Below are 139,908 nucleotides of genomic sequence, written 5' to 3' on the forward strand. Positions count from 1 at the left end.
TATGTGTATATTATTTATTATTTTTAATTAATATTTACTGCTATGTATTTGATTTTAAAATAATTATACATTCAACACGCATTTGTGATTGATAATTTGTTCTCGAGAGTAATAGAGGAGTTCATATAAAGATATTGACAGCGTTGATTTTATGCTTCGCACGAATAATAGTGTCAAAACTCAAAATAAATAAAAAACATACAATTCATACTTCACAATAAAAACAAAAAAAATCAGAACAATATTGTCAATAACACTGTTGAGTGTTGATATTTTCAGTCGTGAACTTTGCGGTCTCTTTCGGTTCATTAATTTTCAAAAGCAAACGATGACCATCAGACCATATATAAGTCGACATGAGACTACAAGTCTCCGAGCAAATTGAATCCATCTCTTGAACTTATTTGTCTCACACTCACCATCATAGTTACCCCTCAATGAGGTTTTCTATATAATCAACACACAGAAAAATTAATTGAATCAAATCTTTTTCGGTGGCTTTTGCGAAAACATAGACAATTCAACGCACCGTCAAAATCTCGGGCGTCACAGACACAGAGTCGCAGGAGCACCAAACGTGTGGGCCCCACTCGTGACTGAAATGTACGGACACGGCGATTTTGATTGCATTTAATTTTTAATTCGAGTTTGTTGAGAACTCCGTACGTACGGTCGACCGGTTGTCCTTTTTTCACGGAATTGGTCGTTTTATCCTTCTCCATTTCTTAACGGCTCCAACTAGTACACAACAGTTGTACCGCACTAAGGACGTATCCGCTTCGCAATTCCAACATCATCCCCTAGTTTGTCACGATGACAAAAAAAAAAAAAAAAAAAATACGCTCCCTGCTTTTAAAAGAACACAGAGTGAAATTCATGACGGTTTAACATCGTGCGATATTTTTATAATAAAAATGAAATGTATTAGTGTGGTGATTGTATGGTCTCCATGTGAGTTTCCGTTGCAATGACTTGTGCTACAACATTTCTTATTTTTATAAATAATGAAATAAGAATTTTATTTTTCGCAATCGCAATTACAAAGTGGTAAAAATTAGATTCTAACTTTCTAGATAGTACATCAGTGGATTTTTATATTGCACAAAACAAATTCATAGACCCAACAACTTTTATTTTATACTAAGTTTTGTCAAGCTATTGTAATTGTGCAATATATTATATATGTCAGGGTTCTTTATTTATGCCCTGAATCCTGATTAATCTCCAATATTTTCTCCGTTAATTTCTTTTGTGAAGTATGTTGATTTCCTTAACCTGAATTAAAGAGTGATAATTTATAAAAAATTATATCTATTTTGACAATTCTTTTTAATAACAATCATTAAATAACTTAAAATTTTTGTTTTTTTTACAAAAATAGATACCACTTTTTAAAAATTAAATGTACTAGAAAGATGACAATATTTTCTGTATTTACTTAGAAGTGACTTTTGAACCGGGATCAATAACTGAGAATCGAAACATTTTTATTTTTTTCCAATAACACATAAATAAATATATTAATTTTTTTTACAGCTACAAAAAATCCAGCATGAAAAATGTTGATCCGAGTTATTTGTAGCAGTCTTTCTAATAAATCAAATTATATAGTATTTCATCTATTTTCAAAGAAATATATTAAATATTTCTAATATTTTAATACAAAAAATAAATAAATTATAAATATTTCTATTTAAATAAAAAAAATCTGAAAAAAGAAAAAAAATGTTCAAACCAGAAATTTTTTTTACGATTTCTCTCACTCTTTTTTTAGGTGTTGTTTTGGAATGTTGAAACCCGAAAAAATATTTCTGGTTTTGGATTGAATTACCGAATTTTTTTTTCCAATTTGAGTAAATTTCGATATCCGTTCAACTTCAGTTATTTTTTGAAATGTAATTATTTTTTTGGATATCAATAAAAAAATCGGTTTATCTAGACAAAATAGTTTTATGAATACACAACTTGTAACAATACAAGATATCAGAAATTAGATAAGTTTGTCCGACATAGTTACTTTATTTATCAAGAACAGTGTTGTAAATAACAGTATGCGGTCGTCAAACGGATAGGGTACCGTCAAGCGATTAATTGAAAATAATCGGTCATAATTAGAAATAATCGGCTGATTAATCAGAAAAAACCATAACGGATTGGTCACCGCCAACAACTAATCGGCCTAAACGGGCGTTTTTTACAACACTGATCAAGAATCAGTCTGAATCAGTTTTTGATCTAGTGACAAATGTACATGACTTTCATGTGAAAGTCATGAGTTCGAAATTCTCAAAAGTCAAAATGAAAAAATCTTCTATAATATAAATAGGAGTTTGAAAGAAGTTGGTAAGCTAGAACTCTATCTTTCATTTAAAAAAAAGAGAGTTAAATTATCCGTCTGAGTAAGAAATTAAGCTATGTCAGAAAAAATAAATTAATATATTATTTCCATCTCATGTTCGCTTTATCGAGCCAAAAATAAAGGAAAATTCCTTTAACGTTGTAAGATATATTTTTTTTAATTATTAGTGCGAAAACTCGATACAATTATAGGAAGTAGATGAGAAGTATAATATTCACCAATATTCCTGACTTTGATAAGTAGGGGAATATGCGAAAATTCCATCATTTTTATAAATGGAAATGCCACTTTACTAAAAAAATTATTCGTGATAATAACCTTTCAATATTTTATTCTTGACAATCCTTCCTAAACATTTCAATTCAAAACAATTAACCCCAAATATTAATATCTCTCGTTTTTAATAATTTAATGAGAAGGACCAAACTACCTGAAATTTTTATTTATACCATAATAAAAAAATAAAAAAACACTTTGATGAGAATTCAAATTTTGCCAAAACCGTCAAACTATTTAGAGTCTCAAAAAACTCTAGGCCGCCAATTAATCCTGCAGCTCCATACTAGAGGCTTCCAAATGGAATAATGGTTCCATTTTTTTTAGCACAGAGAAAAATGATACTTTATCTCTCATCCTTATTAAGGAGCTTAATGTCTAGATCGCACATAGATGAATTTTTCAAATTATGAGCTTCAACACTTAAGTATGCATTGGTCGCGCCGCATATGATCCCAGTGCCCGTAGACCGCGCGCCGCACTCGTGGACCGTGCCTCTGAACCACGCACGGCACCTGCGGACCGAGCTTGTGCACCGCGCACCCTTTTTCTTTTTTTCTGCTGAAGGCAGGATTTGAACCCAATTGGGTTCTGTTAATGCCAATATTCTTACCACTACACTAGAGTTCACATGTGTTATCTTGTAGATAAATATAGTATTTAACTATTTTTCTCTACAAATTTGATTTAAATTATCTCTCCTCCTTATTAAGGAGCTTAATGTTTTCTACTACATAATTTGCTCCCGTTGCTGTGCACGGACACGATTACTAGTATTTAAATTAGAGGCCCATTTGTTTTTGTTTTTTAGTGGCATAGAGAACAAGTGGGTCCCATCACAAAAATAGTTTTTGTTTTCATATGTAAAAAATAAAAATTGGGGCTGCTGATCTATTAGGAGGCCCTTAGACTGAGGTCGAAGGGCTAATTGGTGGCCTCCGATTTTTAGGGCTGCTGAATAGTTTGGCGACCTGAGTGAATTTCGAATTTTGACTAAACTAGAGTGTTTTAGTTTTTTTTTGTATGAATATAGTAGAAATAAAAATTTCGGCCAAACTACTGTTGGAGTATACAACGTATTTATTAATATATTACTTAACCTAACCTAAAAACAATTACACTATTTATAAATAATAAAAAATGAATAATACACCTGAAGAACATAAAAATGATTAATTTATTTTTTCATCTTTTCATATTTCACTTTATATGTTTTAGCTTTTTTTTTGTAGAAAAGGTTTTTTTTAACGAACAACCAAAATTTAGAAATTTAGTTTTTATTTTATAAATAACAATATAAATAATGTTAAATAAGGGCATGTTTTCTTAAGCATTTTTAATAAGAATACAATTATTGGATAAATTAGATGGATGATTGGCATAAATAGAAAAGTGTAGTCCCATATATTACAATTGATTAAGTTTATGAGAATGAAATTGTTTTTTTTTTAACAAGGCATCTGCGCTTCGTATTGAGAAGCTTATTTATTTATTTGATAGACAGATACAGGGGTGCATAAAAAATTCGTAGTTCGTGATTCGATTCGAGTTTGATTCAAAAAAGTTCGAAAAAAATTCGACTCGAAATAGATTCGGTTTGAAATTAATTCAAACCAGTTCGATTCGAAATTAATTTAATTTCGAATTCGAATTTGATCAGATTCGATTCGAATAGGTTTGCAAATTTATTTGGTTCGAAATCTCCGAGTGTAACCTGGACCGTCCAATTATTTCTGATGAACATCTCTCCCTTCCTCGCTCTCACTATATACGATCCTCCACGTCAGACTCTATACCTTCTTCTTCTTTTTTTTAAATTTGGATATTTCTGCTTTTGAATACTCGACAAGTCTAATCTTGGGTGTTGTGCATAAAAATAGTAGAATATTAGCTTCAAACTCAAAAAAGCATAACATTTTTTGCGTCTCCCTCTCTTGTTAAATTCGCTTGATTTTTGCGCTGTGATTGATTTCACATCTCTCCCTCTCGCGTTGATACAGATTTCGCGTCTCCCTCTCTTGTTAAATTCGCTTGATTTTTGCGCACATCCATAGAAGGAGAACGCTCAAGCTCGAGCTAAATTTTGTTGCTTAAATTTTGTTGATTTTTTTTTTGGATTTTCTGATCTCAATTCTTCCTACAATTTGTCTCAATTTCGAACTAATTTCGAATCAAATCGAACTAGTTCGAATTATACCGAACCAAATTCGAACTGCCCTTTTAGGTTTGAAATCTATTTCGATTTCGAACTGGATTTGATTCGAAATTATTTCGAATTCGAATTCGAAGTAGGACAGATTCGATTTGGTTCGGTTCGTTTGCAGCCCTAGACAGATATAAAAAATTTAATAGTTATTTTTGATACTCAAGTGTAGATATGAACCTAAGCTTGTTCAACGTGATATGTTATTTTATTTTTTAATTTTACAGATGCTTATGATATCATGAAAAAAAATACACAATTGCGTCCAAAATTAAAACTTGAAATTTAATTTGACGAACTCCTTTGACAGAACAAATTTTTTTTTTTTTTTTAGTGAAACAGACGTTTCAAAATTGTAACTTTGTTATAAAACTTAAAGTAGGTAGTGATAGCCATCTCCAAAATTCATTCAATCTTGAGCGACTGTGGTAAACATAAATCATGAATATGTATTTAAAAAAATAAAATTTTAATTCAAAAACAAATTACTATTTTTTAATAATTCAAAAATCACATGACCGTACAAGTTACTATTTTTTTTAAAAAAAATACAAATTTAAAGGTTGAAATTTAGATTCCAGATCACGGTAGCTACGGAATCACGTGGCCTGTCCAGTTTATTTAGTTATTTATATATTCAATCCTGATTTTGAAAGCAGTTGCCTCTTTTGAAATTTTGGACCGTACAAGTTAAGTCAATTTGTCCCTTTTCCGTACTTAAAATAATTATTGCACCGTACATGTTAGTTAGCCTTGGTAAATCTGCCAAATTACGGTGCGAATTTGGATTTAATGCTCTCGGTTTCTTTAATTGGGTAGCTTTGACCTTTGAACATATTTTATATTTGGGAGAGATCCAATTATTTATAATTATTTATAGTGATACATCTTAATACTATATTTTTACAAGTCAGTTTTGTGATTTGAAAATTCAAATAATCAATCCAAACCGTTCAACGAGATGTTCATATTAAAATGAACTTGGAGACAAAATTTTATATTTTTTGAAAATTTAGTACTATTTATTTAGAATTTTTTTTAAAATTATTGTTTTTCAATAGTCCAAAATTGTCTAAAATCAACAATTTTGTACACATTATAATAAATGCTAAAAAAATTAAAAAAAATGTAAAATTTGGTCTCCAAGCACATTGTAATATGAGAATCATGTTGAACGGTTCGAATCATCTATTTAAATTTTAAAATTGCAAAAATAACTTATAAAAATATGATGTCAAGATGTGTCACCATAAAATGGTGTAATTAGATCCCTCCTCTTTATATTTATATTAGCAAATTCAAATTCCTCCACACGGACGAGAAAATAATAGCTCTGCTTTCTGCTGTTGAAGTATTGGGTTGTTTCATCTGTTTTGATTAGGTTTGAAAGTAAGAATTTATAAAATTGAGCAATAAAAAATAACATTCAAGCAACTCAGAAAGGATAGAAGTTATTTATATTATTCTTTTATTTTATTGATATGTGTATAAAATGAGGTTATGTTGAACGGTTTCTTTTATGAATTTATATTTATACTTGTAAAGGTAAAGACGTTGGATCCAATCTGCTTAACAGGATCTTCATATGTAAATGTAATTTTAAGTTAAAATTTACACTTTTATTGTTTATATATGATAAAAGTTATAATATCTCATTTTTTTCAAACTTCATCATGTCTCATATTTTATATTTTTATTTACACATTCTAAATTATTGATCCGAACCGCTCAATATGATTTTCATATTAAAATATGCTTGGAAACAAAATTTTATAATTTTTGAAATATTTTACTATTTTTCAGATAGATACAAAATCACTGTTTTTGAACGGCCTATAATCAATGATTTTGTACCTATCTTATATATAAAATAGTAAAAAAATTCCATAAATTATAATTTTTTTACCCTGAGCATATTTTAGTATGGATATTATGTTGAGTTGTTCGGATCGACGATTTGGACGTTGAAAATAAAGATATTAAATATGATATATGATGAGGTATGTAAAAAATGAGGTCTTATAACTCTCCGCTTTTTATATAGATAAAAAAAATACTTGATTGTTTGGATGTCGTAAGAACAGCGCTATTCTATGAATAGCAATGCTATTCTGAATAGAGGGAATCCAAACAAGACTGGTGCTATTCGGAGAATTTTTTTGATAAACCATAAATAATTAAAAATATTTAATGGAACCAATATGATTACTTTTTTTTTTTTTTTAAATCATAAGAACCGGACGGTCCGTCCGGTCTCAAAATCAGCTTTTCTCCAGACCGTTCGGTCTCAATTTTTTTTTTTTTAGAAACATTAAATTTTTAATTTTTTTATTGTATTAAAATATTAGAAATGTTGAATATATTTCTTTGAAAATAGATGAAATAAAATATAATTTGATTTATTAGAAAGACTGCAACAAATAACCCGGATCAATATTTTTCAGATCGGATTTTTCGCGGCTGTAAGAAAAATTAATATATTTCTTTATGTGTTATTGGAAAAAAAAAATGCTTAAATTCTGAGTTATTGATCCCGGTTCAAGAGTCACTTCTAGGTAATCCAGAAAATATTGTGATCCTTCTAATACATTTAATTTAGGAAAAGTTGTATCTATTTTTGAAAAAAAAAAAAACTTTAAGTTATTTAATGATTATTATTCAAAAAGAATTCTCAAAATAGATACAACTTTTTATAAATTAAATGTTCTAGAAGGATCACAATATTTTCATAAAACAATATTCATAAAAGAGTGAGTCTATGGTACTATGCATATCACGGGTTGTTACCGTGCTACGGCTCTATATTCGAGTTTTAAAATCCTAACGGTCGATCTGAACCGTTCATCTTGTTCTCCATATTAATATGTGTTTGGAGACCAAATTTTATATTTTTTGAAAATTTTTTACTATTTTTTTAGATATTTAGAAAATCACTTGATCTGAAAATTCTGGACCATCCAAAAACAGTGATTTTCAATAAATCCAAAAAAATAGTAAAAAAATTTCAAAAAATGTAAAATTTGGTCTCCAAACACATATTAATATGGAGAACAAGATGAACGGTTCGGATCGACCGTTAGGATTTGAAAACTCAAATATAAAGCCGTAGCACAGTAACAAATCGTAATATGCATAGTACCATAGACTCACTCTTCATAAAACAATACTGTCAGTATGTTTAAGAAATTATTTAAATTGGTATTTAGCATTGTTCATAAGGAGTTTTAATTGGTTAAAGATTGTTCTTTTGTATTTCTTTTGTACATTTAATTTTTATAGTATTAATTTTTAATGTGAAATTCACAGTGCATATTGATTAATAATGGCTATGGAAAAATGAGATGGCATATACGTTATATATTAGTTTTGGATTGTTGACTTTCAATATTAGATTTGTTACAAAAGAAAATTTTCAGCATTCCAAAAAGATTAGATTAGTTTAAAAAAAACACATAAATTATTACTTTATTCATTACATCTAAACTCTATTTTAAATATACATTCCAAACAACTTTTTTACTATTCCGAATAGCACAATTCTCCTACCATCAAGGTTAATGCTATTTTCGTCTACTAATTTCAAATAGTAGCTATTCTAACTATTCTACCTCCTATCCAAACATATCCTAAAGATTAACGTTGGATTATTTTCGAATAATAATTTTCTTTTTATTAAAAAATAACTACAAAATTTTAAATAATTACGAATTTAATATTTAAGTATGTTTTTATATGAAAATCATGTTATCCGGATCCACTTTCAATTTTAAAAAGCAAGATTCCTTATTTCATATTATTTTAATCCTCTATGTATAAAGTTTTTCCTTCAAGCAATACCTGTACATCTTTATTTTTTGAAAAACGACAAAGAAGATTAAAAAAAAAAAGGAATACTAACCAATGAATCACTTAAAAAAAAATTTATCTCATGGATTCATGTGAGAGGCATAAAGAATCTTTTCGATGGAATATATATATATATATATACACACAGAGGTTGGCTAAGATTAAAGTGGTAGTTCCTGAGCTTTGGTGCTACCAATTTGTTTTTCAATTTTCAAAGTTTAAAATGTCGATCCGAACCGTTCAAGTTGATCTCTATACTAAAATGTACTTGGAGACCAAATTTTATAGTTTTTTGAATTTTTTTACTATTTATTAAGCCACTTTGAAAAATCGCTGATCCAACGACGACTTCTAATTTTACTGTTTTGTTAAGCCACCGTTGGATTAGCAATTTTCAAAGTGGCTTAATAAATAGTAAAAAAATTCAAAAAAATGTAAAATTTGATCTCTAAGCACATTTTAATATAGAGATCAACTTGAACGGTTCAGATCGACATTTTGAACTTTAAAAATTAAAAAACAAATTGATAACACCAAAACTCAGAAACTACCACTTTGATTTTAGTCAATCTCTCTGTATATATATATATTTATGAAAAACCAGTAGGTACGATGGAATATGGACCGCAGAGATTAGATATTTTTTAATTCTCTGCATAGCCACGTGTCCTGTCAGTATCTGCCAACGAGGCGTGATTATCTCAAGTGCAGACACCAAGGAAGATTTTTTGTTATTATTTTATTTTTTAACAAACCGAGGACGAATTATATTCGCTTGCAGTTGTGTAAATGTACTTTTTAATTAGGAGATTAAAGTTGTTTTAGCATGTCATTTTCGTTTCTTACGGCGATTTTTATTAATATCCCTAAAACAAATCAAAATTTTAAAAATGTCCTTGTCCCCAAATTTTTATCAAATATGCCCTGACCGCCTGGGCCCAGGGCGGCCCAAAACACACAGTGAGGCGCCCGTGGCTGGGGCGCCCCATTTTTTTTTTTATTTTTTTTTTAGAGATGTTAGTATTTTGATTTGAATAATTTTGTGAAAAAAAGTTTTCTTATTTAGAGAGTGTATGCCAAAAAGTAAAATATTTGATATATTTACGAAGTGATGTCGTCTATTTTTATAACTTTGATTTTGGTGAACTTTGATTTTATTTGTCAGTTGGATATCATAAGTCTAAATATAACACTAATAAGGACTTGGCTTTTATTATGGTTTTTATAATATATGTATAATATACACATACACATACACATACACATACACATACACATACACATACACATACACACACATATACATATACATATACATATACACACACATATACACATACATATACATATACTAATAAGGACTTGGTCTTTATTATGGTTTTTATAATATATGTATAATATACATATATACATATACTAGTATTTTGATTTAAATAATTTTGTGAAGAAAAAGTTCTCTTGTTTAGAGTGTATGCCAAAAAATAAAATTTTTGGATATATTTATGAAGTGATGTGATGCACGAACGATCAAGAAATTGGAAAAAGTAATGGAAAGATAGATTTGGTTCTGAGATCACACATTAAAAACTCAATTCTTTGATAAAACTGAATACATTAAAAACTAACTTCTGCCAAAAGACATGACTTTTATTTAAATACAAACCCTAAAAACATAAAATACATAAAAAAAAACATAAAAGACCCTGAAAACTCTAAAATTATAAAGAAAAGTCCAAAAGTCCATGAAGGAAGACTCGGATCGCGAATCTGAACCCATGATGGGCGAAACGAATCTATAGATTGGTTTCCTTTCGGCCTTTGGGCTGTGGAGTTCCTGTCAAAATTTCAGCCCGATCCGACGGACGGATCAAAAGTTACGCCCATTTTCATGAAGCATGCGCAGGACCATATTGCATCATGATGTCGTAAATTCATATAATATGCAATAAATTTTTTTGGCAGGACCATATTGCATTCGACGGACTAAAATAGTATGTGTATATATGTAGCTTTGTATATGTATATGTATATATGTATGTGTATGTGTATGTGTATATGTGTGTGTATATGTATATGTATATGTGTGTGTATGTGTATGTGTATGTGTATATGTCTATGTATGTGTATGTGTATATGTATGTATATGTATGTGTATGTGTATGTGTATGTGTATGTGTATGTGTATGTGTATAATATACACGAGGAGGGTTCAAATGCCTCCATGTTTTTGTGCCTCCATCTCTCTCCATCATTTTCAAAGTTCAAACAGTCGATCCGAACCGTTCAATCTAACCTCCATACTAAAATATGTTTGGAGACCAAATTTTATATTTTTAGGAATTTTTTTACTATTTTCTTAGATAGGTACAAAAATACTGTTTTTAGATGGTTCAGATTTACTGATTTTGTACCTATCTAAGAAAATAGTAAAAAAATTCCTAAAAATATGCAATTTGGTCTCCAAACATATTTTAGTATGGAGGTTAGATTGAACGGTTCGGATCGACTGTTTGAACTTTGAAAATGATGGAGAGAGATGGAGGCACAAAAACATGGAGGCATTTGAACCCTCCTCGTGTATATTATACATATATTATAAAAACCATAATAAAAGCCAAGTCCTTATTAGTGTTATATTTAGACTTGTGATATCCAACTGACAAATAAAATCAAAGTTCACCAAAAAAAATAAAAATAAAAAATCAAAGTTATAAAAATAGACGACATCACTTTGTAAATATATCAAATATTTTACTTTTTGGCATACACTCTCTAAATAAGAAAACTTTTTTTCACAAAATTATTCAAATCAAAATACTAACATCTAAAAAAAAAAAAAAAAAAAAAAAAAAAAAAAAGGCCATGGGGCGCCCCAGCCACGGGCGCCTCACTGTGTGTTTTGGGCCGCCCTGGGCCCAGGCGGTCAGGGCATATTTGATAAAAATTTGGGAACAGGAGCATTTTTAAAATTTTGATTTGTTTTAGGGATATTAATAAAAATCGCCGCGTTTCTTATCTGTAAAGTTTTCTTTTGACAGATTTTCTGGATTCGGCAAAAGAAAAAGAAGAAGAAAGAAACATATTATTTTTAAGGGCCTACTGGAATTTCATTAAAAAATAGAAAGAATTCTAAGGTGAGTAATTAGAGGGTACAAACTACAAAGTTGTGTCAGGTTAGAATGTTATGATATGTATTTAGTCAAAGAATTGTGGCGAAATCAGAAAATTGAGACCGAAGCATGATAAATAAGTGTCCTATTATTTTTATTTTATGAGAAATCAGAATTGTGGTCAAATCAGAAAATTAGAAAATTTTAATTTACAGAAAATGCTTAGCACCCCTTCTCCTCTATCTACTTTTGCCTCTGATTGAAGAGAAAATAATAAAATAAAGACATTGACTTATCAGGAAAAATTAATATTATTTATGTGCTGGGACAGAGATTCATAGAGACATACAGATAGTGTCGGAGCCACATTGAATCAGAGTAGACAATTGCAAATTTTAAAAACCGAGTATAAGTCTATATATAATCGAGTTGTTACCACTTTTAAAGAAAATTTTACCAACTCTTAGACAACCAACAATCTGAATTAGTTAATTCATGACTATCTACAACTCGCTAGTTGTATCGGTAAAAATTATGGCTAAATCAGCCACCTTTTCAATCTGTTCTAGCACCTGGTCAAAAATATCTTGAGCTTGATTTTTTTTTTTTTTTTTTTTTTCTCCTTTGACCTAGAGAATTATGGCAATATGGTTTATCCTTCAAATATACCAAATCTCTAATTTGAAACTCTCTCAGTTCATCCAAAATAAGCATAACGTGCTTGATTTTTTCCTGGAATTCCCAAAGATTTTGACCACTGCCATTTCAATTATTTTATTTCCTAACTATAATTATTTTTAAAATGCCATTTCAATTATTTCCAATCTTGGATTTTAAAGAATTACACTATAATTATTTTATAAAATGTCATTTCAATTATTTCCATACTCGATGTACTGTGATTAATAAAGAAGAAGGTTATAATCTTGACCTCTACCTATTTATCTCAAACTCTATCACTGTTTATATATATATATATATTTTAAATTTTCCTTACGATATTTTTCTATATGGGTCTAAATATAAAATAACAAAATTTGTAATAAATCATTTTTGTTTCCTAGATAAATGGCTCAAATCACACCACCTGTTTCTATAATTTTAGTTCTTCTGTAAAAGCCGAAGAAAATATCTCAAGTTTAGACCCAGACTAGTATTTGTTGAGTGGGGCAATTTGATGAACATAATATGATCAAATTAAGATTTGTGCACATTTGATCTACATGAAGTTTGAAAATGTTTGTGTGCATCTTACTGCGGATCAAAAGAATCTAACTAAATATCGAATATCCATCAAACCGCTTCCGATTTCATATTTAATATAAAATTGAGATTTCCTCATGTAGCCTTAACAAAGCTGTCCAAGATATCATATACCAAACCCTTGTAGTTAATTGAAGTTATCAATGATTAATGAATCTGGAGTCTGGACAGGTGGTTCATTTTGAAAATAGAGACAAGAAATTAGTAGGCAAACTTAACATGCTGCGAATTTGAGTTGTGACTCTCGTCTCCATTTAATATAAAATAAACATTTCATTTCATTTGGTCCATCACAGAGAAGATGGTCTTTCGTTCGTACTATATATTTTATTTATCTTTATTATGATTTTTGTGAAAAATTGTTCATTATGTTGGAGAATCATAAAGTCAAACAATTACATTTCATCTAGGATCAAACACTTACATTATGGAGAAATAGAAACAGTTTCTCACCTTAACTTAAGGATTGTCTTATGTCAAAGAAATCCAAAACAGAAATTATAAGTGCGGAACATAATACCTAATTACATGTTGTTTGTCATGGAATAACCAAAGCCATAGTAGAGCAAGCCATATTTCTTTTTTTGTCAAAAGTCAAAACTACACTAAACATATACAAAACAGCATGTTAATCCTGCAATGTAATTATAACTGTAGAAAATAACCCAAGTCTCAACTGGAGAGTTGATTTTGGTACTATAAATGGGACCAACATTATGGGCATCCACCAAGTTCTAAATCCAAATAGGACCCACTGTAATATCACAAAGACAGCCTTGTGATAAATCAAAGAAGATATGCAATGGTCGTCACCAAAAGAGACATCCAGCCAGCTATACATAATTTTACACCTAAACCTAAAAGAAGGAACTTATATGTAGTTATGTTAGAATAAATTAATGCTCTGCATATACGACAGTTAGCTAGAAGTTGTACTTGTAATTAAGTTGTTTGGCGCCTGCGGGCTTCAAAAAAAAAAGAAAAGAATAGTTCCACCTTCAAAAAGAAGAAAAAAGAAATAGTTTGTTTCGGCCTTTCTAGTAGTTACAACAGCCAATTAGGAGCGGTGTGATGGACATCAGATCATTCTTTTGATTCTATGAAAACAAATATTATGAACGTTTTCTTTCTTCTCAAGTATGGAAATCACTAAACGACTAATTCAATTTTTTGTATTGAAATAAATATTTTTTAGGCTATAAATAATTCAAAAAATTACCAAAAAATGTTTATTTATTTTTTATTAAACTTCTTATTTTGGTTCAACGGAACAAATCAAAATTTAGTTCAATTTTTATTCGTTATGTCAGTTCGGTTATACATTTGAAAACTAAATAAAAATTTTGTTTGCATGTTTTATATTGGTTTTAACCAAATTAAACCGATAAATACTTGTATTCGTGCGAATAAAGTTTGTACGAATCTTAATATGGCTTCGACTACATTAGACCATCCCCACTCTTTACAGCATGAGGTCAACCTCATTAATTTCTTTAAATTTCTAGAGGCGTCTTAGTATATAATTATAAATTTTTGCTTCACAAAAGAAAAGTAGGCGGAAGACACTACAGGTACCCCACTATATGGAATAAATCATTAGATTAATAGATGTAGATAGATAAGAGCTAAAGCGTATTCTACTACTGTTCTATCATGTGTTTGCATCATGATTTTGGTAGAACGGTCCACAGACCACAGCACGAGCAACGAAACTACAAGCACATGTGTTCAGGTCCGACTCTCTTAGTTTAGATTCGAATTATTCAAATTTGTACAAATTTTAAAATGGATTTTTCTTATATTTTAAATTGGCCCAAAAATTAGTTTTGACTAACTTTGTACGGTTAGAACCAGATACCGCAGAGGATGATTTTTTTTTATATATTACTTTTTCTTTTCTTTTTTAACAAAAATCACAAGGACCGAAATGACATTTCAGTCCCGCATTTTTTTTGGAATTGAAATGTCAATTCAGTTCCACTTATTTCACAGAAATACCAACGGTGTGGCCATTGGTGTAATACATGAGACCGAGATGCCATTTCGGTCCAGTGTTATTTCAGCTGGAACCGAATTGGCATTTCGGTCCCATATTTTTTTTTGAAATACCCCTCCAAAAAAAATATTAACATGCAAATCCAATTAAATATTGACATGCATGACATGCAAACCTAATTAAATATTAACATTCATTCTATTAGTCTACATTATTCTACAATTGCACTACAAAAATCTAAATTACACTAAAGAAATTAAATCATTCAACAATTGATTAATACTATATGCAAAGAGTTAAATTACTTGCAAACTAAATAATTCTACAATTAATAGTTACACTACATAAACTTAAATTACACTAAAAAAATAAATCATTAAACAATTGATTTATACTACATGCAAAAAGCTAAATTACTCTACATGCAAACTAAAAAATTCTACAATTACTAATTACATTACAAAAACCTAAATTACACTAAACAAAATAAATCATTTAACAATTGATTTATACTACATGCAAACTAAATAATTCTACAATTACTAATTACATTACAAAAATCTAAATTACACTAAACAAAATAAATCATTCAACAATTGATTTATACTACATGCAAACTAAATAATTCTACCATTAATAATTACACTACAACAACCTAAATTACACTAAAAAATTAAATCATTCAACAATTAATTTATACTACGTGCAAACTAAATAATTCTATAATTACTACAATTACACTACAAAAGTCATTTTTACTACAAAAACTAAATTCGGTCACAGAAAATCCCAAATCACAAGTGATTGAATTGCCAATTCGGTCCAGGGTGTTTTGGGATTTTTTGTGGCCACGTGTTGGAAAAACTGTGAAATCAGTGGGGACCGAATTGACATTTCGGTCCCAAAAAAAAAAAATGCGGGACAGAAATGTCTTTTCGGTCCTTAAAATTTTTTGTAAAAAAAAAAATAATCATTTGGTTTGGTAAAAATAAATTTTTTAATTATGGTTTATAAAAAAAAATTCGCAGAGGACATCCACTTGTTCATCTTTTGTCAAGATTTGTGACATATTATCTTTTGTCAAGATTTGTGTTCATCTTATAATTCACATTTTTTTTTTCTAAAAAACTAACCAAACATCAAATTCCCATTTCCTTTGCAAGTTGTATTTACTATTGCATGTTTATGATATGAATGAATTTGATGTTTGGTTAGTTTTTTAGAAAAAAAAAATGTGAATTATAAGATGAACACAAATCTTGATATTGCAAAGATTTAAATAGAGTTTATCGCGTCATAGCGGCATGGTTAAAAAAATAGCGCTGATAGCGTCATAGCTTTTATGGTCTGAAATCGCTATAGCGGCGCTATTTAGAACCTTGGTTTGTAGCATCAGGGGTGAGAATTTCGTTGTCTGTGACAGCAAATCAGAACAGCAAGGATTCCAAATAGAGAAATAGCGTCTAGAACTTGAAGTCAGCATCTCTCTTTATTTCAGTAGTAGTCAACACACGCTGTGCTTTGCCTTTTGAATTGAATGACACTTGGTTGTTATTTGATAGGTCTGTTTCTATGGTTTTTTTATCTTTTAGAAATTAAAAATTTTAATTTACAAGAAAGGAATTGATTTTTTTTCTTCTTCATAAAAATAGATGAAACTGCATCAATGATTAGGTTTTAGAAGAAACAAGTTTCTAAAAATTAATCAGAAATAGAGTCAGATTTTCTAACTATGAGGGTCAGTTATATAAAATTTTTATACGGAGAACGGTGATAATTTTTATAGTATTTTAATGACTGGTTAGGTGATAGGTGAGAAGGTAACCTGTTTCAAGTAATACATACAATTGTACGCTAAGTACAAGTGGTTTTAGTTGGTTGGTTGTTGGTTGGAGAAAATCAAACAAATAAAGTTTCACTGTTGTTTTTTAATTTTATTATAGTGATTCTGTTGACTCAGGCACAGTTTGTAATTAATTTGTGCCTATCTCTAGTCAAGGAGTAGAAAAATAGTTGGAGACTTTTAGCATGAGAAAATGTAGGTTTGCTAGTTTATATATGCATGGTAGTTGGAATATTTTTACGCCGGTTATAAATTTTGTTTCATGCTTTATGAAATTTATTATAATAATTTGTACAGCTAAGCATTTACATTGAGATTTATTTTTTATTTCTAAAACACGCAGTCATTTTCAATTATATTTTTTTGAGATGTAGTGTAATTTTAATTTAGAAAGATTTCTTATAAAGAAATTGCTATCTAATTGTTTGTATTGATTCTCATTCTCACCGTTCTCTCTTCCGTAGTAATAATTGTTGACGTGACCACTAAAATTAATTAAGTTAATTGCACAAATGTAGAGGTTTACAAATTAAAATTAACTTAAGTGCTTGACATTTATTTTTAAGTTATTCTTAATTTTATTAATGTAGATGTTCGAAGATTTGTAAACGATAATAATTTTTGTGAAACTAGTTCAAAGATTAATATTAACTAATCCGGGTCCAAGGATTAACTTTTAAGTAGACTTAAATTAGAAAAATTGATATCAAATCTTTGGTTGTAGGGATGCACAAAAAATTCGTAGTTCGTGATTCGATTCGAGTTTAATTTGAAAAAGTTCGTAAATAATTCGATTCAAAATAGTTCGAAATTAATTCAAACAAAATTCAAACTAGACCTGGTTCGTTCGAAATAGGTTTGTGAACTATTCTAGTTCGAATCTCAGTAACGTGAACCGTTGATTTCTGCTGATGACTTAAAAGTTAAAACATAAGGCCGTTCAACCATAAGTCATAACTCGTAAGTCGTAACTCTTGCTTTCAGTTCTAAAACCCTAGACGACTTTTACCTCTCGCTTTCGACAACTACGATCACTCTTCCTTGTCGTAAAAAAGTTAATAAAAAATTCGAAACTGAGTTCGTAAAAAATTTGATTTGAAATTAATTCAAACCAAACTCAAACTGAGGTAGGTTCGATTCGGTTCGATTCGTTTGCAGCCCTACTCGGTTGGGAAGTTGGGAAGGTTACGTACGCAAAAGACAACATCAAGTGTTACTATATGTAGAAAAAAGAAAGAAAAATAGAACAATCCAAGCGCACGAATTTTCCAGATGTTCTTGGCTCTGGCGGTGAAAGTTGAAACAAAGAAAACGATGTTGCAAAGAACATTTCAAATTTCTTTGGTTTATTGGTTATTTGTCTCCATCACATCCTCTCCACACCAACTGTCATTTTTGCATCTGAGAAAATTCTAAACCACGATTTGCAATCCTCGGGTTCTTCTCTTCTTCCTCAAAATTATGATACCATTTACGAGAGGGAAATGGTCATATTAGGGCTGTCAAAAAAGCTCGCGGCTCGCCTCTAGCTCGCTCGCTCAGTAGTGGGCCGAGCTGTTAAAGAGTCAGCTCGGCCTAGGCTCGGACCAAAATAAACGAGCTGAGCCAGGGGTCAGCTTGGACCGGGCCAGCTTGGCTCGTTAAGCTACAGTGAATTTAGGGTTTAGTCCCGTATAATTTTAAGTCTAGTCCCATTTTCAAAGGCGCAATTATGCAAAATTGATGTATTTTTGGTTTGGAAAGAAATGATATGGGCTTTAATGGGTTGAAGATGTGCATGCTGGACGATTTCTTAAATTTTTTGAATGGGCTTTCTTATTTTTTTATTTTTGAATTTGTATAATAGCAGCCCAGTAAAGCCCAGCGAGCCAGCTCATCAGCTCGCGAGCTAGCCCGGGCTGGTTTGTCACGAGCTGAGCCAGGGGTTTTGGCTCGGGTGACCTAGATCCAGCTCGCTCGGTCTAGGCTCGGGCCAAAATAAACGAGCCGAGTTAAGGCCCAGCTCAGCCCGAGCCAGCTCATTTACAACCCTAATGCATCATAAGACATTGATTGCACATCGCTTGAGATATCTCAAATTTTGAGTTGATTTATGGAAAATCAGGACCGTTTAAATACTTATTGTACGAATATCGTCTTGAGCATTTCAAACAGTCCACGAATTGAATAGGGCTCGGCGACTCTGGCACAACTGAAATTTTTGAATGAGATGCGAAGTAGTATTCTTGGAGAAACTGATAATTTTAATTGAGTCTGCATCCTTAGCATTAAGGCACTGTTTGAGTTTAGCTCCAGACCATTTCATCATAATTCGGACCAATCCGTCCAACGCCTGTAATGCACGGGGCACCTTAATTATTCATGCTGATTTAAATCGAATGGTCCAAATCTATACTCAAAATTTGAGTTAACAGAAAATACGAATTCCAAAGGTCCAACAGTAGCAGAACACGATCCAGCACAGCTCTATTTTGTTCGAAGTATTGTAATTTCTTCTGTTTTAAAATAAATTTTAGATAGTCTGACAGTTTTAGAAACTGGAAAATAGAAAATACAAACTATAGCAATACCGCAATACTGTTGTCACAGTTTTTCCATTAAAACACAATGCTGGTGCTATATTATGTCAGAAATGAAACATTAGTGAAATAAATACTTATTCAGCATCAGCTTAAAGTTATGTACACAATGATTTATAAACAGCAACTTAGAACCAGAATCCTGAAGAATCTTAGTTCCATGTCAAAAAAACATCTCAAAAACTGAAACGCAAAAGAAACAAAATTCAAATGAAATAAAATAGACATCCACTCATACATTTGAAAAATTGTACAATCTTATGAATTTCCAAAAGGTCCATCCATTACCTATCTAAAGAACAAAAAAGAGCAAATAGATTACACCAATACATAGTCATCTCTTAGTAAGAATCAACTGGTTTTAATGGGCTCATACTTCTCACCCATACTACCGCCCTTTTGCTTCTGAAATTGAATGTATCGCATTGTACTGGCAAAGAAGGCATCGGCCGAGGGATTTGATGTGGCATTCTCCCCCTGCATCTCAGTTGTGATAAGTTCAATGAGACCTTGGACAGCTGAGGTGGTAATCTGGGGATTTCCCTTCTCAAAGAAGTAAAGGTACCTGCAATACATAACAGGCGAGTTTCGTTTAATACACTTTAAAAATTCTATAGAGGTAAAGAACTGCTTGAGGCACAAAGTGTTACATGCACAGGAGAAAAAAAATGAGAGGCAGCCTCTCTTGGCATAACTTTTTGGTACATAAGTTGTCAAAGCCTTTTTTTACATAAATATTTCAAACTCCAAAATTCAATAACAAATCTGAGTCATTAATCTTGATCTTCTTTACCAGCTTGTGAAGGATAAATGACTAAAAGACTTTCTGGTACCATATCTTTGGGCTAAATGACAATTACTGCTAAGGAATTCTAAAATAAAAATTTACTTGTTAAGGATTTCAATGAAGAGGGAGATGGATCTAAAATAAAAAATTACTTGTTAAGGATTTCAATGAAGAGGGAGACGGAGCCACCACTTCCCCGTGCAGCATTAGCCATCTGCTGTGCAGCATTTGCTATTCTCAAAGCACGTTTCAAGCACAGAAGAACCCTAGTCGGCATATATACAATTAAGTAAGAAATTAAATGATCAAGAAACTCTCCCATTTTTAATTTCATAACACAAGGTAATGGAGCAGTTTCATGTGTGTAAAATGTTTCAATGCGCCATATACCCTACTGAAAAAAATATCAAACACTGATGTGGACTTTCCTGATCCATATGAAATATAGGGTTCTTATATATGGCTCTATAAAATACGGAAAAGGATTTATGTACCCCTCATTTCCTAATTTATTATAGAGGGTGCCCCAACTAACTCCAGCATTTCTACTTAACAAAAAATGTAGCAAAGTTGGCATAGCAGGAGGGGTATTGATGATATTTACTAAGATTTTGAGAAGCGAAATGACAATTTTCCTTCTTCATAGAGGTCACATGAGTTGCAACAAGAAGAAAGTCACAACTACTTCAAACACAATTCTCTCTGGTAGAGAAAGGATATTTAGCAATATGGGTAATTGTAGGCAATTGTGAGTAAGAGGGGCTATTAATGATATTTATTAATCTTTAGAGCAGCAAAAAGAGAATTTTCCTTCTGCATGGCACTTATCTATATATAGTCACATGAGAATTATTCTGACAGTAACTGGGGACAATTCCAAATTGCAATAGGAAGAAGCTCACAACTACTCAGACACTATTATTCTCTGATAGAGAGTAGACAGAAGGCCATATGAGAAATTATAAGAAATCAGAACAAGGGTAGATTTCACATTTCCCATGCTTTACAGCTAAGAGTCTAATTTGGCAAGGTTAGAAATGATAATTCCAGATTTTATAGGTGCACATAAAAGTGCTTCCAAAAAGCAAAATTACACCTACCTTTCCCCATCCTTCACTCCATCCTGATCTTCAACCCAAAAGAGATGAGAACACGCATACACCGCTCTGCACTGGTCAGGTTTCTTTAGAAGCTTTGCTGAGTACTGCACAAAAGAGGAGATGCATGAAGTTACAAAATACTTAACAATAAACTGTGTAAAAGAAAGTAAAAGACAGCATTTGACTACATCTTCTGAATTAGAAAAGTGATATGGGAAGAGACTTTGGCAGATCAAAACTCCACATTGCTGTCCATGCAACAGACATTGAATGCCTTCCATGATTTAGTTTTTAGTTGAACCCACAATCAAGGCAACTAGAGTGACCAGATTTATATCTAGTTCAATAATAGAAAAAGGTCTAAGGGCAAATCACCATTCTTGCATTTGGGCGTCATGTGTAAGAAAGAAAGAAAAAATTATGTGCATCGCAAAAAATAACAAATTGGGTGGTTCTTGCAATACAACAAATAATAGATGCAATTTTGCAGTAAGTACCAAAATTAACAAGCTGCAATGATTAGGATTTTCCACTGATAGGAGATTTATTACCAGAGTAAAACAAAACAAGAACAGCAATATCTCAAGAAAATACATAGAAGGTTTTGAAAAAAGGAGTATACCCCAGTCGCCTTATGAGTAAGTGTGTCCCTGTTTTCAACCCCAAATATGTTCATTCGTTGCAGTGTCCCTATTATAAGGTGAATAGCAGTCACTTGGGCTTTTGAATCCTGAACAGAAATCAATTAAATAAAAAGACAATTATTAAGACAAGTACTCAATTGTGAAATGAATGGCACAGGTTATGAATTTGCACTTTTTCCTTACCGAACTGCATTTCCGGTAGCTGTAATATTTATGGATTATTTCCAACAAGGTAAGCAAAGGTATACACAAGTTATGTCGAACATTTTTTGTATTATGTTTAAAAATTGGATCATCGATGATTACAAGCAAACAGCAGAACCAACATCAGAATCGGTATAACCAGCAAAAAATACAAAAGAACGACTATTTCAGCTGGCATTATTAACCAAATAAATTCACCTCACAGTTGGTCCATGCAAACTTCAAAACGAAAGTGCAATACCCATATTAGCTTGGGTACAGATTAGCATATTTTTGGATAACAAGCAATAATAAAAATATAACAACAAAAGAAGGAGACTTGTTATGGAGAAGTTGCCTAGTGTATGTACAGATAACCCCATAATTTCAGGGTGGTACTAGCAAATGTGAGAAGCATTCTTATCATAAACAATAGATCTTAGTAAAAGAAAAATAACAACAAATCAGATATGAGCAATACCGCAATTTCCTCTTCGTACAAAATGAAAGCCTGGGTAAAGAACTCATATGCTACTGGTTCTAGGTCGCAATCATTTGCAGCCTGACAGATGAAGAGAGAAACTAGTCAGAGAAGACATCAAAAAGAGTAAAAAGGTCAAATGCAAATTCTTTAGAATACCTCAGCACATTGCAAGTATAGCCGCAGCGACAACTCCGGGCATGGGACTGAATATAATGCCTCAATGGTCTGAAAAAAATGTCATTTCAAATTTTACGCATGAGTTCCTCAAAGCTTTGCAATTATGCCCCAAGTTAATTCTACTCGGTTAACTCTTGGTTGCAAAACTAGGCCTAAACTAAGTCCCAACAGTGCAATTACACTGGATGATGCAGCAAATCAGCCAAGAAAACAGAAATGATGCATACAATATAATGTTTGATGATATTAACTGATTGTAATATTTAGTTCATCCATCCTTCCAAAATGTCCAAATCTAGTCATCATTTTGCAATCTGATCAAGAAAATAACCTGATTAAGGATTTGAAAAATTTTCTTAGGGGTCGTGGGGACATCTTCTCCAACAACATCCCCATCCTGAGTTTGTAAACGCCTCACCAACTGCAGAAGAAAAAAGAAAATGTAGGCATATATAAAATATGAATAAAAAAAACTGAAGAAAATTTCAAAGCAAATGTCTAATAATAATTCAAAATACAGTCTATAGTTGTACTATTGTAAACATCTCTGTTTGTACAATACTTGCACATACAAAGGTACACTCCACAAAGTTAGGTTTCACACTACCAGGGTTACTAAGCACAGGGCATAAACATGTGGTGCAAATCTTGAGTAAAATATAAGCATCTGAATTCCTTAGTAGAAAATATCAAAGTACCTTAAGAGCAGAGAAAACAAATGAAGGTACAGTGAAAGGAAACCGCTTGGGACCACCACGAAGAATATGCTTCTGCACAGTGCAAATAATCTGAAACAATGGAAAAGAAGAACAGTTTTCTCAAAATAGCTTCTCTGGAAACAAATGTCATTGACCTAGACCACATGATAATTTCATAGGAGCAAGTACATTTGCAAGTCATGGTTACAATCAAGTAGTGTATGAAAAAGAGAACGTATTTAAACTAAAGCAACAGAAAGAAAAGCCCTCAATTGACAAGGAAACAATTCGTTGTGGAAGGGTCTGCTCAAGATAATAGAGAGAGAACAACAGAAAAAAAAAAAAAATAATAATTAACTGCCTTATAAATTACAGAAAGAAAATATTAGCTGCTCCTGTTAAAATAGCATATAAACGAAGAAAAATATAAAAATAGCAACTAGAAGAAGCACATTAATTACAGTCTCTTTAGTAGGGGTGTCAACGGGTACGAAACGGGTTGGGTGGAAGCATTTTCATACCCTTACCGTTAAGTTAACGAAAAAAACTTTACCCTTAACCATACCGATAAGCCAACGAAACAAAACTTACCCATACCCGTCTTATCGAATTTGGTATGGGTCAGGTAAACGGATAAAAGGGTGCCATTGAATAGATATATGTGTCGTGAATAAAACTATATCATATAATGCATCATCCCCATATAAATATATATCTATATATATAATTTTATTTTTAATAATTACCGTATAGGATAACGGGTACGGAATACTCTTTACCCGTCATGTTAACGAAAAAAAAAATCTACCCTTACCCATACCCGATAAGCTAACAACAAAAACCTTACCAGTACCAGTCTTATCGAATACGATACGGGTCGGGTAAACGGATAAAAGGGTACCATTGACGCCCCTACTCTTTAGGTACTGACACAGCTAGGATATCAGCATACACAATACGAACTGTTAGGCTTAAGATAATAGTAATGCATAATGTTCAGACAAACCTTTAACATCTCCTCTTGGTCGTCATTGTGCAACATGTGGATAAGACGGGCGACAGAGTTTTGCTCCTCTTTGAAATCCTCTTCATCCACATCATCATCATCCTGGGTCCCATCCATGTCCCTAATCAGCCCTTTTATCAGCTCAAAAAGCGCTTCCACCTACAAAATCAAGGTTTGTCTTTTGATCCTTGTTGCTAAGTGCTCAAATGGGAGTAATTATGGGTCTGACTGATGCCTGAACATTGAGATATGGAGCCAATTAATGCAAACAATGCCCGAAATCAAACTTAATTTTGGGATCACATATCCCTTCTAGTCGAGCCATGGATGAATTATTTTGATAGTATGGATTAATTCAGGTGGCACCAAAATTTAGTTAATTTCAACTTGATGTTAGCTTGTGTTTTTGTTATTCATTATGTAAGCCATTATAATTAAAACAGTCTCATGTGATGCATCAGACTAGGATTGGTAAAAAAAGGCTTGTTTATTATGTTTCTTTTACTAGAACTCAGAAACTAACAATAAAAATAAATTAATATACAACTCAACTAATCAATAAGTCTATTTTTGCAAGTACTATTTTGAATATACGTTATTCAAATTAAGTGATATAATCAAAGAAAAATTTCAAAGCTACTTAATAATCGGTCCAAAATAAGGTTTAGATACTTCTCAGCAAAAGGCACAGTACCATACCATTGAGATTGAGGTCTAGTACTGGCATGAACCAGCTATATTACCTTATCTGAAGTAGAAATACAAGTTGTGTTCTTCATGATGCTTTGTATAATGACAACAGCCATGACCTTGGTTGTGGCATTATCCAAGTGATCCATAACTTTGGGATAGTTAGAAAGCTCTAAAGCAGTGACAATATTGCTATACTTCTCCAAAGGTGCACTCAGAAGTGCAACTATCTGTTTGGTCGCACGGCTGTCTTGAAGTTTTTCTTTGCCTGATAGTTTCTTCACGCACGCTCCCTGTTAAAACAAATTTCCACTAATTCATACTAAAAATCTGTTCAACATTTATATAAAAAAATTAACCAAATAGGTGCTATATTGCAGAATATACATAAATCTAGGTGAAGAGGACGTACCAGGACTTGATCAACATAATCGAGTCGATCAGGGTGTACACGAAGAGTAAATGTCAGAAGGGAGACATAAAGAGTTATTGCACCAACCGCAGGCATGTCCGGTTGCGCTTCTATGACCTGCCATCAATATTTTTCTCATATTTAGTAGACTAACATACCGGTACGGGATAGTATAGTAAGAGTGCCTCCATGACATGGAACCAATAACCGAATTGCAAAATACTAACCAAAAGAAAAAGAGAAAAGAAAACAGTGCTCAAATATCATCAGCGCAATATCAGTAACACTGTATGGTGATCAAGAGTTCCCGGTTCCATAAGGTGGTCACAATAAAATATTCTATATAACATAATGATAGGAGATACAAAAACACACCTTTCCAATCGCACTACTAAATTTCGCAAAGGCTTCAACTTGCAAGAATTCAGGCAAAACCTGTATGTATTCCAATTTGAAAAATAAAAGATGGAATTTATATAGTATATTGTGTTTCACAGTTGGATAAACACATACCTCGGCACTTGATGCGGCATAGTTTGACAACCTCTCCATCAATTGTGATAGGACTGTTTTTATATCAACACCAGGCTGTAACAAGAGGATGAAATGAATTCTTGACAATTCCCACCATGCAGAATAAAAAGGAGCAAGTTGTCTGTCTTTCTAGTTTATTTATTTCTATACCTTTTCCATGATTTGTACTTATCTAGTGAACTGGTACTGTATGTCCACTCAGTTTATATCAGAACTGGTACTGTATGTCCACTCAGTTTATATCAGTACCGGCTTCAATAATATAAGAAATTTGTAGCAGTTACCAGAACTAAACACGGAGCCAATCATATCAGAAAGAAGAGCATGAATTTCACCAATACTTGTATTAAGAAAGAAGAGAATGAACTTCACTGATTCTTGTAGTAAGAAAGTAAGTATTGCCAACCTGAAGCTGTGGGAATGCGCTTAATAGTGTTTCCAATGTTTGCAAATGGTACTCATCAGGGAAAACTTGAATTATGCAATCCATCAAATAAAATTGTGCCAAGTCGTCTTTACAATTGACAACCTGTCAAAGCATTGGCCAAAAACTGTCTCAGAATATAGACCAATACAATGGATTCAAAGTAACTACTGTCTCAGAGTATAGACCAATACAATAGATTCAAAGTAACCAAGCACTACAGTTTAAATTTTAAGGCCATACATGTTTAAAAATAATTTTAACTTGTAAACTTGGATTAACAGTTCCGTGTGGAATTTTGCTGTGTTGTGCATGTAAGGATGTAGTGTTTCTTCTAACAAGCTTACTACAACTTTTCTTGTGAGCATTGCATATGCTTTGTTGTATTTGTGTCTCCTTTTTCTTGATTGAAGGAAAAAAAACAATGGCAAATAACTATAACCTGTTCCAAGATTCTAGGAAGAACAGTTTCTTTGTACGTCTCAAGGTCAACACCTTCAATCTGACTTAAGACATGAAGATTTTTCCCCACCTATAAAGGAATAACAAATTAAACAAAATAATAAGGAGAAATTTATTTATATGCCAATCAAAACTTCTAATGTTAGATATTGCCCCATCAAAACTTTAAAATTTCCTGCTTATCCATCCAAAACTAAAGTACCTTAAACAATAGCCCCACTTATGGATTTAACCAACTTAAATCAATTTTTATTATAAATTAATATCAATTAAAAAGGAAAATGACTGTTATAACCTCAAACCCAAATTATCAAAGGAAAAAAAATAGTTCCTCATAAAGGTATTCTCTTCCTATCTTTGATTTGATACGATTGATCTGATTTTCTCATTCGGGTGATTTCTTGATCAAACCTTATTGGGGTGATTTTTCTTTTAATTGATATTAATTTAAGTTATAACGGGGAAATGTCTAATAGTACAAGTTTTAATGCTGATATAACATTTTTTTCTCAATAATGAAATTGAAGTTTCATAATATAGATTTCAAAAGTAAAAGTCTGAAATTTATTTATATTGTATTTTACAAGGTCACGTAGTTCGCTCCTTTCTTTCTCCCGCTTCTCTTTGTCTCTATGAGGCCCCTGAAAGCCATAGATAAAACGTCAACTAAAAGAGCCCAACATATAGAAATGAGGGATGAAGCCCCCTAAAGTTTCTACTCCTAAATATTTGTAGTGTGAACATACACATGTTTTAGCAACAGACCTAAAACTGAAAAAAATTATAAAGAGCCAAACATTTCACTATTAGAAGAGTGCCTTAAGTCAGTGTTTCCTTGATTACTACAACAAAATTTCCTAAATCAAGTCTCAACCAGCCAAATATTATCAATTTAAGCTACAATTTAAACCCAATTTAGCCTCGATATGCTAATACAATAATTAGACACAAGAAGTGCGTTGAGCAATGACCCAACACCAATACATGCTCAGTTAAAGTTACTATATGCAAAGAATTAGAAGAAGATGGACCCAAAATTGAGTATTTTTTTTGTTTGTTTTAATTCACGAACCTGTTGTTGCATCCTAACCCAGAGTTTGTTCATTTCTACGAAGTTCTGAAGAACAAATTCAATAGCATCATTTACACTATCAGCATCCCTGTAGAGAAAATGCAATTTATAAAAATGCAACTCTAAATTTGTTCCATAATTCATAAAAAATGTTAAGTTCCAGTGCTTTTGTATTGCTCACCCTTCATATTCGCTTCCAATATCAGGTAGTTTGTCACGGCTAATCTGGCAGAGGTAACTCCTCAAGAAAAGTCCACGGAGAGGGTGCTGAATACCCCTGCACATCTCCACTAGGTCCTTCAATACGTCCTTTGCTGGAGCCTCTTTTGATTTTATATACACTGATCCTACTGTGCAGAGCAGATACCTACAAACCAGAATTTCTCTTACATTTTCATTTACATAAACAACAAAATATTGGGGAGGAGGTGTTCAACCAGCCTTCTCCCATCACATGTGAGGCCAATATTAGGAAATTTTAAGCAAGTGGCTCGTCTTGGTTTGGACAGTTTGATACTAAAAACGAGCTTGGGCTTTAGAATGTTCGTCAAAAGATACGATTTTGGTTGGAAAATGCAAAGATTGCCCCATTAGATTTCAATATGATTACTGAAATGTTACTAGTGCATTTAGACTGGTATGAACCCATTAACCAGTAAGACTGGTTTTATCTTCTCTTTCACTGAACTTTTTTGTGTTGCATAGCAGTTCGTCCATATGCAAGAGTGAGGTTTGATTTGGGAATATAACATAAAGTTATGCGCAATAACCAATGTAATGAATGCCATTAATTAAAAGAAGGCATGCTTACAGTCTTGGCAGGACATTGCCGGCATGCTGAACAAGCTCATAGAGGTCTACAACAGAGCAGTTGCCACGAGTCGTCTCCTCTCTGAAGAACATCTCTAGCTTTCTCATCTCATCAAATGCTCTCATGTCTGTGGTGGAACATTGAAATATGTAAATCAACAATTCCCAGTTGTGTTTATATATTGATAATAGTAAATTTCTTTTCTTATCGTACTACTGAGGCCAGACACTGTTGTGTGAACCTCACTTAACAATCCCTCCCCCCCCTCAAACTGTGGTAATGGTCATATACTTTTTAAGTCCTTTGTTTCGGCTTTTAGACCTGTTTGCCTCTGCATGGGATCAATGAGAAACTGGAAATGTGGGGAATTGCATGAAAGTTCCTGTTAGTTTCTGTTAAAGTAACACAGAGAAGCTTCGCAATTGCTGAAGTTAACCAGTACAGTAACACAAAAACATTGAAAATGACCAGACTTGAGCCAAAGCTGAACAAAACTTAGAAGTTTGTTAGATCAATCATTTTTCTTTACTTAAAAATAAAATAAAATACAAATTAGAACCACTTACAGAGTTCGTAATATTTGTGTGGGGAAAGGCGGGAGGTCCGAAGCTCTGACAGCATCTGTGCTGAGAACTTGAGAGCATCCTTCAGATTGTTTGAATCCTATCGATTGAGATGAAAGACACAGTAAGAAAGTAGCAAATGCTAATAATTGCTTCTTTTTCCGTAACCTATGAGTTAATTGGCGCTATGTGTCACTTCCAAGTACCAGAGAGTACTGTGACAGTCACAGTGAGTAATTCATTTGCATTTTGTTTTGCTTGATTTCTTTCTAATAATTAATAAGATATACTAGAAGCTATAAGTCTTTCTATAGACACACATGAGGTTGTTCATTGCTGTTATCAAGTACCATACCAGTGCTTGACCACTGTACTCAGGCCAGTAGTGCATTTTCTTGTATCAGAAAATTAATATAAGAAATATTAGCTTAACCACGTTAACTGATAGACCTAGTCTGAATTGATAAAAATATATTCCTTGGACAATTGGAGCTCCAATTCTCCTACAGTTTTAAACTTCTAATTCGAGTGTACTTGTAAATCAAGAATTCATGTAGTAAAGATCTCGTGCCAAGTTGCTTTCAATCGCCACAAAAGGGCGGAGACCTCATAGTCAAGGCTGAAGTTATAGATAGCATAGAACTGAGGTTAGGGTTACGATTAGGACTTACGAGAGCACGGTGCATGTAGTAGGCATTTTGCTGGACGCCGGCGATCCCCTCGGCGAGCCACTTCTCCTCGTCCTCCGCCACCGTGTCGACGTGCATCTTCGCTTCTTCACGGCGAGGCAACCGATCTAGCTCTCCTCGAATCGGAGATCTCTTCTATATCAGGAAACGAGATATCTTATATCTGTTCTTTTTTTTGTACTTTCTGTTTGTCTATGATTGTTTCAGTGAATCTGGATTCGCATGTTATAATTGAGTTGTTTATGGTTTCTAATTTCTATTTCATTGTTTCGGTTCTTTTTTGGGTCAAAGAATTTTGGGATCTGTTGTAGAGAGAAGACGGACACAGTTGACGAGCTGGTGATGCCTGATTCGGTTCCACCCGATCGGGTTTGGACCGGATTGCTACCCGAGTCAGCTTACACTTGGTTAACTCGCGAGCACGATTGATATATTCGGGGAAAGATGCCGAAGAGCAGGTTTTGCAATGAAGTGCACCAGTCTCCACCTTTTCATTTTGTATCTATTGGTTGTGCGCTGCAGAAAGCAAAACTATCTCTGTCAATGTATTCATGTTTGATCGGATTTAGATTTAGTCAGGAGAGAAGGCAGCAGAAGATGAGTAATACTGGATTTTTTTTTTTGGTTATTCTGATCTGTAGAACCTTCAGCGATAATAGCAACAAAATATTAACTTCTGAATGTATATATTCACAAATTAGATTGAATTTACACGTTTAAAAAACTGAAAAATTCTTAGTACATAATTAGAAGACTAAACGCAATATTCTTGAACGTATGTATTCAGTGGTTTGGGTCATCGTGCCTGTTTATGTACTTGAAAAAAAAATAGCTCTTTATTAGCTTTCCAAATGTGTAAATATCTATTTATGTATTCAAATTTCTTTTCATATTTTTCAATTATTTGAATGCACGAGTTTCGTCAAAATTTGGAATGACTCAGAAAGTTTGTACATATGTTTCTCTCCTCTCTCTCCTCAAATTCCAGTTCAGGAGAAAGTAAACTCCATGGTCAGATCTGATTACAATACCGTTCCTCTTTTCTCCTTCCCTTTCTTTAATCGATGAGTTGAAGTACGTTCTAATGTCAGGTAGTATCTACTTCTCCACAAATCCTCTAAAGCATACCTTTTCCTGATATAAAACAGCCTAAAATAATCAGAAATTATAGTAAAGATATTTTAAACACAATCCTTATTCTATAACTAAGGATAACTTTAATTAGGCTTACTTCGATAGTAACTGAAAAGCTGCAGAATAATATCCCAAAATTTTCTAACACCGCTACTTGAAACAAATGCTCGTAGGGATCCATACCAGGCAGGGGTGAAATCGGGTCGGATATTATCCGATAGAATCCGGATTCGTATTCGAAAAATAGATATGGATATCCAATATTCAAATATCCGTGCAAATAGTGGTACATATATGGTTTTAAATTTTAATTATCCGTATCCGACTAATAGATATACCATATAGTTTAATATATTAATATAAAAATATTTATGTATATATTTATGAATATTCGATATCTGATCCGCATGTACGTATGTATCCGTATCCGAAAAGAAACAAATACGGATATGATTTTACCAATATCCGATCTATATCCGATCCATCTTCACCTCTAATACCAGGTCCTGCCAACAAATAGTCTCAATAATTCTTTATTTAACCAAAATCCATAGTACTTCTAATAGTATAATTATATTTTAAATATTCATCCTCGGACAATCTTAGAATGTTATTCAATAGTGGATAGTAACTCTGAATGCTCCATCAATAAATAATTGGGGGGCAAATTCAAGGAGGGAGAAGAAGAGGATCTTTTTGTCATTTTGAAATTTTACTGTTAAATTATTCAGGAAAAAAATATGAGTGAGTCTACGTTACTATGCATATCACGGGTTGTTACCGTGCTACGGTTCTATATTCGAGTTTTCAAATCCTAACGGTCGATCCGAACTGTTCATCTTGTTCTCCATATTAATATGTGTTTGGAGACCAAATTTTACATTTTTTGAAATTTTTTTACTATTTCTTTAGATATTTAGAAAATCACTTGATCTGAAAATTCTGGACCATCCAAAAACAGTGATTTTCAATAAATCTAAAAAAATAGTAAAAAAATTTCAAAAAATGTAAAATTTGGTCTCCAAACACATATTAATATGGAGAACAAGATGAACGGTTCGGATCGACCGTTAGGATTTGAAAACTCGAATATAGATCCGTAACACGGTGCCAAATCGTAATATGCATAGTATCATAGACTCACTCAAAAAATATTATGCTTGAGATAACCAATAATTTTAATTCCCCATGGAAAATAATTCCTATTTAAAGTTTTGACAGATAGATTTCTAAATTGCAATGTTTTGAATTTTGATTTTTGACAGACATACCAAATTTTTTCTTAAAAATTAGGATGCTCCAACCAAACAAAGTAAATGAAATAAAAAACGGAGGGAAAGTTGTCAAAATATAAGTACCTAGACGCAATTGTAAACTAGCGTAGGGTCTAAACGCGCAAAAAGGTGCTTCCTCTCGGAGCTCAGCCGAAGCATCTTTCCTAAACCCCAGTCTGTCTCTCTCTCTCTCCCTCCACCCCCAAATTCCCTATTTCCAAGCCCTAGTCCTGTCTATCGCTTCTCTCTGTCTATCGATCTCCATCGGAAACGAGAGAAACCATGGGAGCTCTCTCGTCATCCTCTTCGGAGGTCGCCAAGTGGGTCCCAGAGGACGACATCTTACTGAAAAACGCTATAGAGGTAATTTTTTTTTTCTTAACTCGATTTTTTTGTTTCTCTTTGGGTGTTATATTATTTTGGTAATTGTAAAGAGGGACGGAGGCGAAAAATTTATGGAAAATTGCGTATAGGCATCTCATGCTTTGCCGAAATTACAAGGAGACATAGCCTCTGTTGAGACAGAATATAAAAGAAAATTAGCAAAAAATTGTATGGTTTTATAGAAAATTTTGCTGTCCCTTTCTAAGTTGAGAGCCTTAGGAAGTATAGTATACCATATACCATATACTGCCTTAGTCCAACCTCTGGTGTGGATTCTTAGAAAATAAAGCAAATGTTCAGGTTTTATTCATTTTATTCAAAACTATTCTACCTCATATATACTGTTGAATTGAAGCAATATTAAATTAGAATCGTTAAAAGGAGATAGATGAATAAGGGGGGGGGGGGGATTTCTGTATGTGCTGGTTGATTTTCATTTTCGTATGCATTTCTACTGATTTTTTACTTGAACACTGTCAAAACTTAGTGCCACTCTTTAAGCCAGGTTGTATTATACTTTTTATAATTTATGAATTTCTACAGCACTTAGCTTACAAAAGAATACCTTTTTTTTATTTAAGTGATATCCTAAATTAATTTTTGTTTTTAATCAATGGAGGCTGGCGCTTCTCTAGAGGCATTAGCAAAAGGGGCTGTGAATTTCACTCGTCGCTTCTCCTTGAAAGAATTACAGGAGAGGTGGCGGGCCCTACTCTATGACTCAGAGGTGTCATCAGAGGCCTCTGCTCGCATGATTGAGTACGAATCCAGTACTCTCTCAAACCCTTCCATCAAACCAAACCCTAACCCTAACCCTAGCCCAAATCCTTACAAGAGGACTGCTGATTCTGTCAGGAGCCGGTACTATTCCATGCGCAAGCGGGTTTGTACATACCAGCCTGCGGAGACTGCTGTAGAGAATGACTTGCAGTTAGAGGACATTTTACCCTTTCTCTCTGATCAATCTGGTGGGGGGGCCGAATTTGATCCTCAACCTGACTATGCTGATAGCCTCCTTATGTCTCCTAAGATATGCCCAAATATTGAAGATAGAGAAGATTTAGAAATGGCCGAGTCGGATGGTGATGGGAAGAGTGGATGTGATCCTATTTCACGGGACCCAGATCCAATTTGGCAATCTATCCAGAGAGAGGAGCAGCAAGAGGCGCTGTCTCAGGTCAAGGAGGCCAGATCCAGCAGTGATATTAATGATGGTTATATTTTTTCACCAATGGACTTCGAGATCTTCATGAATGAAGGGGAGATTGCAGATACATCCTGCTCCATGTTTTTGAACTACCCACAGGATGAGGTGGCGAACCAGACAGGTGGGCCTGTTGCTGACTTGCCTGCCACTGAGTCAACTTGTGCCGATGGCAATAATGTAATAAATACAGTCTGCAGCTCAGTTCCTGCTGAGGTCATCCCACTCGAGGAGAAATTCATGGTTTGCGTGTTGAACACTGAAAGTTGGGATATACCCAACAACTCTCATTTGAACTTTGATGATGTATCGACAAACCCTAATCCTAACCCTAGCCTTAATCCCAATGATAGTGTTAATAAGCATAATTTAGACATGGTTGCCTCCTCTGCTATGCCATTGACTGATGGCAGACCAACTACTGGAGGTTTGATCGGAATGAAGTCAATGGATCCGGTGACGCCTTCACCTTCTTTGATACCAGTGCCTACCAGTCTAGAACCTTTAAGGACAATGGGACCTTCTGTTTTGCCACAAAAGGTGCCTATGGTGCATCCTTCCAATGTCATTAGACAAAACAGTACAGCTTCAAATGAACTAAACCCTGCATTGAATAACGTTACTGTACCTCAAGATATGGGAAATCGTGAGATTTATGAAAAACTGAATAAAGCAGAACTAGATCAGGCAGTTAATCAGATGGACTATTACTCAAACACGGTAAATTTACCTATGGGGGGTAAATTTGATGTGCCTGAGAACTGCGAGCCATCAACTCAAGCTGGCATGATAGTAGTAGTAGGAGAACACAATATATCAGGTCTGGGTCCCAGTCCGGGTCCGGGTCTAGACCTAACAACTGCATCCGCTTCAGACCACGAAGAACAGAAAGCTTCTGAGGAGAGCGACAATGAAGTTCCTAGTTTTTCTGACATTGAAGCTATGGTATGGGTCATAAATCAGCATTTTACAGTTTTTTATTTTATTTGAAGCAATATATTGCCAGTGAAGGCAGGAATTTAATCTACGGGGGTCAATATGCTTATATGCATATAAAGATTTATAGTTCTCAAACTTCTTTTTTTCTTGAAAAGAAGTATGAAGGTCAGCTTAAAATTTTTCTAAAATAAATGGGGTCAAATTTAGCATACATATAGCAATTTTATCTTCAATATTATAATCTATAGTACAAATTTTAAGGGTCTGTAGAAATAAATGGTGGTCAATGGACCCCCCATTTAGCAAATGTTGATCAGCCCCTATATATTGCAATACCTGCGGATGATACTGACAGTTCTTTGAGCTGCTATCATAATGTGATAGAAAAGATGTGTTTTTTTAAGTTTTGACTGAATGCACCTTTATCCTAACCAAGAACATTTCCTTTCTCCGAAATCAAACTAAAGTCTAGCAAAAGAATTTGAAATAGCAGTATTTCAGTTTGCATGGATTGATTAGTGCCAAATTGGTTAATTGTCAATATGAAAAAGCTGGAAATATTGGTTCATTTTGTACTTGATCATGGTCTTTGAGTGTTATTTTTTGTCATTTGATGTAGATACTTGACATGGATTTAAGCCCGTTTGATCAGGAGAATCATCTTGCAAAGGAAGGTACGGATTGCTAAGTTGCTAATGCAGCTTGATTGTCTAATTCTGTTTGAATTTGAATGCTAATATTCTTCAAAACTAGCTGTTTTTTCTTTTTAAATTTATATGCTTGAACCTAAATTAGATGAAATTGTGGTGTAATTGCACAATGAATGGTTTGTGAGGCTGAATTTGGCTAAAAATTTCAAAAGTTTGACACTGATCAGGTCATCTCTTAATCCTAGGAGTTGACTATATTATGGGGAGAACAAACTGTTTCAGTAAAGCAACAATAATGCTACTTTACTTGGGCTGATAAGTACTGTGTTTGTACAACTAATGGATTTGCACCTATGATTCTTTTTGCAGTTACAAGGTTCCACTGTGCGGAGAGTAGAAAGAGTCTCATGCGCCTTGAGCAAGGTGCCAGTTCCTACATGAATCGGTCCATTTTATCTCGAGGGGCATTTGCGGTATTCTACGGCCGAAATTTGAAGTACTTCATAAAGAGTCCTGAGGTATTTTCAAATAACAGATGGGGGACCTATGAAACCTTTTTACTATAGTAAATAACAATCCCTTCAGAACTTTCTGATATTTTGTTAGAGAAATATTTTGTAATTAAGCTGATTATTTTTCTACAATGAAGGTTTCAATTGGAAGAGAGACAGAAGATGTGAAAGTTGACATTGACTTGGGAAAAGAAGGACACGCGAACAAAATTTCCCGCAGACAGGTTTTCACCCTGTTTTCATTTTTACTTGGAATAACTTTTGTTATTGCCTGGAATAATTTCAATCCCTCTTAAAATCATTTGAAATGGTCTTAACTACTATTTAAGAACTCAAGATATGAAAGTGCAAATTGCCTATGTGCCCCTTTAAAGTTAAAACTCAAGTTCTAATACCCTCTTTATCAGTTGTATTTTTGTTTTATTATCCTACACTAGGCATTCCTGTAACTTCTAGTTAAATTTACATTTTTAAAATATTTAATTTTCGTCTTATTTTGGTGCCTTAGGCTGTGATAAAGATGGACGAGAGCGGCTCGTTTCACATAAAAAACATTGGCAAGTGTCCCCTCTTTGTGAATAGTAAAGAAGTACCTGCCAAAAAACGCATAAACTTAACTTCAAATTCTCTTATTGAGGTATTCTTCTCTCTCCCCCTCTTTCGATCATTTGATCAGATTCAATTTTGGATTTTTTTAGGGTATTATTGGTTATTCAGGTTATCATTAGGTTTGTTTGAGTATTGACTATTGAGTTCAAGGTCAATTAGGTTTGTTTGAGTTCTGAGTTCTGGTTATTGGGTCAGAGAGTCACCATTTGCAAATTCATCACTAATACACTCAAAACACTGCCAATTGAGATGCTTAAACAAAGAGTTCCTGCCAAAATAGAAAAGATAATTCTTTTTTAAAACATTTGTACTGTAATGTTTGTGCTTGTTTATCAGTTTATGTTTACTATTAATTTTTTTTTTTATCTTGTTACAGATAAGGGATCTAAGGTTCATATTTGACATTAACAAGAAAGCAGTGAGCCGGTATATTTTTAACATGCACCATACTGGTGAATTCCACCGTGCGAATTTTGAATATATCCCGGATTCAAAACTATTTTAGGGCTAATTTTAGTTGAAATTATAATTTTGTGGTTCATTTTATTTTCCTCCCGTTGTTGTTGCCTTCAATTGTAGCATTGAACCTTGCAATGCCTTATGGCAGCATAAATAGTGCTAAAGTATATATTACGAAATTAGCGAATTTTTTACTTGGTGGGAATTTTTTTCCTAAGATGCGTTTGGCAATCTTTTGTGTTGTAGGTGGGATTTGTTTTTTATTTTCTCATCAATCTTCTCAACTCTTCACAATTAATTCGATCGTAGTCAATCTTTCCCCCAACCAAACTCGTCTCTCTTCACAAGTTGAAGAAACATGCCTCTTAACTGATGCTTTCATTATAAATTTCTTCATATTTTGAAGTTTTCGTCGTTTTTTTTTATTTATATAAAATCAATATGCAAGTGTCCATTTTGATCTAGGCAGTTTGGAAATATATTATTTTTTTTACTATTCAAATAATATATCAAAATATTAATAATTATACAAATAAATATTTTTAATTTTACGAAAAATACGGTATAAATAAGAAAACTACGACATCTTTGGGCTTGGGCTGAGGTCTTGAGTCTTGACTATATTGCAAGACCTTTTTGAGTAAAAGACTATATTAAAAGTCGTGCATTTATTCATCTTATTAAAGGCACGAGATTTGTAGGCTAAAATAATTGAAATTGCTTAACCTCATGTTTGATTGTGACCTAAAAGGTGGAATAAAGGGGTTTAGACCTCGTTATTCCACTAGATAAGCATTAATTGCGTCGGATTAAGATGGTATAAGTCGATCTTTAGACCGGCCTAAATTAAACCACTTCACATGGTGATTTAATTTTATTCCATACTATGGCCTAACTCGAATGATTATAATAATATATTATTAGTATATAATTAGTATGTTATCATTAATAATTATTATTAGTACATAATTATATAATCAATATCTTATATTGTTTATATATTAAATAATTATTATATAATTAGTATCTTTTTATTAATAATTATTATTAATATATAATTATATAATTATTAAGTTGTATTGTTGATATATTAAATAAGAGATTACTATAATAATATTATAATATATTATGCTATAATTAATATATTAATATTATATAATTAGTATCTTATTATTAATAATTATTATTAATATATAATTAATATATAATTATATCTTATATTGTTAATATATTAAATAATTTATTATAATAATATTATAATATATTATAGTTATTATTAATATATTAATATTATATAATTAGTATCTTATTATTTATAATTATTATTAATATGTAACTATATAATTAGTATGTTATATTGTTAATATATTAAATAATAATTATAATAATATAATAATATATTATAGTTATTATTAATAATATTAATATTATATAATTAGTATCTTATTATTAATATGTAATTATATAATTAATATCTTATATTGTTAATATATTAAATAATTATTATAATAATATTATATAATTAGTATCTTTTTATTAATAATTATTATTAATTTATAATTATATAATTGGTATCTTATTATTAATAACTATTATTAATGTATAATTATATGATTAATCTTATATTGTTAATATATTAAATAATGAGGAGGGTTCCAATGCCTCATTTTTTTCATACCTCATCATACCTCGTATTTTATATTTTCGTTTTCAAAGTCCAAATTGTCGATCCGAACCGTTCAACAAAATATTTATACTAAAATATGCATGGAGATGAAATTTTATATTTTTTGGAATTTTTTTGCTATTTTTAAGATAGGTACAAAATCACTGTTTTTTAACCGTTCAAAAAACAGTGATTTTCTACCCATCTTAAAAAATAGTAATAAAATTTCATCCCTAACCATATTTTAGTATGGATATCATGTTGAACGGTTCGGATCGACAATTTAGACTTTGAATATGAAGAAAATGAAGATATAAAATATGAGGTATGATGAGGTATAAAAAAATGAGGCATTGGAACCCTCCTCTTAAATAATAATTATAATAATAATATAATATATTCTAGTTATTATTAATATTATATAATTAGTATTTTATTATAAATAATTACTTTCAAAACTTTAGTTCTCCATCAACTCTAACCAAACAAGAAATACCTCTAACTTTAGACCTCAACTAAACATAAATAATTTAGACTGGCCTAAGTTGGAATAATTAATTTAGACCTCCTAAGCTTTAGTCCACAGTCAAACACCACTTAGAGAAGATTTCCTGCAAGTATTTTGTTGTTTTGCTTTTGGCATTCGAGTCATCCTTCAGTAATATCTCGTTCGTTTATAATATGTGATATATGTCAAGTACTACACAGGTTTAACATATGTGATTTAAACAGAACAAGACATAGAAGAGATTGGAAGACTCGTGCTTCAATTCATTCATGCCCAAAATTATTGGTAATAATAATAAATTTTTTTTTGGTAAAAGTGGAAATATTTCACCAGTTTCATTGCAAAACAACAAAGTTCATACAAAATTAGTGTAAAGCACCGAATATAGACCCAACTAGTGGAACCTCAACCACTAATAGCTACCATCCACAAAACACAAAACATAAGAACATAAAAGAATATCCCCAAGATACAAAACTAACATAAGAGCAAAAAACACAAAAAAATCCACTAAATGTCACTAATATCACTAATATTAGAAGAAGAGGACAAAACAAGAGAGAGTAAACCAGCTGCTGCATCAATGGCATCAAGTATTGCCATGTCCCTCAGAAGGGATGATCCTTCTAAACCAAGAGAAGGGTCCACGTCTGAATCCAACAGAGGACTGGATCTGTCCTGTGAGTCCGAGTTTGATAGAACTATCATGGTGCTTATCTGAGTCAAAGGAGAAACATCAAAAGGCAAAATTAATGATAACTTGAAATAAGAATTATCTAAACGCGTCTTACACCAATATGATGTCATAGCAATAATACAAGATGCTACATAACTAATAGATGGTACTTGGTTATTTTGAAAACAAATTTTATTTCTGGTTAACCAAACAATCAACAAAGTAGCTGCCCTAATTAATTCAACCAATAATGCATCCTTTAATGGCATCCAATACTCAAAATTCCATAGATCAGATACATGCGTGCAATTATAAACAAAATTGTTATGATTACCAATCAAAGACCACAAAGTAGAAATAAATGGACAAGTAACAAAAAGATGATTTACAGTCTCAGGGGCACTACAAAATACACAATCTACATTGGCTTGCCAAGTAAATTGCATTTAGTAAGAATTTTATCCTGCCGAAGCAATCAAACAAAAACTTTGATCTTAAGAGGAATCTTTGCTTTCCATAGATTATTAAAAATACTATTAGGAATACCCCTACATGATAATCATTTATAAAGAGAGTTAACAGTAAAAGAACCCGTAGAAGTCTATCTCCAGTAAACTCTATCTGGCTGATTTGGATTTAAAGTGTGATAGGGGAAGAGCCCCAATAGCTGATTCCATTCAAAAAGGATAATCCCCGTTAATTGCCTATTAAATTGCAAACTAAATAGAAAATTAGAGAACACGACAGATATTGATAATAGATGGATTAGATGCAACTCGAAATATTGGTAATAATAATAAGAGAATTGTGGCATACGGGTCTAAATAGAATATAGTATGGAATATTTTTAGTCAAATTCTCCGAGCCTACCTCCTTTAAATACAATTATCTTTGCCTTGCACGGTTGCACCACACTCCTAATAAATTTATTTATTTAATTATTTCCAAATTCAAGTATTCATAATTTTTTTTTCTTATGTTCGAATAGTTCTGTAGTTATTAGAGATTGGTGGAAATCAAAATTAAGATAAATATGGTAGATAGAAAAGATAATATAATCAGAATTGTCCATAAATGGAGCTATGGTTAACCGAACATCTAAGACTGGAGGGCTCATGTAGAAATATCACAAATATAGTTATTGAAAATCAAAGAAGAGTTAATTACATTATACGGTAATAGAGAAGATAATAGAAAACCAAGGTACGTAGAGTGTAATGTTGGGATAGGAATGAATTATATATATATATTTTTTTATTTCACAGAGGGAACTAAATCAATAATTTAATATATCTACCGAATCAAATTATTAGTTCGGTTATATTATTTTTTTACACCTTGTAACTGTAAGTGTGTTAAGTTGTGAAAATAAGTGACCATTAGTCCCCTCTCAAATGAGACTGAATCTTCAATACGATCTCATTCATTTATCGAGGAAAAAAAACAATCCATCTTATTTCCAAAAAAATAATTTTTTAATTTCTAAGAAATAAAAAATGTACTCCTTCCATATATATATTTTACAGTAAAGATAAGCGATTGACATTCTAATGTCAACTTAAACGGCAAAAGCAAATATTCTTTAATTTTTTTACTGTACATATAAAATCAACCGGAGAAGCATCAAGCAAAGCAAGCCATCCGAAAGTGAAAAATAAATGTTTTTATTGAGTTCCTCATGCTTTATCTTTACAACATATTAGCATCAGATTCTGTCAGATTGTTTCAATAAAAACAACGATTCTGTTAGATTGTATGAAAAACGATTCTGTTAGATTTCAATAAAAACAACGATTCTGATCTAAAACCGCAGGTGAGACCCACATTTGCTGCTCTTCCTCATAGCAGATTATTACTTTTATTTTTCCATTCTGATCTAAAACATGCATGTGAACTTTTGATGTAGCCCCGTTAAAATGAATCTACCACATCAGCCTTGCGTTGCTTCGTCTATTTTAGTTATTATCATAATCATGCACTACTAATTATTCGTCTATTTTATGATTGTGATTGGGTTTTATTTCTAGTCTATCATAACTTGTTTGAGACTAAAGACTTGATTGTTGTTGTTGTTGCATGATTTGTCTGGACTTATCGAAAATCGTACCAAAGATTTCGGGAGTCATATTGGTCAAGAAAAGGATAGAAAAATATTGACAATTCTATTTTGATGTTATTCAGCGAGTCATATTTAAAAAAAAAAATTATTGTGGGTGTCCTACATGAAACAAAAATAATAATATCAATATCTTCACTTTTACAATTCACTATCCTGATTGTTGTAATGAAGGAAACTGATTTCAATTGCATGGATATTTTTACTTTTTTTGGAATAAATTCACCTCATGGTAACAGCATACTTTTGGTTCCTTTTATTGCATGACTTGATAATATCCGTTCTTTACCTCCCTTTTAGCTTGGTTCTCTCTGCCATATGACAGTCACGAAGTATTAAAAAAAAAAAAAGTAAATTAAAGAACGAAGAAACCTACCTATACATGTTAACTTCTTTATTCTTTGTTGTCACTTGTTAAATTATCTCAATAAGTTGACATTCGTAAAAAAGCAATATATTAATAAATAAAAAAGAATTATAATTTTAGTACAGATGGTTTTAGATTTTCTCTTTTTATAAAACTCATGTTCAATTTTAAAAAGAAATATCTAAAATAAATAAATAAATAAATGTCGAAGTTAAAGAGTAATACTTTTAAGAAGAGCGCTTATTAAAAATAAAATAATTATTTCAATCCCCACACTCCAGTATTTGCATTGTACCCCCATCTCTTAAACATATTTTAACTTCCCATAAACTAACTTAACTAACTAGTTTAATTAAAGTTATTCACAACACTGTGATCTTCCAAGTTTAATTAAATTCATGGGTATAAATATTTAGAAGATAATAAATTAATACTTGCAAATTAAGATATAAATACTTGCACGTCTAACTTGATATAACTATATAGAGGGGTCACTCAAACTACATGGGAGAAGAATCATACACGTTTTTAGAGGTGAGTTTTTTTTTCAATATCTTCTACATTTCTCACGTTTTATGAGGAATTTTGCGAATCTAAACTCATGAACGTATTCTACGCAATTTTATCTTTCAAATGAGATCCATAATGACGTACTTTTGGATTCATCGTCACACAAGTATTTATACCTCATTGTGCAAGTATTTATACCTCATCGTGCAAGTATTTATACCTATACTTGTAAGTATTTTATCCCTAATCGTGGACCCCGCATCTTCGCATCACATTTCCCTAATTGTCCATGCGTCAATCTTTCTCTAACAAAAATAGTTGACCACATAGGTATAAATACTTCCGTGCATAGGTATAAATACTTGTAATACTTGATATTAATACTTTTAAATATCAGCAGTGTCATATGTGAAAAATAATAGGTATAAATACTTAAATGACGAGGTATAAATACTTGTGTGATGACGAGCTCGAAAGTATGTCATCATGGATCTCATTTGAAAGATAAAATTGTGTAAAAGACGTTTGTAGTTTTAGATTCGCAAAATTCCTTATAGATCATGAGAAATGTGGATGAGATTGAACAATTAAAATTGAGGGGATAATGAGGGAATGAGAGTGCGGGTACTCATATCACGTCCCTTAAAAATAATAATAAAAAAAACCTCATCTTACTAATTACATAACGAATCGTCTTCCTTGCTTGGTAAGTGCTGAGATAAGCCGATATATAAGCAAAAGCAGAGTATAATGCCGGACGATATAAAAATGATTTTTGGATAAAAATATTGATAATATATTATTTTTGATTTCATGCAATGTACGAGTCATGTATTTTTTTTATTTATTCTTTTTCATTTTGACTCCATTGATCATAGGCTGTATGAATATGAATATGAATTGGAGTTGAACTAAACAATTTAGATTCTTCACAACTACAAAGATGAATTCTAATCACCAAGTTACAAACACACATTTAGTATTTTAAGAAGAATTGAACTATATAAAAAAATTTAAAAAAAAAATACCAAATTCAATTAAAATTAACATAATGATTAATTTTATTTTAAAATTATAAGGATGACTAAGCACTTCTTTCCAACGCAGGAGATCCGCTTGGGAATGAAGCCAAAACAACACATGCAATATCTTTACCAAATTTGGGAATATGATTAATAAGTAAATTAATATTGATCTTTGATCTGTTTACTTGTAGAAGCCGACATTCATCCAATTATAATTTATCCCCTCGGAAATGCTATTTTTGATGTGTTCACATTCTTGCAGGAATTAACATATTTATCTCACAATATTTTCACCATATTTAGTAGAGGAAACGCTTTTTAGTGGCCAACAGAAGCCACCTAGATTTTATGAGGATCTTTACATTGACATAATTATGCTAGATTTTCACATGTTTATATATTGATCGATGGGTTTAAAATTTTAAATTAATAAACTGTGTCTTAATATTAAATTAATCAACTCTCCTTCTTTGGCAGTAAAATTATTATTTAGCTTGCATGGGTTACGAATTTTTGTATTTAGTACGGCATTAAGGTGTCTTTTAGGTTAAAATAAAAGAGAGGAGAAAAGAAAAAAGAAAAAAATCAAAGAGACGAAGGAAACAAAAAGAATCAGAGATTTAGAGAGAAAGTATGAAAATTGAAATTGAAGAAGTATAATTAGTATAGTATGCATTTTATTTTTTACGAAAATAATATGAGTATTTGTATTATGGCCCCCACTAATTATATAGTCTCAACCAGTGTTATCAGAATCGGACCGGATATCGACCCGATAAAATTCTGGATCAACGGTTCACTGGTCGGACTGGTGAGTCAACCGGTCCAATCGCTGATTTTATAAATACATATATTTATGAGATATGTGTACAAGTATCAAAATTAATCATATTTTTATATTAGTGATAATTCCCATATAATATTAAATAAGTACTATAGAAATAAATTTATAAATAATTAAAATGCAAGAATCACATGTTTTAAAGCTCAAAATATATATAACTCATTCTTAAAATTATAAAGTAAACATCGTATAACAGCTTTCTTTTTTACGGTTTTAGTTTTACATTCTATTTTAAAATTGAATAATCAACGCCATAGGAATTCTTCAATTTTTTTTTGATGAACAAGATTCCAACGATCTATATTAAAAAATAGTATATTGAAATTTTGCTTTAAAAAAATAATGTTGCGAAGGCATTTCTATCATGCTCAAACGTAATTGCTTAAAAAATATATATTATAAAAATACAAACAATTGTACAGAATTATTCACAGATAATCACCCTCAGCTACAACCTTTTCTCGGTACCTTTTTCTCCTCAAAAGAATAAATGAGCCATGAGTCCGTGACAATTAACTAAATAAAAAAGAACCGGGTTTTTAATGGTTCATCGGTTTTCTGCACAAACCGGCCGGCTTTTTTATATTTTTCTGGGTCACATGCTTGTTTGGCCTTTCATCTGAACCGAATCGGATTAGAGTCCGGATCTGGTTTTTTCCGGTCCATCCGTCTGGTTCGGTCCGGTTTTAATAATAATGGTCTCAACTAATTATTATTCTAAAATTCCAACAACATTATTTTTCTATGGTCCTCACTAATTATATAGTTTCCCTTTTACAATCCCCGCAATCATTCTTGCGTCAACATTTATAGTGGCAAAATACAATGATGGGTAAAGGTTACTAAGCCACCCCCATAAATTAAAATTTTATAGTTTGGTCCATTAGATATTGTAAATTTTATATCCATTAATACATTTTAGCCCTCGTTATAAAATGAAATTACACTATATTTGAATTTTCAGCCTCCCCAATCTCTATTTTCTAGTTCCGCCCTTGAACATTTCTCTAACAAAAATAGTTGACTTCATATGAATAAATACTTTAAGTACTTAGGATATTAATATTTTTAGTGTCATATGTAAAAAATACTTAGATATGTATACCTTTGTAATTATAAATACTTAGAAGATAAGATATTAACACTTAAAAAAATATTAGTACTTTGATGCGTGACTTGTTATGATTATCCTTTTTTGAGTTCCCCATTCATCCCCGCGTTAGCCTTCTTCTAACAAAAATAATTGACCTCATACGTATAAATACTTCAATGTGTAAGTATAAATATTTTCAATACTTAGATATTAATACTTTCAGTGTCATATGTAAAAAATACTTGCAAGTATAGGTATAAATACTTGTACGGCGAGGTATAAATATTTGCGTGACGACGAGTCTGAAAGCACGTCATCATGGATCTCATTTGAAAGAAAAAAATATAGATATTAATAGTATGAAAAAAAATTAAAATTGTGGAGATTTTGCAGTCCCTACAGGAAGTTATATTTTTGCATTTAATTTTTGGTGGTCTCCCCGCAGGTACAATGCTGTAGGTACTATTATTTTCGCACTACAGTACCCATACAATAAATAATTGTTCACCTCATAGCTATAAATACTTCCATGCATAGATATTAATACTTTAGGAAAAACAATTCGAATTGTGGAGTTTTTGCGATCCCCAAAAAAAGTTATTTTTTAACATTTAATTTTCGGTGGTCTCTCTGCAGGTACAGTGCATGTACTGTAGCGCGGGTATTGTTATCAACTTCCTAAAAAGAAACAAATTAATCATCTAATTTATTGAAAACCAGTCTTTGATCTAGTGACAAAAATAATGCTCTGTGTGTGAAAGGTTGAAGGTTCAAAATCCGAAAGAAATAATTCTTTGTGAATATTAAATAGTTTTAACCTTGTCTAAAAAACCAGTCATCTAATTCATTGGAGGAAAGGATTTGACCTCCCTCTGCCTCCACTTTCCTTCCATTTTGACATAGCTATGTTTTAATTTATGTAGAGTACAAACACTATAGTCAAAATAACGCTGTATATGGCTCATGTGTTGTATGAATAAAAACTGCTATGTTATATTTACCCTCCCTCCAAGCCTCTACTATTTTTAGAAAAATTTAGCAACTTAAATTGACTTTTATCCTCCATTCATTTATATTATTTATGTATTATTAGAATCCTTAAGTGGTGTCTTAAAAATATTAATAAAATTTTAAGTAGATTCATATGGACGTGTGGATTTTTTCATAAATATATTGATTGATTATAAGGGATTGTTTTCTTACATTAATATTAATAAAATGGAAGATTTGAAGTTCTAAATTTGGATAATTTAACATTTCTTTATTGGGATCAACTAACTATCTCCCAATTCATTTCCCCCATTTATCCCCCAATCAATAACTGTCTTTGTTGACCACTAATTAAGAGGGGGACCACAACTTCCAACACTAAAAGACAAAATAAAATGCGTCATTATCGATTATTAAGTTGAGGGACTGCTCATTTACTAGGTGGACCACTAACTACTTGAGGAACCGCTTAATATTTGATAGATTTTACAACTGGCGTGCGCAATTATGGATATATATGCACGCAAGTGTTAATATATAATAGAGCAAGTATTCATACCTAAGATATCAAGTATTTAAAAAACAAAATTGGACACATCACACCAATCTTTTACATGTTTTTAGAGGTGAGTTTTTTTTTCCCGTTCAATCTTGCCAATATTTCTGACGATATGTGATGAAATTTGTGAATCTAATATCACGAGCGTTTTTTACGTAATTTTCTCTTTCAAATGAGATCCATGATGACATACTTTCGAGTTGTTTGTCGCGTAAGTATTCATATCTTGTCATGTAGTTTCATACCTCATCGAGACCACGTCGAGCAAGTATTCATACACCTTTGTGCAAGTATTGATACTTCGTCGAGCAAGTATTCATATCTCGTTGGAAAAGTATTCATAAATCGTCTGTGACAACCTGAAAAGCCTTGTTGCCAGCGGATCGGTAGGAGCCGATAGATAGGAAGTTGGAGGTGATGCGGTCTGGATTGGGATCACGACAAGTTATAAATACTTGTACTACGAGGTATGAATACTTGCGCGGCGGACAACTCAAAAATACTTCATCATGGATATCATTTGAAAGATAAAATTACGTAGAAAACGTCTGTGACTTTAGATTCGCAAAAATATTTACAGATTGTCAGAAATATGGACGACATTGAAGTAAGAAAAAAAACCACCTTTAAAAATGTGTAAAAAATGAGTATGTGATAAGAAAGATTGTTTAAAGAAATACTTGATATCTTACATATGAACACTTACTATATTAGATGTTAATACTTGCGTGTATAAGTATACATATTTACGCACATCAGTTGTAAAGTTTTTCACATATAAGTGGTCCCCCAGTTAATTAGCAGTCCCCCACATTATTAATGATTGATACGGGTTTTTATTTGTCTTTTTGGGCTGAAAGTTGTGGTCCCCTCATATAATTAATGATTGAGAGATGGATGAGGAAAATAAACTGAGGGAAAGAAATATTTATTCTTCTTTATTAGCAAAATGGTGGTGGAAAATTTAATTGCTCCGGGCCTACTAATATTTGGAAGGTTTTAATTAGGGGTGGCAACGAATTAAACCGAATCAAGCTTATTCTAGTTTGAGTTTGAGTTTGAATAAGATTCGAACCGAATTGAGTTTGATTTGTTTCCAATCGAACTAATTCCGAATCAAATTAATTGCGAACTACACATTTTTCGAATCAAAGTCAATTGAATTACGAACTACAAATTTTTTTGGCAGCCCTAGTTATACCGATAGTTTATGCATCAGTTTTCTTCTTGTAGAAAAAAATTCACACAGTTTCCTTTTACCTTTCACGAATTCACACTAATGGATTATGGGTTAGTTCAAGATTTTCTTACCTTTTTAAGCTGTTGGATTGATTAAAATCACGGCATGGACCTAGTCAAATAGAACTTATTCTATTGTTCATTTGTTACGCTGCTGAAACATTTTCCTATTATAAGTTACTATTATATTAACAATTTTGAGCTGTGATATAAGTTTGGTTCTTGCATTACTAAAATTAATGGTTGAATCCATTAGTTGTATTATTTGATATTCGAACCTAAATAGTTCGCGAATCAATTTCGAACGAATTATAGCCAGTTTGATTTGAATAAGATTCGAACCGAACTGGATTTGAGTTGTTTCAAACGAACTAATTTCAAATCAAATTAAACTCAAATTGAATCACAAACTATGAATTTTTTTGCCACCCCTAGTTTTGATTGAAACTAGAGGTAAATTTAGTAGTAATCTTTATTCTTTTGAGGCTGATGTAAGAGCTATCATTTATTTAGTCAATTTAGGTATGAAAAAGACTCTTCACTATTGGTAGGCAATACCAATAGTGTACAATCAAACTCAAATCAAACTCTAATCGAATTACGAACTACAAATTTTTTTAGCTAGTAGTGAACTTTATTCTTTTGGGTTTGATATGAGAGCTATCATTCATTTAGTTAATTTAGGTACGAAAAAGATTGTACACTGTTGGTAGCCACTGCCAAGCATGCTTTTAAGAGATGAGAAAAACATCGTACAATATTGGTAGCCACTACCAATCATTTCAAAAAAAGAGAATAACATTGTACTAGAGCATTTTGATTTTCAGTCAGATCAGTCTGATGTGTCTTTTTTGTGGACTCCAAATGGAATTTTTTTCATAAACCATAATTAATAAAAGGTTTTTTAGGGAACCAATATGATTGATTTTTTTTTTTTCAAAAACCATAAGGACCGTGGGAACCCCACGGTCTCAAATTGATTTTTTTTTTTTTTTTTTTTTTAAAAAACAGATTTTTTTTTTCAGACCGTGGGGTTCCCACGGTCTTAATTTTTTTTTTTTTTTTTTATAAAACAGAATTTTTTTTTAATTTTTGTATTAAAATATTAGAAATGTTGAATATATTTCTTTGAAAATAGATGAAATACAATATAATTTGATTTATTAGAAATATTGCAATAAATAACCCGGATCAATATTTTTCAGGTCGGGTTTTTCGCGGCTGTAAGAAAAATTAATATATTTCTTTATGTGTTATTAGAAAAAAATAAAAATGCTTAGATTCTGAGTTATTGATCCCGGTTCAAAAGTCACTTCTAGATAATCCAGAAAATATTGTGATCCTTCTAGGACATTTAATTTATAAAAAGTTATATCTATTTTGAGAATTCTTTTTTAATAACAATTATTGAATAACTTAAAAGTTATTGTTTTTTTCAAAAATAGATACAACTTTTCATAAATTAAATTTACTAGAAATATCACAATATTTTTTGGATTACCTAGAAGTGACTTTTGAACCGGGATCAATAACTCAGAATCTAAGCATTTTTATTTTTTTCTAATAACACATAAAGAAATATATTAATTTTTCTTACAGCCGCGAAAAACCCGACCTGAAAAATATTGATCCGGGTTATTTATTGCAATATTTCTAATAAATCAAATTATATTGTATTTCATCTATTTTCAAAGAAATATATTCAACATTTCTAATATTTTAATACAAAAATTAAAAAAAATTCTGTTTTATAAAAAAATAAAAAATAAAAATTAAGACCGTGGGAACCCCACGGTCTGAAAAAAAAAAAAATCTGTTTTTAAAAAAAAAAAAAAAAAAAAAAAAATCAATTTGAGACCGTGGGGTTCCCACGGTCCTTATGGTTTTTGAAAAAAAAAAATCAATCATATTGATTCCCTAAAAAACCTTTTATTAATTATGGTTTATGAAAAAAGTCCCTCCAAATGGTGTCTTTTTTTTTTTACATTCAGTGTATATGTTTTTAGCTTTAGAGTTTTAGTGGGTCTTTGTGAAAATTGTATATTCCTAAAGTTTAAATGTTAAATTTTTTGTGTGGTTGGCCTTTTGTTTTTTTTTTAGAATCCATGGCAGAGGCTGCCAGTTGCTATTAAAGTAAAAGGTTCACCTTGAGGTTACAACATGACATTAAATGCTCCAATAAATACTATTAAGAGTAAAACTTAAGTACTATAGATAATGCGTAGAACTAGGGTGTTCCTAAGAACTCAATTTTAAAAATTATTGGATTGAATTTTAATGATGAATCTAAACCGTTGAAATTCTTCTACCTTGAGAGTGACTCGTCTATATGCAAAAAAATAAAAAATAATTTTGTATACAGTCAAGTAGTGGTCAAAAGACATTCAAAAAATGAATGCACTAAAATTAATTTATAAACCTTCTAAAGGTAAATTTCAACGGTTTGGATTCGTCGTTTGAAACCAATCCGATTGGTTTTAGAGTTGAGTTCACAAATCGGCCATTTTTATTAATAACCCAAAAAAAAAGTTTTTTACAAAAGTAACCCCAAAATCTGAGTTTTTCCAAATATAACCAAACCGCCAGGGATGCTGGCGGTCCAGTTCCTTACCAGACCGCCAGGAACCTGGGCGGTCCAGTAGGGACCAGACCGCCAGCGTTCTGGGCGGTCCGCTTTTTTTTTTTTTTTTTTTTTCTTAATATTTTCATTTGTGAAGTTTTAGTTTTTTTTTCTTAGGGTATTTGCCAAAAAATAAAACATTTGATATATTTATAAGTGATGTCTTAACTCTTTATAACTTTCAATTGATTTGTCAGTTGGATATCACGAGTCTAAAGATAACACTTACTAAGGACTTGGTCTTGATTCACAACTTTTTTTTTAAGAGAATAATTGGAGAGCGAGAGAGAGAATAATTGGATTATTCACTAGTGGAGAACTTGGAATTAGTGTCGGCTGTTTATGGGTATTAGTGTTGAACATTAGGCGACACTAATCGGGCTGATACTTGGGCTGTGGAGTTCCTGTCAAAATTTCAGCCCGATCCGACGGACGGATCAAAAGTTACGGCCCTTTTCGTGAAGCATGCGCATGACCATATTGCATCACATCTTCTGGTATTTGCCTAGAAGAAGCGGCTAGGTTTGAGAAGATCAGATCAGAGAGAAGCGTGAAGCGAAGTGAAGGCTATGTTTTAAACCCTAGGCGTGCGTTTGAAAGAGGTGCGCGGGACTTAAAATAAAATTTTTTTAGCTTTAGTGTCGGCTGTTTATAAATAGGCGACACTAATAACTGAGAATTTTTTTTAGCTTTCGTGTCGGCTGTTTATAGATAATTCTTGAATAATCTCTTAGGCTTTTAACTAAACAAAATACCGATTGTTGTACTAAAACTTAAACTGCATTTTTGAGGCACTAAACGATGTTTTTTTTTTTAATTCTGATGCTTCGGATGCTCAGGGGTTCTCCCTAAATGACGTTATTTTTTGGCAAATACTCTAAGCAAATGAAAATATTAAGAAAAAAAAAAAAAAAGCGGACCGTCCAGAACGCTGGCGGTCTGGTCCCTACTGGACCGCCCAGGTTCCTGGCGGTCTGGTAAGGAACTGGACCGCCAGCATGCCTGGCGGTTTGGTTATATTTGGAAAAACTCAGATTTTGGGGTTACTTTTGTAAAAAACTGTTTTTTTTGGGTTATTAATAAAAATGGCCGTTCACAAATGGACTTGGTGAACTTAGTAACACCCTAGTTCTACTCATGGATAATATAAGGTCTTCCGTGCTATTATCTTAAAAAATTTATCATATGAAACTTCAAATGACGAATCTAAACCGTTAAAACCGATATACTTCGTTATTGATGTGACTACATGTCAAATTTATAAATTTTTGAGTTCATTTGATATTAAGTCAAGCGGTCAAAAAATGAATATATTAAAAATATAATTATTTTTTGACTACTTAATTTTATATCAAATGTACTAAAAGATTTATAAATTTGATATGTAATCACATCAATAACTAAGTACATCGATTTTAACAGTTTGAATTCATCGTTTGAAGTTTACACAATATATTTTTGAAACAATAGTAGAAAATATCTTATTCTATTCATAGTATTTAAGCCTCACTGATGAGTCATGACATAACCCCCTCCATGCATTGGCCCATAAGAGGTAAAATATTGACAAAGATGTTTCATGGACATAAGTTGGAGACTTGGAGGGGTTCAGTTAATTGTGGATTCTGTCATAAAGTGGAATTCATTGGTCATTTATTTATATCTTCTGTGCATTAATGTTTTCATTTTGAAATAATTTTCTAATAAGATTAGTTTTGCGTTTCTTCATTGAGATGTGAGATTTGGCACTATTTATACTATGCCTTTTTTTTTGTTTTTGTTTTTGTAAGGGTCAAACTATGCAACAATTTAATATTCACAAAAAATATTATTTTTTTTATTTTAAATTTATAATCTCTCGTACAGATAGCATTGACTTTGCCACTAAACTAAATAATAATTCTCCAGTACATTTGATTCTTACAAACAAATTTTTAATAAGTTGGAAAATTTTAAAAGCTAATTACCGCATATATTCAAATTTAGCTTTTCACAATTTCCCTTCACGAACTTCGTTTTTTTACTTTTTTTCTTCTTCTTATTACTAGATGCAATTAGAATTAGAATTATTTGCTTATTTAGCTCGGGTCAAGTTCCTTCATTGGCTATAAGATAGTTTTGATTTTTCCATGTACATCCTTCAAATTATGCAAGCGAGGCTGTTGTTTTTCCTATAAAGAGTATTTTATAATGAAATCGATCGGGCATCAGCTAATTCTGATATCTAATCGTTCAATTTACATCAAAATTTATTCGTATTACTTTGAAATTTATTCAAATCAACTGTGTACTTGTAAACACTCTTCGATTCCCCCTCACGAATCTTGGTAGCTACTACCAAGTTTTCAAAAACAATTCTAACCGGACAAATCAAATTTGGACCGATGCAGCCTTCCACTCCATTCTACATTTTGAAAATCCGCCAAGTTTTAATGGAATTTCCAAAATATATTTGAGTAATACAACTTATTTAGCACTTAAACTCTGCATGTTATTTTTAGGGTTAATTTTTTATGTATCTTTCAATACTTCTTTAATTTTCTACTTATCCTTATACTTTCGATTATATTCAACATATCTCTCAACTCTGATTGTTCTTTTCTATTTATCCTTTGAGTTAATAATCTACAATAAAATATTATTTAATTTATTATTTTCCCAATATATCCTTACTCTTTCTCTCTGATTTAAATTCTGCAAGGATGGTATGACCCACTTCGTCCCTGTCTAACACAAGGATGGTATGATTTGCTTGGTGGTTTTAATATCACATAATATTATTTTGGGGTGTGTTATATGCTGGTACAACTGATGAAATTAAAATCGGATGACATTTGGCATCTCTAAGGGTACAGAAGTGCTTTGAGTTTGAGATTGCATACATCTCCATAACGTACAGAGACACCCTTGAATAAAGAAAAGGAAGGCAAAGAAACAAAGCATCTTGCCTTTTGATTAAAGAAATGAAAAAGAGAAAAGAAATATTCTATTATCTCTTCATTCCCTTGTTACATCGAGGGCCGGCAAAAAAATTCGTAGTTCGTGATTTGATTCGGGTTTGATTTAGGTTTGATTCGAGTTTAATTCGATTCGAAATGGGTTCGAATTGAAACGAATCAAACCATGTTCGGTTCGAAATTAATTCAAACCAAACTCAAACCTAGCATGGTTCGATCGAAATGGGTTCGTGAACTTTTATGGTTCGAATCTCATAATAACATCGACCGTTCATTTACCTGATGAAATTAAAACTCAAGATAGAGAGTCATAATTTAACTTAGCTGACGCTCTCTCGCTCTCAAATCTCAATAATCTAGTTCTCTCTCCGCCTCTCCTCTCGCTCTAAAACCTAGCCGACGCTCTCGGCGACTGGCTGTCTCTCCTGCCGTCACTCCTCTCTCCAGCCTAGACGGCTGTCTCTCCCCTCTCTTCGGTCGTCTCTCCTTCGCCTTCTCTACTTTTTGGATTCTCACTTCATTAGATGGTCCGATCGAGGGTTTGATCGAGTGAGTACTCGAAGTACGATTACTTATTTTACTGCATATTTCAGTTCTTGTACTTAATCTTCTTTTTACAATTATTTGTTGTGATGTATTTTTTCATGAACAATTTTTCAACTTAAAAACACTCATTTCATACCAGTAAAAGGAAGCCATGTGAATTTTGTCCCGTAAGAAAAAATTAATATATAAACTACCGGTATAACTAGGGTTGCTAAAAAATAATTTAGTTCATGATTTGATTTGGTTCGATTCGAAAAATGTGTAGTTCGCAATTAATTCGATTTGAAATGAGTTCGGTTCGAAACGAATCAAACCAGATTCAGTTCGAATCTTATTCAAACTAAACTCAAACCTAGAATAAATTCGATTCGGTTTGATTCGTTGCCACCCCTAGTTACATCGGATGCTGACCCAGGAAGAATTCATATTCCATCTAAGTGTCAAATCGAACTGGAACCCGACAGGCCATAACAAATATAAAGCGAGAGAAATTGTGACACTTATTATTGTTAATATGATATAGTTTCGATTTGGTTTAGTCTGGGCTCGAATCCAACCGGAGCATGACAGACCACAAATAACAAGTTAGAATTTGAAACAAGGTCTGCCCCTCCGGTTATTTAGAAAAATATTTGTCTCCAGTTCTTCGTTTGGATCAAAATGCTGACAAAATTGGGAACAAAAGCAATGGAGACATCCCGTAACAAAAGAGTAAGGGCCCGTTCAGCAGTCCGGTAGGGAATAGGAATGGGCATGGGTTTTGAAAATTTTGAACTGGATTTTACTGTTCATCATGGGAATAAAAATTCACTCTGAGCAATTTTTTTTTTCGCACGGTGAATAGTAATATGCCGAACGAGATATATGATGAAATGTCCCAAAGGAAAGAGAAGAAGAAGAAGAGAAGAGAATAAATCTCCAATCTAATTTCTGCTCTTGGTTCAAATATTGTTTGTTGCGTTCCCTTGAAAAGGAAGAGAAGAAATCTCTAATCTTGTAGAATTCAAATTACAGAGAAAGAGTATAGTGGGAAAATAATAAATTAAATAATATTTTATTATGAATTATTAAAAATAGAAAAGAACAATCAAAGTTGAGGGATATATTAGATACTAGTAATCGTGCCCGTGCACAGCAACGGGAGCAAATTATGTAGTAGAAAACATTAAGCTCCTTAATAAGGAGGAGATATAATTTAAATCAAATTTGTAGAGAAAAATAGTTAAATACTATATTTATCTACAAGATAACACATGTGAACTCTAGTGTAGTGGTAAAACTTTTGGTACCAACAGAACCCAACTGGGTTCGAATCCCGCCTTCAGCAGAAAAAAAGAAAAAGGGTGCGCGGTGCACAGGCTCGGTCCGCAGTGCCGTGCGTGGTTCAGAGGCGCGGTCCATGGGTGCGGAGCGCGGTCTACGGGCACTGGGATCATATGCGGCGACCAATACATACTTAAGTGTTGAAGCTCATAATTTGGAAAATTCATCTATGTGCGATCTGAAAATTCAACGGCTGAGCATCATTCTGAAAAAAAAAACAGTAAATCAAGACCCTTACAGGATCTAGACATTAAGCTCCTTAATAAAGATGAGAGATAACTAAGAGTAAATAGAAAATTAAAGAAGTTACATAAGAAATTAATCCTTATTTGTAAGTCGAATTTCTTCCTTGTGAAATATTCCCAAATTACAAATAATACAACTATAATCGAATCAATTAAATATTGAGATACAATATAAAAAATATTTGAAATGTTAAACATATTTGTTGAAAGCATAATTTGATTCTTGGCATACATACATACAAACATAGAAAATGAAATCGATCCATTTGTTCGTTTTAACTTTCAACAAATCTTTTGACAAATTAAATGTACTTAAATATTCGTATATAACCTTAATTTAATTCAATTGATTCGATTTTAACTATTTTTAATGTGAATACAATAAAAGCTACGCGGCGCTGTCCGCTATATATATGCCCAAATGCTCATTCCTTCTTTCTCAGGTCTCAGTTCTCTTCTTCCTCTCCACGCATAAGCCTCGTAGAAAAAGAAAAGTAAACGAGATACAAAAAATGGGTAGTTTTATGTCGTCCGCTTATGCTACTCCTGAGGAGAGCGGATCTGAATCGAATGTGATAGCTGTGCACTCAAAGGATCGCTTCGACGAGCAGTTTCAAGCGCACAAGAACTCCAACAAGGCGGTAATTTGTTTGTTATTGCGTGATTTTTTGTTATTACTGTATTCGGTCTGGAGTTAATACGCCGGGAATACTTAAATTGGTGTTTTGTTTGAGATAATTTGGGGCAATTAGACTGATCTAGGGTTTAATTGACTAGAGAGGAGATAAGGAAGCGATGGCTCCTATGAATTGTTTTATTATCAAAATTTAGGGTCCATATTAAAATCAAAGTAAATGCTTCAAATTGAAAAAATAAATTGAGTCTAAGTATGCTTGCTAATGCACCTAATTTTGGTTTCCATTGACAAATTTGTATTTTTACTGATAATAGCCCTATTTAAGCCCAAACTAAACTTGAACTGCCAAAGTAAGCCTCAATTCGTTCCACTTTTGCTTGTATTGACTCCCAGTTAATGCAATTACTTGATATGTGCAACTGACTTGTCATTTCTCTAACTGGGTTTAGCTAATTTGGAATTGAAAGATATGTATCTGTACATCTGACATGGTTTCCTTTATTCTTTGCTATTTCTACACAGTTGGTAATAGATTTCACTGCTACTTGGTGTGGGCCGTGCCGCATGATTGGACCTATATTTAATTCTCTATCCACTAAATTCTCTCAAGCTATTTTTGTTAAAGTAGATGTTGATGAGCTACCAGTGAGTTGACTACTGCCCCAATTCTCCCCCCTTCCCCCCAAAAAATGATAGTAAATTAATAGTAGGGTTTAAATGCCCCATTGTTTTTGTGCTCCAATCATACCTCACATCTTTGTCTCCATTTTTAAAGTCCAAACATTCAATTCCGAACCTCTCAACATGATCTCCATATTAAAATGTGCTCGGAGACCAAATTTTATATTTTTTGGAATTTTTTAACTATTTTTTTAGATAGGTACAAAATCACGTTTCTGGATGGTCCATAATCTTTCTAAAAAAGAATATATTTTTAAAAAAAAATATAAGGATTTTGAGCACATAAAAGAAAATGGATTTCTTGAAGGATTTTTAAAAAAAATATAAGGATTTTGGAATTTGAAAACGGAGATAAGGATGTGAGGCATGATTGGGCCACAAAAATGGCACTTTAACCTACTCATAAAAGAAAGAAAGAGAGAGGAACAAAGAAAATAAATAGAATAAAATAGTAGCTTACGCTACACATCCATACATAGCAAACAAAAAATAATAATGAACAAATGAAGTGTCAATTTACAAAAACAAAAAAAGAAAAAAGAAAGAAAAAGAAAACATATGTTCTAGTTTGTTCTGCTCTTTTCCTTTCTTGTTAAGTATAAAAGAGAGAAACTAATAATGCATAGTTCTACCTCAAAGGTTCTCCCTATTAAAACCTAAAGTTGTAGTGAACATCCAGTAGTTAACACAAAACACGGTGGTATTTATGTAAGATTCATTGTTTGCAATTTTTTTCAGGAGGTATCGAGGGAATGGCAAGTACAGGCGATGCCGACCTTTGTGATTGTAAAAGATGGCAAAGAGGTGACCCGTATTGTCGGTGCAAAGAAAGATGAGCTCGAAAGGAAAATCCAGATGTTTAGCTCCTAAGTTCCCCCAATTGTGTGTTTAATTTTATACTAAGTGTGCCTTTGGTGTTTGTTATATTTGCTTGGGCCTCAAAATTGTTGTTAGATGATGCATGATTGCTTGAATAAATTGGGGGAAAACCCTTCATGTAATCTCCTGTAATCTCTGGTCCTAAATAGAGAGATTCACCAGGGTTTGAACTGTGGTTGGATCAGTAAAAGTAGTAATAACGAACCGTTTGTCAAATGGATGAAAGGGTGGTCTGATCGGGCATAAGAACTGTTCAATCTACATCAAGATTTGTGCGTACTTGATGGGTCCTGGACCAAATTTGGTCCACTGCTCATCGGATCGCCTCCGATTCATTGTCAAATTAAGTTTTGTATTATTTTGTGTCGAAGTAGGTAAATTGCTTACTGTCGCGTCTCATTCTCTCGAGAAAAACCTCATGGTTGTTCGCTATGTTTGACGAGCCATGAATGCGTAAGAGAATGCCTGAATATAATGCAATGCTAAAGAGTTAATTTTTAAGACTGAATTGATGTGGATTTTCCTTCTAGTGAGAGTAGTCTAGCTTTGCAAAATAAGTAGGTACGTTTGGATGGGAGCTAGAATAGCTATAGTAGTTAAACTAGTATCGTGCCCGTGCGTTGCAACGGGATCACATTATAATCAATAATTATTCAAAAATTAAGAGACATACTATTAGAGAATTTATATAATTCTGTATTTTAATTATTTTGAACCATGATCTCGAATAATAATTTAATAATATGATAATTTGGTATTTCTAAATACCAATGGGCATTTAGAAATGGGTATGGTTTTCAACAATTTGAATTCATCATTTAAAGTCAATCTGATAGATTTTAAAATTGAGTTCACAAAGAGACTTGATGAACTTACAAACACAATAATTCTACTCCTTTTTTTGTATATAAGTTTCTAGGTGACGAGTAACTTGAATGACTGATACACAACTTCAAATGATCACGCTCTTGATTTATTCAAACATTGTGGTAACTCTCCAAAGTGGAGGATGGTTCAAATGGCTCTATTTTATTTGGCATCTAACATATTTCTGTTTCTTATTTTTCTAGATAACAAATATTTAAAAAAAATTATGTCAAAATAAAACTGTTATAAGCAATCTATATTATTTTCTCTACATTTGCATAAAAAATTATCACTCTTTAATTTTTATTTATATGAATAAATTAGTTGAAAAATCAACATTCATAATTTATCCACATCAATGTTGATAGCTATTTATAATTTATCAACATTCATAATGAAGTGTTGCTAAAGCCAATACAAGGCTTTTAAATTTAATACACTCAACATTGAGAAACAAAAAAAAAAACCTATATTAATTGATAAAAAATTGGTACATAAGATTAAAAACATAGATAATTTATGAAGTTGCTATCAGCCTCTATAGAAAGCTATCATACGCCTCCGTAATTTATTTGCGGTTGCACCCTTCAAGAACTCACTTTAAAATGGCACTGATAAATCGATCAGATACACAGTTCCAATAAGTTAAGAGAGAGAGGGGGGTTGAGAAAATGTGGTAGAGAGAGAGAGAGAGAACATTGCACCTTATGAACAGAAGGATGCATTTGCAAATAGAACCTCATTTAGGTGCAAATGGAAAAAATTTGAAGCAACTGAAGTTATGGTTTGATGATTCACAAATGAGTTTCAAAACACAAAATCTTCTTGCCCCAATTCTTCATTGTCCCAATTAAAAACTGCATCCAAATCATCTTCATTTGGCGCAGAGTCGTGTTTGCCAGAATTATCCAAATCATTAGGGCAAGTTTCAAAAATTTCATCTCTTTCTTCATTCTTCCATTGATCAGCCTTATTTTAATAAGAAACAATGCACACTGATAAGAAATCAATATTATATTATTGAAAAATAGGTATTATTGAGTTAGAGACGAACCTGATATGACGGTTCCGATTCTTCTGGTGCAACTTTATCCGCTTGGATCTCCAAAATCTCTATAACCTTCTCAAATTGTGAATTATCTACACCCAAAAAAAAATTGAGAAATAAAATACAGTAAACACTTAATAAACAAAGTAAAAATGAAAAGAAGAAGAGCTAACCGGTGAGTCTATGTGTGATGGCATCACGTACACGTGTCGGGTCTTCACTCTTGAATTTTAATTTTATTTGGTGTCTTGTTCGATTTGGGAAAAGCTGTTGTATCATCGCAAAATCCGTACCAAACTGTCGTATCCTCTATAACATAAACAACCAAATAAATAGAAACAATAGATTTAGACAAAAGAAATGGCAATCAAAAAGGGGGAGGGGCTGGATCCTCTGAGATGCTCCAAGTGGTTATATTTTTTATTTTATTTTATAATACTCCATAGATATATTTTAGCAACCTTGTAAAATTTTCGTTATATTTTAGCAACCTTTCCCACTCTTTAGAGATAGTCTAATGTTTTCTGGTATACTGTTTCAGTTTTTTTTCCGGTTTTCTGGTATACTGTTTTCTGTTTTTAGGGTTTCTGTAAGCTACTTTCAGTTTTTCAGATTGTGAATTTTGGTATACTGGTCTCAGTTTTTCAGTTTCATACTTTCTGGTAAACTGTTTTCAGTTTTGCAGTTTTTTTCAGATTGTGCTCTGATGTAAAAATTTGTACTGTAATCTCTATGTGCACAATCTTTTGTATAAATGCATATTGTAAACTCTATATGTAATGTTGTAAACTTTATTGTTATCAATAAAAAAAAAAAAAGTAACCTTGTAGAACAACTCGGTTTCAGATTGGGTCCACCGACTGGAGGAGGTTCTGTTCATATGGGTGTGATAGTTCAACTTTTTAACGGTTGCTGCCGGTTGTGTTCTTCTTCATCCCCTTCAAAATAAAAAAACTCGAATTCGTCCTGCTGTCTCCTTCTCGGTATCGAACTGTTTCACATGAAATAATTGAAAGTGATATGCCAATTTTGTAAGACACTCATGAAAATACAATGCAAAAAATTAATTAGATTAAAAAGCAAAATGAAAAATCAATTACAAATACCTTGCATCACCATACCCTGAGGCTGCCTCTTTGTTCTGCATAAGTAAAAATGCAAGAAAAAGAATATATTACCAAGGGCCCACACAGATTTCTCAAAAGCCAATACAAAATCAAGTAAAATCGAACGAGATAGAGAAGAAAACCATACCCATTTCTTCTCCAAATCATCATATTGGTATTTCTAAATCACTGTCGGCCCCCGCTTCGTCATCCATCACTCCGGTGCCCTCGTCCACCATAGGGTCCAGATAGGGCGAATGCAATTTCTTCTGACACTTGTGACACCGGTGTCAGAGGCTGCAAGTGAGACGGCGACCACCCGAAGAGGCTGTGCGACACCATCACGCTTCTATCTCGTACTGTGTTTCTTCCCTTCCGCTCTCCTTCTCACTACTGGTATCGATAAAGACATGTAAACCTTCCGTTGGGGCAAAACCTAGGGTTTGGTAGTGAGAATTGGATAGGTCGGTGTGGGGGAAAAATAGATCGATCGGGGAGGGGAACTGGGAGAGGCGCCTCTAAATCTTCAGCGAAAAAAATTACATTTGTTGGATTTGATCTGCACGAATTTTGATTCAGATCCGACGGTGCAGAATAGAAATACATGTGATGATATGTGTGGCATTACGTGTGACAGATATAATTTTCACTAAGTTTAGACCTCTACACATAAAAAGGGTGTATTTCATCAAATGAAGGCAGATTATGTGCGATCTGAAAATTCAATGGCTGAGCATCCTTCCGTCCAAAAAACAGTAAATCAGAACCCTTGCAGGATCTAGACATTAAGCTCCTTAATAAGGTAGGGGAGATTTGAGAATAATAAATGAGAATTGAGAAAAAATAGTGACTTTTAAATTAGTGTGAAAATGGTGCTATTCGGATTAGTAAAAATATTATTTGGATTGTACATATGAAATAGTGAATAATTGTAACTAATAAAAAATAGTATTAACAAGGTGCTAATTAAGATGAAAGATAGGTAAGTGAGATCTCAAACGAATTGTCACGACGTGAAAATAACAGAAGTGGTGTCAAATTTGTCATTTTGGGACTGTATTGGTGGAAATATGAAAATGAAACATTTTTTTTCTCTCTCTTCAAACTTCTGAATAGTAGCTATTCTAACATTTACAAGGAATAGAGAATAGTAACTATTCTAGCTATTCCGAATAACAAAAATATTATTTAGATGCACATTGCTATTCCGAATAGTTACTATTCTAAAATAACCTCTATTCTTGTGTCATCCAAACATACCTTATATTGGTTTAATTTGTACATAAAACAATAGAAAAATTCTAAGAGTATCTACATCTCTGGTACTATTAGAGTTTCTAATTTAGTTTCAAAGATGTGAGGGAGTTCCTTATTTAGAAAATATGTAGGGAAATTTATTAATAATAAGAAACTGTTTATAAATTATATATTGGTCAAATAATTGGCTCAAATTATTTCTCTTTTTAATTTATTGCTGATGTGGCTTAATAGAAATTTTAAAATTAATTTAAAGAATATGAAAGTTTAGAAACTTTAAAAACCTTAATTTTTAAAAAGCAGTTAAGATGTATTTAGAAACTTACTTGAGTTGTAGAGATATAGATGGTCTAATATTTAACCAAACATGTTTTTTTTTTGTTTTTTTTTTTTCCAAAACTAATAAAAAAAGGAAAAAAATAGTACTGAGTCAAACGGGCCTACGATTATGAATGGAGATTATAAAAATTTTCATTTTTTTTTTTTTAAAACAAAGGATTACCAAGATATTCATAACATGCAAAAAAGTGTATAAATTATCACGCAGTTTGACTATGATTAGTTTCTAAAGGCGACCCGATCGAATTAGTAAAATTTTTTTGGAAGCGTCTAATTGTCCACCATTTGTCCACAGCTTTGACTTGCGCGAATACTGTAAAATTACTTCTACATACTGTATAATTATACAATATATCACATAAAATATATCAGTTAATCACAAAACATCCAGCAACTATTTGAAGTGGTCCCATGATAGTTAGAAAAAGATTACAACTTGCACAATAGTACAAAATAAATGTACTTTCAAACTGTACTTTCGGAAATTACAGTTATAGGAAGTTATTGGCAGTTAGAGTTAGTTATTAGCGGTTATTAGCAGTTAGAGTTAATTATTAGCGTTCGCACTGGGTTGAATCTTGTATACTATAAAATTGAATCTTGTATACAGTAAAATTTTCAATTGAATCTTGTATACTGTAAAATTGATTATTCTACACAGTAAAATTTACAATTGAATATTGTATACTGTAAAATTGAATCAGCAGAATTGTAAAATTGAATCTTGTATACAGTAGAGTTTTCAATTGAATCTTGTATACTGTAAAAATTAAATCTTGTATACAGTAGAATTTTCAATTGAATCTTGCATACTGTAAAATTGAATCTCGTATACTGTAAAATTTTCAAATAATACTGTAAATTTTTAATTGAATCTTGTATACTGTAAAAAGACAGTTATATGAGAGTGGATAAGGTTGTGGACAAATAGTGGACAAAACCCAGTGGACAGAAACCTTTTCTCAAAAATTTTAGCACATGTTATAAATTAAGCTAAAAAAGTATTATATTCGTAAATTATCGTCTGAAACGAGAAGCAATCTCTAAGAAGCAGCATATAATAAGAAACCACAAAACATCGCCTAGCTAAACAAACAGCTATAGAGGGACACAGAAAACCTGACACATGTTTTTTTGGTTTACGCGTAATATTCATCTCCTATTCGGTAATGATCTGTCAAGGGACACGTGGCCTCTTCCAGTTTGTCGTTCAATCGAGTTCGTTACCTCCTCTGTTTCGTAATTACTTGCGTAGACCCGGTATAATTGCACAGTAAACCATCTTCGCTAGTTGAGCGTGCTCTTTAACAGGTCAAAAATATCAATTAGTGACTAACATGTGGGGCCGAGACAATTACTCATTCCATGAGACCGGTTTTCCTCTTTACTTCATTTTGCGAGGATGATCATCTACATTATTCTATTCTAAGTTGATCTGAAGCAGGGTATGAACCAGATAACAAGCGGAGAGGAAAAGAGATACAAAACCGAGAACAAGGAGGAGAGAAAGAGAGATGAATGACGTGACATCTGGTACTGGTACTAATGAGAAGGCCGGTACCAGTAACAGTGAAGAGGAGCAGATTGGTAGGGCCTACCAGTCAGAGATCAGGTACCGTGGCTGGAAAGCTATGCCATTTCTCATAGGTACCTACTTGCCATTTTGCCATTTACTAAATCATTACTTGTTCATGCCTTACCAGCAATGTTGCTTCTATTTTTTCTCTCTCTTTGTCTCTCTTTCTTTGAATGTTTATTGATTTCTTTTCAGTGTACACTGGTACCTCTCTCGTGTAAAATAAAGTATAATTTCCTTCTTTATCATTTACAGGAAATGAGACATTTGAGAAATTGGGGAGCATTGGTACAGCCTCTAATCTAATGGTATATCTGACAAGCGTGTTTCACATGAGCAATGTGAATGCAGCAACAACCTTAAATGTGTTCAATGGTACGACCAACCTGGCGACAGTGGTTGGGGCATATGTATCGGATTCATACCTTGGTCGGTATACCACAGTCGGACTCGGCACTCTTGCATCTCTTTTGGTAAATGATTGTATCTTTGATGGATGCTTTAGTTTTAACACAAAAAATTTACCTTATAACAAAATAATATGGATATTTACGGGATACAATTCCACAATTTTGTCTTTTTCCCTATAAGCCATGCTCTGATTAAACTAGAAACCAATATATCTTTATCATTTATTTAACCAATCATCCACATAAACTAGCAACAGATATATATATATATATTTATTTTTACTTATTCACGTATTAATTATTAACCAAGTACGTACAACTAACAGGGAATGGTACTGCTTACTCTCACAGCAGGCATCCCGGCTCTGCACCCCCCAAAATGTACTATCGGCGATTACTGTGTCTCTGCTACAGGTCTCCAGCTTTTTGTCCTCATAACTGCCTTTGCATTCATAATAGCTGGTGCTGGAGGCATCAGGCCATGTAACTTGGCCTTCGGTGCCGACCAATTCAACCCAAATACTGACAAGGGCCGAAAGGGCATCGCCAGTTTTTTCAACTGGTATTTAGCTAATTAATATCTATTTTTTTTTTCAAATTAAACCCAATAGATTAACATTCTTGAAACATCTGTATTTTGTGTGCCGGTCAAAGCAGAGAAGAATACCCATGATTTGTAGTTTCTGCAATACGGTTGAACAACATCAGAACAAATTAGTATTCGAAAAAATAAATAACGAGAAATTTGCCCTCAGTTAAAATGAAACCAAGTAGATGTTATCTATTTACAGTTTTGCCACCATATTGGATGAGCTTTCTTGACCAAAGCTCCTGCTATTATATGGGATTTTAGGATATGAATTCTTGACTGGGTACCATGTTAGTCAACCTATTAACTTTTTATGAAGTTTTAGCTGAAAAACAAACAAATTATATTAAATTATATATTATCATCTTCTCAACAGGTACTACTTCACATTGACCATAGCTGTTGGCCTATCATCGACACTAATCATCTACATACAGAGCGACGTGAGCTGGTTTATCGGGTTCACCATCCCATCTGGCCTCATGTTTATCTCATGCATTTTTTTCTATGGTGGTGCAAAGATATATGTCAAGGTGAAGCCTGAGGGAAGCCCATTTATCGGCATTGTGAGGGTTTTTGTGGCGGCATTAAAAAAAAAAAGGCTTAGTCTACCCGGTGACCCTATCCACGACCTTTTTCAGGTCCCGCTAGTCAGTTCAATTGTGTCAAAGCTTCCATACACCGAACAATTTAAGTGAGTTAATTTGAGAATTCTCACATGTGATATCTAAGAATTTAAGTGAGTTAAAAGATTGCTTAATGGAACCAAAAATGTATGTATCAGTAAGATATTTTGACTTAGCTTGTGTCCAGGATTCTAATTGTGCGAAATATGTTTATAACTGATGAAAAAATTTCAGATATCATATTCATACCATTCCTTACCAGTGACCTGTACCTGCATGAACAGTTGCTATTATGCATCACTAATGACAGATATAGTGTTATTTTTCCTTAATTTTTATACTGTAAATGTACAATTAATCACATACCAAATGAACAATGTATCACTAGGAATGACCATACAACCCAGTAACAGTACAGTAATGACCAGCACCTACCTCACTGGCTTTGACCAGTACTGTAAAGAGACTCAGTATTCAACTATTTTTTTTTTACCAGTAGCATAAAAAAATAATAAAATTCAACCTATACCATCAATCTCAGCAAATTTCGTTTAATACCAGAACTGTTGAATAATTCAGCAGTTGAAATCTGGATTATGAGAGAGCCGGATTTTTAGAAAATGATAACACAAATTTCAACTGCTGAATTATCAGCAGTCGTGATGGTTGTCTGCTGAATAATTTAGCGGTTCTATATTAAATGAGATTTTGCTGAAAAAGATGTTATGAATATAATTTTGTTGTTCTTTTATGCTATTGATAAACAAAATCAGCCATATTCATCTCATAAATAAGTATATATTACTGATTTATCTTTCCTCTTTTTTAAAATTAGGTGGCTCGACAAGGCGGCTATAATCATCTCCCAATCTGACATCCTACCGAATGGCACCGCCAAAAACCCATGGATGCTTTGTGACATTCAAAAAGTAGAAGAGACGAAATGTGTCTTGCGAACTCTCCCGATTTGGACCACCACTTTCATCTATCACATGGCATTTGCACAAATCACCACCTATATAATCTTACAAGCTCTCCAGTCAAACAGACATATAGGTACATTAAACAGATATTAAAATCATTTTCATTGCAACTCAGTATCATTGCATCACTAATACACTAAACATAACTGGAAGAATTTGAAGAGAAAAAAAGCTTTCAATGAATTTACATTTTTGACAAATTGACTAAAAGAACTTGAAGAAAAATTGAGTTTATCTTGAATATAACAGGTAAAAATCTAGAAATCCCTGGTGCCACCTTTACCATCTTTCCGGTGGTAGCACTCGCAGTCTGGATCCCGTTATATGACCGGCTACTGCTCCGGTGGTTACAAAAGATCCGAGGAACTGATGAAGGGTTCACATTACTTCAAAGAATGGGAATTGGCATGGTGTTGTCTATCATTGCCATGATAATATCAGGAATAATTGAGGCAAAACGGCGGTACTATGCAGTGTATGCGCCGATTTCGAAAGTTTTGTCATATGGTGGAGGAGCAATTTCATCATTGTCGAGTCTTTGGTTAATACTCCCACTGATAATTTTGGGGCTTGCGGAGGCATTTAACAACATCAGTCAACTTGAATTTTATTACAAACAATTCCCAGAGAATATGCGGAGTATAGCCGGATCCTTACTTTTTAGCGGGATTGCGGTTTCGAGTTATATGAGTGGCCTTCTGGTAATCATTGTGCATAGATCTACCAGCTGGTTATCTGAGGATTTGAACAAAGGGAGGTTGGATTATTTCTATTACTTGATTGCTTCAATAAGCGTGCTGAATTTGATGTATTTCTTGGTGCTTGCAAAGTGGTACCGGTACAAGGGAGTGAACTATTACTCAGAGAGGCAGTCAGAAACTCCTACATTAGTTTAAGTTGGTAGGGTTTAGTTGTTCTATATTGTTGGTTATTTTATCTTTGAATTAGATCACATAGTATGTATAAATCTCAGCAATGTAGTGGTTATAGAAATATAGTACTGATCTCTAAAATAATGAAGATTTTTTAAAACTTTTTTCATGTATAGAAATAGAAAATGAAGGGTAATTAATTTGTCTTCTCTACATAACTGTAAGAAGTGAGTAAACCTCTTTAAAGATAATTGAAAAAATATAGCTGCATTTTATTTTGGTATTATGCTATCCTGTAGAATCAAAATATAGGGAACTTAAACTTGATTATAGTCCAAGAATCTCCTCTGATTCTTTGATCGTACATTGAAAATTCAGATCATAGATATTTAACAATTTGGTTTCAGACAGAACTTCAAATCTTCAATACAATAATTATTTTGACCATAACACATGATTATGGAATCTACATATCAAAATCTTATAGAATGCTAAATACATGATTTATTTCAAAATCTGATAAAAATAAGTTGGTTATCAATTCATCTTTCTGAAAAATAAAATACATGATTTATTTCAAAAGAACAACTGAATTTGCCTGGGATACTAATTATCTATTTTTCATACCGGCGTTCTCTCTCTCTCTCTCTGTTTTTTTTTTTTTTTTCTTCAAATTATCAAGACTTGCAGCAGTTAATTGAAACAATTGGTATCCTCACTCACGTTCTAGCTTAAAATTAGCAGAAAGAGACAACTTTTCATATGTATTTTTCATAGTAAATTCAAACTGAATTTTAACCGATTCTTTTATGATATTAATAAATTAATTAAATGCACTGCAAATTAATACGAATAACATGGACACTGACAGTATTAGTGTCCAATCTAGTCTACATTTAATTAATTTTTTTATAATGACTCCAATACTTTTGAGAGGCACCGATTTCTGTCAATCAAATCGCTGATACTTAACATACTACAATAATTCAAATTAATTTGATATAAAGTCGAAATAATTAAAATGAATATATTAAAAATAAATTATAAAAAATCTACCATTTGATTTTATAAATTTAACACGTATTGCATATCAATTTTAACGATTTGACGATTTGAGTTCGTTGCTTAAAAGTCTAATTTTGTGTCTTTCTCGTAATCTCGTTCTCATAGCATAAGGCCAATTTTTTTTAATGGAATTTATTTTAATTATTTTAATAAAACAAACACCATTAATTATGTTTTTATAAAAATCAGCTCTACTAATTTAAAAAATCGGTAGAGGAAGAAATAAGTAAAAATTATCGATCACATATTCTTTAAAACTAAATTAAAATTTCAGTAAACCTTTTTTTTTTATAAAAATCAAATTAATAGTTTGCTTAATTAAAATTGATTCTATTTAAAAAAAAAAAAAATCATAAGCCCTCTCCAAAAGAAATAAAAGACCAGAACAATAAAAATCCAAATATTATCAGCGATGGCGCAACGATCAAAGGGAAAGGAACTGTAAACTTTTCTCGTTGCATCTTGACTAGCTACTTGATGAGTTGATTCTACCTCCATTTTATTTCCTATTTATCCCATTTTAAGAAACGGAAGGGGAGAAGCCATGGGTTCTCTCGCTCTCGCGCTATCCCCAGCTGTGAGACCTTTCTCTTCAGAAATTAAGAAAACTCGCTCTTCTTATCTCTGCACAAGGCCGAATCTCGCCTACTTGTGCTCATGTTCGCCTTCCCAGCTTCAATGCAAATCAAAGTTTCCATCTTTCGCTCAGTTAAAGGTCTCTTTGACCACAAATTTGCATGCACTTAAAATTAGCTACCTGAACAGCAATTAATTATTACTGTTAATGATTGAAGCTAGTAGCATTGTTTTGAATGGAGCTGGAAATCTAACAAATTGAAATCCCTAATTTTGGGTTGTAGCTATTAGGTAGTGCTTTTTTCATCAAACTCTACTTGATTAGATGAAGGTTGCCAAGATTAAAATTAGGTAGATGACTCCAAATGCCGAAATTGAAATTATTGGAATATTTTGTTCTAACTGCATCTTCATTTTTTATAGCATCTAGCATATGACCTAGGATTCCAATTTTTACTGGTACATGCCTATACCAGTACCCATTGAAAACTCACCTGATATTCACATTATATGTTTTGCACATTTTTGTGGGGGAATTTTTCTCTTTCTTCATGTAGAACCATCAATTTGAGTAATTAATTGATAAATAAGCCAACAAACGGGAAACGAGTTTAATAAATGCCCACTACTTTTTTATATGAAAAATATTTCCTGATACCAGTAAGGACTGCAACAGTGTGAAATCAGTTATCACGGTTATAGTAGGTTTATATTACCTAACTGTACCAGTACATCCTGCCAGTTACAACCTTGGTAGCAGTACCTGGTACGAGAAAAACCATACTGACCAGTGAAAGGCTGGTTTAACTTCTAATCAACTAGGAATTCCCGAAGAAAAAGTAAATGAAAATAAGGAGGCCATGATACTGGCAAAAAGTCACTTTGCACAGTTAAGTCTTTTGTTAGAAACAAAAATCACATTTGTCAATGAAGTATGTTTATCTGGGTATTCAATATCTATGGTATTAATTTTGTCATTTGGTGGGTTTATTTGTTAACGGGCAAATAGAAAGGAGAATTATTAATTAGAATATTGGTTTCAAAATACTGTAAGAATTATAATGATATGGTATTCAATATTTTATATAGTTTTTTATTTAGTAATTTACAATAAAATTGATTCATTCAATATTTTTATTTTTAAGTAGTAAATTATAACAAAATTAATACATAAAATATGTTATATCGTTTTATTTAATTAATAATTTATATTTTAAAAATAATGGCATTAATAATTTTAATTTTTATACTTTAAGATACTACAATTTGCAGGCTCACAGAGACGGAATTACAGGTTCAGCACCACAATTTAAATCTCAACTAAGAGACCCCAAAGAATTCGCTTCAAATAGGCTTCTTTTGTTTTCTCTGACTTGGGTTGCCGTCGCTCTAGTGGGTTTCGCCTTACCGGGTCTTTCCCATGCAACCGATAACTCAATAAAAGCTTCTGGGTTTGGGTTGAAGATTGCGACAGCTCTGCGCAAGTTGGGTTGGCCTGATGAGGCAGTTGTATTTACTCTCGGGACCTTACCGGTTTTGGAACTCAGAGGGGCAATACCTGTGGGTTACTGGATGAAATTGGACCCGCTAAGATTGACTATACTCTCCATTCTGGGGTACTTCTCTTTTCTTCCCTTGTTCAAGTTCATTCTGTTTCCTTTTTGTTTTCTATTACTTTTTCTTTTTTGAGGATGGTTCAAATGCCTCCATTTTTAAAACTACAATAACATAAAATTTAAAACTTAAATGTCAATAAAAAACTGTTAGATATAATTTATATCATTTTCTCGATGCGCGCGTAAGAGATCATGATATTTCGATGTTGGTTTGATTAGTATCAGGAGCTTGTAAAATTATGATGATGTGGATAAATTCTTGACGTTGATTTTTTAACTTATTAATTACTATAAAACCAAAATCGAAAAATGATAAGTTTTTATGTGCATGTAGAGAACATAATATAGATCACATATAATGGTTTTATTTTGACATATAAATTTTAGAATTTTTATTATTAAAAATAGAAAAATAAAGGCATGATGGAGGCATTTGAACCCTCTTATTTTTTTCACTTTGTGTTATTCACATGAAAGGGATAGTCTACATGAGCTTTTGAATTCCAATGTATATGGATTAATGACCCAGTTTTAATGCAAGTCAAACTGGTTAATATAAGTCAAACTTTCTCTGGTAACAGCAATATTACATCTAGTCACTATTATCCAGACCATGTGCTGAAATTTAATGTTTTGTTATCTTACAGTGATGGTTTTAGGGTTTAGGGTTTGGTTATCTTTACTTCGTATTATTAGGCACTATGATTTACATGTTTTTGAAAAATTAAATTGCTTGAAACTTGATTATTATCCTTCTCTTCTTACAGAAACATGGCACCAGTACCATTTATTATCCTCTACTTGAAAAAAATTGCATCATTTCTCTCTGAGAAGATCCCATCATCCAGGGGCATAATCGACTTTCTTTTCGAAAGAGCTAAAGAAAAGGCAGAACCGGTGCGGGAATTTCAATGGATAGGTCTAATGCTGTTTGTAGCAGTTCCCTTCCCTGGTACGGGTGCGTGGACCGGCGCAATTGTTGCATCAGTACTTGGCATGTCCTTTTGGCCGGCTGTCTCAGCAAACTTTTTTGGGGTTGTGATTGCGGGCATTTTGGTAAATTTACTGATGAATTTGGGGCTGAAGTATGCTATTGGTATGGGGTTTGTGCTTTTTTTCGTCTCTACAGTCATGTGGAGTGTGCTTCGATCGGTTAAGGGGTCATTTAATGCAAACTAACTTGTCAAGTGTTTTTCTGATGATTCTTTGCTTATAGTGGCCTGTTTTAGTCAGATTTGTTAATTGGATCTGATGCAAATTTCCAATAAATTTAATCCTTTTTTGTGTTGTATAAGCAATGAGGTAGATTTGACAAATAGAAAGGATTTCTGCGTCAATTCACTTTAACAGACCAAAAACATTACACACCCTATTTTTTTTTTTTTTGTACTTTTCATGTTATTATTGTTGATTTATGTTTTTGCATATCTTAATTTTTGTTTGAAAGAAGATCCTACTTTGCATATTTTTTTAGAAATGATCATTGCCGTGTTTCAAATTGAGAAATACTCAGCAAAACTCCACAACAAGAGAGAAAAAAAAAGATGGAAATAAAAAATCTACCTGAAGGTCACAAAATAGATGGAGATTTTAGTGGATTGAATAGTTGAGTTAAGCTGGACTAATTTGCACCTTTTTTGGGCCCAAATTGTTAGGCTCAGGATCTGACATAAGACTAGCCTATAAATGCTTTAAACTGTACTTATTTTTTTTTTAAAAATAAAAATGTAGGCAATGAATATCTCAACCCTGCAAGAGCCCAAATTTGTCTTTTAAGGCCTACATTAGTCCAGAACGCCATTTGGAACACCGAATTCTTCAACTTTTTTAAATTTATTTGAGAAATATTTAGACGCCAAACTGATAAAGATATTGACAATATTGATTTGAGTTTATGCATTGCACGAACAATAAAATAAAATAAAAAAAACATAAGTCGTCTGTTACATAAAATTAAAACAATGTTGTCGATATCTTTACCGTACCAATCCGTAGGACCAAGATAGATAGATTACCATTGCAGGCATTTGTTTTATTTTGACTATTGACAAATAGTTTACTAAGCGTGGATAACATAATGAATGATTTAATGTACTCATCTTTGTTTTCTAGTAACAACGTTTTGGATTTTACTGGTATACATTCAATTCTTCAAGTCAAGAAAATAATTTTCTTTGTTAGAGTTCCCGTATCAGACCACCGTTCCCTGTTGACACCCACACAAGTGGGGAAGGAAAAGTCATGAAACTATTATATATATGATATATCACAACAAATAATTGAAAAGAATAACAACAAGTCAACAATTCAATCATTTATATTTGGATAAATACAAAAGGTACTTTAATTTGAAAATTCGTTCCAAAGACAAGTACTATGCCCGGCAATTTTAATATTTTTACTTTATATATAGGTCAGCTTAATTGAAGCCTTTATGAATAAAACAAGTTTGCTACATGAAGTTGATGTATAGTATCATCGTTTCTATCATTATTGCTATTAATTATTTTGATCAGTCAACATTTTTTTTTGACTAGTTATTAGGTTGAAACACCTAAAAACTAGCTTTTTGGTCTAGTGGTGTAATACGATTTTGTAGGTCTTGTGGTCTAATAAGTGATAACATTAACATAAATACTCACAATTTGTACATTTTTAGTTAGTTTTATTTAAAACTTGCTTTACCAAATAATCATTAGATGGGCTTAATCAAGGCCCGGGTATTTTGTTGAAGTTACATAATATATAAATGGATGAGTACATCGTGCGGTGCCGCAGGAATATAATACATCTAGCCGAACAATTTTTCTTTAAAATTCATATCTAACTTGAGTTAAACGGTTCAGATCTAACTTGACCCTATCAATAAATTCATAACGGATATGCATTGATAGGGCTCTCCTCTTTGTTTACTTACTATTTTGTTATCTAATTGCATAATTGACTCTCAGAGTCTTAGAGTAGAGGGGCGTAACTAGGCCTTATAGGGGGGGTGGGTGGGTGGGGAACGCTATCCTCTGCGGAGGTTTTACCTGCGGTGCTGTGCGGTGGTTTTAATCTGGCCCGTTCGTTTCGGATCGCACGGACTGGATTAAGGGTTCACCAAATTTTGAGTTTTTTTAAAATTCGGGCAAGATCTGATCTGGTCCGTCCGATCCGAAACGAACGGCCAGATCAAAACCACCGCAGGTAAAACCTCCGCAGAGGATACGCTCCCGGGTGGGTGGGGGGGTGTCGGTGGCAAATTGGCAATTATGTTGGGGGCATATAATAGTGCATTAATCAACTTGCTCTTAAGAATGCGGGGTCATATGGGAAAAAGAAAGAAAGAGAAATGTGTTAGTAAATAAAATTGTTAAGAATTAATTTTTGATTTAGTGATAAAGGATAATATTCGGGAATGTAAATATAATTTTTATTAAGAGTAGACAAAATTTTATTAATATAACTAGTGGGTTGAATACTGTTGTAAATTAATTAATTTAGACTGTGAATTATCCCGGTGTTAGATGACAATTCAATTATACATATATCTATATCTGCTTTTTAAAATATAGAGAGTAAGTAATTGTCTATTCCTGATTCAATATAACTCTATTAACACTCTTCATATGAAAATCGCGAGTTCGGAGTCCAAATAGAAGTTTCTTTCTAAACATTAAATGAAATTTATAAAATTAGAACTTCATCTTTCTATATCATCAGACTTTAAATTACCTACTTCTCTACCTCATGCAACATCTGGCCAAATTATATAATACCAAGGCTGATATTCTAACTACGATTCTACGAAGATCATAAAATGATTCGTGAGAATCGTGAAATAGTATAAAAAAACATAAAACTTGTAGCGTAAACCTTAAAGAAAATAAGCTCAATACTAAATCCAATAAACGAAACACTAAAGCTAATAAAATCAATAGTAAATTAGTGATGCAATCTAAACTAAATACTGAATACTAAGACCAATGAGTAAAATACTAATTAAGATCAATAATCTAAATAAAAAAAATCCATAAACTGAATGATAAAACACACAGCTCAACAGGTTCATCAACCACTGCCGGAAGTTCACCGGAATACCGCTGCAAGTTCGCCCGAGGTTATGTAAAGTAAAAAAAAGAAGTAATTATTTATAGTGTTGACTAATCAAACTTTTTGATAGTAATGATGATAGCAATATTAGTATCCCGAGCAAAATTAGGGTGTGATGTGCTCACAAAGAGGTGTTGGTGAGCACATCTCCAAAAGACTATCGAATTAATTTCAAACTATAAATCGAAATGGTTGAAATTCATGTACTTCGTGAGTGATGCATGTATATGTAAATTTTTTAAAATTTTGAATTCATTTACAACATGGTCAAGTGATCAAATAAATGATGAAAAATGAATAATAAAACAATTAAAAAAATAACTTATAAAATGTTCATTGTTTTGACCACTTAATAACTGGAATAGGCCCTTCTTTCTGGTCAACCAATTCCCGGATTTAAAGAAATGGTCCGGTTAATGGTTAACCGGAAATGAGTAACCGGTTATTGGTATACCGAAATTTTAATATAAGTCCGGTTAATGGTCCACCGGTTTTGGTTTTTTTTTTTTGAAAACATAATTTTTTTATTTTTTGTATAAAAATATTAGAAATGTTGAATATATTTCTTTGAAAATATATGGAATACAATATAATTTGATTTATTAGAAAGACTGCACCAAATAACCCGGATTAATATTTTTCAGGCCGAATTTTTCGCGGTTGTAAGAAAAATTAATATATTTATTTATGTGTTATTGGAAAAAAATAAAAATGCTTGGATTGTGAGTTATTGATTCCGGTTCAAAAGTCAATTCTAGGTAATTCAGATAATATTGTAATCCTTCTAGTACATTTAATTTATAAAAAAATTGTATCTATTTAAAAAAAACAAAAACTTTAATTTATTTCATGATTGTTTTTCAAAAAGAATTCTCAAAATAGATACAACTTTTAATAAATTAAATGTACTAGAAAGATCACAATATTTTCTGAATTACCTAGAAGTGACTTTTGAACCGGGATCAATAACTCACAATCCAACCATTTTTTTTTTTTACAGTAACACATAAATAAATATATTAATTTTTCTTACAGCCATGAAAGATCCGGCCGAAAAAATATTGATCCGGGTTATTTATTGCAGTCTTTCTAATAAATCAAATTATATTGTATTCCATCTATTTTCAAAGAAATATATTCAACATTTCTAATATTTTAATACAAAAAATAAAAAAATTATGTTTTCAAAAAAAAAAAACCAAAACCGGTGGACCATTAACCGGACTTATATTAAAATTTCGGTATACCAATAACCGGTTACTCATTTCCGGTTAACCATTAACCGGACCATTTCTTTAAATCCGGGAATTGGTTGACCGGAAAGAAGGGCCTATTCCGGTTATTGGAGCACCAGTTTGGGTAGTTTTCGAATTTCAGTCAGGATTTGAATATTTTTTTAAATTTTATTTATTTTTTGGATATAAATAAAAAAAATTGGGTATACCCGGCTTACTTGTATCACGTATGAAACTTCTCTAGCTTGTGTTACACTCGATCTAGGGGTGCAAACGGGTTGGATATTACCCGACCGTATCCGAAAATTTTATACGGATATCTGATATCCGAATATCTGTGCGGATACAGATACGGATATGGTTTTGAATTTTAATTATCCATTTCCGAATAGTAAATATATATTATATAATTTAATATGTATTTTGAAAAAAAATTATTACTTTCAGTGTCATATGTAAAAAAATAGATATTATTACTTTCAGCGTCATATGTAAAAAAATACTTAGATATTTATATCTTCGTAGATATAAATACTTAGAAGATAAGATATTAATACTTTGATGCTTAATTTGTTACGATAATTCCTTTTTGAGTTCCCCAATCATTCTCGCGTCAACCTTCCTCTATCAAAAATAGTTGATCTCATAGGCATAAATACTGCAGTGCATAAGTATAAATACTTAGATATTAATACTTTCTATGTCATACGTAAAAAATATTTGTAAGTATAGATATAAATACTTACGGGACAATGAACCTAAAAATACATCATCATGGATCTCATTGAAAGAGAAAATTGAGTAGGTATTAATACTTTAGAAAAAAAAAAAATCAAATTATGGAGTTTTCGTAGTCCCGGCAGGAAGTTATTTTTCTGCATTTAATTTTTGGTGGTCTCCCGCAGGTATAATGCGGGTATTGTTATCTTCGCGCTGCAGTACCCACGCAATAAATAATTGTTCACCTCATAACTATAAATACTCCCGTACATAAGTACAAATACTTTCTTGCATATGTATTAATACTTTAGAAAAAAAATTGAATTGTGAAATTTTTGTGATCCCATAAAAATTATTATTTTAATTTAATTTTCAATGGTTCACTCTGCTAGGAAAGTGCAGAAACTGTTATCAGCTCCTAGTACAACTTCATTCCGGATAGTAGTGTACCTTTCTGACACCTATGATATGAATGATTCTATCTACAATATATTTCAATTTTACCTAGTAATTTCTTTTGAGTCATAAAGTTAATACTATTTTTTTAACACAATATTATTAAATATTTAAATACATAGATAATTTTATCCTTCATTAATTATATTTCTTAAAAAGCTGATTCTTTCTCATACATTTTATCGTAAGATTTTTTTTCTTGAAAACTTCTTTTTTATCTCATATAATAATTAGAATTTTGTTTTCTTAAAAATGAGATATATAAAATAAATCACTACCTTATTTGTTATTTGTACTTCGTTACATCTTTTAATTTTTAAAGATAATACAAAAGTGAAATATTTTATTATATTATCAAAATCTATCAACATTATATATATATATATATATATATATATATCAGTGTTCTAAATAGCTAGCTATAGCGGCGCTATAGTTACGCTATAACTTTTCCGGACCATAAACGCTAAACTATGAGATAAAATTGCACTAACTCAGCTACGACCGCTATAGCTATAATAGCTGACCGCTATTACTGCTATATGAGACCCACTATAGCTACCGCTATGCTACATGGATTTTTTTTTACAATTTATATGGACTTCTATACTTCTATTCTTATTTCTAATGCTACATGGTCTTCTACGATAAATATACTAAACTGATGTGAATTATGCAATGCAAGTAATAAATCCTAAATTGCACTCAATTTGGTTGCAAGTGTACAACCTTATCGAGGAGTACTTAGGGATCGTCTCCACAGGGACAAGTCGGAATTTCAAGTCTAACCTAATCAATTTACTTAGTAAAAGAAAATAAAAGGAATTTTTTTGTTTTTAGGATGGTTTGGTTGTGATTAAATTGAATTAAACTAAAGTCTTAAAGCTAAATTCGGTTTATAACAAGTATGAGAAAGTAGGGTTTCTTAGGGTTCCTATCCACTATTGTCATGATTAATTGGTTCGTTAGTTTTGTTTTTTATGTTTATGAAGGCACAGTTGAATGTTATAGGTACAAAGTGATATCTCTATATTAGTACCATCTCTAAATTAGAATAAACGTCACCTCTCGGTACTTGGCTACCCTAACCTAAAGTCATTAAGTTCTTACTGTCCCAATTGACTTAGAAAACCGTCTTTCACCTCTCGGTACTTGGCACAATTTATCTAAATAATTAGATAAAGCCCGTATAAGACAAGCATCACCTCTCGGTACTTAACCTATAAAATACCCTATTCCTTATGGTCCGGACTTAATACTCAATTTCTCAATTGCAAGCACCAAATCCTATGGTTTCATATGATTTCGATTAAGTCTTCACAATCAATTAGAATAAAGAATAGATCATAACAAAGAACAAGAACATGTCAAATAAAACCAACTAAATCATCATAATAGTTTCAAGTACAACCCTAATCTACCCTAGAAGAGTCCTTAGCCTGTCATGGCTAGGGCACAATTGAAATCAAAGAGAAATAGAAGAGTTCCGAAAGAAAGAAAACAAATAAAACCCGTCGATCGATGTTCTTCTTCTTCCTTTTCTCTTCTTTTGCTTTTCCTTTCTTTCTCCCCCGTCGATCGATATTCTTCTTCTTCCTTTTCTCTTCTTTTGCTTTTCCTTTCTTTCTCTCCTAAAAAACCAGAATAATAGACTCTAAAAAAAACCTCCTCAAAAGTTTTTGCAATATTCCCTTTATAACCCCCTCCAAAATCCCAAAATAACCAACTAAAAATATCTAAAACGGGCTCTGAACCGACTTAATTGCGGACCGCAATAAGTTCATTGCGGGCCGTAAGTGGAGTACTTGCGTTTTGCTCTGCCAGATTTCTGAGATGCCTTGTGGGCCGCAAGAACTTGACTACGGTTCGCAATAAAGGTGCGCACAAAAAGGTGTTCTGTCTGATAACATTGCGGGCCCGCAAGGGAATGGCTACGGGCCGGAATGGATTTGCGCAGTGATGTCTGGTAAGGTTGCGGGCCGCAAGGTATGGGCTACGGGCCCGCAATAAATCTGCAGTGGTTCATTTCTTCGTCTTAACTTGCTGGAAATCGTCCGTTTTTGCTCCATTAAGCTCCAAATACTCGATTACCTGTAAAACAAACATAACTAGGGCAGTAACTTGAACTTTTGGACATTTCTAACCTAATTAAACCTAATTTAATCAGAACTTGGCTTAATTTACATAACAAACCCTAGGTTTCAATAGATACAATTTTGGCTTATCATAAACCAAACTATATGCTTCTATTTTTATTTGTGATTTATTCTATCATTCTATATTGAGAAATATTCAAATACTAATTCTTCATTTTGATTGCTCTTTGCATAGTATTCATCTGTAAAATTATTATCGTTCGTTTCAATTGAAATATGATTTTGATTATTATCATAATATATAAAATGTTTAAATATGTATATTGACTTCATTTACCTTATAAAATTAATTGCTATTTGTCTATTATAATATGTAATACTATGAAGTATAAAGAGATGGGCTATGGTGCATTGCAATGTATAACCTCTTTTGTACATTGGACTATAAATTACCAGATTCAAACTTCAAATAACTGATCCAAACTGTTCATCTTGTTCTCCATATTAATATGTGTTTGGAGACCAAATTTTACATTTTTTGAAAAAAATTTACTATTTTTTTAGATTATTGAAAATCGCTGTTTTCAAACAAATCTGGACCATAAAAAAACAACGATTTTAACCCTTCTCATTTTTTGAAAAAAATGGTTCGGATCGACTGTTTGAACTTTGTAAACGGAGATAAAGACGCGGGGCATGGTTGGGGCACAAAACCAATGGTGCATTTTAACCCTTCTCATTTATAAAATACCTATTTTACCCTTTTATTAAAAAAAACATAATACGCCCATCTGACTCCAATTTGAATCTGAAGGTTCCTCTACCGTCCGAATTGCTTTAAGATCCATGTGTGGTACATCAACAGGAATCTTGAAGCGAACACACACGGATATTGAAACAATGTGCACAGATTTTAATGTGTTGCATGCGGATCAAAATTGGTTTGAGATCTGTGCATACTAGATTAGCATGAATCTTGAAGTGAACACGCAATAATCTTATTTCGATGCGCTCGGATCGGACAGTATAGGAACCCTTCAGATTCAAATTTAAGTTTAATGGGGCATTTCATACTTTTAATGAAGGGTAAAGTAGGTATTTTATAAATTTAGAATTAGTTTTAATATAAAAGACAATAAAATGGGTAAATATGTGAGTTTTTGAAGTTTAGAGGGGGAAATACGTAATTTTAAAATTTAGAGGGGGGAATACGTAATATTGAAGTTTTTGAGGGGTATACATGAAATTCCCCCTTGATAATTAGTAGGAATATAGAATGAGGAGGGTTCAAATGCCTCCATGTTTTTGTGCCTCCATCTCTCTCCATCATTTTCAAAGTTCAAATAGTCGATCCGAACCGCTCAACCTAACCTCCATACTAAAATGTGTTTGGAGACCAAATTTTATATTTTTAGGAATTTTTTTACTATTTTTTTAGATAGATACAAAAATACTGTTTTTAGATGGTTCAGATTTACTGATTTTGTACCTATCTAAAAAAATAGTAAAAAAATTCCTAAAAATATAAAATTTGGTCTCCAAACATATTTTAGTATGGAGGTTAGGTTGAGCGGTTCGGATCGACTGTTTGAACTTTGAAAATGATAGAGAGAGATAGAGGCATGATGGAGGCACAAAAACATGGAGGCATTTGAACCCTCCTCATATAGAATATAAAGTTTGAAAAAGAAAAATCGCTATGTATGATAGCTTCCGCTATAGCTACGCTATTTGCAATAGCTTTTTTTTTTTATCTCCCCGCTATGCCGCTATTGTCACACCCCAAATCCACGAGGTCTGACAGCCTGCCGCGTGTATCTATCAAGCGTCACATATACACGCGAGGCAGTGGATCTTTTATATGCATTACCAATATCCTCACTCGCTGCGTCCGCATAAAATAACCTGAAAATAATCGGGAGGGTGGGGGTGAGAATAAATCCTCAGTGCGAAATTTGCCACAGTTTAGATTATTGGACTTGCAATCAAACTCTATATTAAAAAATGAAACTCAAACAATAACAATGCAACAGTTATATAAGAAAACATAAATAACAGAATGCCACTACTCGACAACAGTTAATCAACCTGAAACACAGTTTACGGAGTTTTCAATATGGATTTCAAAACACAACATATGTTTTGGCTTAACTCGATTCGTAACTCAGTTCATTAGGACTGGTAGCAACCACAGATGTTCTTTCGAGCTGAACCGTTATCAAACCCACATCTGTAGGGTTACAGACGCCTACAGATGGCCAACCGCTGGACCCTTTATCAGACACCCATCTGCAATTGCTGTTTGGCTTAACCATTTCCTAAGATCCGGTTACAAGTCACCAATACAGGTCAACTTGACAAATGCAATCACACGGAATCAAAGTTACATATACAGGTCCACTTTGCTAAATCTCAAGCAAATATATCAAAACCACACATACAGGTCAGCCTCGCACAATTCATTACACATGGTCAACGGATAGGTCACCGTCACCTTATCCAGCCACCTTAACAGATCGGTCTGGCAAATCCATAACAGGTCAAACGCATAAGTCAGCAGCGTCACCCTATCCAGCCACCTAAACAGGTCGGTCTGGCAAATTCTAACAGGTCAAACGCATAAGTCAGCAGCGTCACCCTATCCAGCCACCTAAACAGGTCGGCCTGGCAAATTCATAAACACCGGTCAACGGATAGGTCACCGTTACCTTAACCAGCCACCTAAACAGGTCGGCCTGGCAGATTCATTCACAACAAGCACAATTAATAGAACTAAACAACTAATAACCATACCAACATGCCAGTTAAACTTAACCTATCAATTCAATCATTCTCATTTATGCAAGAATCAATATGCAGCATGAATTCCAAAATATGCAACAATTAATCATTCAACATGACAAACGAATAAACAGTTTAATTCCTGAAAATAAAGTATCAAACAAGTCCAAGAATCCCGCACCTTATTATGACGAGCGTACCGCTTAATTACGGATCGGGCGTCTCGAATTACCTCGCGATATCTGGCTCGACTGAGCCTACACCTATATTATATGATTACTTGGTTTAGTTCGGTTACATTCTCAAACTTAAATTCCGAAAGCCGTATTTTAATTTGTCAATTCTTTTATACCTTTTTGGCTCATTTATAATCATTTTAATTCAATTCAATTTAATTAAAAACCCATAATTTAGCAAGGGTTTAAGCCGCTAATTTACAATTCACAATTTACTCCAAGTCCATTTATAACATTTCTAATGCGTAGGCTGGTCATTAATTCAAAACCTCACATTTTCACATTTAGGCTATTAATTTATACTACTCTACATAAGGCCTTATATTTTACAATTCATACCCCTTATTTTTATAAAAATTCTCAAGGCTTGTATTTTGCACAAAACAACCTTCAATTTAATTTATTTATATTTTTGGGTCCATGTCAAGTCAAGGACTGGTACACACACAAAATCAGCACCATTTACCGGGAAAATCAACAACCCGAGCAAAGGTGTAATTAATTTTAATTCCCTTTACAAAATCCTAACTACAATTCCCTTTAATTCATACACATCACTGTGGTATATATTTTACAATTTCCAACCATTAATAAAACCATTTTGCAATATAACCCCTTATACTTAATTTATTCGAGCAATTCGATCGAGTCGGGAAAATCAACAACCCGTACTCAAAAACTAGAAATTTCACATCCTACGACATTAATCGGTTCATCCAGACACCAATCAAGAGGTTTAGAATTTATTTTGGGAAATTATCCGAAATAGAAAATGTCAAAAGAGATCGACCGGTTCCGAGGGTTTCGTCCCGCCTTGCGGCCACCTCGCTCGAGTACTAGGAATCACCATAGCACCCCAAGATAGCACCAATCGAGCACCGAGACAGCACCGAGCCTAAACCCTAGTTCCTAGGGTTTCAAGGGAGGGAAGGAGAGGCAGAAACCGAGAGAGAGAGGGGGCGGCTGTGGCTCTCATGGGCGGAGAGGAGGAGAGGAGAGATCAGAGATGGGTCCGGTGGGGTTCGCCGGCAACGGGAGGGGGCGGAGGGGCGGAGCCCCTCTCTTTCTTCTCTTCTTTGGCGTAACAGAGAAGGGGTCTGTTGTGGGTGTCGCCAACAGAAAGGGAAAGAGAGGAAAGAGAGTGGGGAGAGGTTTATTTGGGTTGCTTTGAGATTGGTGCTAGATTAGATCCAAGGGTTCACAATTATATGAATTTTCAATATAGTTCCATTTAATTGATTTATGGTATGTTTCTTTTATAAATTCGAATCGAAGTTTCATAATATTTTGCGATTAATTTCGTGTGAATATTTTGTACTTTTATTTCTCTATTCTAATATTCAAATCATTCGGTATTAATTGTACATCTTTATATATATATATTTATTTAATTAAACTTCTATAATTCATTAATAAACAAGATTTATAAATTTCATAATTTATGTGTACAAATAATTCGTATTGTTATATTTTATTTTATTTCTAAATCTCTAAATTTTATTATACATAATTTCATACATTATTTATATTACGAAATTTTAGTTTCGTTTTAGTCGGTCAGAAAATTTCTGAACGATTGTTAAGTTAATTAAACTTTTTATTTAAGCAAAATTGATCGATTTATCAATTTTAATCAAGTTTTAAAATTTCGGAATGTAACAGCTATAATCGCTATTTAGAACCTTGATATATATTTTACTCAAATCCACAAATTTTATTGACAACCTAAAATTTATTACAATTAAGACTTTATCTTTATTTTCGCAAAACCACTAAAGAAAATTACTTATATAAATTAAACGTGAATAAGATCATGCAAAACATATTTATCATGTATAATTTGACATTCTAGCTGCTTGACGTAGTCTCTTTTGTAATTATTTAGCTGTATTTCTATGAGTTTTAATACATGGCTTAAAATGAATAGCAATCCGTTTAATTAAAATCAAGCTTTATTCCTTATCAGATTATTGTAATGCACAATGCCAAGACTATGTTGATCCAAAATTTCATACATATATTTAATACAAAATCCACAAAAAAGGAAAATTATTTATAAAAATTAAATAATTAATTAAACGATGAGTAATGTTAATATACTAGTTATTTTTCTTTCTGTTATCGCCAAACCATTTCTTCTTTGTTGTAGTGTCGGCCGCTCGTAGGAGAGAGGCAAAGCAGTGAAGCACCAATAATGGCGTGCAAATTAAGTTTCGACTTTTAATTAAGCAAGTGTCACTTCCCGGTAACTTTCTTAGCCATTGACCAAACCAATTAATTTAATTAGGTAGACTTGAGAATTACTTTAGATACTCGATCGGGAAGTAATTAAGTTATCTTGCTGGCCTTTATCTCCCTCTGTCTTCTCATTTTCCTTTACATGGTGGAAATTGTTCTATACGCACCTCGGACTTGACCGTTGATTTGGAAGTTGCAACAGATATTTAATTGGTTATACATCTTGGAAGTTGACTTGAAAGTTGCATGATATTTGGTTAGTGGTGAGTTCAATTTCTTTTCAAGGGCAGCACTACATATTATTAGGAGAGAAGTGACCATTGAAATACAAGTAAAATATATATTTTTTTAAAATTTACATATTTTACTTGTATTTCAAATTTTTTTTTTTATACTTTTAGAAAATATTTGTAATTGGAGTGAGGGTTACTATGCATAGCACATGCATATATAGATCCAAACTCCATATTAATATCTTCATTTTCTCAATCTAAATAATTGATATGAACCATTCAACATGATGATCTCTATATGAAAATGTATTTGTAGATCAATTTTTTTTTTTTTTAGAGTTTGTTATTATTATTTTGGATAGGTACTTGATCTAAATTAATATTCTTGATCATTCAAAAGTGGTGATTTTTTAATTATCTAAAAATAGTAAAAAAATTCTAATAAATATAAAATTTAGTATGTAATTATATTTTCATATAAAAATTATATTGAAGAGTTCACATTGATTATTTGCAATTTGAAAATGAAAATATTAATCCATATTACAAATCATTATTGATATACAAATCATATTGAATAATTCATATCGACTATCTTATCAATTTTCTATTATCCTCAAACCAATTTCTTAACGTAGAATTATTTTAGATGCTAAGTACCGTAGTAAGTTCTCTTTGCTTTCTCTCTCTCTTCTCATTTTCGTTAACATAGATGAAAATTAATATACACACCTCGGACTTGACCATTGAATTGGAAATTGCAACAGATCGATTTGGTCATGTTTCTGGGAAGTTGACTTGGAAGTTGCATGATATTTGGTTTTACTACATATTATTAAGGGCTGCACCTCACTACATATTATTAAGAGAAGTGATAATTCTAAATTTTTTTATTTACATATTTCACTTGCATTTCAATTATATTTATATATCTTTTAAAGAATCTTTATGATTGTAAAACTCTCAAATTATCTTATCCGATAATATCTTGGGAAAAAATTCATGAATATTTTGCATACTAGATAAACACTAGTGAATTCAGATATTAATAATTTGTATACTATATATAAACACTTTTAAGGGCATGTTTGGTTGCATTATTGTTCGCGTGGGAAGAAAAAAATTCAGTTCAACTGATTTTTTTTTCTCACGGGAACAGTAAAAAACAGTTCAAAGTTTTACTTTTTCTATGCCTACAGTCATTTCCATTAGTTAGCCGAACAGGGCCTTAAGGTGGAGCTAGGTAAAGGAGTATAGAATATGAGGTAAAAAATATTTTTTTTTTTCCAAAGATATATATATAGAGTCACTTTAAATCCAAATCTAAAAAGTTGTATGGGAATTATTGATTCTTTAAATTTGAATTATATAAATATATTTGGCACGTTTAACTCGTAATACATCACCGAAACTTTATGAAAGAGGTTGTATTTATTGAAATGCGCCTCCTGTTTGTGCCTCTGTGCAAATATTTTATTAGATTTAGATATAGCAGGAGTGGTAAAAAATGCAGTGGATCACTGTAGATAGTGGAAACTAAGCCCCACCTCAAAATTAAATATCGGCTCAAGATTGAGATCATAATAAATATTTTCTCGATCGTATTGTATTGTAGTGTCAAATCAAGCTATATATAATGGTTTTTGGATGCAACCTCAAAAATAGCAAGAATAGCACTAACTTGAGGTTAGCGCTATTCTATGGTTTGGATAGATTAGCAAGAACACTGCTAACTTCAAGAATAACTCTATTTTTAAGGTAATCTAAACGTAGAATAACAGAGGAAAATAGTCATTAACTCAAAAACAATACTAACTCCATGCTATTTTTCACGATCCAAACAATAGGAATTGTGTAAAGTAGGGGTGTCAATGGTACCTTTTTAGCCGTTTACCCGACCCGTATCATATTCGATAAGGCGGGTATGGGTAAGTTTTTTTTTCGTTAGCTTATTGGGTATGGGTATGGGTAAAAATTTTTTTTCATTAAATAAATGGGTAAGGGTATGGGTAATGACTATTTCATACCCGTTACCCTATAGGGTAATTATAAAATCCAAATATATATTCAATTCAATTTCCAACCCACTGAAATGTATATTCGTGTTTTTGAATTTGTATTCTTTATAAAAATTAATTTAGTTAGAATTGATTCCACATCTATTTTATTTTTTTATTAGAAATGCACTTATATATATGTTAAAATGAATGAGTTTTTATGTTTAATTTGTAAAATATAATAAAACTAATTATTATACTAGTATTATCCGTTATTCACCCACTACCGTTTCGTTACCCGATAATATTAACGGGTAAGGGTAGAGTAGGGTAAGATTAATTTTTAATGGGTATGGGTAGGGTATGGGTAAGGTCAATTTTAATGGGTATGGGTATGAAAATGTCTCCACCCGACCCGTACCGTACCCATTGACACCCCTAGTGTAAAGTGTTTAAATATAGTAACTAAGTCCAAAAATATAAAAAGTACTGAAGACTTAGCTCAGTATGCCCATTAATCATGCTACATATCACTAAAAAAAAAAATACTAACTTTACATCAATATCTTTGTATTCAAAATTCAAATAGTTGATCTAACCGTTCAATATGATTTTCGTATAAAATTATATATTTTGTAGAATCTTTTATTATTATTTTTATATTTTTTTTTAGATAGATAGAAAATCATTATGTTTAAATAGTCTAGAATATTTTGATCAACTTTTTTTTTTAATTGTAAACAGTAATTGAATTGTTACGAATATATGAGATACAAACTGCAAGCTTTACATGTACTTGTTAATTGTATAGGCTAATTAACCGTTTTACCTTCCTAAACTATAATATATAAAGTTGTGTTGTACCTACTAATTCCAGCTATAATCTAATCAAATTCATCTTCAATTGCATTTAAGATTACAGAGTTGATTATGTAATGTTCTGGATTTGTCAGAGATCCTCTTATTGGATCGGATCTTCTTGGTGATCTTCAGTATCTTCAATAGAGACTTGAGAGAGAGGGAACTATTCCCTGGATGCGGATCCCCTAAAGTAACTCCAAATTTGAGTTTGGATCCGGACCATTCAGTCAGAATAATTGATGGTAGGACCATTTAATATTCATACAAATTATGATTGGACGGTTCAGATTCAAACTCAAACTATAAATTACTTTAAGGAATCCGAATTCCTAACTCTTTCAAGCCTTTTTTTTTGCTCAACTCTGCCGAGCTTTCAAAAAATAATTACAGTGTAACACATGGGGATGCACTGCACTGGCGGCGCTATTTGTTTTCTTTGAAAGAAAGTACTATTAATAAAAATGTATTTCCTTGCCAACTCAACAACAACATTCATTAATGAAAGAACAGATTGCTATTCAAGCTCTAGCAATCAATACTTATTCCAAATTGTTTTCTTTCTTACAAGTGATTCAGTCAAGTACTGCATTTATGTCGACGAATAAGAGAGTACATACTTCCAAACAACTATACAGATCTCTCATTTGATCATATTTATATAAATCTATAAGCATCAACCAAAAGATTCCGCCCCCATCCCACAAAAAAAAAAAAAAAAAAAAATGAAGAAAGGAAAGAGAATGGATTTTTTTTTTTTTTTTTTTGTAACCTGTACATGAAGTTCCATATATGAACATATTCTTACTTCTAAGATTTTTATCCATCCAGGATATATTTTTTTTTTTGCTAACTAGAAGGATATTTGTGATCCATTAACTTGGATGAAGTTCCTTTAGTTTTTTTGATAATTCTTATGTAGGGGATTGTTCTTGTTTACTGCAGTTGCAAAGCCTCCTTTGGCCTCCCCAAAAGGGAAAGAACTGTAGCAGCTATGTGTCGGGATGACAACCCGGCCTCCTCGATTTGATCTACCGGAGAACCATGGTCTATGTACCGATCAGGTAGCACAATTGATCTCAGCTGTTTAGAACAGAATTACAACTAAGAATAAGAACAATAATTGAAAACCTGAATATATTACTGAACTATATAAGCTACCTTCCAATATTTACAAAAAAATAGAGAAGAAAATATAAAATACCTTGAGGTTGCCATCTAGGTGGCCATTCAAACTGAGAAAATGCGAAACATGGGAGCAAAAGCCACCGATGGAGCCTTCTTCAACAGTCAGAAGGATCTCGTGCTCTTTCGCTAGACTGGTGATCAGGGAACGGTCGAGTGGCTTACAGAAGCGTGCATCGGCGACGGTGATATAGATGCCTTGGTTCCACAAAGTGGTGGCGGCCTTCATGCATGTTTGCACAATTGACCCGTAACCGAGGATAGCTACTCTGTTTCCTTCCAAAAGTATTCTTCCTTTTCCAATCTGTGAAATTAATTACAAGTAATTATAGAATGTCTAAATAGGTCTTCTGATATTCAATTATAGAATACTCTTATTTTTTATTCATTCTTTTGAGTTTTGACTGGCCAAAATGGCACCAATGATTAATTTTTGTTTCTGAAATTAGTGGTATATCAACCCGTTTCATTAGAATGATTAATTTTTATAATAAAAATTTTACATACTAGAATTAAATTAAATCTCAAGTGACCAAAATAAAAATTGAACAAAGTAGTACCTCAATAGGAGTGCCTTTATTGCCAGGAGGGAGGGGTACCCCAACTCCATTTCCTCTGGGAAACCTAAAGCAAGAAGGCCGATCATCGATGGCTGCTGCTGTGGCCACCATGTGCATCAACTCTGCCTCGTCAGATGGTGCCATCACAACCATGTTAGGAAGACATGCCATATATGTTATGTCAAAGGCCCCACAGTGTGTGGGCCCATCAGCACCCACCAAACCGGCTCGGTCCAGCGCAAACCGTACAGGCAACTTCTGCAAATCTACATCATGTACGACCTATTCAAGTTTGCAGAATAAAATTATTAGATGCTTTTGAAGTATACTGTTTAGTGTTTAATAAAGGCTAGAATGAAAAGTGAAAACTCAACATTAGGATTAGAAAACAAAAATTATCTTAAAGTATACTTCTAATATACCCTATTAAAAGTCAGTGCCATAAAGTTAAAAATGAATTGGGAACAAAGGTTTACTATATAATCTCCTGACTTGATCGTTACATGTTTGCTTATTTACACATTAACAAAACATGATGATACAAATTTGGATGATTTTTTTTTTTTTTGGGAATTATGTCAACTAACAATTAGCTCTAATACAGAAAGGTTGTCTAATCATACCTGATCATACCCCCTTTGAAGAAATGAAGAATAAATGGCGCAGAATGGCTTGAGCCCCTCGGTGGCAAGGCCAGCGGCAAAAGTGACGGCATGTTGCTCGGCAATGCCGACGTCAAAGCACCTTTCTGGAAACTTCTTCTGGAAGTAGTTGAGACCGGTCCCACCTCCCATGGCCGCATGAATTCCTACTATCTTGCTATCCACCTCTGCCTCCTCTATAAGTGCATTCGCAAAATATTGCGTGTACGAGAGCGTTGCGGATTTGGCTTTGAATTGCTTTCCAGTTTGAGGATTGAACTTTACGACACCTAAAAGGAAAAAATACATAGAATTTTTTTTATAGTTGCATAGGACTAAGGATCATTTATGTTCATCGATCATGAGTTCTTTTCTCCAAAATCTGCCATATTTTCTGATTTTCTGTATGTTGTAACAACAATATGGCAACAAGTAATTGACCTATGAATTTATTATTTATATTTGATGAAAATAGATAAATAGATAAAAGTAAAATTAGTGAGCTTTTGGATGTAGTGACGTTTATGTGAGGTTGCGACATGTTGATTCGCTTATATGACAAGAGGCAGCTATGGTTGGTTTTGAAATCAGGACTCCTTATTTTATTTAGAAATGTAACAATAGAAAATCAATGCTTCAAAAGAACTAATGATAAGTTGATAACATGAATAAACCAAATTAAGTAAGCGTACCATGCATTTTATCAGGAGCAGCTTCGGCAGGAGAATACCCTTTCCCCTTCTCGGTGACAACATGGATCACCACTGGCCCAGGAGCCGGCATGGACTTCACCTTCTCCAAAACTGTTACTAAATCGTCGATGTTATGGCCATCAACAGGGCCTATGTAATACAGCCCAAGTTCCTCAAAAAGGGTAGCTCCAGAGGCGCTAATCATACCCCTTGCATATTCATCGACCTTGGCTGCCACCTCATGTGTGGAGCCTCCTATTTGCTTCGTAAGCGTCTGTTCAAACAGTTTGTCGTTATTAATTACAAATGTAAACATTGAGAAACAAATACATCTAAAAGATGCTGGGGTGTAACGGAGTCCGTTAATAAAAAAAAAGCATCTAAAGCACAATTAATCTTAGAGGTGATGGCAGACAGGTTTTTTGTGATGAAATTTGCAAGGATCTCATGAATTTTGGAAAAATGTTGTACAATTTACATGGCATCTAACATACTACAATTTTTGTATGCTTGGATTTCAGATTATTTGTGAATTCACTGGTAATTGATATATTAATCTACTCTTAATAATTAAGGTACTCAAAACCAACCTTGACTAATATTAATTTAAAATACTTACAAGATTAATTAAAGCCACTATAACAACAATGCATTTATTTGCAACTTTTGCCTCGTACTAGATAAATTAACTTGGCGATTCAAATTATATTACCTTTGCAGCCTCGCGCAATTTTCTGAGCTTGGTGCTGGATTGGAGCTTAGTGAGAGCTTTGCTAAGGGCCCCGACAGGGGTAGCGGGGCCGTCAAGGGTAGCAGTTGGCAGAGAGACCTGCTTGTTGTCATTCAAGATAATTATCATGTTTGTGTTGAGAAATCCCGAGTTGTTCATCGCCTCATATGCTTGCCCTGCTGTCATCGCTCCATCTCCTATCACTGCTATAACATGGTTCTTTTTTCCTAGTAAATCCCTTGCCACCGCCATCCCTGGAGAAACAATTTTATTTTAGGATATATCGTTTGGTTTGCCATAACTTGCCCTAATGTCCCTTTTCATCAAACACTCTATTTTCCTGATATTTAATAGCTTGTTTGGTTGAAGATATTGTCTCCAATAAGTTCTTTTCTTACTTCTTTTTGTGTATTTGAAGTGATATTGTGAAATATTTTTTTTGCAGGACCATTGCTGCCTGAGAAAGTTAATATACAGTACATGCGTGGGGTTCTACAATTGTTAAGTATAAAATATGTGAAAAACAGACAGGGTATAGAATTTGATGACCAATGATAGTGATAAAATATTCATACTTATAAGATTATATAAAAGAATAATACTGAATTAACTTCTGATGTCTAATTTTACCATAAAATACATTACTGTTCCTGTTTTGAAATGACCATACCAGTACGGATTGCAGAGCCTCTGTACTGTATTCTGGTAAGTGGTAACCCTGATCAGAGCTGTTTATTTGAAGTTATTGGTTTTATTTACTAATTTAGTTCTGCAATTTTTCTTTATATAGACTTATAGTAGAGCGGCATTTTGTGTCAAAGCAATTCAGGGGTAGAACTGGAAGTTAAAATATTTTTCAGTATCTGTTTTTGACGTCCACATGCCACGTAATAAAAATGGCGTTTTCTGGATCATCTATTAAATTGTCGAATATTGAGTTATCGTTATGCCCATTAAGACAGTTTCTTTGTTTAAGTGAAGATGCATGAATTTTACGTACCAAGACCAGCGGAGATGCTTGTGGAGCTATGACCGACACCGAAAGCATCGTAAATGCTCTCCTCTCGTTTGGGGAAACCAGCAAGGCCAGAGGTTTGCCTTATTGTGTGCATTTTTGACCTCCTCCCTGTCAGTATCTTATGTGGGTACGCCTGAAAAATTAAAAAAAAAAAAATTGTACTTCAGTTAAGCAGATAAATTGTGACATTTGTTTTGTGCATGCCTTTCAATTGCCAAGTATTAAATATTGTTTGTTAATTGCTGGTGGGTTCATCTTATTGGAGAGTATCTTTTGTTTAATATGACACTCTTTGGTATACTGAAAACGACTAGTATGATAACGATACATATGAAATAGAACGGAGCTAATTATAAATATGTTGTTTCGAAACAAGAAAACACAAAATCTTCATTGCATCAACCATGTTATCGACGTAATTGAATTTTCAGATAATAAAATAAGTAGCACGCATGAACAAAACATGTGAACCAATATAGCAAAACACTTTAATTTCTTAACAAGTTATTTCTGACTTTCAATAGACGCCAAGTTCCGGAACTACAATATTAATAACAATCATTTACTTGTTTTGGAAAGTAAAGGGTCAAAATTAGACCAGTTTTTTTCCATTTACTGTTAGCAAGTATAGAGAAGACTCAAAATGCAAACGGTAAAAGAGAGAGTTGTAACCTGATGGCCAACATCCCAAATGATCTTGTCTTCGGGCGTATTGAAAACATGGTGCAGAGCAACGGACAGCTCGACGACACCGAGGCTCGAGCTCAGGTGCCCTCCTGTCTTTGACACCGTGTACACAATTTCGGTTCTCACTTCATCTGCCAATTGCTCCAACTCCTGAAATAAATAAATAAATTGTACAAAATTTTCAAAACATCCCTCAAAAATTAACTGCCTTTCGTGCCATAGAAGTGTAGAACCATGATAGGCCTTTTTATTAAGCAAAAATCATCTATGCCTTTTGAAAATATTTGGATAAAGAATCTTGTTAAAACTTAAAAGTACAGGAAATTACAAAAGGAAAGAGAGATGGTACCTGATGAGAGAGGTTTTTCATGTGAACTGGGTAGTTAATTGTATCCAAAAGAGGCGTTGGGGGCTTCTCTGAGGAGAAAATTATCTTTCCATCGTTATCCTTTCTAATTGCCATTTTCTTCTCATCTGCATTTGCTCTCATGGCCACCTGAAAAAACACAAGTGAAAAACAGAGGACACTGAATCAGAATCTCTTAATTAATTAGTACCAAGTTTCAGAAATTCACCCGTACTATTTTGTTACACGGAACTAGGAATTACCATGTTAAATTGCATACAGTTGCTCACACACTTCATCAAACACGTATCCCGCATGTTATTTTTAATATGTGAATCATACTTAAAAGGGTTAATTTATGAGCTCCTTGTGACATAAAATTTTGTCGCATGTAAAACAACAAAAAAATTAAGTGTTATTTGTGTGTGAATATCCTGTGTACCTGTCTCTTGCGAGATTTGCATGATGGTGCCTTAAAAAATGGCAAAGTTGCCGACATTAGAGAGCTTGAGGTCTCCATGTAATCGTCTCCCTCTCACACACACACACACAGAAACGAGCAGATCAGAGAGAGAGATAGATAGAGAGATGTGTTCAGATACACTCTGAGCAGAGGAAGCGAGTTTTGGAGAGAACGAGGGGGAAATTGTTTTAGGTGTAAGTTAGAGGAGTGCAGGGGTTTATAAAGATTCGAGGCGGGGGCAAATTGGGAACAGAAAATGTTTCGGCTAATTTCCAGTTACAAGTAATGGAGACATCCATTCCATTTCCAAAGGAGATAGAAACAGCGCTAGGTAATGTGCATAATCAAAATAAAATATGGAAGATGTAGTTAAATCGAATAATAAATGAGCGCGTCAATGCAAACATTGCAGCCTTGCAGGATAGATATAGTGCTGTTTTGATTTTAAATAGTGATAAAATACGGATAAAATACATTAAATAGTGCTGTTTTGATTTTATGCAATGACAAATAATAAAGTCAAAATGACATAATAGAAATACGGATAAATTAGTTTTTAGTCTAATGAGAAAAATATATGATCACTGATATGAGAGATCATAACAAAACGTCTTGTTCTGTGTACCGAAATATGTCTCAAGTGTTAGTCCCTAATTAAGAATTTGAAAGTAATAAAAATCAATCCAAACCCAATTGGTCCGCACACATGACTTGACCTAAACTCGACTAGCCCATAACCAAAGCAACTTCAACCCCGAAAGTTTTATTAATATTCAACAAAATATATAAAATTTGATATTCTGCATTTAAATTCGGAAAAATTCAAAATATATCCAATTCAGAGAATAATTCTCTAAATCTATATCTTCTTTCCGAAAAATTATTCTTCACATCCAAAAATATATTTCTAAAAAATAATTCTCCAAATTTGTATTTTTGTTATTAAAATAGAAAATCTTATGATTTATTAATTTTGTATATTAAAATATTAGAACTATTTTTTATATTTCTTCTCAAATAGATAGAATATTGTATAATTGAATTTATTAGAAATATTGTGATAAATAACCCGAATTAACATTTTTCAGTCTGTATTTTTTATGGCTGTAAGAAATATTAAAAATATTCCTGTGTACTGGAAAAAAATAAAAAAAATTGGATCTGAGTTATTGATATCGGTTCAAAAGTCACTTCTGAGTAAATAAAGAAAATATCATTGCCTTTCTAGTACAGCCAAATTCTAAAATATGACATCTATTTTGAAAGAAAAAATTGATATCAAAACATTTCATCTGACAAATGTCATTTTAAAAAAAAAATAAATGGAGTATATTACAATTCGAATTTACTAGAAGGACCACAATATTTTCTTTCTTTATTTAGAAGTGACTTTTGGACCAGGATTAATAACTCAGATTCAAAATATATACATTTTTTTTCAATAACACACAAAGAAATATTTTAATTTTTCTTATAGCCGTAAAAAAATCAGAGCTGAAAAATGTTGATTTGAGTTATTTGTCACAATCTTTCTAATAAATTCAATTATATAGTATTCTATTTATTTTTAAAGAAATATAAATATTTCTAATATTTTTATAAAAAAACAAACAAATCATAATATTTTATATTTTAATTAAAACAAAAGAAAAAAAAAATTTGAAGAATTATTCTCGAGAAATTCAAATCCGAAATTATTTTCCAGATCCGCGTTAAATGAGGTACCAGTACGGTCTGAACCAGAATGACCCAGTACCCAGAGAATTCAGATCCATTGCGGTACCGGACCGTATAGAATGAGCTTCGAGTTATCTATTTTATTCTGACATTTCTAATAGATGCTGAATAAATTTTAATTCGGCTAAAAATATTCTCCACGGTCCGATACCACGGATGATACTCGCATCACGGCTAAAAAAGTTGCTAGATTTATTCACTTTTGACTAAATTAATTGTCATATTCAGAAGCGGATCTACGGTCAAGTCATGAGTACTTAAGTTTTTTTTTTTAATTTTATTTATATATATTGAGATTAAACAGAACCTATTTTGGATATGTATTATCTCCCTCTATTTTTTTTTAAATGTACTACCATCACTTTTGGCGTGTGTTGATTTAATTCTTTGATTTTTTTTTTCCCTTTTTTTGTTCAACACAGTCAAATTTCTCTATCAAAACCTTGCCTTTTAATTTAATAACACGTTTTGTAAAAATATATAATATAATAAGTTTGAAGAACTTTAATGTTTTTGGCTGATGGTATAAGCACAATTATTTTTTGAATAATTATTTCAATCCCCACACTCCAGTACCTCCATTGTACCCCATCTCTTAAACAGATTTTAACTTTCCATAAACTAACTTAACTAACTAATTTATTCAAAACACTAGTATAAATACTTGGAAGATAATAAATTAATACTTGCAAATTAAGTTATTAATACTTGCAAATTAAGATATTAATACTTGCATGTCTAACTTGATATAACTATATGGAGGGACCACTCAAACTACATGGGGAGAAGAATCATACACATTTTTAGAGGTGGATTTTTTTTTTCTTTTTTTCAATATCTTCCACATTTCTCACGTTCTATGAGGTATTTTGCGAATCTAAAACCACGAATGTATTCTACGCAATTTTATCTTTCAAATGAGATCCATGATGACGTACTTTCGGATTCATCGTCACACAAGTATTTATACCTCATTGTGCAAATATTTATACCGCATCATACAAGTATTTATACCTATACTTGTAAGTATTTATCCCCAATCGTGGACCTCGCATCTCCGCATCACATTTCCCTAATCGTCCTTGCGTCAACTTTTCTCTAACAAAAATAGTTGACCACATAGGTATAAATACTTCAGTGCATAGATATAAATATTTGTAATACTTGATATTAGGGGTGTACAACGGGCGGGTTGATGAAATTTTATTAATATTTGAATCCAATCCAATTACACTGGGTTAAAAAAAATATTTACTTGACCCACCCATAACCCAACCCATATATTTTTTTATATACGGATTATTACGGATTATGCGGGTTAGACGGGTTAAACGGGTTAAAATTTTGATCGAAAATCTATTATATATCTAGGTACAAATAAAAGTGATAAAGATAAATAAAATAGAAATAATTTAGCATATAATATCCATAATTTCAGAAAATTGACGGTGCTAAAAGTTTATCCATCATTCCTGTAATAATAAGAGCTCGGGGGGTCAAAACGGTGCAAGCCATCAAGCTAAATACCAAGGTAGTTTCAAGCAAATTAATCAAATAATAACCTCCAATTAGATAATCAACTGGTAGGCAGAAAGATGAAATACCTTCTTCAAGGCCAGAGCAAGACACTTGTTCTCTAGCTTAGGCATTGCATCGAACACATCTCGTGCACACCTAAAAGCTCGCCTCTGATTGGGTAGAAAATAAAGGGTGCTTTAAATATTTAGGGAGTAGAAATAAAGGGGCTTTTAATTATCGGGTACTGGCCGTAGATTTAAGACCGGGTCCGGGTATAAACGGGTTATTAAGAGCAAATTTATGACCCAACCCAGAGTAACGGGCTTGTCAAAATTCAACCCGTACCTGACCCAGTAACATCTCAACCCGGTAAAATACGGGTCAGGTCGGACGGGTCAGACGGGTCGGGTGGGTCGACAATATTTTTGTACACCCCTACTTGATATTAATACTTTTAAATGTCATGAGTGTCATATGTGAAAAATACTAGGTATAAATACTTAAATGACGAGGTATAAATACTTGTATGATGACGAACCCGAAAGTATATCATCATGGATCTCATTTGAAAGATAAAATTGTGTAGAAGACGTTCGTGGTTTTAGATTCGCAAAATTTCTTATAGATCATGAGAAATGTGGACAAGATTGAACAAATAAAATTGGGGGTACAATGGGGGGATGAGAGTGCGGGTACTCATATCATCTCCCTTATTTTTTTACTGACACAACATTCTTTGAATCTATTAAAGACAATTTTACTCTTCATTAATTATTTACTTTAAATGTCTCTCCTTCCTAATAAATTAATGGGAGCACCTAGCTATCTCCCCGTAACAATCCCCCATTTATCTCCCGGTCATTAACTACTTGAATAACTACTAACTACCTAGAAAGACCACTTACTATTTGGGAACCATCTAATATTTGAAAGATTTTACAACTGGCGCACGCAAGTATTCATCTATAATGCATTAAGTATTCATATATAACATATCAAGTATTCATCCCTAAGATATCAAGTATTTAAAAAAAAATGGACACGTTTTTAGAGGTGATTTTTTTTTCTCCGTTCAATGTAATCAATATTTCTAACAATCAGTGAGGAATTTTGCAAATCTAAAACTATAAATATTTTCTACATAATTTTATCTTTCAAATGAGATTCATGATGATATACTTTCGAGTTGTCAATTGCACAAGTATTCATCCTCATCAAGAAAGTATTCATCATTATTTTACAAGTGCAAATATAAAAACTTAACACATCACTCATCCATCTTTTACATGTTTTTAGAGGTGATTTTTTTTCCGTTCAATCTAACCAATATTTCTGACGATATGTGAGTAATTTTGCAAATTTAAAACCATGAATATTTTTTATACAATTTTATCTTTCAAATGAGATCCATGATGACATATTTTCGAGTTGTCCGTTGCACAAGTATTCATATCTCATCACGTAAATATTCATCTCTCATTGAGAAAGTATTCATCCTCGTCGTGCAAGTGTAAATACAAAAACTGAACACATCACTCATCCATCTTTTACACGTTTTTAGAGATGATTTTTTCTTCTCTATTCAATTTAAACAATATTTCTGACGATTTGTGAGAAATTTTGCAAATCTAAAATCACGAATATTTTCTACACAATTTTATCTTTCAAATGAGATACATGATGAAATACTTTCGAGTTATCCGTTGTACAAGTATTCATATCTTGTCACGAAAATATTCATACCTAAGATATTAAGTATTCATTCATACACATTGAAGTATTCATTCATACACATTGAAGTATTCATTCTAAGACATTAAGTATTCATTCGTATACCTCTATTTTAAAAAAAAAAATTATATCATTTCTTAGTACACAGTGGCTTAATTCATCATTAATAAAGCTTTGTTCTTTACAAATAACTCTCTACTTTATGAGGAAAGAGAACATAAACATGAAAGAGATTAATTGCATCCACAGATACAAAATTATTTTGATACGGTCGACAGTGGTGGATCTGACCCGGCAGAGGCGTGCTCAAGTATTCATTCATATACGTTGAAGTATTTATTCATACATGTTGAAGTATTCAATTCTGGCAGAGGTGTGCTTGATTGGGATGGAGTGACGGATGATCTCCGGCAGAACGTCCGTTGGAGCGGGAGCTGCAGGCATAGATGGAAAAAATGGAGGTGGAGGCGGAGGTGGAGGTATGAGAGGGGGGGAGCTTATCGTATTTACTATTTCGAGGTGGGAGAGAGTGGGAGGTAGGAGAGGGAGGTAGAGGCGGAGGTAGAGGTGGGAGAGGGAAGTAGACGGTTTAGGGTATTATTCATACTCGTCGATTGGTATTATGCATATTATCATAGCCTCACTCACGATTCTATATGTCATAAAAATAAAATTATTATTTTTTAGATAGATACAAAATTATTATTTTGAATGGTTAAAAAAAATGACTTTGTATCTATCTTAAATAATAGTATAGTTTTCTAAAAATATAAAATTTGGTCTCCAAACATATTTTACTACGGAGATCATGTTGAATGATTCGGATTAACATTTGAAATTTGAAAATAAAGTAATAAAGTGTAAAGCATAATCAAATATGAAAGACATGATATATATATATATATAGAGGTAGGCTAATAAACAATCGATTGTTCCTAGCCTCCCGTGCAACCAAGTCATTTTCCGATTTTTAAAGTCCAAATGATCGATCCAAGCCGTTAGATGTGATCTCCATATTAAAATGTGCTAGGAGACCAAATTTTACATTTTTTAGAATTTTTTTACTATTTATTAAGCTACTTTGAAAATCACTGATCCAACGGTAGCTTCTGATTTTACTGTTTGGTTAAGCAACCATTGGATCAGCGATTTTCAAAGTGGCTTAATAAATAGTAAAAAAATTCCAAAAAATGTAAAATTTGGTCTCCTAGCACATTTTAATATAAAGATCACATCTAACGGCTTGGATCGATCATTTGGACTTTAAAAATTGGAAAATGACTTGGTTGCACGGGAGACTAGGAACAATCGATTGTTTATTAGCCTACCTCTATATATATATATATGTAGGGTCCGGCTAAATTGCTGCTGGCAGCATTTCAGCAGAGGTGTTGCCGATGCTATATTTAGCTATGTGATGTTCAAACAACAAATCCAAACCGTTAGATGTTTAATCTATATTATAATCTACTTGGAGACCAAATTTTACATTTTTTTAGAATTTTTTTACTATTTATTAAGCTGGTTTCAAAACCGCTGATTTCAATGCTGCAGAAATTTACTGAAAATAACGGTTTTTAAAATAGCTAAATAAATAGTAAAAAAAATTCCAAAAAATATAAAATTTGGTCTCCAAGTAGATTATAATATAGATTAAACATCTAACGGTTTGGATTTGTTGTTTGGTCATCATAAAATAAAAAAAGGGCGGCAGCACCTCCGGCTAAAATACTGCCGGCAGCAATTTAGCCGGACCCTATATATATAACAGCAAATTAGCCGGACTATATATATATATATATATATATATATAGAGTTAGGCTGGGGTGCTATGGATAGCATAGTGGCCTCTATGCTACGGCTCAATATTCGAGTTTTCAAAATTCAAACGGTCGATCCGAACCGTTCATCTTATTCTCCATATTAATATCTGCTTGGAGACCAAATTTTACATTTTTCTGAATTTTTTTACTATTTATTAAGTATTTTACAAAATTGTTGATCCAACGGTGGCTGCACAAAACAGTAAAACCGTTGGATTAGCGATTTTCAAAGTGTCTTAATAAATAGTAAAAAAATTCAGAAAATTATAAAATTTGGTCTCCAAGCAGATATTAATATGGAGAATAAGATGAACGGTTCGGATCGACCGTTTGGATTTTGAAAACTCGAATATTGAGCCGTAGCATAGAGGCCACTATGCTATCCATAGCACCCCAGCCTAACTCTATATATATATAGAGAGAGAGAGAGATGGGCTATGGTGCATTGCAATGCATGAACCCCCTTATGCATTGCACTATAATCACAGATTTAAAGTCCAAACGACCTATCCGAACCGTTAGATGTTTAATCCATATTGAAATGTGTTTGGAGACCAAATTTTACATTTTTTGGAATTTTTTTACTATTTATTAAGCATTTTTGAAAATTGCTGTTTTGCTGTGAACAGTAAAAACAGTAAAATTTTCTGGACCATCAGATCAGCGACTTTCAAAATTACTTAATAAATAGTAAAAAAATTCCAAAAAATGTAAAATCTGGTTCCCAAGCACATATTAATATGAAGAACAAGATGAACGGTTCAGATTGGTCGTTTGGACTTTAAATCCATAATTAATAGTGCAATGCATAAGAGGGTTCATGCATTGCAATGCACCATAGCCCATCTATATATATATATATATATATATATAGAGTACGGCTAACGCGCTTCCTCTAGCATATGAGCCGAAATGCTTCCGGTGGAAATTTGAAATTTCAAAATCCAAAAAGTCAATCTGAACCGTTCATCTTCTTCTCCATATTAATATCTGCTTGGAGACCAAATTTTACATTTTTCTGAATTTTTTTACTATTTATTAAGCCACATTGAAAATTGCTGATCCAACGGTGGCTTCCCAAACAGTAAAAATCAGAAGCTACCGTTGGATCAGCGATTTTCAAAATGGCTTAATAAATAGTAAAAAAATTCAGAAAAATGTAAAATTTGGTCTCCAAGCAGATATTAATATGGAGAAGAAGATGAACGGTTCAGATTGACTTTTTGGATTTTGAAATTTCAAATTTCCACCGGAAGCATTTCGGCCCATATGCTAGAGGAAGCGCGTTAGCCGTACTCTATATATATATATATATATAGGATTTGGCTAATATGCTATGGGTAGCTAAGAGGCCTCCCGTGCTACGGTTCAATGTTCGACTTTTCAAAATTCTAACGGTCGATCCGAACCGTTCATCTTATTCTCCATATTAATATGTGTTTGGAGACCAAATTTTACATTTTTTGAAAAATTTTTACTATTTTTTTAGATTTATTGAATATCGCTGTTTTTTATGGTCCAGATTTGTCTGAAAAACAGTGATTTTCAATAAATCTAAAAAAATAGTAAAAAATTTCCAAAAAAATGTAAAATTTGGTCTCCAAGCACATATTAATATGGAGAACAAGATGAACGGTTCGGATTGACCGTTAGAATTTTGAAAAGTCGAATATTGAGCCGTAGCACGGGAGGCCTCTTAGCTACCCATAGCACCGTAGCCAAGTCCTATATATATATATATATATACTGTGGCTAATTTGTTGCCGGCAACATTTCTGCCGGCGGTGCTACCACCTTTTTTTTGTGATGTCCAAACAACAAATCCAAACCATTAGATGTTTAATCTATACTATAATCTACTTGGAGACCAAATTTTATATTTTTTGGAATTTTTTTACTATTTATTAAGCTGGTTTGAAAACTGCTGATTTCAATGCTGCAGAAATTTACTGAAATCAGTAGTTTTCAAACCAGCTTAATAAATAGTAAAAAAATTTAAAAAATGTAAAATTTGGTCTCCAACTAGATTATAATATAGATGAAACGTCTAACAGTTTGGATTTGTTGTTTGGACATCAAAAAAAATAAAAAAGGGCGGCAGCACCTCCGGCTAAAATGCTGCCGGCAGCAAATTAGCCGGACCCTATATATGTGTGTGTGTGTGTGTGTGTGTGAGAGAGAGAGAGAGAGAGAGAGAGAGAAAGAGAAGGGTTCCAATGCCTCATTATTTTCATACCTCATCACACCTCATATTTTATGTCTTCGTTTTCAAAGTTCAAATTGTCGATCCGAACCATTCAACATAATATTTATACTAAAATATGTATGAAGATGAAATTTTATATTTTTTAGAAAATTTCATCCCTAATATTTTAGTATATATATCATGTTGAACGGTTCGGATCGATAATTTAAACTTTGAAAATGAAGATATAAAATATGAGGTATGATGATGTATGAAAAAGATGAGGCATTGGAACCCTCCTCTCTCTATATATATTAATATATACATATAATTTTTTTTTCTTTTTGAGAAAAACCAGCAAGTAGATATGAGGTATTTTAACCCTGTTCTATGTATATCCAATCTCAGAAACATTTGTAGACTATATTTCTAATTTCGATGTATGCTAAAAGCCTCAAAGCGTGTCTATATGGTCATAGCAACCAGAAAAGCACATAGCATCCATCTACAATTAAATTGTTATACTGAAAGATACGTTGCTTTAAAAGAGAACGAAAGTGTCAAAAGAGAGACCTCAGTGGCAAACAGATAAATTTAGACCAGAATTGGACGAACCATTTAATCAACTACTTAGTCAAATAATGAATGTGTTCTTGATTCTGTTCAAGTTTGTTTACCATGGGAGCTTTAAATTTTGAACGTTGAAAAGTTGTTTCCATGTCGATCTATTTGACGATACAAATAAAAAGATCATTAATTGTTAGCCGCCTGAAGTGATTGATATAAGCTGCTATCAGTTTGTGCCAAGTAGAAGGTTTAAGAGCAATAGATAAGCTGAGTGGGATAGAGAACTGTAGATCAGGTGGTTTTAAATAGTTAATTGAAATCAAATTCATTAGATAAAAAAAAAAATCTATTATAATTTTCAATGCTCTGACTTTTCATTTCTAATACTTAAGGTTTAATTCTAATTATCAATCAGAATTCAAGAATTTTATTCTAATTTTAACTCTAAATTTTACTCAAATTACAAATCAAAATTTCTAAGGGCAAACAAAAATCGAGGGGGAGAAAGGGGGAGGCAAAGTTGATCCGAACCTATAAATTTTCATAAAAATTCAAAATTAACAAGACTTGTACATCAATCAGCCCCTTCTACCAGTTGCTGCTAATTTATTTTGTTGGACATACTATATATTGTAGGAAGAATGGAGGGTGGTCTAATAGACATCAGATTAAATTCGTTTCGATATCCGGTTTGCCGATTTTTTTATTTTTATCCAAAATTTAAATTAAATTTCAAAAATTAACCGAACCGGCTTTCAAATTTTAAAACTACCCAAACCGCTAAACGGTTAACCGGACCCTAGGTTCGGTTAACGGTTTAGCGGACCAAGGGTTCGGTTAACCGTTTAGCGGACCAAGGGTTCGGTTAACCGTTTAACGGACCAAGGGTTCGGTTAACCGTTTAGTGGACCAAGGGTTTGGGTTCGGTTAACCGTTTAGCGGACCAAGGGTTCGGTTAACGGTTTAGCGGACCAACAGTATGTGTCACACCCCGCGGCCACGGGTCGTAACAGTCCCCCGCCGTAAGCATACAACGCCGTGTATGCTTACAAGGCTACTCACATTTCAAACCAAACAACAAGCAATTCAAACAAGTTTCTAATATATATATCAGAGTACACAGTCTGGTCAGCATATAATACAACAAAAGTATCTCATCCGGATACCAACCACGAGGCCTACCCTAAATCTATACAACAAAAGATATCTAGGGTCATATACTGGTAAGCTACTAAGGCCTACTACTCTCGTGCCTCTCCGGAATCAGTCGCACCAATACTTGTAAAATAACGGGGAAGGTGGGGGTGAGAATAAATTCTCAGTGCGAATTTGCCACATTTGAATTATTGGACTTGCAATCAAACTCTATATTCAATAATGAAACCCAAACAACAACAATGCAAACAGTTATATAAGAAAACATAAATAACAGAATGCCACTACTCGACAACAGTTAATCAACCTGAAACACAGTTTACGGAATTTCCAAGATGAATCTCAAACACAACATATATTTTGGCTTAACTCGATTCCTAACTCAGTTCAGTAGGGCTTGTAGCAATTACAGATGTTCTTTCGAGCTGAACCTTTATCAAACCCACATCTGTAGGGTTACTGACACCTACAGATGGCCAACCGCTGGACCCTTTATCTGACACCCATCTGCAACCGCTTGGCTTAACAGTTTATTAAGGTCTGGTTCAAATCATGTAAAGAAAATCCACTTTAGAATCGTTTCCAATATTCGTCATATTCAATCGACCGTTCAAATGCATTAACACGTAGGAAAATGCTACCGAGCCATAGACGTTACACAAGTCAACCACGATTTCCAATCACACATCTCATAACATAATCACCCTCCCTCGTCCCAACCGGTACTGGGAATATCGAGGGCCGTTCACCTAAGGCCATTTAGGATCCTGGGAATCCAAGTCAGCATACAGCCCGACTTGGCAAATTAATTGGATCCAAGTGCTTAACTTCGTAAATCCATTCACACACATATCAATTCCACTCGTGGTGACTTTAAATCAAAATCAGATCACAATAGATCGACATAACCTATAACCATACCAGTATGCAAATCATTCAATTCAGATCAATTCGAGTTTAATTTGATTGGGCTATGCAAATGCTCTACGCAATTCAGTGATGCAATCAATGATATTCAACATGACAAACGAAAACACAGTTTAATTCCTGAAAATAAAGTATCAAACAAGTCCAAGAATCCCGCACCTGTTTGACGAGCGTACCGCTTAAGCTAAGGATCGGACGTCTCGTATGGTCTCGCAAGTTCTTGCTCGACCGAGCCTACACCTATATCATACGTATACTTGGTTTAATTCGGGTTCAGTGGTCTATACGTTTACTTAGGGCTTGTACAGTCCTAAATCAGTTCTCATGGTTCGGTATCGATTCTTTTCGGTTCCTTCTTTCTTACCAAAATCTCACCAAACGGTACACAATTCCTTCTAGGCCCTCTAGCCTTATACTATTTTACTTTGGTAACCATCAATCACCGCTTTACTACTTTGGTTCTCGGTTCATTTCAATTTACCGTTTGGTTAACCCTAATTTGGTCAAAATCTCAAATCAGTCGTTAAATGTTCTAGAAATTCACGATCAGGAGGCAACCCTACCGATTACAAGTCTAATTGGTCGGGTTAAGCAAATCAAATCACGATTAGGCCAACTTTCAATTTTGGCACGAAACCCTAGAAATCAGATTTCATAAATCGGAAGAAATCGGGAAAAAGAATGACAAACAAACTAGTAAGAAGTGTAGAGGAACTAGTCCTCGAGCAATTCGAGCACAAATCTCGGGTTTAAAACGAGAATCCGAGAAATCGAGAAAATTCGAGGTTTCGAAAGTAAAAAGGAGAGAAAGAAATACCAAATAGAAGGGTTCTGAGAGATCCTCGGCTGCTTTCTCGGTTTCAAACTCGATTTCTCGCAACAATCGGGAGTCTGGAAGAAACGGAAACTCACGGGATCTTTTCCTTCTCTCTTAACCGAAAATAACTTAGAAATGGGGATAATGGTGAAGTGAGAGAGAGAGAAGGTTTAATTTGGGTTTTAGGGTTAAAATTACCCTGAATGCGGATTAGCCAATCCGCACTGCGGGTTACCTAATCCGCACTCGAGACTTAGTCGGTTGTCAGCCGAATCCAGGAAAAGTCCGAGCCTACTGCGGATGAACCTGATCCGCACTGCGGTTCAACCTCATCCGCACTCACTACTTAGCCGATTTCAGGAAAATTCAGTGCAATACAGAAATTCATGAGTGCGGCTAAACTAATCCGCACTGCGGATCCCTCACCCGCACTCACTACTTAGTCATATTTTTGTCAAAATTCCAGAAAAATCCTGAGCCACTGCGGATGAGGTTGATCCGCACTGCGGTCAATCTAATCCGCACTGAGCCCATAAGGTTCCGAAATCTCGAAATTTCGACGCGGTTTCAATTCACAATTAACTTACTTATTTAGGGAAACCTTAATTAAGGTTTAAACTTCCATTTTATTAACACAATTTATCGGTTCTTCCTTTTAAATCATTTCAATTTAATTGTAAAAATTTCGTAACGTAACATTTCTCCCCCCCTTAGAATAAAGTTCAGTCCTCTGAACTAAATTGCGTACCTGATTCGTTGAATAGTTCCGGGTACTTCTCACGAATGGTTTCCTCATGTTCCCATGTTGCTTCTTTAGTCGAATGGCGTCCCCATTTAACCAGGACAAGTTTAATCGTCTTGCTCCGAAGTTGCTGTTCTTTTCGATCCAATATCTGCATTGGCTCTTCTTGATAGGACAAGTCACCTTGGACATGCAGGTCCGAGTGATCAATGCAATGAGACGGATCTCGTACGTATCGGCGCAATTGTGACACATGAAACACCGGATGAACCCGGTCCAATGCTGGTGGCAATGCAAGCTCATATGCCACCGGTCCCATTCGCCTCAAAATCTGAAACGGTCCAATATATCTAGGACTTAACTTGCCTGATACGCCAAATCGGTGTACACCCCTGACGGGTGAAACTCGAAGCCACACGTGATCCCCTTCTTGAAACTCCAACGGTCTTCTATGCACATCCGCATATTTCTTTTGTCGCTCTTGGGCCGACTTAAGCCGACTCAAAACGACTTTCGTCGTTTCAGCAATCTCTTCTAACATCTGAGGCCCGGTAGGTGAATACGTACCTGCGGGTCCCCACCACAGCGGTGTGCGACACTGCTGTCCTGTAAGTGCCTCTTGTGGTGACATTCCGATACTCGAATGGTAGCTATTGTTGTACGCAAACTCTACCAAGTACAAGTGGTTGATCCAAGATTCTCGGAAACTTAAAGCACAGGATCGAAGCATGTCCTCCAATGTTTGGATTGTTCGTTCGGATTGACCGTCGGTTTGCGGATGATGGGCTGTACTGAATCTCAGTTTCGTGCCCATGGCTTCTTGAAAGCTTCCCCAAAAGTGAGACGTAAATCGAGTGTCTCGGTCAGAGACAATGTGCCGTGAACATCCATGGTATTTAAATTGGTATTGCAAGAACAGGTCAGCCAACTCTCTTCCGGATGTCTCGATCCGGAGTGGAATGAAGTGTGCAATTTTCGTCAGCCGATCCACTATCACCCATATGGCATCATATCGTCCAACGGTTCTCGGAAATCCAGTCACGAAGTCCATAGTGATAGACTCGAATTTCCGCATGGGTATCTCCAAAGGTCTTAGCAGTCCCGCCCTCTTTCGTCTATCCGCTTTGACTTGCTGACAGATCTGACATTTCTCAACATAGCCTTGTACGTTCCTTTTCATCTTTGGCCACCAGAAATATCGCTTTAGATCTTGATACATCTTGACTTCACCAGGGTGAATGGTATACCCCGAGTCATGTGCTTCTGACAGAATCAGATTCTTCAGTTCTGAGTCATTCGGAACGCATATGCGGTTATGGAACCGCAGAATACCATCTTCGTGGAGTTGAAATGGCGAGTCTGCCTTTGACTCGAAATATTGTCGGAATTTCTGGCACTTTGGGTCCTCTTGTTGTGCTGCTCGAATCTGCTCGTGTAACTCTGGTCGAACCTCGACCGCAGCCAAGATAATCGAGGCAACTGTAGCTGTACCTGCATTATTGCTCGCTCCAATCAATCGAGATGAGGTTTCCAATGCAAACTCACGGGATGCACCCACATGCAGATTCATTCTTCTCATTTCTTCGAGGAGGTGTGTCTCGCTGGTGATAATCGATGCCAGATTGATCTGACTCTTCCTGCTTAGCGCATCTGCTACCACGTTTGCCTTTCCGGCATGATACTGGATATCCAGATCGTAGTCCTTCATCAGTTCCAACCATCTCCTCTGCCTCAAATTTAACTCCCTTTGAGTGAAGATATACTTCAAACTTTGGTGATCCGTGAAGATACGGCACTTCACTCCATACAGGTAATGCCGCCAAATTTTTAAAGCGAAGATCACTGCAGCTAGCTCCAGATCATGGGTCGGATAATTCTGTTCGTGTGATCGTAACTGCCGAGAAGCATATGCTATAACATGGTCCTTCTGCATCAATACACATCCCAAACCAGATCCGGATGCGTCGGTGTAGACGGTATACTCCTCGTCGGTGATGGGCATGGCAAGAACCGGTGCAGTTACCAACCGATTCTTCAACTCCTCAAAGCTTTGATCTTGAGTGGCACCCCACTCGAACTTCACACCTTTATGCAAAAGCTTCGTAAGGGGAGCAGCTAACTGTGAGAATCCCAGTACGAACCTTCTATAATATCCGGCTAGCCCCAGAAAACTGCGAATCTCCGTAACTGTTTCTGGCCTCTTCCAATCGGTCACCGCCCGAATCTTTTCTGAATCCACGGCCAACCCTTCACCTGATATCACGTGCCCAAGGAAGGCCACTTTCTCAAGCCAGAACTCACACTTCGAAAACTTTGCGAATAGTTGATGATCCCTCAATCTCTGTAACACTATCCGCAGATGTACCTCATGCTCCTCACGTGACCTTGAATATATCAGGATGTCATCGATGAACACCACCACAGTTGAATCCAATAGGTCGTGAAACACTCGCTGCATCATGTCCATAAATGCAGCCGGAGCGTTCGTTAGCCCGAACGGCATCACCATATATTCGTAATGCCCATAGCGCGTTCGGAAGGCTGTCTTTTCGACATCAGTCGGACGTATTCTCAGCTGGTGGTACCCCGTTCTCAAGTCTATCTTGGAGTAGATCGAAGATCCTTGCAGCTGATCAAACAAGTCATCGATTCGGGGTAACGGGTATCTATTCTTGACGGTCACCTTGTTCAATTCACGGTAGTCGATACATAACCGCAAGGTACCATCCTTCTTCTTCACAAACAGCACCGGAGCACCCCATGGAGATGTGCTCGGTCTAATAAACCCGCTTTCCAGCATCTCTTCTAATTGGGCCTTGAGTTCCTTCAATTCTGCAGGAGCCATACGATACGGACTCTTTGAAATTGGTGTCGTACCTGGTACCACTTCTATGCCAAACTCCACTTCTCGTTCCGGTGGTAATCCGACTATTTCTTCCGGAAACACATCCACGAACTCCGACACCACTGGAATCGTATTCATCTCAGGAACTTCCGTATCAGTGTACACTATTGCTGCCAGATATGCAGTGCACCCTGAATCGATCAGGTGCCTAACTTCCACAGCCGAGATGCACGGTATCAACCCTCCAACCTTCCTACAGTTCAGCATGCACGACATACCACCTTTTGCGGTCACAAAACAAATCCTGCGGTGCGGACAGTCGATCGTTGCGGCATGTCTTGTTAACCAATCCATCCCCAATAGAACGTCGTAACCCGTGATCTCCATAACCAACAGGTCTATCTCGAGATCCCTTCCATCAACTCTGACTTTTCGGTTTCGGCATATGGTTATTTTTCGGTCAGTCGAACCGAAAGGGGTTTGGACACTCAGGACTTGGTTATTGGTTTCAGTTGACCAGTTATACTTTTCTACCCAAGCCTTCGATACAATGGAATGGCTACATCCAGTATCTATCAAACAATAGGCACTCTCATCCGAGATAGAAAGTATACCTGTCATCACATCAGCTCGAGAATCAGATGGTTGCGAGCCTTCACCTTCCTCCAGAGCCCTCGTTGCGTCATATGCAACATCTGCTATGCCGAGTGCGTGGGCAGCCACTCGACCTCCAATCCTGCCTCCGCTGGTCTGTGACGCACCTCGACCACGGAATGGTGGTCTACCAGATCCACGTCCCATGGGCCCTCTGCCACCGCCGTTCCTCTGGAACCCTAGTGCCGCATTCGGGCACTCTCTTGCCCAATGCTCCATGCTGCCGCAGGTGTAACACGCTTGGTTGCGGCGTCTGCAATCGATCTCAGAGTGTGCTTGGTTGCATGAACGGCACCACACAGAAACGAAGCCCGGCCGGAGTACCGGTGCTGCTATCTGCCTCGGAGGGGGTCTAGGTGCCATAAACTGTCTCGGGGGTGGTCTGGCTGTCGACGGTCCTCCCCTTGACCTAAACCGTCGGTTTTGGTCCTCCCTCTGCTTGACATTTCTCTCTGTCATCTCCGACCTCCTTCTCTTGCTGTGCAACTCCACTTGCTCAGCGTGATCCATCATGGCCTGCAACTCAGTAGCCATAGGGGTATCCACAATCATCGATATCCCTCAATCCAGTCCATCCAGGTACTGCCTATGGTATCTCACCACATCAGTCTGCACATCAATCGCGTACCTGGACAAGGCAAGGAACTCATTGTTATACTCCGCCACTGCTCGCCCACTCTGCTTTAAGTCTAGGAACTTCCTCCGCAGCGCCTCTCGCTGGATGTTACTCAAAAACCGTCGAGTGAACTGCAGTTCAAACCACTCCCACGGAATCTTGGCCTCCTCCCCGACATAACTACGTCGGGCTCCATCCCACCAGAACCTCGCACCCTCCTCTAACTGCTGCTCTGCCAGCTCCACCATATCTTGTTCTGGTGCTCTACATAGAACTAGCTTCGCACTCACGCTCGCGAGCCATTCTTCAGCAGCGGCATACTCACCAGTGCCATTAAACCGAGGTGGATTAAGGCGCATAAAGGAGTCGTATAACCTCCTAAAATCTTCCGGACCTCCTCGGGGAGCCTCCGGTGCCACCTCACGTCTTTCTGCTTGGCGACCTCTCTCGTAAGCCGCGATCAACCTATCGTCTAGATCTCGGTCCCGGTTCTGCGCACCTCCAGGTCCAAGATCAACTCTCTGGACCTCAGGCCCTGCAGATCCGGCCTCGCTCGCATTAATGATCGGTTCGTTCAGTGGATTCCTGGTTCTAGGTCGTCCCCTACCTCGACGTCCTTCCATAATTCTTAAATAAGAAGAAAATAGTCATTAGATTTGCATATACTTATCTCATAGAACGAACAAGTCGTTAGCCGTGACGACCCGAAGTATAACGTACCCCACTCACGTATCCTATCAGTCTGGTTAGGGTTTAAACCTTGAGCTCTGATACCACCGAAGAGAGCTGTCACACCCCGCGGCCACGGGTCGTAACAGTCCCCCGCCGTAAGCATACAACGCCGTGTATGCTTACAAGGCTACTCACATTTCAAACCAAACAACAAGCAATTCAAACAAGTTTCTAATATATATATCAGAGTACACAGTCTGGTCAGCATATAATACAACAAAAGTATCTCATCCGGATACCAACCACGAGGCCTACCCTAAATCTATACAACAAAAGATATCTAGGGTCATATACTGGTAAGCTACTAAGGCCTACTACTCTCGTGCCTCTCCGGAATCAGTCGCACCAATACCTGTAAAATAACGGGGAAGGTGGGGGTGAGAATAAATTCTCAGTGCGAATTTGCCACATTTGAATTATTGGACTTGCAATCAAACTCTATATTCAATAATGAAACCCAAACAACAACAATGCAAACAGTTATATAAGAAAACATAAATAACAGAATGCCACTACTCGACAACAGTTAATCAACCTGAAACACAGTTTACGGAATTTCCAAGATGAATCTCAAACACAACATATATTTTGGCTTAACTCGATTCCTAACTCAGTTCAGTAGGGCTTGTAGCAATTACAGATGTTCTTTCGAGCTGAACCTTTATCAAACCCACATCTGTAGGGTTACTGACACCTACAGATGGCCAACCGCTGGACCCTTTATCTGACACCCATCTGCAACCGCTTGGCTTAACAGTTTATTAAGGTCTGGTTCAAATCATGTAAAGAAAATCCACTTTAGAATCGTTTCCAATATTCGTCATATTCAATCGACCGTTCAAATGCATTAACACGTAGGAAAATGCTACCGAGCCATAGACGTTACACAAGTCAACCACGATTTCCAATCACACATCTCATAACATAATCACCCTCCCTCGTCCCAACCGGTACTGGGAATATCGAGGGCCGTTCACCTAAGGCCATTTAGGATCCTGGGAATCCAAGTCAGCATACAGCCCGACTTGGCAAATTAATTGGATCCAAGTGCTTAACTTCGTAAATCCATTCACACACATATCAATTCCACTCGTGGTGACTTTAAATCAAAATCAGATCACAATAGATCGACATAACCTATAACCATACCAGTATGCAAATCATTCAATTCAGATCAATTCGAGTTTAATTTGATTGGGCTATGCAAATGCTCTACGCAATTCAGTGATGCAATCAATGATATTCAACATGACAAACGAAAACACAGTTTAATTCCTGAAAATAAAGTATCAAACAAGTCCAAGAATCCCGCACCTGTTTGACGAGCGTACCGCTTAAGCTAAGGATCGGACGTCTCGTATGGTCTCGCAAGTTCTTGCTCGACCGAGCCTACACCTATATCATACGTATACTTGGTTTAATTCGGGTTCAGTGGTCTATACGTTTACTTAGGGCTTGTACAGTCCTAAATCAGTTCTCATGGTTCGGTATCGATTCTTTTCGGTTCCTTCTTTCTTACCAAAATCTCACCAAACGGTACACAATTCCTTCTAGGCCCTCTAGCCTTATACTATTTTACTTTGGTAACCATCAATCACCGCTTTACTACTTTGGTTCTCGGTTCATTTCAATTTACCGTTTGGTTAACCCTAATTTGGTCAAAATCTCAAATCAGTCGTTAAATGTTCTAGAAATTCACGATCAGGAGGCAACCCTACCGATTACAAGTCTAATTGGTCGGGTTAAGCAAATCAAATCACGATTAGGCCAACTTTCAATTTTGGCACGAAACCCTAGAAATCAGATTTCATAAATCGGAAGAAATCGGGAAAAAGAATGACAAACAAACTAGTAAGAAGTGTAGAGGAACTAGTCCTCGAGCAATTCGAGCACAAATCTCGGGTTTAAAACGAGAATCCGAGAAATCGAGAAAATTCGAGGTTTCGAAAGTAAAAAGGAGAGAAAGAAATACCAAATAGAAGGGTTCTGAGAGATCCTCGGCTGCTTTCTCGGTTTCAAACTCGATTTCTCGCAACAATCGGGAGTCTGGAAGAAACGGAAACTCACGGGATCTTTTCCTTCTCTCTTAACCGAAAATAACTTAGAAATGGGGATAATGGTGAAGTGAGAGAGAGAGAAGGTTTAATTTGGGTTTTAGGGTTAAAATTACCCTGAATGCGGATTAGCCAATCCGCACTGCGGGTTACCTAATCCGCACTCGAGACTTAGTCGGTTGTCAGCCGAATCCAGGAAAAGTCCGAGCCTACTGCGGATGAACCTGATCCGCACTGCGGTTCAACCTCATCCGCACTCACTACTTAGCCGATTTCAGGAAAATTCAGTGCAATACAGAAATTCATGAGTGCGGCTAAACTAATCCGCACTGCGGATCCCTCACCCGCACTCACTACTTAGTCATATTTTTGTCAAAATTCCAGAAAAATCCTGAGCCACTGCGGATGAGGTTGATCCGCACTGCGGTCAATCTAATCCGCACTGAGCCCATAAGGTTCCGAAATCTCGAAATTTCGACGCGGTTTCAATTCACAATTAACTTACTTATTTAGGGAAACCTTAATTAAGGTTTAAACTTCCATTTTATTAACACAATTTATCGGTTCTTCCTTTTAAATCATTTCAATTTAATTGTAAAAATTTCGTAACGTAACAGTATGGGTTCGGTTAGCCGTGAAGCGGAAATATTTTAACATCTGCTCTATAAATATCAGTCCGACGGAGAGATGAAACCAAAAAAAAAAAGTGTTGTTTGAGAGAAGAAAAAAAAACTGCCGTTTGAGATACGAACGGAAGAAAAGAAGAAAAAAGAAGGTAATTTTTTTTTATAATTAATTTGTAAATTATATAAGTTAATTTTTTAACTATCGATTTTTGAAATTTTTTTGTTGGAGAAGAAGAAATTAAAATATGATCTCCAACCAAAATACAACATATTATAACCGTAATATTTGCATATATTATTGTTATTCAATATGTACCACAATTTTTTTTTGACCAACTTGTGATAAATAAAATAAATTTGCAAATTGTTCATTATTGTTATAAAAAATATAAATCAAAAGTAATGGAGAAAGAATGTTACTTATTATTTAATTTATTATTTAATTTAATAACAAATTACGGATTCTTTTTTTTTGAAAACTTGGTAGTAGCTACCAAGGTTCCAAAATAGTTTAGAATATGACAAAAAAATTCTAAAATGATTTAGAATTGTTTTAGGAATCCTTACGGAGCTCTGACTGTCTGATCAATCGGCTCTTCGATTCAGGTATTTTTTGTTTTTTATTTATTTTAATTGATAATATAATTAATTAGTTCATTTTAAACGGTTCATAATATTGTCGAAATAATTTAGAATTTTTTAGAACATTCCAAAACGGTGTAGAATAATTTAGGAATATCCAAAATGGTCTAGAATAATTTAGAAAAATGTAAAATGATATAGAATAATTTTTAGAGGTCCAGACAAGTTTTAATTACTTATATGTTGTTATTTTATAAATTGCCAGACCAATCGAAACTAAAAATGACAACCATTTGTGCGAAAATTTTTATTGGAGGGGAAATCCAATACAATGATGACGGGGTCCTTTACAGTACCCGAGCTAAATACTCAATACCGATAACCGTGAACCACAATTTTGATTATCTTCAGAATGAGATTTATAAATTTGTTGGGTACAATGCTAGTCAAAAAAATCTGGAAATTCAAGCCAGGTTTAATATGTCCACCGATGGACAACGTGACTATCAATTAGTACCGGTAATGAACCAACAATCGTTCGAATTCATGTTAGGAGTTGTGTCGTCTTTTTCACAAAGGTTACCAATTCTGGAGTTATATGTAGAATTGGAACCGAACTGTACCAGTCAGATTCCTGAACCTCAATCCCGACCCAGTACCAGTCGAAATCCTGTGGATCCCGACCCAATACCAGTTAGATCCCGACCCAGTACCGGTCGGCACTCTGTGGATGTACCAATGAGACGCCGACCCAGTATCGGTAGCAACTCTGTGGATCAACCAGTTATACCCCGACTCAGTACCAGTCAAAAATCTGTGGATTTACCGGTTAGACCCCGACCCAGTACCAGTCGGGTCCGTAGACAGGTACGTGATTATTCGCATGTACCTGTGGATGCAATTGATTCTGACAGTTTGGAAAGTGGAGATGAGATGCTCTCAGATGAGTCATTGGGTTCCGACGATGATATTGAACCGCTCAGCCAGTCACAATCAAAGTCTCGTCAAACACAATCCCGTCAATCACAGTACCCGATAACTGGTCGAGAAAATATGACACATCCGGTTGATAGTTTCAATGACATATCCGGTTTTCGGCCTGCAGATGTCGATTTTTTCGGCAGCTCAAAAAAAACATTCGATAATCCGTTGGCTAAGGGTGTAGTTTATGAGTCAAAAACGGCTCTAAGGATAGCAATCAATGAGTTCCATCTCGATAAGAACTGTGAGTGCAAGATTCTTAGAAGCGAACCCAGACGTTACGAGGTGGTGTGCAGAGATGTTTTTTGTAAATTTAAGTTATGCGCCAAGCAAAACGGTCTTTCAGAATCTTGGATTATTACCAAACAAGCGTATCCTCATACGTGCAGAGTATCAGCAACACATACTAAACATGGAGCGGACATTGGGAACCGAAAGGCAACCAATGTGAATGGCCTGCATATAATGGCCCAAAAATTATACTTGATTCGAATCTGATCAAGAAAGGACGGAGACGACACGACCGCATACCGATGGAAATGGACAGAATGCGTGGTCGGAGACTCGGACACCAGCCTCATCATGAGACAATTGATCGGAATGCTGAGGAAAGTCAACTCCATGCTTCTTTCATTTCTCTCAGACCCCCGTTTTTTCAAAAGATCACTCTGCTCATGCTCTTTGATTCCTAACAATTCGAAGAGCCTGCCTTTTGCATTCCTCCCGTCTGTACTCCCCGTCACTGGGACTCCCGTAATGGGCAAACCCCATAAACAGCTCACATCCTCCAAAGTAACTGTAATTTATCAAATAAAAAAATATAAATTTCTTCATTTGAATTGTCAGTAAATTATCACAAAGAACAGATTTATTTGAAATAGATTCGAAGTTAATACCTGTCATCTCTCCGAAGGGAAGATGAAAGGTGTGTGTCTCGGGACGCCACCGCTCCACAAGTCCGTGTATCAGCGCCGCATCGATTTTTCCTTGAGGCATGACTGCGATCTGGTATAAACCCAATCGAATCAAGAATGGCGCGTATGCAGCGTGGTACGCGGTCATGCAACGGTAGTTCTTCACGTTTATAACCTCCTTTTTCTACATTACCGAAAATAAAAATTAGAAATTTAAACAAGATGATATTTCTGAACAAGTCAGAAAAAAAGAAATAAGTAATTGCTTACCTCCTCAGAAGCCTGACACACCCTGTGACTGCTATGCGGTATCCACAACAGATCACTAAAAGTATCCCGCGCCATAGGTACTTCATCATTGATTTCGTCTGCCATGCTACAAAATTAATTCAAAGTTAGTCCATTGTTTTCGAAATTTTTAAACTAATCTAAACCGTTTTGAATGTTTCTAATTATTTCTAAACCAAGTTAGATTACCTAAATTTTCTAAACAATTTTATACTATTTTAAAATTTTCTAAATTATTCTAGACCGTTTTTGAACTTTTCTAAATTATTATCAACTATTTTGGAACTTTCTAGATTATTCGGGCACCACTTTAAAATTTTCTAAATTATTCTACACTATTTTAGAACTTCCTAATTTATTTTTCACTATTTTGGTATTTTACAAAATTACTCTAAACTATTTTGAAACTTTTCTAAATTATTCTACACTATTTTGGAAGTTTCTAAATTATTTTTCACAATTTTGGAATTTTACAAATTACTCTAAACGGTTAACCGGTTTGGGTAGATTTAAAATTTCACAGCCGGTTCGGTTAATTTTTAAAATTCAATTTATATTTTGGATAAAAATCAAAAAATCGGTAAAGCTTATTAAACTTAATAAGCATTTTTACCAGCTCTACATTGACCAGATAGCCACTATCACTTTCAGGGTTTCCCAAAAAAAAAAATAAAGACGGCTATTCAAACCACACAGATAACATGCATCCTTTCTTCCAATGGTAATTAAAAAAAAAAAATTATATGAAGCATTTTTAAGGAATTGGAATTTTTTCAATTATCTCAAACCTTTTAAGGATAATTGGGTTGAATTTTGAATATCTTTCAAATTCAATCAAATTCAACCTAACAAGTTTAATACATGCAACATCTGATGATAATCTCTAATTATTTCTCCATGGAGTAATACATGAAATTTTTAGGAAAAGAACCAAAACAATTAAAATATTAGCACTTACAAAATTATTTTGTAAAGGACAAAATTATTAATTTCTATTTATATGGAATAAGGCTTATTGAGCATTTTCCTAATTAAATCAGTCCCTGGTAGATTGTACACTGTAATTTGAAAAAAATTATTTCTTATGAAAAAAAAAAAAAACCTGATTTCAGACGATCTCTGCTCTGCTTCTCTTCTCTGCTCTGCTTCTCAAACGGCACCCATCCGAAAACCTTCTCAAACGGCACCCCGTTATAAAATCATAAGCCACGGGTCTACAGTGGATATGCCACGTGTCGACACCCCATCGCATGACCCCCACGCGTTTAAAAAAAAAAAAAAAAAAAACGGGTCCGGTTAACGGTTCACCGAACCCTTCTCATCTGCCACGTGTCGATACCCCATCGGCATGACCCCCACGCGTTAAAAAAAAAAAAAAAAAAAAAAAACTGGTCCGGTTAACGGTTCACCGAACCAGTCTTTCCGCTAAACGGTTAACCGAACCCATGAAACCGGTTAACCGTTAACCGGACCGAAACCAAATTTCCGGTTAACGGTTAACCGGACCATTTTGAAGAGTCCGGTTAACCGTTAACCGGAAATTTGGTCCGGTTAACGGTTGACCGGTTTGGGTAGAATTTGAAAAACAAAGCCGGTTCGGTTAATTTTTGAAATTTAATTTAAATTTTGGATAAAAATAAAAAAATCGGCCGGTTTGTCCGATCCATATCAATATTTAATTATTTATACAAATTTGATTTTCATAAATTTTACATTTATTAGTGTGAATTTTGATGCTGATTGAACATCTCTGACCTGATTTAAATAATGCTTAGCATTCAATACATAAATTTATTTTGGCAGGCCATAGTTATTTTTTTAGATTCATGCGATTGTTCAATGTAATTCATCCGCGTTTAATCTGCCTCGTTGCAAATGAAATATATACCTTTATGTGTTTTTTTTTTTTTTTATGAAAATTAGAAGTCAAGTCATCTAAATATCACATATGTGATATGTATAAAATATATATTTTTTTTTCGAACACGCATATGAGAACTGAAAATTTACAGTGAAATATTAAATGAAGACACTGATTTTCATATTATTTCAGGTTATACTGGACATATCCAAATAAACATATAACGAAATCTAAGTGCAGTGCACAACTGTATATATATATATACGATAAGTTTCATCTGTTCTTATATATATAGTCATGCCACAAAATATATTATATACGTGAATGAGCGTATGTAATTTTTTTTTTATCTAACCAAGTAACCATCAACATCCTTTAATTTTATATATTATTTTCTCCCATACTAATTATATCATTAACATGATATATATATATATATATATTCTTTAATAGTCGATTACAGTAGACGGATTTTTCTTATATTCACCAATCACCACGAAAGCAAAATATTTTTCTTCTTTGGAGATATAAATATGCTGTTATTCCAAAGGAAATAACAAGAACCTGTTACGAAGACGATTTCTATGGTTTGGGGGCAATTCAGTACGAAAGAAATATTATTTGGTTTCATGGTTAACTGTTTGTAAAAGTAAATCACAGGGAGGGTTGGGGTTAATTGATCTACAAAGATTCAGTCTTTGCTTGCTAAATGGTGGGTTAGGTTTCAAGATCCTAATATTAGTTGTAAATGAAAATCAATAGTTTTGGCCAAGTATGGTCCCACAGGTTTCTCTTCCACATGCTCTCCTTTTTGGAGAGGCATCTTAAAAGGTGCCCATATAGTCAATACTGGGCTCGCCAGAACTTTGGGTAATGGTCTTACCATTTTATTTTGGAAAGATAGATGGTGTTCCGAAAGTACTTTCGCATGTTTATATCCAAATCTTTTTCTTATTGCTCAAGATCCTGATTTATTGGTTAGTGAGGCATTAGCACATGACTTTTTAGATATTTCTTTCACAAGACAACTCACTGGTGTCACTTTCATGAGTGGTATAATCTGCTTTCTCATCTCAATATTTGTCGGCTTAATCCACTTTTAAATGACACTTTATTATGGAGATGGTCCTCTACAGGTAATTTCACAGTTCATTCTTATTATATGTGGCTTGAATATGGAGGTATCCCAAATTTTGAATTCACATCTATTTGGTCATCAAAAATTCCTCTAAAGATCAAATTTTTTTTTTATCTTCTCAAACGAAATAAATTGTTAACTAAAGAAAATCTTTCGCACAAAGGTTAGATAGGTAATACGTCATGTCATTTTTGTGGTTCTTTTGAATCCACTGATCATCTTTTTGTGTAATGCCCCTTCTCTTTTCAAATATGGAATTGGATTGCCCAACATAATAACTTTATGTTTAAGGGTTCTACTATGGTTGATATATGGTTTATTAATGCTTCTATTCCTCTTAAAGATAAGCCACTAGTAGAGCTTGTCCGTGGTGTTGTGCTTTGGTGTATATGGCTTGAACAAAATAAGTTATGTTTTCAACAATCTCATATGTCTACTTTAAAGGCCCTTGGTTCCAAAATTATTGCTTTAGCTACATTTTGGTGTAAGACTTTAAATAATGGCTCATTACTTATTTTGTCTTTAATTATGCCTTTGGACACTAATGCCTTGCCTTCTCAGGATCTGATTGTATTAGGTCAACAGGAAACAGTTCAGGAGGGGGATTCAGAGATAGAGGTCGAGCACCCTATACTAACACCAGAAGATTTAACCCATATGCTTGGGTTAGAGTTTCTAAATGACTAGGATTGTTTGTTTGTTGTCAGCTGTTATTAGGAGTTTTTGTTGTTAGCTGCTGTTTGTTTTTGATGTTTCAGTTCTACTTTTTGGGCGTTTGTTTGCCTAGGGTTGTTCCTATGGACTAGCTTTTTTGGTTTTTTGTTTGTTTGTTTTTTTGGTACAAACTATATGCGTTTTCCTTCTTCAATTATTTGGAGATTGGAAAGCAAACAATTTTATGGTTTCTAATGAAATCGGTGGGTAGCCACTTTTTCAAAAAAAATAAAATAAATAACAAGAACCTGTCATTCCAATCTCAACCATTGACATTCATTGAGATTCGCACATAAAAAATTCTTTGTTAAGATTCTCACATAAAAAAAGTTTGAACGGTTGAAATTGAAATAATAAATTCCTGTTATCCCTTTGAAATAACAACAGATTTATTTCATTTCTTTAGTGTATATTTTCTATGTAATTGACTACTAGTATCGTACTCGTGCGTTTCAACGGAAACATATTATAAAATGAAAAAGATCAAGAGTTTGATTTACAAATTGAATTTCAAACTTTGATGCAAGTAGAGAGATTTGATAAAAAAAATAGCTTGTAGAAATATATACATAGGCAAAAGCCAAATGGACAGAAAAATATTTAGTAAAAGTGAATTCGTATTAATAAATTAGTTGCTCCATTTTATGACACTAATTATAGTGAATGTTACTAAAATCTCTCCTCAATATATGTTTTTCATATAATTAATAACTGAAACTAAGAACGAACCTGAACATACTAATAAAAAAAAATCTTTTATCTTATCAAAATTGAAGGAATAAAATTGTAAAAAGATTCACTATAGCTTAAATTGAGTATGTATTAAATTTGGAGATATCAAATAATTTGATAAGATACTGAATGTTGATAAAATATTTTTAAAAGATGTCAGCATTTGATATTTTTAAAAATAAATTGATAATCATCATGATTGTAAAATAAGAAAATAAAGAATGAGAGATAGCTAGAAAGGAGAAATAAAAAAATGAATAAATTGATTTTCTCTTCGATTTTGTTTTCTATTCAATTTTAATTGTAACATATCATGTGGCAGTATATGTGGTGAGTATATTTCTAACTAATTTTAGACTTCTACACGTAAAAAAGATGCATTTAATTAAAATAAGATATATTATTTGATTGAAGAACTGATATTAAATCTGAAATTTCATCTTTCAATCATAGTTGTTAGCGGATTAAGACATCTACGTGCATAATATAAGAATGGAGATGTATAAAAAACAGAAACGAATCTGCTGAAATTCTCATGTGTGAACAGTGTTCTTGAAATCCCTGCTTTTTCGAATCCAGCCGTTAAACTGTTTTGAGATGCATGCACAAAAAATCCAGCTATGTTGAGATGTGTGCAGAGAAAAAATTGAACGACTGGATTCAAAATTTCAGGAATTTCAAAAATACTATTTACGAAGCAGGAATTGCAGCATATTTCAATTCATAAAAAACTCCAACAGGCAAAAAAGCAAGCTCGACGAGTCAAAATGACCCATTGCAGCGCTCAAAATAGAACAAGCGAAGCAAAAGAACTCACTGGAGACAACGCTTGGGGCCCACGTCAGAGTCTGCCAACTGACTGATTTTTTCTGCGGCGCCTTCTTCATAGAAATGATATTAAAGCGCTCACAGAGTTACAGAAAGACAGAAACGAGAATACCCGCATCACGGTTGCCCTGAAGATGGTGGGTCGCCTTCAACGCATTAATCTGGTCGGAATTTGTTGGTAAAGAACTAAAAAGTCATTTGGACCTGTTAACCTTCAACGCTATGAAACCATTAAAATTCATCACGAGTATGATCCCGAAATTTTTATTAATACCCAAAATTTCAAATGAATTACTCAATCTATCCTATTGCGCGAGAGATCTCATTTTCTGCCCTGTCCGATTAATTAATAACCGGACGAAATGTCTCTTTCCGGTTAATTCTTCTCCCAATGCATGTTTCCTGTCCGGTTAATAAATAATCGGAAAGTAAGGATGGGCCAGGTTATTTAAAGAGTTATCAACCCGTATTTAAATAACTGGAAAGGAACATTTGTTCGGTTAATTAATAAATGAATTTGGTCCGGTTATTAAATAACCGGACAGGAGCAGATTTTCCGGTCAATTATTAACCGGAAAAATATGACAGGTTCGGTCAAGTATTAACCGGAAAGAAAAAACTTGTCCGGTTATTTATTAACCGGACAGGGCAGGAAATGAGATCTTTTGTGCAATAGGATAGATTGAGTAATTCATTTGAAATTTTGGGTATTAATAAAAATTTCGGAGTATGATCACTAAAACATTTGAATTTCTTTTTTAAATATAACCAATTTAAATAATTCTAATGGAACAAATACAATGGATTTGGAGGTTACAAAAAACGTCTCCATTGAGACAGTGGAGAAATATATTTGGTCTACGGAACCACTGTTTTGGTGGAGCATATTTCTAACCAGGTTAAGATAGGTGCCACGGAATTATCCTGCACCTAGCGTTTTCGGATCATAAAAGCTATGGCGCTATCGGCGCTATTTGAGAATAGCGCTGTTTTTTCAACCGGCACGTTATGACGTGATAAACGCTATTTAAACCTTTGTCCTGCACCAAACTACTGCCTTGGTAAAGAGGTGATTTCAAAATTTACTTAAGCAATGAAATTCCTTGTGTATCCTGTTGAGAATCATAAAGGCCAAACAATTACGGCTTATCTAGAGATCAAACAATTACATCTCATCTAAGGGTCAAACACTTACACCCGGGAAAGAAGAAACAATCCCCACCTTAACCTAAAACCGTCATATGCTAAAGAGACCTAAAAACATAATCTTTAGTGCGGAATACAATACCTGATTCCATGTCGTTTGCCATGGAATATCAAACCCTAGGTTGGAGAAGCAACCGTCTCTGTGAGCGCGAGACAAGACTCTTGCAAGTTTTTCCTTTCACTCCATTTTGGTTGAACCTTAGATTAGGTCTTCCAAAGCAACAAGATCACCCTTGAGAAATCATTTCCAAGTTTCTAATGGATTTTTTATCTCAATTCTTTGATGGTGGAAGAAGGGAGAAGGCTCTCAAAATTCTGTCTAAGAACAACCTCTTTTTAAAATTTCGAGTTGAGTTGGTTATCTTGTGCCTTGAGGACCCATCTATATATAGTTATACACTCACTTCTGGCGACACGAGTGCGTCCGCACTCAGGTCCAGTGCGGGTGACCCACCCGCACTGGGTCGAAAGGAGCGTCTTGATAACCACCTTACTTAGCCCCGAAAATAGCAGTGCGTTCGCAGTACGCTCGGACTTTTTTCCTGCGTTGTTCTGAAGTTCCCAAAAATTGGCTAAGTACTGAGTGCGTCCGCACTCAGATCCAGTACTGGGCTCCAAAAAATGCAGTTTTCTTAATTGCAAAGTTCAGAATCAGTCCATCAATGATTTGATCTTTGTCCAAATTGTTCTACACACTTATGTACCACATCCTATTGAATACATTGATTGTCTAATATCTTAATTCCATATTATATCACTTTAATTGTGACAATCATATATGACAATAAATAATTCATAATTATATTACATATATGCTCAACGTTGGATTATGATCCAACATATCCTTGCAAAATTAAAAATTTACTTGAGCAGTGAAATTTCATGTGTTTATATTTTCATCGCTACTAATTCAATCATTTATCATAGTAAGCTAGATTTTTTGCTTAATTTTCATTCTTACCGACAAATTAAACAAGTCAAGCCCCTTGATTTCATTATTTGAAATTCGGTTCCTAAAATTTTGAAATCACCCATCCATCTAAATAGTGATTCGATGAAGAGTAAGGCAGAGATTTTATATATATGATGTTTTTCTATCCGGGTCATAAACTTACTCCACCGAAATAATAATTCAGTGGATCAAATACATTTCTCTTTTGACTAAACCATTGTCTCGGTGTAGACGTTTTATGTTAACTTCTAAGTCCATTATGTTTGCTCTATTAAAATAATTTAAATTAGTTCTATTTAAAATAAATCAAAACATTTCATAGATTTAGTCTAAAATATTTAAAATTAAGACAGACTTAAGTTGTGCCATTCTTATTATACATTACTACTTAATTGTGTATCAAATTCCATTTAATTTAATTTCATTTGACATTTAATCAATGTTGTTAACTATGTAAATTCAAATCATTTAATAAATAGAAGAACTTCTATCCAATTTTGTTCGTTTCTCTTTTTTTCTTTCAAAAACCAACATAATTTAGTGGCTTGATCACACTCATCATTTAATTCCTTATTCGAAGGCTTGAACTCTATTTTTTTTTTTAAATAATATATTCTCCTTTATGAATATAGGACACAATTATATAACATGAGATGTTGACTTGTCCAATGAGGCGATTTTGTGCATGAAGCATGTTTTTTTTAGCGGGGGTACTGTTCAAGCACGTGCAGCGAAAATTTGTCATTTCAATGACGTCGTTATTGAAGGTACCGAGTTTATATTTTTCTGAGATCGATTAACATGTCGTTACTAATTAGATGCCGCGTCATTTCAATGACGTCGTTATTGAAGGTACGAATTATTTTCTGACTTCTGAGATTAACCTGTCGTTTAGCGTGGGAAAAATGGGACGGCGGAGCCGGCTCCATCACGGAATGACACGGTTATAGCACGGAACGGTACGGCACGTACTGTTACTGTTTCGTACCATGACTCGCCATGACCACCCCTAGATATTTTGGTTAAGGCACGGCACGTAATCACGCGAGTCACGTGTAATTAGAACCGTTAAGTCTTAATCAAATGGTGAATCTTAAAGAAACTAATTTAAATTATGAACTAGTTAAACATGACCAGTTACGTTTGGACACAATACGGGAATAGTCACGGCAGGCGAGTCACGTCGTAACTCGCATGCTGTGACTATTCGCGTGTCGTGACCACCTCTTGACATTTTGGTCATGACACAGCACGGCACGAATCACTGTTTACTTAATCACAGCACAGCACAGCAAGACACCAAAATCACGGCACCTTTTTCCCGCTCTACTGTCGTTAGTCGTTGCTAATTAGATGTGACAAGAATAGTCAGCGAGCATGCAATTTTCATGCGCTATATATATACATGCATGGTGCCTAAAAAATTGCAATAGTTTGTGACCACTAATTAGTTCCTTGATTAGGGGTGTCAATGGGCCGGTATGGTACGGGTCGGGTGGAGACATTTTCATACCCATATCCATTAAAATTGACCTTACCCATATCCTACCCATACCCATTAAAAATTAATCTTACCCTATCATACCTTTACCCGTTAATATTATCGAGTAACGAAACGGTAGCGGGTGAATAACGGATAATACTAGTATAATAATTAGTTTTATTATATTTTACAAATTAAACATCAAAAACTCATTCATTTTAACACATATATAAGTGCATTTCTAATAAAAAAATAAAATAGATGTGCAATCAATTCTAACTAAATTAATTTTTATAAAGAATAAAAATTCAAAAACACGAATATACATTTCAGTGGGTTGGAAATTGAATTGAATATATATTTGGATTTTATAATTACCCTATAGGGTAACGGGTACGAAATAATCATTACCCATATCCTTACCCATTTATTTAACGAAAAAAAATTCTTACCCATACCCAATAAGCTAACGAAAAAAAAAATTTACCCATACCCGCCTTATCGAATACGATACGGGTCGGGTAAACGGCTAAAAAGATACCATTGACACCCCTATCCTTGATCTTAACCACTCATGTGATAATTATTTTTAAATATAAATGTACGTACTACCTGTCAACAGTTCTATTCTGTCATAAAAACGAAGCATGGCCACACAAAGGTGGAGTTTGCAGTTCTGCACTATACAAGTATATATATATATATGTGGCTGTAGAAATTATTAATACATGACCACAAATATAATATCTAAGCGCCCATGTGATAATCATTTCTTATATTAATTGTTTGAGACTTGACACGAAGCAGACAAAATTGATGGTGATTTTTACTTGATCACTCTCTTCTCTCTTAACGTACGGCAATTAGTGTTGTCATTTGTGTGAGAGATTGCAGATTTAAAACTCAAATGAATTTTTTTTGTGAATATTAAACTAGCTGGATGATCTGATCTCTAACTTTACTGTAAAATAACTAAAATATACAAAAATAATTGTGAATTTTAGTTTTATTTTAAGGAATCAGGAGTACTACACATCAACTCACATCAAGTTACTAAATAATTTTCTAAACCCCTTGCATAATGACTACCTACATAAATCCTGCAAAAAAAATGTTTTACAAAGATTAACAGTATAAATAAGATTTTTTTAGAAATATACAGATTTTAATATTAAAAAAAAATATAAAAGTCAATTTTCATTCCTTTTGTGTGTATATATATGTAGCAGATGTTTGTTATTAAAATCTGATATCTAATATAAATCGGCGGATATATCCCACTTTTCTAAAATATAATAAAAATGTTCCTTTTGAAAACTTCAATTGAAACAAAAAAGTGCCATCTGCCACTAGAACAAGCATAACACAATTTAGCAAAAAAACCAAACACATGTCAATAAAAATAAAATTATGGCATAAAAGAAAATTCAAATTAAACCACCACCGTCTCACGACCATGCAACCATTGCAACGTCTCTTCATCTCTTGCAAACTCATGAGGTGGGCCCTGTTCTTCCTCTTGCCCTAGAACCTCCTCTAAAGTGAGATGAATTCAGATCCAGTGCAATAGCTGATTGAATATAATTAATGAGATCTGAGTTGTTAACTTGTTAATTTCAATCTGAAACAAATTTCAAAATGGACCTTCTATAATTAAACATTAGTCATTATTGAGGGTAGCCAGACTGTTAGTTTGTAATAATCTAGAAGTCAATAATACGATAATTTATCATAAAGCTTTGTTCATGAATTGAATGTTTATTTATATATCATTTTGTTGCCTTGAGTATTATTGAATTTATGGATTATTTCGAGTTCATGACTGAAATTGTGAAACTCCATAATATAGATGATATATACTCTTAAAAGGTTACTGACCAAGGTAATTAGCAGGAACACTAATTACCGCGATAAGGTTAGTATGTGGATTAAAAGATGGTTAAATTTTACAAACCACCTGACACGAGATGTCATTTTAATCACATAGATACATGTTCTAGGAACATGGTATTTGACAGACCCCGAATGAAACATTAAATAGAATTGTGTTCGTGTCATTTATGTTTTCATTCAGTGTCAGGTTCTACAGTATGAGGTATTTATCGTTTCCACTGAGAAATATGTATGTGTGATTGTTATCTAACGCTGTCGGTAAAATGCAGTTATAACGGTAGCTCTTCGGTATACATGGCTTAGCTGAGGTAGTGATGGTTTACCAAGAATACTATTTGTCCCTCGTATCTCTATACGAGCTATAGCATCACTGGGCCCCTTGATAGAGTAAGATTATCTGCTAGCGGTATAATTACAAGAGTAATTATATTTGATAATCTGCTCAAGATCAAGAAAAGATTCAGTTAGCAAGGATGACACACATCTACCTTGAAACTAATCTGATAGCTATGAGACAGAAGAACAGACAAAAGTAAATTGTTTACTGGATCGTGATATTGTACAGTACAGCATCATCTGTGTAATTGGATGGTCATGATGTGTTGCCAGATGCCGCTCATGATTATAGAAGTTAAAACAGTTTTAACTCTATTTACCAACATAACACAGATCCTATTGGGTCACACCATATAGGAGTTAATCGGAGAATCTTATTGTGATTGATTATAAATTGGTTATGATCAATAGTAAGATGGTTATAATTAATTATACGTGTTATAATTAAATTATAAATGTTATGTAAAAATAACAAGCAAAAACATTGGTTAATTTATAAACGTGTGTGACACGTTGTATAAAAGTTAACCGGTTAATTTATAAATGTGCAGGACACGCTGTATAAATTACCGAAATAACAACCGCAAAATATATATATATATATATAATTGTTAAGAATAATTATATGAATATTATTTGTATTCGGGCCGAGGGCATTCGGGTCTTTTCAGATTCGTCCTTATCCGCATGACATGTCATCGATCCTATCCAGATGACACGTCATCGATCCTATCCACATGACATGTCATCATCATTATCCATTCAATGGCATATCTTGTTAATAGACCGAACTTGGAGGGCATTTTGGTCTTTTGGCAACCGACCCTAAACTCTATAAATAGGGGTGGAGGGGTAGAGAGAGAAACCACTAATTCACTTGTATCGTTTCGTGCAGAATCGAATCGGTATTTTCTCTCTTTCTCGGTTTCTCTCCCAAATAGTGTTTCGGTTGAGAAAAGAAAGTTATACGTAGTTGACGTATAATCTTGCGGGTTGTTGTGACATATATTTACGGGATTGATGAATAGTGTTTTACCGAATTTCGCGGTATTTCAGTTTTGCTCATTGATGAAACTGAGTAACCGAAAATTCGTATTTATGGGTTTTCGTCTTTTCCCCATGAATAGTGTTTTTGCATAATTCCGCGGTTTACAGTATTTCTGGCAAAAGAAATAAACCGCTCTCTGGTTAGTCCTGGTGGATAACCGATAGAGGCATCAGACGTCTGATGCTCCGAGGAGAATCATTCCCGTGATGTAGCTCTACTCGCTCGGTCTGCATTCCAACTGTGATTTGGAAACAATGTATAAATATGCTATATTAATCTATTTAATTGGTAAGTAGATTAAAGTTTTAAAAATCAATCATGGAGTAGATCTGTAAAAGGATTAAATTGGGTTTTGATGCCAAAGGAATACTGAAGATGGACCGCCTTGGAAAGTTTCCTGACATACCCCGTTTAATCCTGAGCTTAAGTTGGCCGTAAAAATTTTTGTTCTACGGTCATTCCGCAGCTTAAGCCTAAACGGGTTTTGGTTACCCCGAAACCCAACACAGACTATATAAAAAATTTAAAAAAGATAAAATTCAATTAAATTCTTATATATATAATTAAAATTTTAAAATCATAGGGGTGGCTTAGTCACCTTTGGCTAAGTCTTAGATCCGCCCCTGACTGGCTGAATAGAATGAGATATGAGTTGTCATTTGTAGTTTGACAAATTTTAAAACGGGTCTTCCTATATTCAGTGGCAGGGCTACATTGATTTAGAAATATATAACTATAGTTGATTGAATAGAATGAGATTTGAGTTGTTATTTTGAGTCTGACAAACGTTTCAAACCAGACTTTCCTATATTCAGTGGCAGAGTCACGTTGATGCAGGAGAAGGTAACTGGGTAGGCAATTGCCTACTCTTAGATTTTGAAATCGGGTACAAGTATATATACAACCGGGTTTGTTGTCTACCTCAGAAGAAAATTTTGCCTACCCTGTCCTACACAACTTACACTCTGAATTAGTTAATTCATGACGGTTCCTAACCTGTTAGCTGTATCTGTAAAATTAAGTATTTGCCTATCTCTAATGAAAATCATAACTATATCTCTGTCTATATTTCCAATAGGCACTGATTTAATTTTAACTTGTCTGGAAGCATTGTACTCTTTCAAGTACCTGAGGGGATACTCACTCAAGTGAGAGTCGGATCCTCTAAAATAACTCAAAATTTGAGTTTAGACCGTCCGATCACTAAAAATATTGAGTTACTTTAATTAGGTGATTTGAATTCCTCTAAAGTGAAGGAGAGGAGATAAATTATGAGAGTTTAATATCACATGCATGGCATTATCAATTTTTAACTTGAGAAGTATTTGCCAAGAAAAATAACATGAGAAATAATGGTTGCACCTAAATATTTGAGAGACTTACAAAAAAAAAATTCTAAAAATAAAGAGATATTCCTCCCACTACAGCTTATCTAGCAAACTTAATGAACTTTTTATCTTTCAGAGATCATATTAGAGCTGGTTATTTGTCATATAGAGTGTGACTAATTAAGTGTGTAGTGATTGACTAAGTTTAGAAGATCATATCAAAATTAGCATTAAAAACTGTGCAAATTAAAAGTATGTGTAACATTGAATACGTATGGGTCTAAGTTAAAAGTGATATTGAAATTAAGACGAAACTCACATAATGCAATATGAATAAACGAATTAGTTGTAATATAAATTATTCATATCCAATCTCCAGCCCCTCATAATTTGCTAAAACCAATCGAGTTAGAATTCACATCTTCTGAGATATCTCATATTTTGCATGACTTTTTGGGAAATCGCAACCTTTCAAATACATTTTGCACGAATCTCAAAGCTCAAATAATACTGGCCCTCGTACGTGCTATACCCGAATAGACACCGGACACGTCGGTCACACAAAATAGGAAATAAATCTGTTGTGATTCTAAAGAGATCGCAAGACCCTGCGATTCCAAATCTAACATTTCACTTTTTGAAATGCACAAATCTCAATAATACTTATTTTTTGTGCACGAATCTCTAAACAAATAAATGGATGGATATGGAATAACAGGGTCCTGCGATCCCTTTAGAATCACAGCAGATTTATTTCCCACAAAATATGAGATATCTCAGAGGATACGTAGAGGTGCTATCGGGTCGGGTCGGATCCGGGTACTATTATATTTGGACCTGTACCCTAAAAGTGTTCGGGTCCGAACTTCGATCCATACACTTATTTGTTTCAAACTGGGTCGGGTTCGGATCCGGATTCCTATCTACCCGTAGATATTTCGGGTCCAGTCTTTCGGTTCCGGGTAGATAGATACCCATAACTTGTTTGTGGATTATCAGGTCCAATTCGAATACGGGGCGATTCCTGATCCAGAGCGGGTATAGGTCACAACTCCAAAGCATTTGAGAAATTATTTACATTTAAGTATAATTATAATTTCTTAAACATCTCATATAATAAATTATTACAATATAAATTAAAAACTGTTGCAAATTAAAAATTACACTATTGATCTTGTTCATAAATAATAAAATATATCATGCTACATAGCAAAATAAAAATAATAACTCTAAATTATTAGTTATCTATCTAAATTAAAAAATAATATCCTATTGATTCAACATTTGCAAGTACATTATCTCAATTACTATTTTACCAATCGCTGTAACAAATGAGAGCTTCAATTGTTGATGCCTCCAAACTTGCTCGTTTGTCATCAATTACTCTGTTACCTGTGCTAAAAGCAGATTCTAAAGCTCATGTGTGTATAAACATAACAAATTGAATTGGAAGTATTATATATTAGATAAGTCATATGAGCAAAAAAAAAAAAATTTATTAGTAAAATATAGAACAGAAGAACCGAGCTTGTTAAGGCCGTAATTAAAAAGCTAGTGTAAAACAGCAGCATAAACCTGGTTAAGTTTTAACAAGTTATAGCACAGCTGAAATATATTATCTAACACAAAAACTTGATGCAGAGTTATTAATATATATTTTATCGGGTATTTATACGAGTATTAGGTCGGATTCGGTTATGGGTCGAATAATTAAATGATATCCATATCCTACCCATTACAGTATCGGTTCCGATTCGGATCCGGGTCGGATATTAAATTATTAATTTTGTAATTGTACCCATAATTTAACCTGTTATATTTTTCAAACCATACCCTATATATCCAAATTAATCGGATCCGGATCGGATCCGGGTAATCGGATAAAAGTAACACCTCTAAGGATACGTACTCATCGAGTTAAACAGGATCAGATGAATTGAACAGACTGGCAATATTTGTTTTTGCTTCCCAATGGGCAACTATCTTTTTTTAAAACTTGGTATAGCCCTTTGGGCAACTATTGGTTTTGAAATATCACCTTAGTTCTTTACTTAAAAATGTCTTTGGGTGAAGGTGAAGAACAATATATATATAGTAGTTCACTTAAATTTAAGATTGACACAAGGGACAGTCCTCGATCGTATGCAGACTTAATGCAAAAGTGCGGACGAATCTTAATTAATGCGAATAATTTGGTCTAATGCCATGTCAAAACTGTTCGATATGCATCATAATATGTGCGGATAACTGTAAAATTTGGATGGATCAAGTGCGTATGAATCAATGATGTGAATAATTTATATTTGGTTCAATGTAAGGTAAGTATCGTCTGATTCGTATCAAAATTCATGTGAATAACTTCAAAATTAATTTGTGCAAATCAAGTGCATACGAATTTTGATTTGAATAATTTGGTATGATGCCAGATCAGAACCGTCCGATCCACATCAAAATTTATGCAGATGACTTTAAAGTTTGTATGGATAAACTGCACACTAATCAACGATGCGGATAATTTGGTCCGATGTAAGGTAAGAATCGTCTGATTCGTATCAAAATTCGCATGAATAACTTCAAAATTTGTGCAAATTTTGATGCAGATAATTTGGTGTGATGCCAAGTTAGAGCCGTACGATCCGCATCAAAATTCATGCAGACAGCTTTAAAATTTTGTGTGAATAAATTACACACTAATTAATCTTAATGCGAATCGAACAGCTTTGATCAAACATCAGATCGGTTTGATGTCCATCAAAACCTTTTGAAACCTTAACAAATGCATCTTTAATAAATCTATTAAACTTTTGGGCTTTTGTAATTTATGGATTATATTATTAGAATATTTTTTAAGATAGAAAGATGGGGTCTCGTCTACTAATTTTTATTTAATTATTTTTAAAGAATCTTTTATTTGAGTTTTGAATCCACTATTTCCTGCACGGAGATTGTTGCTCTTAGCAACTAGATCAAATGTTGACTATTTATTTTATTTGTTTATATTAGCTTTTATCTTTAAAATGTTATTAATTTTTCTTTTACTTTTCATTTTTTTTTAAACATTTTCTATCATGTAGATTCTCGCTGTAAACCATTCTTCGTATATATCAGTGAATTATAATAGATTTTTCCGCGTAATCCTAAAATACAATGCCTCTCTTCACTAAAATAATATTGTCTGTTGGTTAAAAAAAAAATTTGGAATACTATGAAGCTATATACCTACCTCTTCAACAGTCAAATCAAACGGTATTATCCGTTAATCGATTTGAATATATAAGTCAATGAATTCAGATGGATTACAGGATCCTACAAGGGATTATTTCTCTTTGAAGTAGCTAGTTTGCTACAAGGGATTTTTTTTTCTTCTTCTGGAAGTCGTTTGCCACGAGGATTGTAATTTGAAATTTTTTTAATTTCAGTATCATTTGAAGCCAAAATGGTTGACTATTTTGAAGTTTTGATCATTTCAATTAATTCAAACCTTTTAAATGATAGACGTTTTGACAATAATTTTTTAAATACACCTGACGTCAAATGGTAATTAAAAAACAATTAAATTAATTGAACTATTAATGACACTCTTTCGTGAAATAACATTAAACGCTATTTTTTTTTTTTTGAAAGCCTTGGCAGTGTCTGCCAATGGAATTTATTATACATCTTACATGTTTAGTATGTCTTACACCAACAAGTTAAATTAAAACATCTATCAATCTTTCGAACAAAACTTCAACCAGAGTAATCCTTCTTGCAAGATATGTTGCGTTAGTTCATGAGAACGCATCATATAAGTTCATTAAACGCTATTTTTAATAACTTATTTTGAGCATAATTTATTCTTTTGAAAACAAATTTGGAAAACCCTGCTAGTCTCCACGGGTAAAAATATTGACAAAGTCATTTTAACTTCATGCAATACACGATCAATAGAGATAATGAAAACTTATATGATTGATGTGCTACGTGAAACAAAAATAGTTTTGTCAATATCTTTACTCCTAATCCCCACCCTTTAACAAAGGAAAATATAAAGTTTTGATTTATGAACTAAACTCAATCATCTGCAATATATATACCAGTTAATTTTTGTCAAAATCAGGAAATTTTGATTGGTCGACCGGAATTTGTTAATTTGAAAATTTGAATATACTATGTAGATGACGACTTCACTAGAAGCATGCAAGAGAGTAACGATCGAGTTTGGAAAATCAAAGCACTCAATTATTAGCACATGGTAAATTTGCAATTAATGCTGAATATTACACAAGTCTACGTCCAGTGAATTTTGAACTCATCCTGCATGCTACCAAACACACTCTTATAGTTCCCAAATTGACCATCTACTAATTAAGATTATTTTTTTAAGAGTAATTGCAAATGACGCCACTCAGAATCTAACTCTGCGATCTTTTACATGAAAAGTATAAGTATTGTCTTTTACTATTCAAATTATTTTTGTTTGACGTTTTCTAGTGGTGACATTATTAAAAATTCTTCTTTTCTTGTTCGCAGTTCATCTTGTTAAATCAGATACTAGTCAAGATTACCATTTTCTTAAAATATCTCTAAATCAGATACAAGTCAAGATTATTTTAAATACAAATAATTCTCATCAGAACATGTGAGCAACCCAATTTGAGATTGACCCGCTGGCCGCTTGTATATATAAACTAAAACAACGGTCAAGAGCAACAAAGGCAAAAGGTCAGAACTCATGAACATAGAACGGTGAAATTCAAACTTAGACTAACAATTGAATCTATGTATTTAAATGAAACTAATTGCATCTTAATTGACTGCATCCGTATCATAACAAGTTTTGGGATGACTTTAATTTGTCGTCAATTCATCGGTCATTTAATTAATCACATTTATGCAGAGTTCGTCTAAATAATATAAAAATTAACCATAATTTAATTTAGGCATTCATTTTACATGTAACAAAGATTATATATTAAGGAGGATCAAGGGGAAGAAACTAATTTAATTATAAAGTAGAAATATCATTTCCATAAAGACAAAAACTTCTTCAACGAGTGTGTATTAACATATATAATACATTACTGTGCATCAGTCATTCAGTCTTATATTACATAATTAGTATATAAACTTTCAATGATCAATCTAAAGATTTATACATCAATCTTAAGAAGAGTTTGTAATTAAGTAAATAAGAATTAGTGTGTTAGATATTGACAAAGTTAGTTTGACTTCATACAACACACAATCAATGAAGACAATGAAAAAGATATATAACTGATATACTGCATAAAGAAAAATCAGCTCTGATAATATCTTAGTTAGGACGGTGGACGGACAACCCTTCTCTTAGGAAGAGAGAGAGAGAGAGAGAGAGAGATTGGAAATAGTACTGAATTGTCAATGCCAAAATTTCCTGGACAGTAACAGAAGCACGCACAGAGAAGACCTGCTTAACAAGGACACTTTCCAACAACTAGACATTTGCTAACGGGTTACCCGTGACCCGTTCCGGGTTACCCGTTAGGGGTAACGGGTAGGACGGGTAAAGGGGTAGGTCGGGTACGGGTAAAACCCGTAACGGGTAGACGGGTAATTTTTTCAAAACCTCTATCCGGTCCGTTTATTACTCGTACCCGTTGCGGGTTGACGGGTACGGGTACCGCGGGTACGGATCCGGGTATCCGGGTACGAGTCCGGTCCGCCCGGTTTTTTTTTTTTTTTTTTTCTGTTTTTTCCCTTTTTTTTCTGTTTTTTTCAAAAAATTCAAATTTTTTTGAAGTGAAACGGGTCGGGTACGGGTACGGGTATGCGGGTAAATGGGTACGGGTAGGCGGGTACGGGTATGCGGGTAGATGGGTACGGGTAGGCGGGTACGGGTAGGCGGGTAGACAGGTACGGGTATAACGGGTTTTTTTTCAAATTAGGTTGTCCGGTCCGTTTATTACCCGTACCCGTCTACCCGTTTGTACCCGGGCAACGGGTACGGGTAGCTCGGGTAACGGGTACGGACCGGGCAAAACGGGCTGAACCCGTTAGGGGTTTAGCAAACGTCTACCAACAACTACTTTTACTGGATTTATGTGGAACTTAAAAGTGGACAGTAGTATATAGCACTTGACAGCCACTGTTTAGTATTTGAAAAAAGAGGAGCGTTCAAAAACATCATCATTTTGTGTTTCAATATGCTCTATATCCTTTATTTTCATTTTCAAAGTCCGACTGATCGATCCGAACCGCTCAACATGATCTTCATAATAAAATATGCTTGGAGACCAAATTTTATATTTTTTAGGAATTTTTTACTATTTTTTTAGATAGGTACAATATGACTTTATCGGATGATCCAGAATCTCCTTAAAAAATTGATTTTGTGTCTATCTTAAAAAATAGTAAAAAAATTCAAAAAAAAATATAAAATTTGGTCTCCAAACATATTTTATTATGAAGATCATGTTGAACGGTTCGGATCGACCGTTCGGACTTTGAAAATGGAGATAAAATATGTGGAGCATATTGGAGCACCAAAATAATGGTGCATTTGAACCCTCCTCTTGAAAAAAAAGGTGTGGACGGTAGTAACCACATTTGAAAAATATACGCTAGAAATAGAGGCAAAAATTATCTAATTAGTCTCATTCTAGTGGAAAAGTATAAAAAAACTAGGTGACAATTCTTCTGTCATAATTTTTCAACTTTTTTTTAAATGTTTGGTTAGGACAGAGAACGAGTTTAAAAAATTCCGTCAATTCATTCTAATCAGTTTTAAAAGTTTCTAAACATAACCGAGCAATTAAACCAGTTTAAAAAATAAACTAAATCGATTCATGTAATCGGAAAAACTGAATTATTTAATCCGATCTCTCTCGGTTTGGTATAAAACCGGTTAAATCAAACCCGATAAACACCCTTAATTATAGCCAAGTACATTTTTTTTTTATTGGATATGGACTAAAGACTATTAGCTAAGTTGGATGTTAGAGTTCATCCTTTTAAAATAAAATGAAATGTATGCATCGACAAGTAAATTAACATCTAATATGTAAAGCATTATTAAATCTAAATTAAAATCTAATATGTAATGATCATGAACAAGTTGTATTAAGTTAATTTGTATTTTGATTGTTCGTTTATTTTGAATAATGATTTTTAAAACCCCCTCGTCAAAGACAGAATTAGCAAACCAGGCCTTCTTGGGCCTCTACCGGATTTTCAAGAATTTAATTCTTGGGCCTCATCTCCAATCCATGGCGTCCATATCCTCTGTCTTGGCTGCTATGGAGTCTTTCATGTTGCAGTTCTTGGAACAAGCCCGTCTATTGGCGCCCTCAACCCGCTGCACGCCTTCTACACCAATTCCTCCGCTACAGGCGATCGTTTCACCATCAGGAAAAACCAATTTCACGGGAGGCGCTTTAGACCCAAGCTCCTCTGGCCCGATTGCTGCGCCTTCTCCCTTCTGCCTTGTTGTGCCTTCTTCCTCTTCAGTGCAGTTTCTTCCGCCTCTGACCAGTGACCGTCCCAGCTCAGGCCGCCTCCCCTCCGCCCCTGTACTTGAGCCACCACCTGATTTAGGTAACAGTTGGAAATTTAAGATGCAATCTTTACGACAGAAATTAAGAGGGTGGAGTTCTAATGTTAGAGGCGAAAAAAAGAGAATCAAGTCTAATTTGCTATCTAGAGTAGGTTATTTTGAAAATCAAATGGAAGATAATTGTCTTAATGAGACTGACCTTGAAGATTGGAAATCCTGTCAACGTGATTTATATAAGCTTTATTTAGAGGAGGAACAATATTGGCAACAACGGTCTAGATTAAAATGGTTTTTAGAAGGGGATCTTAATACAAATTTTTTTCATGTT

General features: G+C 33.6%; 8 protein-coding genes and 1 long non-coding RNA gene across 13 annotated transcripts; 4 read left to right on the top strand and 5 right to left on the bottom strand.

The window, feature by feature from the left end:
• Positions 1-19,570: 19,570 nt before the first annotated feature.
• Positions 19,571-30,571, bottom strand: VPS35B (VPS35 homolog B). Its single transcript, XM_078324437.1, has 21 exons — positions 30,194-30,571; positions 29,526-29,622; positions 28,960-29,086; positions 28,330-28,515; positions 28,149-28,236; positions 27,661-27,717; positions 27,057-27,146; positions 26,597-26,719; positions 26,170-26,244; positions 26,032-26,091; positions 25,657-25,773; positions 25,298-25,537; positions 24,555-24,713; positions 23,549-23,638; positions 23,182-23,271; positions 22,830-22,898; positions 22,671-22,751; positions 21,985-22,092; positions 21,363-21,466; positions 20,415-20,528; positions 19,571-20,040 (listed from the first exon to the last, which is right to left on the bottom strand). The coding sequence occupies exons 1-21, from the start codon at positions 30,287-30,289 to the stop codon at positions 19,827-19,829; spliced, it is 2,385 nt and encodes a 794-aa protein (XP_078180563.1). The 5' UTR covers positions 30,290-30,571; the 3' UTR covers positions 19,571-19,826.
• A 2,186-nt stretch (positions 30,572-32,757) lies between these two features.
• On the top strand, positions 32,758-37,581 carry EMB1967 (Forkhead-associated (FHA) domain-containing protein). 2 transcript variants are annotated; one of them, XM_078324892.1, is made up of 7 exons: positions 32,758-32,982; positions 33,623-35,152; positions 35,766-35,820; positions 36,166-36,314; positions 36,446-36,532; positions 36,817-36,945; positions 37,294-37,581. In XM_078324892.1, exons 1-7 carry the CDS (start codon positions 32,902-32,904, stop codon positions 37,420-37,422), a joined length of 2,160 nt encoding a protein of 719 aa, XP_078181018.1. In that variant the 5' UTR covers positions 32,758-32,901; the 3' UTR covers positions 37,423-37,581. The 2 variants fall into 2 exon arrangements, with proteins under 2 accessions (XP_078181018.1, XP_078181019.1); XM_078324893.1 differs by lacking the exon at positions 37,294-37,581 and adding an exon at positions 37,077-37,182 and having other exon boundaries at positions 36,817-37,036.
• A 19,438-nt stretch (positions 37,582-57,019) lies between these two features.
• LOC144574766 (thioredoxin H2-2-like) lies at positions 57,020-58,979 on the top strand. The gene is made up of 3 exons (XM_078324819.1): positions 57,020-57,301; positions 57,820-57,942; positions 58,717-58,979. The coding sequence occupies exons 1-3, from the start codon at positions 57,074-57,076 to the stop codon at positions 58,846-58,848; spliced, it is 483 nt and encodes a 160-aa protein (XP_078180945.1). The 5' UTR covers positions 57,020-57,073; the 3' UTR covers positions 58,849-58,979.
• A 1,119-nt stretch (positions 58,980-60,098) lies between these two features.
• LOC144574927 (uncharacterized) lies at positions 60,099-61,074 on the bottom strand. Of its 3 annotated transcripts, none has more exons than XR_013518311.1 (4): positions 60,946-61,074; positions 60,779-60,864; positions 60,429-60,693; positions 60,099-60,322 (listed from the first exon to the last, which is right to left on the bottom strand). XR_013518311.1 is itself a non-coding variant. In XM_078325034.1 (3 exons), the coding sequence occupies exons 1-3, from the start codon at positions 61,049-61,051 to the stop codon at positions 60,532-60,534; spliced, it is 354 nt and encodes a 117-aa protein (XP_078181160.1). In that variant the 5' UTR covers positions 61,052-61,074; the 3' UTR covers positions 60,342-60,531. The 3 variants fall into 3 exon arrangements, 1 of the variants encoding a protein (XP_078181160.1); XR_013518310.1 differs by having other exon boundaries at positions 60,100-60,335; XM_078325034.1 differs by lacking the exon at positions 60,099-60,322 and having other exon boundaries at positions 60,342-60,693.
• A 625-nt stretch (positions 61,075-61,699) lies between these two features.
• On the bottom strand, positions 61,700-62,110 carry LOC144574660 (uncharacterized). The gene is made up of 3 exons (XR_013518271.1): positions 62,027-62,110; positions 61,879-61,913; positions 61,700-61,763 (listed from the first exon to the last, which is right to left on the bottom strand). It is a non-coding gene; the product is annotated as an uncharacterized LOC144574660 (long non-coding RNA).
• Positions 62,111-64,795: 2,685 nt separating this feature from the next.
• LOC144574879 (protein NRT1/ PTR FAMILY 2.11-like) lies at positions 64,796-68,636 on the top strand. The gene is made up of 6 exons (XM_078324972.1): positions 64,796-65,121; positions 65,306-65,523; positions 65,787-66,022; positions 66,426-66,743; positions 67,511-67,731; positions 67,908-68,636. The coding sequence occupies exons 1-6, from the start codon at positions 64,989-64,991 to the stop codon at positions 68,552-68,554; spliced, it is 1,773 nt and encodes a 590-aa protein (XP_078181098.1). The 5' UTR covers positions 64,796-64,988; the 3' UTR covers positions 68,555-68,636.
• Positions 68,637-69,979: 1,343 nt separating this feature from the next.
• On the top strand, positions 69,980-73,128 carry LOC144575117 (small multi-drug export protein). The gene is made up of 3 exons (XM_078325236.1): positions 69,980-70,310; positions 71,444-71,787; positions 72,555-73,128. Exons 1-3 carry the CDS (start codon positions 70,140-70,142, stop codon positions 72,964-72,966), a joined length of 927 nt encoding a protein of 308 aa, XP_078181362.1. The 5' UTR covers positions 69,980-70,139; the 3' UTR covers positions 72,967-73,128.
• A 16,132-nt stretch (positions 73,129-89,260) lies between these two features.
• LOC144574821 (putative 1-deoxy-D-xylulose-5-phosphate synthase 2, chloroplastic) lies at positions 89,261-95,233 on the bottom strand. 2 transcript variants are annotated; one of them, XM_078324896.1, is made up of 11 exons: positions 95,207-95,229; positions 95,034-95,166; positions 94,595-94,741; positions 94,231-94,395; positions 93,541-93,691; positions 92,523-92,794; positions 91,811-92,084; positions 91,101-91,408; positions 90,478-90,759; positions 89,937-90,221; positions 89,261-89,815 (listed from the first exon to the last, which is right to left on the bottom strand). In XM_078324896.1, the coding sequence occupies exons 2-11, from the start codon at positions 95,109-95,111 to the stop codon at positions 89,669-89,671; spliced, it is 2,109 nt and encodes a 702-aa protein (XP_078181022.1). In that variant the 5' UTR covers positions 95,112-95,166; positions 95,207-95,229; the 3' UTR covers positions 89,261-89,668. The 2 variants fall into 2 exon arrangements, with proteins under 2 accessions (XP_078181022.1, XP_078181021.1); XM_078324895.1 differs by having other exon boundaries at positions 95,034-95,233.
• A 3,017-nt stretch (positions 95,234-98,250) lies between these two features.
• LOC144575151 (uncharacterized) lies at positions 98,251-114,584 on the bottom strand. The gene is made up of 8 exons (XM_078325268.1): positions 114,565-114,584; positions 112,356-112,974; positions 111,716-111,851; positions 111,055-111,292; positions 109,923-110,826; positions 108,937-109,070; positions 98,396-98,504; positions 98,251-98,310 (listed from the first exon to the last, which is right to left on the bottom strand). The coding sequence occupies exons 1-8, from the start codon at positions 114,582-114,584 to the stop codon at positions 98,251-98,253; spliced, it is 2,220 nt and encodes a 739-aa protein (XP_078181394.1).
• Between the last annotated feature and the right edge of the window lie 25,324 nt (positions 114,585-139,908).

This window comes from Carex rostrata, chromosome 23, assembly GCF_964058835.1.
Source record: "Carex rostrata chromosome 23, lpCarRost1.2, whole genome shotgun sequence".
Lineage (NCBI taxonomy): Eukaryota > Viridiplantae > Streptophyta > Magnoliopsida > Poales > Cyperaceae > Carex > Carex rostrata.

Excerpts from the sequence above, each read along its gene's own strand:
- LOC144575117 (XM_078325236.1), top strand. The coding sequence starts at position 70,140 with ATGGGTTCTCTCGCTCTCGCGCTATCCCCAGCTGTGAGACCTTTCTCT. Across the intron at positions 70,311-71,443 it reads CATCTTTCGCTCAGTTAAAG|GCTCACAGAGACGGAATTAC; the intron begins GTCTCTTTGACC and ends TACAATTTGCAG. Across the intron at positions 71,788-72,554 it reads ACTATACTCTCCATTCTGGG|AAACATGGCACCAGTACCAT; the intron begins GTACTTCTCTTT and ends CTCTTCTTACAG.
- VPS35B (XM_078324437.1), bottom strand. The coding sequence starts at position 30,289 with ATGCACGTCGACACGGTGGCGGAGGACGAGGAGAAGTGGCTCGCCGAG. Across the intron at positions 26,245-26,596 it reads GCGCATTCCCACAGCTTCAG|CCTGGTGTTGATATAAAAAC; the intron begins GTTGGCAATACT and ends CTCTTGTTACAG. Across the intron at positions 22,899-23,181 it reads TTTTTCAAATCCTTAATCAG|ACCATTGAGGCATTATATTC; the intron begins GTTATTTTCTTG and ends CATTTTTTTCAG.
- LOC144574927 (XM_078325034.1), bottom strand. The coding sequence starts at position 61,051 with ATGATACAACAGCTTTTCCCAAATCGAACAAGACACCAAATAAAATTA. Across the intron at positions 60,865-60,945 it reads CATCACACATAGACTCACCG|ATAATTCACAATTTGAGAAG; the intron begins GTTAGCTCTTCT and ends TTTTGGGTGTAG. Across the intron at positions 60,694-60,778 it reads AATCGGAACCGTCATATCAG|GCTGATCAATGGAAGAATGA; the intron begins GTTCGTCTCTAA and ends TATTAAAATAAG.
- LOC144574821 (XM_078324895.1), bottom strand. The coding sequence starts at position 95,111 with ATGGAGACCTCAAGCTCTCTAATGTCGGCAACTTTGCCATTTTTTAAG. Across the intron at positions 94,742-95,033 it reads GCAAATCTCGCAAGAGACAG|GTGGCCATGAGAGCAAATGC; the intron begins GTACACAGGATA and ends GTGTTTTTTCAG. Across the intron at positions 90,222-90,477 it reads ATAAAGGCACTCCTATTGAG|ATTGGAAAAGGAAGAATACT; the intron begins GTACTACTTTGT and ends TTAATTTCACAG.
- LOC144575151 (XM_078325268.1), bottom strand. The coding sequence starts at position 114,584 with ATGAGAACTGATTTAGGACT. Across the intron at positions 98,505-108,936 it reads GAATCTTGGATCAACCACTT|CACCCTTTATTTTCTACCCA; the intron begins GTACTTGGTAGA and ends AAATATTTAAAG. Across the intron at positions 98,311-98,395 it reads TTGCTCTGGCCTTGAAGAAG|CTTGATGGCTTGCACCGTTT; the intron begins GTATTTCATCTT and ends CTTGGTATTTAG.
- LOC144574766 (XM_078324819.1), top strand. The coding sequence starts at position 57,074 with ATGCCCAAATGCTCATTCCTTCTTTCTCAGGTCTCAGTTCTCTTCTTC. Across the intron at positions 57,302-57,819 it reads ACAAGAACTCCAACAAGGCG|TTGGTAATAGATTTCACTGC; the intron begins GTAATTTGTTTG and ends ATTTCTACACAG. Across the intron at positions 57,943-58,716 it reads TAGATGTTGATGAGCTACCA|GAGGTATCGAGGGAATGGCA; the intron begins GTGAGTTGACTA and ends AATTTTTTTCAG.
- LOC144574879 (XM_078324972.1), top strand. The coding sequence starts at position 64,989 with ATGAATGACGTGACATCTGGTACTGGTACTAATGAGAAGGCCGGTACC. Across the intron at positions 65,524-65,786 it reads GCACTCTTGCATCTCTTTTG|GGAATGGTACTGCTTACTCT; the intron begins GTAAATGATTGT and ends TACAACTAACAG. Across the intron at positions 66,023-66,425 it reads ATCGCCAGTTTTTTCAACTG|GTACTACTTCACATTGACCA; the intron begins GTATTTAGCTAA and ends TCTTCTCAACAG.
- EMB1967 (XM_078324892.1), top strand. The coding sequence starts at position 32,902 with ATGGGAGCTCTCTCGTCATCCTCTTCGGAGGTCGCCAAGTGGGTCCCA. Across the intron at positions 32,983-33,622 it reads TACTGAAAAACGCTATAGAG|GCTGGCGCTTCTCTAGAGGC; the intron begins GTAATTTTTTTT and ends TAATCAATGGAG. Across the intron at positions 36,946-37,293 it reads CTTCAAATTCTCTTATTGAG|ATAAGGGATCTAAGGTTCAT; the intron begins GTATTCTTCTCT and ends ATCTTGTTACAG.